At 39.1% G+C, this 144179-nt stretch overlaps 1 protein-coding gene across 5 annotated transcripts; it reads right to left on the minus strand.

The window, feature by feature from the left end:
- Positions 1 to 2471: 2471 nt before the first annotated feature.
- On the minus strand, positions 2472 to 88867 carry CHST9 (carbohydrate sulfotransferase 9). Of its 5 annotated transcripts, XM_030971813.1 has the most exons (7): positions 88773 to 88867; positions 88016 to 88063; positions 87823 to 87915; positions 83892 to 83950; positions 81663 to 81875; positions 18959 to 18996; positions 2472 to 3648 (listed from the first exon to the last, which is right to left on the minus strand). In XM_030971813.1, the coding sequence occupies exons 5-7, from the start codon at positions 81760 to 81762 to the stop codon at positions 2551 to 2553; spliced, it is 1236 nt and encodes a 411-aa protein (XP_030827673.1). In that variant the 5' UTR covers positions 81763 to 81875; positions 83892 to 83950; positions 87823 to 87915; positions 88016 to 88063; positions 88773 to 88867; the 3' UTR covers positions 2472 to 2550. The 5 variants fall into 5 exon arrangements, with proteins under 5 accessions (XP_030827673.1, XP_030827671.1, XP_030827672.1 ...); XM_030971811.1 differs by lacking the exon at positions 88773 to 88867 and having other exon boundaries at positions 88016 to 88300; XM_030971812.1 differs by lacking the exon at positions 88773 to 88867 and having other exon boundaries at positions 83518 to 83950; positions 88016 to 88300.
- Positions 88868 to 144179: the final 55312 nt, after the last annotated feature.

The following is a 144179-nucleotide window of genomic DNA, read 5'->3' on the forward strand; positions in this document are numbered from 1 at the left end:
GAAAATACTAGTACCACTAGTGTGCCATGTTTTTGTCTGTAAATAATCAGTTAATTAACACACATCCACAACAGACAAGACAAAGCAAATATATAGACACTCAAATGCTGGTGGACATTTATTTTTTATTTAAATTTACTATATTCATTGGTCTTCCTGTAAGGCAAGAGAGATTCACTCAGGATTTGAGGTTGAAGCCAATACTTACAAGAGCAGAGAATCTAGAGGTCAAGCCAAGGTCAAATCCAAGGCAGTTTTCACATGACTTAGAAGGTTGCAGGGTACAAAATCAAAACTTTCAGGAGGTCTTCTTTAATTGTCTTGGGTGGGGTTGAGCCCACAGGAAAACCAGGATGGATTTCTGACAGGGAAGGTGGGAGTTGAACACCATCCTGTGTTAAAAGGGGGAGATCTTTGTTCACCTGAGGAGAAGCACGTGTCGGGGAGGTTCAGTTGCCAGATATCCCCTCCCAAACACTTCTGGCTGTTAACACCTGTGGGTCCACCCATGCACAGCTCACACAAGCAACAATGTGTGTGTTCACCTGTCCAAGGCATCCTTGCAACTTCTCACTGGTGCTCAGCAAATGCATCTCCCCACACCTCATGCTGATGGATGGCTTTTTGCTTCTCCTCTTTGCTCCATGTTCCCTTGGAACAGGATGGTTTAAGTTATGGGTGCTGCTAGCCACAGACAGCACAACCCCTGGCTTGGGCTGTCCAGTGTGCTTTTACCTTTTCTGCTTGGAGTGGCTTGTCCTGCAACGAGGAGAGATGTGCAGAGCCTGTTTGATTACACTCTGGAACCATGGAGACTGGAGGTGGCTTTTTTTCCTCTTCTGAGGAGAAAACTGAGGGAGGATCAAGCAGTGAGCGTACCTAGGAAATGGTCTGGCCTTAGTTAGGACCCACAATTACTCTTGTGGAAGGACTGAATCTCTACCTCATACTTTGCCTGAGAGAAAGGAAAAGAAAACAATAATAGCAGTAGCTGTGACCAATGGTTGGGAACAGAGGAAAAGGACATTTTATTTGCAGTACTTTCCCATCAGGCTGTTTTCTCACCCTACAACTTGCTATATCAAGGCACTGGAGCAAGATGCACCAAACCATTTCAGAAAGAAAGGCATAGGGGACATCTTTATTGCGGAAGGGCATAGAGATCTTTCCCTGTCCATTTTAGAGATTTGGTCTATTGATGGACTTGGTAGTGTTAGGTTAATTGTTGGACTCGATGATCCTGGAGGCCTTTTCCAATGGCTCCATGATCCTATGATTTTCCAGAGATTTCTCCTCCTCCTAGGACACCCTGGCCCACCCACTGGGCAAGACAGGTTGCAGGAACAACTGCATGTTTTGGTCAGGCAGAACTTGTGGGAGGAGAAGGAAGGGAAGGGTAGAAGGTATTTTTTCAACCAGGACTGTGGGATTCTAGACACATCTTCCTCTAGACAAATCACCAATACACATTACACCACATAAAACTGCGCCATGCACCCCCATTCCTTGGGCTTGGTGACCACTGGCAAGGCAGGCAGGACAGCAAAACACAGGAGACTTCAGGGTGCTCTGAGGGCAGAGCCAGTTTATAGGTTTGGGAGACAATGGCACACACACCTTCTCTGTAACAGATTGCTAGGAGCTGGGCTGATAACCAGACCCCAGCAGACTGAGAAGAGTCACAGCAGTTGCATTGAAGTTGCTTCTCAGTACAGACCTTTGAATATCCCAGAGCTGCCAGGCTGAAACTTAGTCCATTTCACCAAAAATGAAGACTACCATGAATATTTGGAGCACAGTATGCAGGTGTCACATGTAATGATGCATCCACTGTGCATTAAAACCTTAATTTTGTTGAATGCATCAGCTCTCTGAAAGGAGGGTCATACTTGTCAACTCCAGTGCATCAACCAAAATGAGGCAGTGGATTAATCCTTCACAGGCTTACCCAAATCTACTCTGCTCATCAACTGAGCTGCTGTGTTATTTTTACTTTGATGCATTTGTACTCAAGAGCGTCTGTCAATAAAAAAGGTCTAAAATTGGCTACAACCTAATAGTAATCGAAAAACAAGCCTTGCAACTGAGAACACTGTAAACATTTTAGAAAATTAGCCAATGATTCTTTATTAATAAGTGACAGAAAGTAAAAATACAATCAAAAGATTTTTTCAAAACCCATTTCTAAAGCAAACACACAAAAAAAAGAATCATGCCACTCTGAATTTTTTTTTCTTAAACCATTAAAAGAACATTAGGTAAGATAATGCAACAGCTGTCTGAGCCACTGCTTCCACAGCATAATCCATAATGGTAAAAACAGCTTTTTTCAGGCATTTTAGTGCAATTTATGCTGTTTACAGGTCTTTTTTTCTTTGCATTCTCCATAATTTAGTATCAATTGATATCACTCTATCTTATAAAATCCTCACTAATTCAAGACAACTCTACTAAGCAGTAACTTTGTTTCCTTTCAGGGCTAATATCAAAGTAGTTGTTTTGAATCCCAACATGATAAGTATCTAGTAGAAGCCCGAAGCTATTTTAGTGCTATACAAGTGGCGATGTATAATTGAACATTAAGTAATCCAAGTAATAGAAGTCATAGGTCAGCTGTCTCTCCTCCTTAGACAATTCCTTTAAATATTGCCTCACTACTTCTGTACTTGTTCTCTCGTCAGAGGAATGTCTGTCTTTGAATTTAGGGAATTTCAGATTGGCTGGAGCACCTACAAGCTGCAGAAAGTAATTGGCATCTTCTTCCAGGGTTTCAAACTTTCCTATAAAATCATAGTTGATGAGGCAGGGATAGCAGAGCTTACTGACTTGCTCCCAGTGAATGTCCATTCCTATTGGTCGGTGGGAATCCAACAAATATTGGATAAACTCTTTGAACTTAACTCCTGATCCTGTTTTCAGTGCTTCTTCATCTGCATTCTGTCTATACTTTTTAATTATTGCCTTCCCAAATACCGGATGGTAATAGCTGTTTGGATGCTCAAACTTATCCCTGAAGGCAGATACCAGTCTCTCCATAGGATCACGTACAAATATGAACTTGGTGTACGTGTTCAAGCGTGTGTAGATCCCTTTTAGGTCATAACTGTCCAATTTCCTCAGGTGCTTTCCATAGTGCACATCATCATGGGAGATGTTGTTTGCTGAAGCAGCGAGTCCACTGAGCACCATGAGGACCCTTTTCCAGTTGGAGCAGCCTGCTTTTGGCACTTCACAGTACAGAACCTTGTGCCTGTCCTCTACATAAATTCTTGACACTAGGTGCACCAGGTGGGTTTGCAGCTTCTTTCTGCTGTTGTATTTCCTACAGAAGTCCTGCAGGAAGGCCCTGCGCTTTTCCTGGGTGCTGTCTGTGTCCTGCCACTCACCACCCCTGACAAATGTCTTGTTTAATGGGTGCAGAGCAGGAGGCAAATACACCCCTCTGAACCAGCTGAGAGGGGACTCACTCGTCTGCTGCTGCTCAGGGAGCCGGCTCCCCGAGGAGGCAGCCACCACGCCGAAAGGGTCAGCCCTGCCCCGCCAGTGCCTGCTGCTTGAGACAGCCATCTCATGGTTACTGAGGCCCACAGGAGCACTTCTCCTCCACGCTGCTTTCCTTGGCATCCCCAGAGGCTGGAGCGTGAAATCCTGCAAATGTGGAAAGGATCAGAGCTTAGAGCACAGTGACAGCCCAGCCCAGCCTGCTCATGTTGCAGCAGCAGCAAGGATGGTGGACTGTGCTCGTAACCAAGCCACATCTGGTACTAAAAAGTCCCCTTTGAACCACTTGATCAATACACCTAATTTAGGAACAAGCTGGGCTAATTACTGAAATACATGCTTCTGAAGATTACCTGTTAGCACACAGTAGGTCTTCCTACAAAAATAAATAGCTCAAGTCACACCTCTTAAGAAATCAAAAATGTTTCACACAGGGGGGCTGATAGTCCTGGTAGGGGTTTTCTCTACTGAGCACATTTTCCCCTGTGGCAACACTGGTACTGGTGGAGTTGCACGGTCATTCTCTGGAGTGCACTGGCACAATCACACTAACAGGTGATGGATCTACTCCCACCACTGAGACTTGGAGCAGCCCTTGTCCCCCAGTGGTGGCAAGGGACAAAACCAGGCCCCTAAACAGTTAACATCAGTTGGTTTGAGCAGGATGTAGTGACAGACAAAATCATCCCTCCAAAATGGTCCTACTCCTACCTGCACATAGAGAGATGATGGAGATGGAAATGGATGCACTGGACTGAATGTACATACAGGTGTCTGTGACACAGGTGCCTGCACCTGAGCTGCTTTCACAGCTGATAAGGAAAAATAGCTGCCTTTGGAGCCTATTCCATCTGACTTATTTAAACATCAACATTAACAACACCAACTAACTAAACATTAACTAGTGACCCTGCAAAGAATGTTAAAGATGAGACTTTCCTCCTAAACATCTCACTGTATGTCCCCAGCCATTGTGCAATCCACAAACTGCAGGAACAGCAAAGCTTGCATCTGTTTTGACATCAGATTCTTCAGGGTCTTGTGTCATGCAAGTTGACTAAAGAATTTCTTGCAATATGGGTATTTCTGCTTGCTCATTCCTGAGTGGATTCTCATTGTCTGCTAAGCCTTGTAGATTTTTTTTTCTCCTTAGTAGGAAAAGGTGATTCTTTCTCCTTTTGGCTCATCTCAAGCCTGCTGCATTGGGACACCTCTACAGCTGCTTATTTTCATTACACATCTGGAGAGGGAGGATGGTGGTCAACAGGTTTTTAAACATCTTGTTGCAAGTAACAGAAAAATGGTTAGATGGACAGACACAGACTACCTGACTGCTTCCATGAGCCTAACTTTTTTTGGAAAGCTACATAAAAAGGCTTTTCTGGCATAAACTGATTAAACATTTACTGGAAAGTTGATTTGTGGACTGGCAGATCATACATGTGGATTTGGGGGGATGATAAAGTTCATAGGCCAATTCAAATAAAGCTGTTAAAAATTCAGAGGAATAATGTAAGAAATAGTAATGAAGGGAACACCATTTGAATTCCAGTTTGAAAAAAAGCCTATGAAAAAACAAGTAGTTCCAAGAAAAGTTAGCATATGTTGCAGTGTAATAATTTCCTGGGGATCAGGCTTTTCTGTACTGCTGCAAACCACTGACAAACAGGTCTTTATGCCACTGAACTGATTTTTGTGTTGGTGAAAACAAAAGAAGAGACTTGTGCAGGACTTGTATGTCTGTGAGAGAGAAGGCATGTTGGTGTTTTTAGAGATGTAAAAGGATACTTGAATTCATTTGATTTGATGTGGTCCACTTTTCTAATATATTTTTAAAAAATGTATTCTGTCTAATATTCTATTCCTTAGAACAAATGAAATGCATGTGTCTAGAGACTTATCCCTTCTGCCCTAGGATGGAAATAATTCAGGAGCTAAGTCAGTGTGTAACAACACAAAGCAGTGCTAGTAGTAAATCAGGGTATGACCATGAGCTCAATGGGAGTTTCAGCATCACAGTGAATGGCAAAGTGCCATTCTTGCAACTGCAGAACCACAGACTTACAAATAATTTAAATGTTTTTACCTTAAAAGGGAAACCTGGAACTTAAAAAGGTGAGAAGAAAAATACGGGATACTCAGAAACAAACTACACAATACAAGGCTCAACAGAAGTAGGAATAAAAGTGTGTCAGTGCTAAAGTAACTAAAGGTTGTAAGTTCATCAGTGCAACTCTGGTGATTTTGAAAATTTAGAAGACAGTCTCCAATGACACACGGCTGTACTGGTGTTCCTCAATGCAGGGAAAACTCAGACAGGGCAGTACCTCATGACTTCCTATGGTATGTCACCTGAATTTAGCAGCTCATTTCTGTGCAAAGAAACTTAAACCATCTGAATTTCAAACCTAAGCCACTAAAATGAATCCTATACTTCAGAGGAAAGTTCAGCCTTCTCGAGCCATCCTGTCATCCTGAACTAGTGGAAGATGCCCTAGTTCCACTAGAACAGGAGGGAAAAGGACAGACTGAAAGGGGTGTGTGGTCTTGGTTTGGTTCCATTTCAAAGAGTCTGCCTGGGATCCAGGACAAGCCTCGAGTGTAACCCAAGATGGTACCAGAGGAGGATTGTATTTTAGTTACAGAAACTGTGAATGCAGCTGTAGGAATCCCTACTAAAACATTTTTGTGGGATTAAAAACTTCAGAGAAGGATGGACAGAACTATTCAGAGAAATGTCAGTACCAATGTAAAGGAACATCATGTGCATAGTTGGAGGCAATTGGAAGGGCCTCCTTCCTAGTGAGATAAGGCAAAAGGAGAGACAATCACTTGGCAAAAAAGGCTCAAACAAAAAGCAAAATAAAAAAATAATCCCCAAAAGAAGACTAAAACCCAACCAAACTAAAACCCCCACAGGCCTACCCCTCCCTCCCTAAGCCAAATAAAAAAACCCAAACAAAACCCCAAAACTCTAGGGCCAAAGCAATGATACAGGAGGATCTGAGGACCAAGAAGCTATCTGAATCTGTAAAATGTTATTAGTTGCTTTCCTCTTCCCCTTCTCTCTGAGACTTTACTTATCCCACTTATGTTGGCTAATATATGTTTTTATGGTCTCCATGAGGGATAGTGTCCTTGCAGTAAATGCTGGCTGTAACTTGCTCTAAGAATAGGAGCAGATATTTTCCAAAGGCATAAATGGCTGGTACATTGCCATGGAAGTTTTCTAACTCAAAAAAAAAAAAAAAAAAAAGAAAGAAAGAGATCAAACCTTTCTATACACTTGCATGAGTAACTAGATAAGTATGTAATAAAGGTGAGATGAATGAAAAGATGAATCAAGGTTTGATGAGAAATATTTAACTAGACAGTTTTCTTGGGAAACCAAGAGAAATTGTTTAATAGATAGTGCCATGTTCCTTAAGCAAAGCTGCCTGACAGTCTGACACTTATCTGCATGAAAGAGCTGAAAGCCACACACTCTGAAAGGATTTAAATATTTTATGACACCAGTCTTACGTAAAGAGAGCCGCCTTCTTTGGCTTGCTCTTGGTGTCAGCGATGCTTTGTTGTGCATTTTATGACACTTTAAAGATCTGAACATCTCCATGTTATATCTTTTTTTTCCCACAGCAATAACAGGTAAACAAAAACTTGCAAAACCGATAAACACTTTTGAAAAACATCCATGTCCGTATATCTATATTCCTAACAGTCTATCCCACAAGCTGCTGAGCACTGTTGTTCTGAAAAACTCCAGAACCTACACCAACAACAGGCAGCATGCAGGTAGTGTCAGACACTGGCTCTGGATCCAGATCTTCCCATGCAGACAGCCCTTACCAAACTTTTTGAACCAAGTGTCCAAGGACAGGAACATCCATTTATGGCTTTCCAAAGAGCTGCTAAGTTTGGGAACCAGCTGCCTGACATGGGAGATGAACTCTGTGGTTACCTTGGAACGATGCAAGGCTGTCCCTTAAGACATGCTGACAACCTGTGCAGCAGGCTGCATACATTTAGTCTGAGAATTAAAACCCAGGGAAGTGTTGTACCTTTGCCAGTAACTGTGCAAACTGTCCTCTGTTTGCATGAACACATTTGAAAGAAAGTTAAGAAGTGGCCATGAGCCACTAGAAGTGGCCATTTAGAAGAGTAGAAGGCACTGTCTCACTTTAGCTAGGCTGGAACTGAAGACAGATTTAAAAATTAGTTTAAATTTGGGTAAAAAATGGAATTAATAGAATATTTCTGTGATGTGTGGCTACTGGCAGGCAACTCAGTGAAGCTGTTGAAACAAAAGGCATTTTAGAGTTATTAATGAGTTCATGGATTTTTTTTTTTGGTCACATTTTCATTGCTGTAGATTCCCTGCTCCTCTCCATTCAAAAAAGGATTTCTCCTCACTGTAAAAATAAGTAGCCAATGCTTTCTTTTAGACACGTTGAGGCTGTCTTTTCCTTTAATACCTTCACAAGCCACTGAGGTAGAAGAGATTGACTACTGCCCAGAATGGTTAAGACTCCTCCAATTATGCTTTGTGGTGATTTTACAATGCACGGGTGGGATCTTATCTAGGCAGTTTGCAATTAGAGCAACTCACCATGCAAAAAGATAATGATGTATTGGAAAGGCTGATATTCCAGGGCTGATTTACAAAGATTTAATGGCCTGCAGTGCAAACAGTGCTGTTTCCTAAATGCCTTAGTGCTGGATATTCAGTTTTACTACCAAGAATAATAAAATTAAATAAGCCCAACAGAAAACATAGCATGAAGAATAGCAAATGAAAGAAATATTCTGTTTTCTTGTGCTTTTCTCTGCTGCCAACTTACCTGTTTACCTAGGATCTCTCTACAGAAAATTGACAAAGAGTCATTTAAGACAAGGTTCCTTTTCCAGTTCACACTCAGACTCTAAAATGATCAAGGAGCATACAGAGGTGAGTCTCTTAATTTAGGTTTTTGGTGGAAGGCAGCTTGAATACTGGAGGACTATAAAACAAACATCTTCCTACTTGAATGGTAGGTATCTATGAGTCTTTGAAAACTTTGGACCAGTAGTTTCAGCCTAAAACCTCAAGTTTTTCACATAATGGTTCGAGGGGGCTCTGAGCAAATTGATTTAGTTCAAGATGTCCCTGCTCATTGCAGGAGGATTGGACTAAGTGACCTTTGAAAGGTCCCTTCCAACTCAAACTGTTCTGTGATTCTGTGATAATTTTTGGGCACACGTAGAAGAGTCTCTTAATCAGAGGACCAGGATTGTGGCAGATAGCGCAGACTTGGTGTGCAGTTTAAATGTGAGGAAAAGTTTGTATGATTCCTATTTTCAGTAAGCCAGTGCAGCCTGGATCTGTTACTACCTCACTTCAGCTGTACAAACATGAAGAGCTGTACTTGTATGTGTGAATTTTCTTAAGCCTGCCAAAAGGAGAGATTATCCTAACTTCTTTTGTGCTAGAAGACTATTTGGAAAATGTAATTCAGAATGATCAGACTCCTCTACTACTACTATGCTACCTGAGCTAACATGTAAATATGCTCAGAACTCTCCCATATCATAGCAGTTGTTTAGTGTAATGTTGGTGAGCTAAACAAACTCCCACAGGATCTCCCAATGGAGAGACTATTCAGGCTGCCCACAAGTGACAGAAAATATTTGCTGATGAGGTGCTTCACCTTCTGTGCAGTGGAGATAAACCTCTTGATTCATCACTTGTGCTTGTATCAGCTACTCCAAAGATAATAGGCAGCACAACCCCTCACCTCCCAGCGGAGCCATGAATTTTTGGCTTATCTAATTTATTCAGGGCATATCACTGATGCTACATTCCTCAAAAGCCAGAGGCAAGACCTTACTGACACAGACACCACATTTTCCTATGAGATATGTATCCCTAAAACACATGTACTTGTACCAAGCATCTCTAAGATTATTAAACAGGTTGAGGGGAAAAAGAGTAAGAAAAAAGAGTATACAAGATACTCAGAACTTCCTTCAGAGACTAAGAGGCAAACCTCATAGTTTGTAGCTGAATTACAATTAGGTTCAAAGGAGATCCTTGTGAACTCTGAGCCAGACACAAAATAGAATAACTGATCATAGTAAGAAAAAAAATACTGCAGGTGAATTTTTATTAACAGATACTGGTAATTTTAAATACTACTTTTCAAAACACAGCTTTGTAAATCAGTGACTATTGCCCCTAGAATCTGTTAGCAGAAAGTCCAGCATCTCATTGCACAGTCACTTGGAGTTATGTCAAGGATCCAGACCAAGACAGTGAAGAAGGAAAGGGCAGAGGGAAAGAGAGTTTTTTTTTTCTTTTCATATGGTGTGGCCAAGTGCCAGTGATTGGTGTGGAAAAATTTGAAGGGAGAGCCCCAGCCCAGAGATGATTTTGGAGGAGAACAAACCCAGGCCCATAGGCAGTGGGTAAAGTGGAGAGGCCCAATGGGGTAAGATAAACAGTAACATTATCACAAGTATAGTAGTGTACTTAATAAGGAGACAGGAAAAATCCATTTGTCTTTGGCTGAGACCTCTTAGATACCCAACTCTTGGCTTTGCACCAGCCTCCCCTCCTCTCCCTGCCCTGTCTTGATCTACAGAAAGCACAAAGTCATGCTAATGAGGCAAGACAGTCTGCACGAGCCACTTCCACAAGCTGATTCACATGGTCAGCAACTTGGATGAAGGAAATTAAGCTCAAATTTACTTGCCAATTCTTGATCAAATCTGGAATTAACTCCCTCCTGTTTCCACCTTCACAGTCAAAGCATTTGGATTCTCCAAAGCATGCTTTGAAAGGGAGGAATAAGAAAGATCAAGGCATAAATAATAGAAAGAGTAGCAATAAAGATGCTATTATTATCAGAAACTGAGTTTTGTGTGACAGATTAAAGATTCACCAATACAACTGCAACCAAGTATAGCAAATAAAAAAACACTCCACTCCCTTATTGCTAATAAATAAATAATAGGGAAGGTCACTTGATAGCAATAATAAATTGGTTTCAGGATAGTGCAGTGCTGATGCTGCTTGTCTTGCCTCCTGACAACAGTTTTATGGTGCTGGTTCTTTGCACTATAACTTACAGACTTGAAAATAAGCACAGAGCCACTGCAGACCAGACAGCTAGTGTTTGGGCAGCCAATTTGCATGGAGTGCATGTCAGCCTAGATGTGCAGCTAAGATGCACTGCTAATAAAAAGCAATTTTCAGGTCATGGACCTCTTAACACTTTAGCCCAACCTCCCTCCTACCTAGCAACACTTGTTTTGGGTACAGGTAAACCAGTGTGTTCAAATTGTTTAATTCTGAGCTCAGTTCTCCTCTGTATTAGTGTAACCTAAGTCAAACACTGTGGTCAGTGGCCAGAAATCTTCACCAACACTCACTCGCATTTCTGTACAGAACAGCAAAGCACTTTAAACAACCTGAAATGCATAATTCACTAAACTAAGAATGCAATATTCATTTTATAAAGCATAGTGCTTCGTTACAAGTAGGTTTACCTTATGTATAGAGGGAGCTTAAGTCTGAAGATGACACTTTCAGGCAATCTCTGTATATTATATATTGATCTCTTATTTAACTCATTAAGTAATGCTAATGTGCCTACTTTTTCATAACATAAAGAACAAAGTAAACCAAATTACCTTAACAGTTCCTGCTGTTGACAAATGAAATTCCCAAAATTGCTATTTTCAAGTGTATTCGAAACACATCTTTGAAAACAAGTAGTGTCTCTTGCATGTTCACAACTCAAGCCAGGCAGGAATTTTTGAGCGCATTTCATATTTCAGACAACATCTATTTTCCTCTCTAAAGAAAAGGGACATCAACATTTTTTCATGCAAGGAGGGGCCATGTCTCAGCCCTTGCTGATCAATATCCAGCCTGCACAGGAGAGACTGTGTACCCATTTCCTTGTCTGCATGAGTAGACATATTTTGCAGGAAGCTGACCAAACTGCCGGGTGTTAATCCTGGAGGTCAATCCTGCACGCTTGGACTGAAACCCTGGCTCCCATTTCCCAGCAAGTGCTTTGAGAATAGAGGCCTGAAATCTAATGCTGTGCTTCTGCACACAAAGCAGAGTTCCTCACATTAGTGGCTATGGCAAGATTCACAGGGTTTTTTTTGTTTCTGGTAAACAGAATCCATCTCTATCTTGTTTGCAGGTAAACACACTTATCTTCCAGCATAAACAAGACATCTTGCTGTTTTAGAAATAATAAGAAAAGTTTCAAATGAAACTAAGTTAAATGAAGAATATTAATGTATATTCAGGCATGAAGAATTCAATTTCTCCCGAATTACTTTGGAAGAGACACTAAGATCTCTAGAGGTCTCAAAGCATTTTCCCTTCAATCAAAATTAGCATTTAATTCAAATTAGATGACTTTATTGGTAAATAAAAAAGAAATAGAAATGTAAATGCACTCTAGGTAGGCAAATATCTCAAATACGTGTTTGCCTACATTTGTACACTTTTAAACAAATTTGTGTGTTAATTTCTATATAGAAAAAAATAATACTTGAGAAATGATGGCATTCATAAATTACAGTGGGAAAAAACAGACTGTGAATTGACAAAGGGCATTATTCACTGTACACTCCATCCTCACACTGACTGACCCTGTTTCACTGAATGGGCCTGTCATGTCTATCACAGGTAAGAGAAAATACACTGGCTTATTCTGTAGCAGATTTTTGTGTGGCTATCCACCCAATATGCATTAATATGCCAGCAGTGCCACAGCTGATCAGTGTGCCACCCAAACACTAACTAGTTCAAGCACCATCCCCCCCTGAAGCACAGGAATCATAAGAGCAGCACTGTGTTTAAGGGTAGCTGCACCCACCAGAGCCACAGTGTTTGGTTTATGCAAGTCCCTTGACCTTCACACTTCATTTTTCCATGTCTGTAAACCACGGAGAGATAATAATTGCCTAGCCCATGTGAATATTGTGATTCCTAATTTCTGATTAACACTGGTAGAAAAACCTTGCCATTTACAGAGCAAGAAGAGACAGAAATCTGATAACTGTGATTGCCACACAACTTCCCAGTCCATGCTGCCCCTCATTGCTCAAGCCTCTCACCATGTCTTTCAGTACTTCTGTTGAGCATTCAGTCTGTTGCATGTTTGTTTATTGTTTTTTCACAAAAATAATTATTTTTCATAAAATTTAAGGTATTTTTATCTTCAGACACTGCACTTAGTTCCTGTCTGTACAGCCTGAGAAACAATTTCCTCCACAAAGGGACTGAGAAGGTTCTCACATAAAAGTGTCTTCTGTACTTATTTAAATAATAGTTCCTCCTACATTTTTTTCTCAGAGTCACCATCTTGGTACTGTATATTATGAACTATTCTGTGAAGGACTGTTATTATCTGAACTCAAGGGGGGCAGAGAATGTTATCAGAAGCAACTTTTATCAGCTTGGAAGAAAGAAAATGTTATGTGTAAGGAAAAATGGAACATTTTTTCCCAACTGATTTTATCTGACAATATATCAGATAAAAATTTAAAAATTAATTTTAAAAAATGCAGCTTTTGCTTACTGATACAAAATGTGCAGGGGGAGCAGGAAGGATCTCATATTCAACCAGAAAGGGCTTGGAGCTGTCTACCTCAAACAAGTGAACAAATGAGAACCTATAGATTACCAGGTGACCCACCTAGTGGATTAGGGAAAAGAGGAGTGACTGGAAAGTTGTCTAGTGGAAAAGGACCTGGGGGTGCTGGTTAACAGCAGCTGGATCTGAGCCACTGTGTGTGCCCAGGTGACCAAGGGCTTGGCTTGTATAAAAATAATTTTTTTAAAATAAAAATCAAGGAATCTTGGTTTGTATCAAAAATATGGCCAACAGGACTAGAAAAGGGTCACTCAGCACTGGTAAGGCCACACTGCAAGCCTGCAGCAAGGAAGGTTTCCCTTGATGGAGAAGGATCAGCTTAGGGAATATTTAAACAAACTAGACAGAAACAAGTCCTTATGGAACAGGAACAGGGAGCTTATAGAATGCACTCATGAGTGTTGAAGGAGCTGGAGAATGTCACTGTGAGCCTATTCTTTATTATCTTTGGAAGATCATGGTGATAGGGGAGGGTTTCCTGAGGACTGGAAGAAAGCAAACACCACTCCTATCTTTAAGGTTGGATAGCAAGGAAATGACAGGCTGATCAGCTTCACCTCATTACCCAGGAGCATGACAGAGCAAGGGACTATTCATCCCCAGGTGCACTTCACCTTGATGAACTTCATGAGGTTACTGTTGGTCCATTTCTCCACCCTGTTGAAGCCCCTCTGAATGGCAGCACAACCCTCTGTTGTATAACAATTCCTCATCCCAGTTTTACATCCTGTGACAACTTCCTGAGGGCACACTCCATCCCATCATCCTAGTACATAATGAAGAAGTTAAATGGTATTTATTCAGCTGTGACATCTGGGGTGCTCCACTGGTGACTGTCCTCCAGCTAAATCTCATGTTGTATGGATTTATGAAGGGGAAATTGAGCCTGACCAGTCTAATAGTCCTATACAAGGAGACGACTGAATCAGTGGCAAGGGGAGAGTACTGGATCTTGTTTATCTCAAATTTACTAAGGCTTTTGACACTCCCATAACACCTTCATGAAGTACAGGTTAGGTAAGTGCTCAGTGAGTTGGACTGAAAAATTAAGCTCAAACAGTTGTGCACAAAATGCAGTTCGAGGCCATTCACTACTGCCCCAAGGTTGATGGCAGGTCCAAAAGTGTCCCACATCTTTATTACTGACCTGGATGATGAGACAGGACATACCCTCACCAAGTCTGCAGGCAATACAAAATTGGGAGGAGTGGCTGATACACCAGAGGGCTGTGCTGCCAATCACAAGGACCTCAAGAGACTTGAGAAATGGCTAAACAGGAATTTCATAAGATTTGACAAAATGGAATGCGAAGTCCCGCAGCTGGGGAAGAACAACCCCAGGAACCAGTACAGGCTGGGGGCTGCAGAGTGGGAAAGCAGCTTTGCAGGAATGGACCTGAGGGCACTGGAGAACAAGCTGCCTGTGGGCCAGCAATGTGCTCTCAAAGCAAAAAAGGCCAGCAGCCTCCTGGGCTGCATTAGGCAGAGCAATTCCAGCAGATCAGGAGAGGTGATCCTTCACATTTGCTCAGCCCTGGTGAGACACAGACACATTGGGAGTGCTGTGTCCACTTCTGGGCTTCCCAGTGCAGGAGACATGGGCATACTGGAATGCATCCAGTGTATAAATGGACATGGAGGGAGACATGCTGGAGTGAGTTCAGTGAAGGGACAACAAGGTATTTAAAGGTTAGGAGCATGTGACATACAAGCAGAGGCCAAGAGAGCTGGTGCTGTTTAGCTTGGAGAGGTCTTATTGATGTATATAACCTGGGAGGGAAGAAGTGGGGGGAGTAAAAATGAAGGTGCCAGACTCCTCTCAGAGGTGTCCAGAGACAGGACAGGAGGAAGTGGGCACTAAGTGAGATACAAGGAATTCCATATAAGTACAACAAAATACATTTCTACTGTGTGAATATCAAGCACAGGCATCCAGGAATATCCAGAAACAGAGGAACCACTATTCTTGAAGGTACTCAAAATCCAGCCAGATGTGATCCTGGGCAACCTGCTCTATGAGTAAAGGGGTTAGACAAGATGATCTCCAGAGATGCCTTCCAACCTCAACATTTAAGTGATTCTATAAAGCACATGAGGGTGAAACAATGGTTCAGTTTGTTGAGTGGGCTAAATGCATTAGCTCTCTCATAGATTTTCAAACTCTTAATTTTGGGGGAATAAAGCACGTAACACTGAGAAATATGATCCCAAACTGGGAAAACAGAAGGAAGGACCATACCTATCAGATAACCTCAAAGTGGCAGGACTTGGAAGCTGGCATAAATGGACTGAAGTTTTTTTTACCTAGGTCATTTGAGACGATGAAGGGGATAGAGGAGAAACTGGAGTAAACTACAGCAGTGCACAAGGGCAGCCAAGGAGCTTGGTCTGAACTGTGAAGTTTTCAATCATGTTAATATAGATTTATTACACCATGTGCCCGAAGCAACCTTCAGGTCATATTCATATTCCTCATCATGGTCTGTGCAACAAACTTATATTGTCATTTAACAGAGGTTTGAGTTATCTTTGACTTCTTTTCTCTGGCACAAGGTGTGCACATACTCACAGTATGTCAGAGCTGCAGTTATCCATGGTCCAACCCCAGCTCTAGCAAGTACATTGCCTCATCAGTATCCTTTCTGTGTTCCTGCTTCACAGCCCCATGTGCAGAAAAGGGAATACTCCCTGACAGAGCACTGACTGAGGGATGGATGTGCCACTTCAAGAGAGTCTGCCTTGACAAAAAACTCCTCATGACAAAACAGGGGGACAGATATTGGGGAGTCTCCCATCTTGACCTGCAGCTTCATTGCAGAAGGGACAGGCTCAAGTCTGAGCTCAAACACAGCTGGGATTTTAAACCAAAAGTCTGACTCTGCAAGCAACTTCAACTTCCAAATGCAATTACACATATTCTTGTCACTCCTTCAGAGATTCAGAGGCACTGGACACAACTGTATGTAGGAGTGTATATTAAGACCACAACACAAGCAAATATGAGTGTTAAGGGTGAAACATAAAGGATTTCCCCAGACACATCTTGATTGGTGGTCTGTAATGTGTTGTTTTGCCAATACGGTTACATAGAAACTCAAGATTTTTTTCTTGTTTCCTTCCATTTTCCTCAGCAGTCATTAACATGCTACAGTAAACAGCTGTACATTGGTGCCAGGACTTACCCTTGAAGTTGCAAAGGTAGTTAAAAACAGGTATTGAAAAGCAGAATGTGTGCTACATCTGGTTGACTGCTGGTGGTAGATGACCACTGGTTAAATTTATATTTATATACATATATACATACATAATATTTATATACAATTTATATAAATAAATGACAAAAATGGTGTTTGAGGAAAACCAGCAGATGACTTATGATTAAAGGGAACAAAAGCTAGTGAAGATGACAACTGTAGTGAAAGGTTTCTGGAAGCAGATACTCCCTTAGTGTTTTGTCCATGTCATGTTTCACTAAACTTTGCTTAGGCTTTAGAAGAGCTAAGAACCACACAGAAACCACGGTGGTCTTCAAGATTAAAGAGGTCCTAGATGCACACAGACAGTCAGGGTTTATCCCTGAGCAGGAGATCACTGGGACAGCAACTTTATCATTTCTCCATCCCCTCTCTGTTTCACTCACCTCTTAACAAGATATTTCCTGCTATTTACCCCTTTGCACTCCTGCTCCTGTCAAGTCGTAACATCATCCATCTTCTGCAGAGAGCTTCTCCCTCACTTAAATTACTGGCAGCCAGTTTAACTCACTGTTGCTGAACTGAACTTAAAGCGGACTAAAGGATCTTACCCTGAGTATAAAATTTTAACTTCAAAATAAAAAGAATCCTTCCATTACAAATATTCCATCATGATCAACACCCATTGAAATATTTTTGTTGAAGCAATACAAGTACAAATCAAATATGAAGTGCTTATGTAATTGTGCCCTAAATGACAAATTTGAAAATTAAATTGATTTCTGTTCTGAAATACTCTTCCAGTTCTTGGAAATCCAAAGGATATTCAACATCACCAGCTGAAGTAGTACCCATTTAAATGGGAACATCCACAAATCAACTTTTTGCGACTTTATATAGATACATTCAGCATATCAAGACAACACAATATTCTTCCAAAATTAGATACTCTTAGGTTAACTGAGAGAGACAGAGCAGGTGAAGCATTCAGTGAAGGCAAGACAGCAGCATGCAGGAAAAGACCAAGACTGATCACACAAAGTAAAGCACATTATCCACCCTTTGAAAACGTGGCAAGTTTTTTTATCACAATATATTCTTCCTCAGAAAAGGGCAATGGCATGCACCGAGCAGATTTTGTAACAAAGAAAATGTGCAGAATTAGGTCTCCAATCAACCATTCACGCACTGCCAATGTTGCCTCAAGTCGTGGTTTAAAAATACAAGTGCCCCCCCTTCTGGCCAACAGAGACTCCCAAAAGTGGCTTTGTAAGAGATTTCAGACTAATTTTAAAATGCAGTTTTGGTTATAGAAGTTAATAAGACTTGTTCTAGAATATAAACTCTCAGTCAAAGCACATAACTCCCATTAAATTCCAAAATATTTCTACAGTTATTTTAAAAAGTGAAAGATTTCCTTTGCTTATGCAATACCACGTTCTGGACTAGATATCTATCCATCAGTTTCTCAATAATGAGAATGTTGTAAAAACTCTGAATATTGCATTGTGCCACAGGACCAGGCTTCCCATAAGTGTCCAGCTATGCAAGGGTTTACTTGGTGAAGAGTGGTGCCAGCTCAGGCCACTGAAAGTGACACACTGACATCTGTGCCGTGCTCAGCCATGGCAGGGGACTTGCTCTTAGACCCAAACCAGGTTGCTTTAGGTGGTCAGTCCCCTGTCAGGTTAGTCCTTCACCTTGGTGATTAGTTCACAGATAACTGTGATGTAATTACTCCAATGCCTCGATATATAGCTCAGAAGGAAGATGGCTTAAGGGAGGGTAATTGCTGGACTGCAAATATTTTAATGACTGCTTTTTAAGTGGCATTTCAAAATAAATCTCACAAACAATCCAGATGCCCATTTATATGCCATCTGGACAACAGCATTCAGCAAGAGGACAAGAAGCCAAAGAATGACAAGCAAGCACAGTGCTTCTGTGGAGTTGGGTCCTTTCAATCCACAAGGCATGTCACTGAGGAAAGCAAACTCTGAGTTTCTTCCTGTCTTTCTAGTTAGAAATTTTTTCAGTTTAGTTCCTATATGCTTTTCCTGATGTTGAAATGACAAATTACAATATATAAAGGTTTTTTCATAAGTAATTACTCTTGATACAGTAATAAAGACAGGACGGAAAACGCCTCTGCAAGCAATGTCTCAGTGTAGTGCAGCCTCAATGAAAATTCATGGCAGAAATAACCTAAGAAACACTGAAATACACTGCTTACATGTGTTGTTCAGGTATTTATATCAATAGCTTTCTGCTTTTTAAGAGGAATACTAGAAAACAGAAGGGAAAAAAAGGCATAATGTTGTGCTGCAAAATTTGATACCAATGAACAAATTACCTCTGGGCTTTGTCCTCAGCACCAACATGGGAAATAGATGAGCTGAATTGCTTAAATGGCAAATCTTAGATCAAAATGATGGCTACTCTTGTGAATTCAACACATCTGCAGAGCCAGCAAGTTTTCTGACATGTGCTCCTTAGCACACCTGTATTGCTAATATTAGTGTATCTCATTAAGTTCTCCTTTCTACTTGCCACAGCTCTACTGTCTGAAAAATTAAGTTAACAAAAAGTATGAAAGTTTCCAAATACCTGATTAATTGTCTCTTGTTGCAGTTTTTTTCCAGACTCTGAAAGGGAAAGAAAAGAAAAAAATAGTTTGCATATATCAATATGATAGGGGACATGCAGAGCAACAAACAGTAAATCAGTAAAAAAATAATCAAAACCTATAATTAAGAAACAGAATTTAACATGTAGAAATTACTTGACAGTTTGAAATGGAAATGCACCTAAAATAAATCATATAAAAGAGATAAATCTTATAAAAGAGATGTGATAGAAAGAAGACTGAGATAGGTAGCCAATCTTGCCAACCTGGAACCCCACAAAATATTTAAACATTCAAAAGGGAGAAAAAAAATTTCTAACATGTAGTTTGAAGCCTCTTAATGTTGCAAGATGTGCTACGTGACCAAGAGACTGGTAGTATCCAGCTCACAATTTGGCCACTGGAGGAGAAAAGCAACTTCTGCCATTACCTTAAAATAAAATTAAATGCCTGTGTCAAGACTGAGGCTCAGCACCAGCTGGCCCAGGGAGAAATTCTATCCTGATATTATCCACAAAGTGGCAAGCTGAATTATGGCTTGTTTCCTTATTCTGGCCTTCTTCTGCGGTGTCCTTCAGCGTGCTTGTGGAGCTAAAATCAAAACCTAGACAGAACACTGCTTTTCTACACTGTCTGGGACTCTAGCAGCGAGGACACCTCAGATCTGTTCTTTGCTTTTTGACCAAAAGGGGCAGTAATTTGTCCCATTTACTGCTCCCATGCACTAGTTGTCAAAAGGGCAGCTGGTATCAGTTTGCTACTGGAGACTGTCCACACATATTGGGGAAAGTCAGGAATTTCACACTTGCCTATCCAGCTAGGCTACGTGCTCCCTGGGGGTTTTTAAAAATAATAATGATAGGACAGGACTTACAACCTGTCAGTATCACTATTAACTGTCAGGGGAGCCTGCCTAGCTCGGGTGGCTGCCGCCTCCAGCCCTGGAAAGGATACTCCATTTCAACAAAACTTTTCCATATTGATAAGTGTGGCACAAACAGAATTTTTAAAACGTCGTGAAAATATTTAAAGTGTTAAAATACAGTATAAAGACTCTACTTAAAGGAAAATGATCCTCCCTTCCCATCCCTGAGACTACTCCTCTTTTCAATGAAGGCATTATAGATTATTCAGATGAAGATGATTACTTTAGGCTATATTATAAGATTGTCTCTTATAATAATTACTTCCTGCATGCTTGTGTTGTGTTTTTATTTGTTAAATATAAAAACAATGCTTTTAAAAAACTACACAGAACTATCATTTAGGGGAGACTTCTTAAAATGTATTCCCTTGCTCACTGAGTTCATCTTTAGGAGAAATAAGATTTATTCTTGTAACAAATATTTTAGCCAAATAGATTGTTGGTAATAGAAGATTAAAGGGGTGTGTGTTTTTAGCATTCTCTAATGATATACAAGTTGCTAGGAAAGCAGAGTGTTTGAAATCTCTGGTTAGATCAACACTATTTTGCTCAAAGGTTTGTGGACTTTGAATACTGATGCTTTCCTGTTTCCCAGTACATTTGTTTTTAGGCTATTTTGATTCACTTTAAAGGAATTTTAATAACTTTCTGTTGACAGCATGGACAGCTGGTCTTGAGAATTAGTGAAAATTCACTTGCTGACTGAGGAAGGAAGTGACATCAATGAGTTTCTAAAGTCAGCCCTGAGGGAAAAGTGTGCTCTGCCAGAGTAGCCTTTCATGCCATTGTATTTCCAGTGATGCCTCAAGATGCAAATTGCATTATCAATCAAACTTGTGGTTTCTACCTCAGATAAATATAGAAAAAAGAACAGAAAGACTGGGAAAGACCTGTGCAGCCATTCCTGACACTACCAATAAAAAGGTGAAGAAGAATTCATGGTAATTCTTTCCTTGTTCTCTCTTCTTTCTTTTGGTGATTTAAATGTACAGTATCAAGGAAAAGGCAGTTGCAGAAGTGGCTGTATGATAGAACAGCAATGATGACATGGGTTAAACAGGACAGAGATTGACTGTTGGGCTGTTAAGGATAGAAGAGAGATCAAATTCAAGGTCACCACTAAATTGAATACTGAGTTCTCCATTTATTCGCTAGATGATCCTTGTCCTCATCACAGAACAACTATGTGCATTTGGCAGAGTCAGCACTTGTGCTCAGAAGGGACCAAGGTCTGTAATAACAGACAGACTACAAATCAGGGTGGAAATATATTGGCACCATTACATGGGGAAACCTGCAAAGTCCAGGTATGTATTTTACTATTGTTTTAGAAGAAACATCACGAAAAGCAGTGAAAAAACATGACACCTACAGTGTTGAAAGGAGGTTCAGTTTCCAGCTGCCAGAGGCTGATTGTAGGGCAGGACAAGGCCATTGAAAGTGGGCAGAATTTTCTTTGTCCGGTTTCAGGGTTTTTTTTTGGTTTGACTTTTATTTTTTTTTCTTAAATTCCCAGAATTATAACAAGTCACGAATCTGTGTTTTACTTTTGGCACTCTCACTTTTGAGGAGGATCATTTGTGGTGGCCATCAACCCATCAACATTCCCCAGCAGGATTCAAAAAACACCACTGGAGAGGTTGCTTCTTACTTGAAGGACATGAAACAATGGCACACTGACAAAGCCAGAACTGTCAGAACACATCAGCCAGTCCTACAGACAATACCTGTATCAGTCTCATGAAATGCAGGTAATACTTGACACTTACAAGAAGTTTCATTTCTGGTAAACATATCCATGCTAAATTTAAAATTTTTGACAGGTTTTCCCAAGCCACTGCAATGAGGCAGCAGCTTATGCAACAACATCAAACTAACTGGGAAATTTTCTGCCACCTGAAAACTCTCATGGAAGCTGCCCAGTGGGAAGCCAGCGCAGTCCCAGAGCATTCCTTCTGCAACTCAGACTGCTTGTGAGCAGCTTGCTCTTCTCCTATATTTTTCTGAAATTTCAATTTTCTACCTGTCATCTTGCAAACTGTTCCTAAATGGGCTCAACAGTGCCACCCGAACTAAAAATCACAAGCAAATCCAAAGGCCTTAATCATAGACAAAAAACTGAAACTTTGTGATTCGAAAGTTGTATTTCTCAGCATGAACCATGATTCTTGTTTGCTGACACTGTGCTTTCCTACCATGCTAACTGAGGCCAAAATGCTGCAGCTGGATCCCAGTGATGTTTTTTGCGTCAGGACTGGAGAAACCTACCTCTCCCAATTAATTTTTATGGATTTTCTTTTGTCTCTCTAGTTGCAAAAATTGTAGTGGCTGATGACTGGTTGAGATAAATGGCCTTCTTGGGCTGACCTCGAGCTATATCACTTTAGAGAAAAGAAATTACAGCAACATTGTTTAAAAGAATTCTCTGTATGTTCATACACTAATTAGTATACTAATTCCTGTTTCCAGGGCAAGTTGGTTTTTTAAAATTGTTTTTTTGTTTTGGTTGGTTGTCCATGATTAAAAGATTACCTTACTGAGAGGAATAATGTATGTTTTCTAATGTAACTGACAGCTGCAAGACATGAGAGTGTGCTGCTGTCATGAGGAATGGCAACACCAACTCCTCAGCCTCATGCACACAGAGAACACCTAATTATGCACTCTATGCCCTGCTTACCTCCATACAAAGGAATGGCATATTGTGCAGGTTTACAGATTAATCTGCTGTAATTCCCTTTAATGTTAAACTACTTCCAGCTCAAATATAATTAAGATCACCAGGTACAAAAGATTCAGATTGGAAATATGAGTACACTTCAACAGAACAAAAAGCAGCTTGATGCTGTTCTTTATGTTCAAATATTTGGATACATTAAGGATTTTGACAGCATGTTTGTTCTGTAAGTACGTAGATGAAAAAACAAAGGTTTCATTTCAAAAGGCAAGACATTACTACTGCATTTAATTAGAGAGAAAAATCCCTTAAGTATACAGATCTGCCAGTTTATGTGACATGACTGCTATAAGACCTAGCAACAAAGGATTTTTTTTTCCTTTCAAAAATCAAATCCAAATTTATATATACTTCAAGCAACCATAGTAAATGTCAAAATAAAAGCTTTGGAATAAAAAGTTTGCTTCCTTAAGTCTTCAGATAATTCTACTAATATTTGTGGTATGGCAGAAAGGCAGGGGATGAACAGAAATGCTGAGTCTGTTTCTCTGTTCCCAGGTTTTCAGAAAGACTGAAAATCGTGTGGAGATCTCAGGGAGCAGAGGGCACCCTCATCCTTGCTCTGAAACTGCCATATGCATAATCTGAAACAGCCATATTCACTTAACTTCAAGTGGGAATGGTGCTTCTAAACAATCATTTGTGCAGAGGGAATTTGATGCTCTAATGCCAATTTAGTTTTATTTTTCCAGTTTGTGAAATAAACCCTATCAACTTCATCTTTATGTTTTTAGACTTAAACACATATGCAACCTATTAAATTGTGACCCACCCCACTTTGATTACTGAAGTCCTGATCTACCAGCACAGATTCTGAGAAGTGTAAATAAATCAAAGCATTCACTTTTGATAAACTTCTGCAGCAAATTCCCATGGCACCAGAGCCTGGGGAAGAAACCCTCAGGTTGGTTTTTCAGGCTTATAACAGACAAGGTGTGACACTACCAGATTATCTTCTGTGAAAGCCTGCAACTAGGCACACAAAGATTAAAATATTTAGGGCAAAACCATACATTTCCTATGTTTTATCAGCGGAATCTCTGGAGTCTGCAAGCAACACAGATCTTGCAGACCTGCACATAATTTCCTCCTCCTTCTAACAAGGAATTAAATAAACTGAAAGTGCTCATTTATACCATTGCCTTCAAAACCTAGTTTTGCTTACTGTTGCACCTCTATGATAATTATGCAACTGAATATGATTACAGTAGCCTAAAATATATTAATCACATCTTCATGGTATTGCATAATCCTTCTCAGTTGTCACAATGCCAACTCATAAGTTGCTCTGGCAGAAGGAAACATAAAAAGAAACCCAAGTTGATACTGATTGAAGCAAATGAAGGAAAGTTGGCCATCTCAAAATACTGAAACTCTCACAGCATTCCAAGGTCTCCCTAGCTAATTTTTCGTGATTACTTTTGATACGAAAACAGACCTTTAATTGTCAGTCTCTAATAAGGATGCAGAACTGTTCCCTGGGAGGTTCAAAGGACCCTGGGAAACTAAACATTTACCAAAGCTTGAGTAGCCAAATGTCTTGTGCTGATTAACATAGACCATTCAGTTTCCACCTAACAAAGTCATAACAAGAAGGGACCTCAAAGGAAAAAAAAAATTGGACTGACAAAGGAACATTAGTCTTAATAAGACTGAGGACTCTCATTCATTAATTCTGTTGAGTGTAAAAAGGAGGTGGGGGTATAACTCAAATCCATTCCTGGACCAAATCCTGCATTGACTAACATTGTGTAACTGTACTTAGGGTGACGAGATGTTACAACATAAATTAATTAAAACTTTGAAGTTTTACCTGCTCTCTGCCTCATCAGTAGTGATAAAAATTTTCAAATGAGACAGAATTGCCAGGATGCCTACTAATGGAATTAGTAAGCAGCCTTGTTTGCCAGTTTTCTTCTAGAAGGCTGTGCTTTCTGTAACTGGGAAAAGGGAAAGCAAAAATTTGTCCTATTTTTCCTTTAAGGATGGAAGATTTGAGATAGTGGAAACATGCCAGACAGTGTATTTGGTTGTAACATCAACACAATATTGATATCACGATTTGGATGGTTTCCAGCTGAACATGGTGCATATTTTCAATGCCTATTTGGCATTCATCCTGTGTCTAACAACAAGAGTAGTTTGTTTCAAATTTGTTTTACAGCTCACTATGCAATTGCTTTGAAAAGTTTTTTTTTCTTTTTATCCAACTGCTTCACTACTTTTTTCACATTCCTGCACTCTTAAAGGAACGGAATGGAGCGAATCACACATTCCTATTCATCTGTAATAGCCAAGCAAAGACCAGTTAATTATGTCTTAGTAGGTGCATTTTTTGAAATCCTATCACAATGTGCTCCAAATCCAATGGTAAAAATTCTCAGTTCCCACACTGCAAGGGCCATTGCTTTTTCATCTGAACTCATACAAACCACAAGGCTCCCCTTTCATGTTGCTAGTTACGTATGGAGCTTTACACTGCTTTATGTTATGATAATCTGGAGGGAAGGTCACATAATCTGTTAAAATACCTTTTTGACTGTGCTCCATGTCAAGATCAATTGCTTATGCAGTTGTATTAAAAGAAAAAAAAAAGGTTTCCAGGCTTTGACACAAAGGCAGTTGTTTCTGCCCATCTGTTGCAGTTTCCTGTATCAAGGTTCTTGGTACATCATTCTGTGATGGATCATAAAATCATACAATCACATGGGTTGGAAGTGACCTTAAAGATCTTAAAGATATTCTAGTTCTAACCCTGCTGCCATGGGCAGGGACACCTTTCACTTGACCAGGTTGCTCAGAGTCCAACCAACATAGCCTTGGATAGTTGACTGATTTTTTTCCAATGAAGGAAAACTGTCTGGGTTTTTTACTCCAAGAACATCACAGTAAGAGCTGTCATGATAGAAAAGAGCATGGAGAGCAACTGGAACCTGAATCCACATGCTCAGACCCCACACAGAAATAAAGCTGTGGGCATACAGCTCTCTCTGATATACCCTGCTATGCTCTTAGGCAGCTGAATCTTTGCATTGGGCTCACAGTGGACTGAAAGATTGCAGTAATCTGGCTTTGGTTTTGGCTCTTGCTTGGGTTCTGTTCATACTAAGGACATATGGTTGGCCCTTACCAGATGGGGAATATTAGTGCAGTTTTAATTTGCAGTCCAATTAACCACCTCAAGGCAAAGCCTCATAGAGTCATCATCATTCTGGTGGTCATTGTGGTCAACTGTTGGTTTTTCTCAAGTAGCAAAGATAAGTTGATCTCCACCTCTGGAGCACACTATTTCGATATAATCTTAATTAGAACACCCTGGAAATGGCATATGAAGGTACCAGTACCAATGGGAAGCAGCACACAAGCCCAGAGAAACTTATTTTGACTCACCTGCCAGGATAACTGCCCCACAAACAGCTGAGCTACAAAGTTTCTCTAGTGTGAATCAGTAGTGCAAGCAAGTTAAGTACACAGCAAGCCCAAACAGGGATGGAAAAATCCAGCTTCTTGGCACTAAATACAAAGTAGAGCCCCACAGCAAAGTCACCATGGGAAGCCTCAGTCTACAGTTTCTGCATTTCAGAAATAAAAAGAAGATGAAATGTCTGTACAACATAAGGCCAGGAAGTGACCGGTGGTGATGAGAGCAAATATTCTTTTAATTTACTACTCATTCTGCGTTATGCCTACATAAACAAACTGTACTTGTTTAAATCTTCCCTGTTTCTTTGTTTAGGGTCTAAATGTGACACTCTAAGGCATGCTCTTAGCAGAATGGCCTCAAACAACTTCTCTGAAATCATTCCAGTTAGAAGTAGAGTATTCCCCAGTGAGAACCTGAGAGTAACAGAAAGACACTACTCACATTTACGAGGAATAATCTGTAATTAATCCACTAGTAAAGAAGAGAAAGGAAAAAGGAAAAGGTGTAATAGGAAGCTTATGAAATAAAACTTAAACAACTGGAAAAGTAAAAAAAATTCTGTAAATCAAATAATTTTATAGTGAAAGAAAATTAGGTGAAGAAAGGCAAAGAGAAACAAAAGCTAGAACATAACCTTTTCTAATGCATGGCTTTGAATTAAAATTGGTCAGATACAAGCCAAAAACCTACAGCAATCAGTTGCTGCAGGGAGTGCAAATTTATCTACATTTTGTATAACTGGAATATGACCTTTTATGACCAAATCTTGTGGTTGACTTCAGCTGCAGCTATTGGAAGTCATTTGTAAAAGGTCATCCATGACTGAGAACATAATATGAATCCAAGATGCACAAGGATTCAGGTTTGTGCTACTCAAAAGAACTTGGGGAAGGAGAAAGAGGGCAGGAAACTCATCCACTGCTACAGATTCAGTTCTCAAATGGATTTATAGTTTGGTAATAGCAATTAATCTAAATAATCAATTTCCAATATGTGAATGCAAATTATGAGAGGATACACAGTTTTTATGCTTGTCATTTATGACTACATTACTTAAATATTACTAAAGGAGATTATATTATCAAACAAGGCTACTTATTTAGTAATGTAACTTGAGTCAATTTTTGTTGTCTAGAGCATGGTAGAACCTCTTCTTCCCACAGATTCTCCACTACAAGAAAAAATTATGGACCTTCAGTTCTTATTGTTATAAAGAAATAAGATTCTTAGGCAAAGATAGTTTGTAGCCCTAAATAATACATTTATCTGACTTTACTCATATGACCTTACACAACCTTAGCACTCTTTTTTTTTTGGTTTTTTTAGTTTGTTTTTGGTTTTTTTTTTTTTACTTTTTTGCTTGTTTTTTTGACAAAAACCATGATATTTTAGGGAGCTCCTTATAAGAATAGCTGATAATGATGCACAAGTAATCCTCAACAAGAAAAGTACAATGATATATAAAAACATGTAAGGTCATTAGTCATGTTCTCTGAACATCAGAAAATTCAAACTATCATTCAGGGAGTTGATGAGGGAAAAGAAAAATTATACAATACTTTATGCATAGAAGTAAAAGAAAATTCCTGCTAGAGAGAACTGTCAGCAATTATTTAACCATGATCTCATGACAACACTTCCCCAGAAACCTAAAATCAATTCAGAAGGCCAGTCTGTGAAGGATTCACCACCACTATATGAGAGTACATTTAAAATTATGCAAAAAATACTCTTTTATGCTTGTTGTCTGTAAAGACAAACTTGTAGCTCAGGCTTGCAATCTGCCCTACCATTAGCTTTGGGCAGCTGTGTAGCACTGAGTATATATTGCACCCACTATGGATAATTGCAGCTGCCTCCTTGCCCACAGGTGAAACACCCCGATGCTCCAAGCCTCACAAACAGCACCATACTCTGCTTGGGAAGAGCCTTTTGCTCACTTTAGGAATGCCTGTTGTGCCTCCCTTTGTGTGCCATCCCGGCTACACCAATGAGGATACTGGCTGTGCTCAGAAGTGGAAAGCAGGGGTGATGAAGCAAGTTCAGCTGGAGAAATCTTTGTGAGAACTGAACTCAACATATATCACTGAAAACATAGGTAAATGTTTCTTTTTAATTAAGCAAAGACTCAAAATAACAGCAGTAAGGTGGCGTATGGTAAGGTTTTCTGTACCCAGAAAATGCAAAGTACCCCAACACCAAAAGCATGAATGCTGCACTGCATCAGTTTGATCACTTGGGCAGGGTGTAAGTAGATGCTCTCAGGTACAACACATCCTTTCCTTGCACAGAAGGTAAAATAGGCTTTAAAACCACACCTGCAGGTTTTGTACATGCCAGCAATTTCTGCCCACAGAACATACTGCTGGTGCTTGCAAAGGAGCACAGGTACATACCAAAAGCTGGTGCTGAGGCACAATTTGCATCCATAAACGTGCAGGTGCAGTTCTGTGGAGATCTAGGAGAAGCATGTGACCACACAGCCAATAACTACTACTTACACAGCAGCCTTCAGACAACAATCTTTCCATAGGATGTGCCATGCCAGGCACTGCAAGGAGAGGCAGAATTCACAGCTGAAATTGCAGCTGTGTTCATGACTGGCAGACTGATTTAAGAAACAAGCCTACCCAGTCCTGGTTTGCAAACCATGGGTGTGTACTAATACTGGCAGCTCTGATGATACCCCAGACTGAGGGCAAGATTAATGTGTCAGCTACAAAGGCGGAAAAATTTCTGAGTCCTTTGCACCAAGTGATTCAACATGGTTTTCTGTGACTGAAAGAACCCACCTTGTTTATTTTTCCCTAGTGAACCACATTCTTTTCCAGGCATTAAAATTAATTCTACAAGCTTGACATGAATCAGCATGAGAATTACTGACCAAGTAAGTATTAAGTGACACACTCCCATAATATGGTGACTTTATTCACATGTACATTACTGATTTCTAATGAAGTGAGCACTCAGGATGAGACATTTCTCTTTTCATCTGACAGGAGATCACACTCAATATTGTATGTGATTACCAACTTGGCAATGACTTCTTGCTAACTGCAAGGACAAGGTCTTCACATATGTCTGTAGACTAAGGGAAAAAGGCATATTTCTGTTTAGCTTATTATTAATATTTAGTTCTAATAAACATAACACTTTATATGAAACGTGATTAAAGAATGTGAAAAGAAACACAAATGAAATGTGGAAAAATTATCTTCAAATTAGAAGTTATTTTGGACTAAAGCCTCACCAATTGTGATTGCTTAAATATGTAGTGAAGGGTAAAAAGCAGTTTGAGACGAGTGACTTTCCTGCCTTCCAAGGGATCTAAAAAAAATGTGATAACTGAGCATCCACCCCCCACATAACTTTTGGGCATCACTAACATACTGACCTGTTGCTACAATTAAAGTAATTTGTATACTGTGGTTTGTTTATAATTTAAAGGCTGCGTCCAAATGTTGCAAGCATGTGAGATGCAAATCTTCAGCGAAATTACTTTTACATATTGATGTTGCTAGCAGGGAGTGAAAGAAATGCTTAATATTTTTAAATGGCTGGTTAATTAGATGTACAGTCAGAGACTCTGGAAGAACAGAGATGCAAATTGCTCAGAGCTTCATATTTCTTCTCTTCATCAAGCACATCAGCATGTTCCTACTTCCAATACTTTTTGTCCCATGGATTACATAACTAGCTCTCAGAATCATATTAAAACAGAAACACTGCTGGTTGCAACTGTATAGAACCAAGCTTAGGTTAAACATAGCAACAAATTATTGTAGTAATGGAAGCTAGGCTTATCAATCATAGGAGAAAGCAAGACAGACAGAAAAAAAAGTTATAAAGAAATCCCTTAGTTTTTAATTCTCGTTTCTGCGAAGAGACTAGACCAATTCGACAAATCCAGTGTGGACCACTATTTTCTTTCTGGAAAACTTATGCCATCATGCAGGCACGTACACACACTCAAGACCCAAACAATCTTAGCTAAAAATACCCCTTTATAGAAGCTACAGACAAACAACGTTTCTTAGGGTTTGCTTTTATGATTGGTTTGAGCTTCCCAATGCCCAGCCCTTGCTGCAGCTGAAGGGATGTGCTCTTCCTCCTCCCATGTGCTGGCCACCAGTGCAACTGCACTGCAGGGTCAAGACACACCACAGCTCTGACTCAGCTAAAAATTCTCATCTTGCCTGATAGGCTGATTTTCAACCATATGAGCTCAGAGCAGCCACATCAGCTGTGCAGATCAAGACACCTGGCTGGAAACAACAGTGGGGACAATGAGAAGTCCCCATATGGGAAGCTCATGTGTAGATCAGCATAAACCTCCTATAATCCCGTATCCTCAAAGTCCTTATCTACGCAGCTGCTTCAGCTCCCTCAGCATCAGAACACCCAGGTTTGTATCAAATGACCGAATAGTTCAGATGCACAATAATAACAACTCTCTTGACAAACAGCTGTTTTCTTTTAGGGCTTGCATTGTATGGGACTATCGGTTTTTTTCCCATTTTTTTATACTCAGATACATCATTTATTTGGCTTTCCAAAAGTTATTTGATAATATCTCTCTCACAAGATTTCTTAAGGAAACCTAGCAGGCACAGAACTAGAGTGAACACCTTTGCAAAGATTTGGAAATGCAACTGTCAAAATTAGGAAATAGGGCATAGGAATATGAGACAGGACAGTCAATTTCACTGTGGGAGAAAATCTCCAGTGGAGTCTTGCTGCCTCATGTTGAGGATATTGATGTTCTTCAGCCTGTTCTGAAATCACCTGAGAAAGGGAGCAAACAGTGAAGGGACAATGTTTGCTGATGACATTAAGCTATTTGGAATAGAAATGACGGAGGCTAAAGAACTTTCTTTGAGAGTAGGATCATAATAAAATGACATATGATAATATGATATACAAAATTATGCTAGAAATCTTTTAGGGGAAAGCTTAATTTAGACTCAAAAGCAGTGGACTTTGAACTGAGTTACAAGTGCACTGCTACTCAGGAATGAGATCTTCGGGTGGTAAAACTTCTGTCTAAATGTCAACTTCCTACTCACCAGAAGAGAAAGCAAATTGAACACCAGAGAAAATCTAAAAGGCAACTACTGTTTTTCTGCATATTCACACACTTGCATCTTAAATATTATCTGCAATTCTGATCCTTCCACTCATGTAACAGAGCTGAAGAAGTAAAGAGGTTGGACTGAAAGTATAAACTGGCTTACAAGGAGCAACAACTATGAAACCTGGCAAAGCAATGATCCAGAGGAGATATGATAGGGAACTGTAAAACCATGAGTGACATGGAAGGGGTGAATCAGAACTGACTGTCTGCTGCCCATTGTAACACAAGGCTGGGGGCATCAGATGAAGCAGGCAGATGGCAGGTGGAAAACAAACATGAGGAAGCAGCTCTCCATGCAACTGAGAAAGGAAACTCAGGAACTCTTTGCCAGGGGATGTTACAGATGCTAAAACTTTACATGGATTCAGGGGACAACTGAACAAGCTGAGAGACGGGAAATCCTTTTGGGGCGGATAAACAAACAAAAACCACCTCTGGCACAGGAAGTTTCTGAAACACAAACTGCTGGAGTTTGAGAAAGTAACGTGAGAAGGTTTCACTTTGCTGCTAGGATATTGAGCAAGACAGAGCTCTGGTCTCAGGCAGTGTTGCTGCTGTGTGCATGTCTAACAACACACGAAAGTTAAAAAAGAAAAACACTGATTTAAATACTTCAGAGTCTGGACACCCTCAATAACAACATGCACCACCTGCACGTGCTGTTGACCATTCCTGTTGAGTCTCCAACTACAGAAGACTGACCAGCGCTTAAATAAATTTCCAAGAAATAGGAGGAACAGACTCACTGAATATTAAAAGCACTAGACTCTATGTGCAATGAAAAAGAAACAAACACAATGATCTCAGTGCCTTTTGATGTCACCTGGAAAGTTTACTGTGAGCAAGAGACTGACCTGCAGTATCCTAAGGTAGATGCTAACACCACACCATTCTGTTATGCCACAGGCTGGGAACACAAAGGGTTTAGAAGGCATTAGAGGAAATTTTTACCACCTATCAATTTTCTGGTTTACTGGTTCTGCTTCCTTGGAACTACACAAAAATCACTAGAGAAAAACAAATGAGCCTTTTTGAGAAGTGAGCTGAGTTTTGTTCATAAGGCAGATATTAATTTAAAGAATACAAACAGCCCAACAGCCATTAAAATGAACTCTTAAGCACTATTTCTAATTATACTGCATTGATTAAACACAATTATATTTTAATTAAGCTTTGTTCATACCATCATCCTCCTATGTTTTTTCTCTGTCTAGAGGAGGTAATTAATCTCTTTTTCTAGAGATTCATTTTCATGCCAAATAATGCTTATCACTTCATTTATTTTAAAAGCAGAAGACAAAATCTTTGCAAGACATGAATTGTCTTGGCTGTGTTACACAAAATCAGCTGTCTGCTTCAAAGTTCACCTGCATGGAGAACCCCAGTCAATGCCTGCACTGTTTTCATTGCTGGTTTTTAAGTCCTACCAAGAGGCTCACTTTTAGCATTCTAAGCTGCTACAGCTGCAGTTGCTGAGTTATGTTAACAGATTGTGTGAGTGCTCCCAGTCTATTTCCATGTAAAATCAGGTTTACCAATAATCTGGGCTGAGGAGCAGCCTTGTGGTTTGCCCAGCACTGGGGCTATGGAGAAGAGATGCTGAATGTTAGCACCTACTGCCCTCTGCCTGCTCCACATAAAAAGCTTAGGCAGCAAAACTAGAGAAAACTTCCCTTTCCAATTTTTAAAATACTTGGTCTTACCACTCTGATTGGAACTGGTTTTTAATCTATTTCTTTTGATTACAAGAGTAGGAAGTGTTATTCTCCTCTGCATTGCAGTCTAGGTAGGGATTGCCATTACAAAATGTGCAGATAAATACTGCTTGCATAATTTTATCCTGTTTTCATAAAACATAATTATAAATTTCTCTTAGCATTCAGTGGGATCACGAATTCAGAGGTTCACCATATCTTTCCAGGAAACGTGGTGGGAGGTGTACTGCAGCAAAGTTCATCATGACAGACAGAGAAAAAAGAAGTCCAGGTCGTAAATCCTTGCCCTGCAATACGATCCATGTAGTGAAACACTCATACAGGCCATCTGAGCACCTGGCACGCACTACAAAGAGACAGACCTTGATGCCTACACAGATAAGACTGCACCATCAAGGACAAAGTTCCTATAAGCCGTAGCAGACAGCCAGCACCATGAATGGGGACCCAGAAAAAGTCTGTCTCAATGGTTTTGACCTTGTATTCAGCTTAAGCGATAATCCACAGTTATCGACTCTGACTTGCACTTTAAATTCTCAGTTCTGCCCAAAGAGGATTGCTTGAAATTCCTTAGATATAGAAAATCAACAGGAAATCTACTCCCTTGGGTTTTGCTAGAGGGCACACTAACCTCTGGACTTTTAAACTTTTTCTCTGACCTAGAGAATAGAAAATATTTCCATGTTCATTTGTGGAGGGACAGAAGCCATGCAAATGACATTCAGAGAGTCAGACCTGGCCTCAAGTCCATGGATGCAAAGGCAGTGCTGCAGCCCTGGATATTCATGTCCATTAATCATGAGCTACAGTTCTGAACAGAAGGGACACAGGAAATCCTGGCAAGCTGTTACAATTCTATTATCCCACCTGCATGTCATCCCAAAATGCACCACAGTAGCATTCCCTCCATCTAGGGCAAGGGATATAGGAAAATATAAAAGCCCATTTACATATGTAGCTACTTGAACATGTATTTTCAAAACTCTTTAAATTTCCAAGCTTAAATTTCCAGCAAAGGCTTAACCTGATGCAGTTTGGCTTAGAAATAGAACAAATCATGTGCTTCCAGTGTATTTGGTCCTTGTCACTGCATCTGCTTCTTCACAAGCTCTATAAACAATGGTCTGGCAGTTACCATCCCTTCCCATTCGCAGACTCATTCACAATTGGAATATTCACCCCCAGTTCCACCCCCTCACAACAGCTGATTATTTTGATAATTAACCTGTCAGACTGCCCAGACAGCTAAAAAACCCCAAGTAACACTGGACCAAGGCCTTCTATGGGAGGCTTTGGTCAGAAGCCGAGGACAGAGCTGACAAACAGACATACCATGACTACATGCCATGCTTGCTGAAAGCATGTGTAAATTAATACTGGGCATTCTGCATACCTCAGCATTAAGCTGGCCTGGTAGATGCAGTCCCTGAGTACCTCCTTTCTCTCTGTGATTGGCAGTAACAGCCAGCAAAAAAATAAAGCAAACCCCACCCTCTTGGGACAGCCCTTGGGGCATCAGCACTCCAGCCCACTGGAATTGCTTATCCATCAGAGAAAAAAGGTCCCATGGCAAATTACCACAGCCAGGGAGCCAGGAGGTAAAGTGCACAACTTCCCAGCATAATGGCAGCTTTAAAGGTGTGCCATGAGCTGCCAATATGCCCTCGTGTGGCCAGGCTGCCAGTGAGCCTTAAGCACCCCATCAGAAATAACCGGGGTTCGGTGTCCAGCAAAGCAAACCACTGGAGCATAATAAGCTAGATGGCCCACAGTGAAATGCCAAGTATGCTAAACCCACTTATCAAAGTGGGTTTACTACTCTACTGCCTAAAGTACTTCACGAGTGGTGTGTGTAAATGAGGGCTCTGGCTTTGTTTGTTTTCAGTAACACAAGATTTTTCATTTGTCAATTTACAGCAGAGATTTTGATACTTGAGAACTGTGTCTGTGTTTGTGATTACACACCCCTGCTGCTAAGTATGATAATTTGTTCCACTTCAGGTTTTATTAATTAAATTAATACTAATTGAGTGATCTTTTGGTATAATTTTAGCCTGTTTTTTGCACTAAATCCTGTACACTCTAGCTTCTCTTTAGCTTCCCTGTTTATCCCCTGTCCCAGAGGAAATGTTTCACTGCAGATCACTGCCCTGATACTCTTGAGTTTACAGATATTTATGGCTATACTTGCATATTCCTAAATCAATAATAAAATCCAGCAAAATCAACAAATATTTTAGAAGATATTTCAGAGAAGGAGTTATTAAAAAAAAAAACCCAAACCCAGAACCAACCCAACCCAAAGATGGCTAATTTTATGTGACTAAGTGCCCTCTAGTGACAAAGTTCTACTCCAAATAACTTTCACAGTCACTTCCATGTGTTATACAGTTTTGGTTCTCAGTATTTGAAACATTGTGGGGTTTTTTGTTTGGTCTGGTGGTTTTTAAATTTTTTTTTATTTTTATTTTTATTTTTATTTTATTTAAAGAAAATAAAGCAAAAGTGACAGGTAAAATCTATCAGTAATGATAGTAATAATAATAATAATAATAGTAGTAGTAGTAGTAGTAGTAGTAGTAATAAACCACCAATCACTGTGTTAGTCTAAAATACACTTTATTTACTGAAATATGATGAGTATTTTCCTGCATCAAAGTCAATGCTATTATTTCTGTAACTCAAGGGAGATACATGGTTAGCTTTGTGGCAGGTTGTTTAAATTACTCAACAGTCCTTGAACTGCTGCTGCTTCTGAGAGCTGTCTGCCACTGAGTGGTGATGCTGCAAAGCAGAAGAGAGAATTAACTCTGGGCCAGCCCAACAACCCTTGCCCTTTGTTACAAATCCCTCACCCCACCCTGAAATCCACCTCAAATCAGTCATTCTTTCCCCAGAACAGCCCACCCACATGTTGGAGCAAACATGTCTAAAAGGCAGGCATGGAGCTTCACCTGCTCCACTATCTTCTCCAAACATGTAAGTAGAGAAGCCTGGCTTATAAATGAGCTCTTAGAAAGCAAAAAAACCCTCCAAAAGAAAAAAATCCCCCCTCCCCCTTTTTTTTTTCTTTTTTTGTCCCTCAATCTTTTTAAATTTGTGAAATTAGAGAAATTGTAGGAAGGATACCAATGTCTTTACTTTATATTGCTGCTCCTTTAGGTGAAAGTTGAAGATTTACAATCTCTTCTTAACAGAGAAGAAAACTGTATTATTATTATTATATAAATATATAAAATACATGATCTATATTTTCTATACTATATTATAATATATAAATTAATACATTACATACTATCAATAATGTAGCGCACACACACACACACATACACATATATATATATATATACACACACCCACAGCATTTCCATTATAAGATTTTTGGATATCACTTGAAAATTATTCACTGCTCTTCTGTAGAAAGCGTTTTTTCCTATTTAAAAAAAATAAATTTGCTTTCTCATGTGGAGAATCTCACACTGACGATTACACTTCAGTCTGTAAAACATCTCTCGGTCGTTTTTTAAAAGACCAACAATGAATAATTTAAGTAATACTGTTCTCTGCTATGCATTTTTTAAAAAATGAAAACACTTCAATGAAAACATGTTTTTTTTTGTCTTTACACTTAATGAGCATGAATTATATTTTCTGGTTTTTCTAATGAAGTCATAACCTTACCACATTAATTTTCTTTGCTGTACTCACTGTCTTTGCAGTAAGATAATCAATGATGTTAGCTAGAAAAGCAGTTTGTCAGTGTGCTCTCAAGTTACTGTAAAACTGGGGATTTAGTCAGAAGTACTCCTATATTCCTCTGGAACATTAAATTGAAGGTTTAAAATACAGCTTTTCAGTAAGCAGTTCCTTAGAGAAGATAAAAAACAGTTCATAAGCCAAAAAAGGATGTGGCAAAAGAGACAAATTTTTCTAACATGCACAGCATGAAAAGCACTGAAGTAAATTCAGATCTCCTAAGGAAATGTTGCTTCCTTAAAAACAACGAGCACCAATGCTAAGATGCTCTGAATTGCAATTTGACCTTTCAAATTCCTGTCAAAAAAGGGTACAGTTTTATTGTTAGTACCTGTTCTCAAGTTTTATCGCAGTAGTTACATTTCTGCCTCTTTGTTCATATTCAACACTGCCTAATATTGGTTAGAATCGACATGAAATATCAAGGATTGTAAATGCAAATGACCTATCTACCCAATGGAAGGAATAAACTACCCTTAAGTATTTTCTCAGTCATGACAGAAACATCCAGTGCCTTCTTAAGGCTAATAAATGTAGACAAGAAACATGTTACTCCTACACTTTCATGAGACATAAAGCTCTGCAGTTCAGTGTCTGTGGAAATTTCTTCTGAACATATTAAAATGATCTTAGGGCTCTGCAGAAACCCTGCTCATAAAACAAAAAATCTAGGATAGTTAAAATTAATACATCATAAATAAAACATGCATTTCTGTATATATTAAGTGACAGGTCTCAGAAACTCCACCACCACACACGTTCACAGAACAGCAAAAACACATGCAATTCATTAAACCCACTCAAGTGTGCTGGTTCTTCCTGGCATTATTCATAATTGAAACATTTCAATTCTAGTTAACAAAAAAAAAAATCTTCTAATTTAAAAGTAAAACAAGAAAATTAGTTCTGTGTTTCAGGAATACAATCCCACAGTGCCTTCAACTAGCCACATTAAGGCTTAGGGTGGTTAATTTTAAAATGTTAGAGGGGTTTTGTGGCTGGTTTTTTTTTTTAATTATAAAGAAGTAATGCAGCCCACTCAAACAGAAATCTTTGCAAACACAGATCTCTTCAATATTTTTTTCCAGTATGCCATACAAATCCAGACAGGAAAACAATGCAAAGTGCCAACCTATGTTTTAATTATAAAATGAAAATGTCATTCCTTAAATACAAATGCTCTTAAATAAGCAAAAGGAACAGATGGGCTGCAAAAAGCAGAATAAGAGCAGTGTATCCTGCAGGATATAGTACTGAGGTGACAGATGATAGGATGAGGGTGACAGTATCCCCCTACTTTTCACCTGTTTTAACCATAAAAGCTCCCTGGCAAGCACCTACGTGGTTAGGACACCTCATCTGGAGTGCCTATACAAAAAGAGGCAAAGCACCCTGAATGAAATGGATTGGCTTGCTGCAATGAAAATAAATGGTTAAGAATTAGATTCTTCATCTCAGATTCAATATTCATAAGCCAGAGGTGTGATGTCAAGCTCTGACCCCAATCCACTGTTACTCAGCATTTGGCTTTATCTTGTTCACAGAAATGAGGACAAAGTGTATTTTCCTACTCTAGATCTGTTTTAATGGTTCACTACGTCTCCATGATGCTATCGTCAGACGAAGACCCACCCTCTCAATTTAAAAATGAAAGAAAATCAGCTGCCTGCACCTTTCCTTAAAGCCTTGTTACATTTTAGGGCCATTCCAACAAACATCACCAGCCTTTCTCCACTTTGGGCCCTCCAAAGAAGAAGGATAATTTTGTCCCCAAAAATTTATTCTGTAACATCATTAGAGCATTACCTAAGTGGAACTGGCGGAGCCCTGGGGGAAGGGACCATGAATTACTGCTTTTTCCATTGCATTCTTCACTTGCAATCTGTTTTTGGTTACCTGCTGCAGACCAGATAACTGTAGTCAGCAGAACTTTGGTCTGGCACCACATGGCCCATTAGAACTGGGCAGAAAAGAAACCTGCTTATACAAAAACAGAAAACATAAAAAACAGCTTTTCATATGAAAGCTGTTTCAGTGCAACACCAGATGCAGGAGGAAATCATGATTCTGGGTTGCAGCTGGTGGATTCCTGAAATAAAGATCAGTGTTGCTTCTGTAACTTTTTTGTCAACGTATTAAAACAAGGAAGCAAAACCCCAGAAAGTTCCTTCTGAAGATCCAATTTTTCCTAAAAGCCTGGTCTACCTTATTTATAATCTCTTTTCTGCAAACTAATGTTTTAAGGAGTTGTACAGTGAGAAAAAAGGGCAATACAGACTTTTGTATTTGCATATTGAAAAACTGATTTTACCTGAAAGTGGTAACACTTGACCTCATCAGTTACATGGGGCCAGAAAAAAAATACACTTTTACCATGCTGAACAGTTCCAGCTTCTAACTTTTGAAAAAGTAATTATTATTATTCCTTAATGCAGCAATATCAGTAAATCTTTACCCAGATGTCTACAAACCTTTTAAAAAATTTTCATTCAAGAGAATGTACTGTTCTGAAAAACAAACTAGCTAAAATAGTTATCATGCCACTGTTTAAATAGCTTCCACCAAAAATAAAACTATGCTGATGAGTCTACACATCTGAGGTCCATGTCTGCATAAATCAAAGAGACACGTGAAAGTCATTCTATTAATTTATTAGTCACACGGTGTAAGAAAGGAGAAAAAAGCCTATACTCTTAAATTTGTTTCTGTCTCTTCATAAAATCATCCTCATGAATTCAAATAGGAAGAAGCAGCTTGCCACTGGAAAGCCAAGTATCTGAGTGCCATGGCTACAACACACCAGCAAGGGGAGTAGTAACACTTTGAGAACTTCTGTCTTCAGTGACAGTCAACTTCACATAAGTGCAGTAAGGTATAGAATATTGATACCAGGCTGTATGGACAGTGGAAGGGATATTAATTCTACTGAAAGGCTGAGAAATTAAAAAAAGCAACTCAAACCCCACACAGACGCTTGCAGCGCTAGAAGGTGGAAGCACACATAAAGGATCTCAGCTCAGCCCCATATGCCACTCACCAAACAACCCAAGGCAGCAAGCTAAAATAAAGCCCTCTAAAATCTGGGACTGTTATTTCCATTTCATGTATTATATATATATATATATATATATATACACATACATATACATAAGTTGTTTTCTGTATTTTCTCCTTTTAAACAGTAATGGCTACTGTGGGAAGGAGAGACACTTTCTAGCTTCCTAAGAAAATAAACAGATGGCACTGCTGGGGTGGTAGGTAGGAGAAATGAAGCATTCTCAAGCCTCAGTTGCAACCCTTGATAAGGAAAGTAGAAGGTGGAATTCCTCAAAGCAGGCTTTTACATCTAGATTTCTTAGGGACAGATAACTGAGCCAGCACTTTCATATAGGAGTACATTTTATAACTGCTGGCAGGCTGACCTTTTAAATGCTTGTGCCTGCAGCACTGACACAGACTTGCCCATGGTGGTACTAAAGGCAGAGCTGGACATCCCACCACAGCTCCCACCACAGAGTGATAAAAAGAGGGAGCACTGGCAGTGCCTCTTCCCTGCATCATTCCAACTCTTGCTTTTCAATCCTATCCCCCAAAGGTACCTCTGAACAGTGGCACTGCCTAACACAACTACAGCACAACCACAGAGCAGAATACCACAGGTCCCAGCCTGTGGTATTGCTGTAAAATGCTGTAAAAAAGATGCAAAGGTGAGAAGCAAAACTGCTGCCCGCACCAGGTTCTTTGCTACAGCCAAGGTTCCTGCGTTCATACCTTTTCTACAGCACTGTGAGTCTTTTAGAAAGAAACAATAATCCCTCTCCCTTCAAAATGCTGCAAGTTTTTAACAACTGCTACCCAAGTAGGTAACCAAGGCATTTAATCAACTTGTAAATGCCCAAGTGTGAAGGCAACCTAAGTACTAATCATGAAATTACTATGCATGACAAAATTCAGAATAGTGTTTTGCTGTAATTGTGCATAATTTAACTCAAAAAGGCAAGTGGAGTTATATTTGGATACTGGAGAAAGAGGTCAATTTGATGAAGGGGAAAAAATGCTGTCATTTTTGCTAGTCTGAGAGAGAAATCCTTCACCCAGGTTAAGAATTTTAGGATGTTGCTCCTCCAATGTGATGCCATGGGGACAAGTCATCATCAAAGGAACATGTAATAGAAAAAATGGCGTTCCAGAGCCAGATTTTCAACAAAAGAAATCCCCCTCTGTTACCTTAAAGCACATTTATTAACTGCAGCTTATTAACTCCAAAAGCTATTGGAGGCGGATTGATATGTGTGTTACAATATCAGAGTACAGATGTAAAAATAAAAACAATATAAAAGTTTTCCCCCTTCTGGTAAGAAGGAATGGAAATATTGAATAAAAAATCCAGGATGGTCTCAATAATTTCCTAATAATTTAATGACATTTCTGGACAAGGGGCTTCCTAAATTGGGTTTGTAAGCGGATGTTGATAGGGTCAAATCCAGACCTGGTTTGGACAATTTCTTCTTTTCTTCCAAGGGACAAGATATGGGATGCAGGGTGACATCTGTCGTGGATGCACTGCTACTGACATGGGTGAGGCTACATGACCTACACAGAGCCTTTCAAACGCAGACCCAGATGAAGGATGTGTGGATAGTGGATTCTGAAGGTCTGCGCACCCCATCAGGTCAGCCTGTGCTCCCCTGAACTTTGTTAACAGGGCACCAGCCATGAAGGAGAGCCACAAGCCTCCTGCCCCAGCACTGAAATGTTGATTTTGCCCTCCTTTTTTACCCTTCCCTTCATCAGCACCAACCCAAAACATCTAATCCCTTTACCTGGCAGAAAGCCAGAAGAGAAACATTAAACAGGAGTCCAACCTCAGGAATTTTATGCCACAGAGGAGAAGGAAACCAGAGGATGAAGTGCCTTTCACCATGCATGGCCCACTGCATCAGTCTGAGCAGCCTAACCTGTACTCTCTGACACAATCCTGAGGATATCACTCCTTGGGACAGAATTTTTGGACCAGAAGTAGAAAGAACATGAGATAATATCAGGAATAAGTGCTTTTCAGGTAACCGAGTTCAAAAAGGGTACAGAGGGCACAGAGGCTATGGCAAGAAATTATCTTGATGCTAATGCAAATGATTCTAGTTTCTTCCAAAACATGCTCTTGCACTTGACCTTTAAGGCACACCTTTCCAAGGAAATACTCTTATCATATCACAATAAAAATTCCTTTGGGTTTATTTTAAATACAAGTAAATTGCATTAGCATAAACACATCTCCATCTTGAGAGGCAGATTCTTTGATAGATAGCTTTCAATGTACATAGACTGCAAAAACAGGAGGATGGCTTTAACAACCAGCCTCTAAACTTCCCTAGAATGCAGCTGGATTGGTAACTCTCCTAAAAGTCATAAAATGGATGTATTTTTCCACTGAAGGTGTATGCCTTTGCAGCTTTTGGTGACTAAAAATATACTGCACTGATTTTGAAGACACCTGGAAAAATAAGCCATTTTTGGAAAAGGTACTAGAAACAGGATATATTTTCAAGAAACAAGCATGTGTAAACACAAAATTCTCTAGGCAGGCACGATATACACCACAGCCCTGTCTAAGATCTCATATGCATTCTATACAGACTTTCTTCATAATCTAACACAGATCAAATAATGTTCATGTGACCACAAAAGGTTTGCTTTTTCCCTGAAAGGATGGCAGCTTTAGACATTGTGTTAAGTTATAGCTGGGTTAGTCCAGCATAGACAAGCCCCTACTACACTTGGGTGGGAAAACCAGGCATGAAATGACAAAAATCTGCTGATCTTTCTTTTGGCCATTTCCATCTTCCCAGTTTTCAGTCTCTGTATGACAAACAGGTGCAGGTAACCCAGTTTTCCCTGTGTTAGTTGTCTTCTTCCTTATTTAATGAAGTCTGAAAGGATAATGTAATTTGCAAAAAGAGAAAAAATACTCAAGACCATGAAGAAAAACAGGATGCTGGAAAGAAATGCTCTGGGATGAGTCTATAATATGAAAATGAACACAGCCATGGCTGGCCTTTCATCTTTTCATCATCATCCTAAGAAAGATTCTTTTTCTGAGTCTCCTGGTTTGCATATGTGTGCTTTATCCTCCTCCTTTCTCTTTAAAGGAGCAGAAATTTTTATCTCTAATCCCCTTGTCATCTGCTAGACAAAAATACAGATTCAATGTCTTTGTTTATTTTTGAAAAATAGTGTTATTATCAAGAATGTTGCTAATTATCAGTTACTTTGAGAGCTATGAAACACTTCTACCTTGGGAAAATATTTGGGGTTTTTCAAAAACTTTTCTACTTGAAAACAGGAAGAAGCGTGTAAGATTAGAATGACTTTATAACCAAAGAGTACTTTTTACTCTTTTGACTAGATGAATCTTCAAAATAATTTCAAAACATGTTGTCCTTTTACTTAGGCTGCAAACTCTGACAAATTCAGAATAACCAAGAAAGGATTCTTTTATTCAGAAGATGTCAAAACAATAATGTCAGCAGAGTTCTCCAAAGAAATGAATTTAAATAGAAAATTCATTTGAAATTTTCTTTCCCACACACTGTTCTGCAGTTGCACTGGATCAGCACTTCCTTCTGAAGGAGGATGTTTTGTCACAAAGATCCCTGACTTGCTGTAGGGCTCTGTGCTTACTTGTATTTTAGTAACAGGACAATCAAGGCCTGAAAAGATGTTTTTCTGCAGTAAGTACTGTACCCTTCCTCCTCGGGGTCCAGCTGCATGTGATCCCAAACCAAGGGCTGGTGCAGCACAGCTGTGCTACCTTGGCTCAGATTTCTGGGGAAACTGGAAATTTGTGAGGCAGGGGTGTGAGCAAGTGGGCTAGAGCCACACAAGAAAAGAATGTGAGAGGTGCAGGCAGAGATGCAGTTATTGAGCTGAGGATGGCTGCTGCTGCAGGATTCAAGAGAAAAACATCAACATGAGAAAAGTATAAACTACTTAGGAGAATGGAAGAAAAATACAGCATCTTACTTGTTTCTTTCTGTTCTCTAATTTCTGGAACAAATGAGTATTCAAAAAGAAAAAGCACCAAACAGACAACTAAACTGACTGCAGTGGAAGTTCAATCATCATCTCAAATATTAGTCTGTGCAATTTTAACTCAGTTCCTATTGCTAAAGTAGATATTCACTACATATGAATGAATAAAACAGTATTTAGTATTATCCTCAAATAATTTTTCTGTAGAATAGTTTATTTTTGAGCTGCATGCTTCTATCTGTCAGTGGTCTTAAACCTACCCGATTATTCCCATTTTACTGCATAGTTTATCGTATAGCCTCATCTCATAGCTTGGAATGAATCATGGTGAATCTGTACATCTAGTGGCTTCCTGATAAAACACATTTCCAATACTATTTTTAAGCACTTACCAGACAGTGTGGCTAGGGGCACTACGCGACAGATGCTATGGAATCACTGAACATTTGAATATTACTATTTTAATTTTAGAAGAAGTGTTATACATACCACATGGGCTTGTTAGTGATTGTATTACAGCCTAAGTGATCAGGAGATGAGTTACCAGAGGAGCAAGTGGTCAGAGTGGGTTGGGGATACAGAAAAGCCAGGTTCTATGTCATATCCACAGTGGTGTACAACAAGGACATGTATTATTTATTATGCATTTATTAATTCTCCTGCTGCAGAAGACAGGTGACCAACTCTTAACTGAGCATACATGTAGCTTGTTTATAGATAACGTTTCCTCTTTTCTGAATAAACTCTTCTTTGCTTTAGGAAAGCCTACTTCTTTCCTCATAAACTTGTCACTTCCAAACCAGGTTCAATATAAGGGAAGATGATGTAGTAGAGGCAAATGGGCTGATGACCACCACACGATCCAGGTCATGAGACATTCAGATTTAGCTGGGAAAACACAGCTTGTGGTGCTGAATGAGACATGCCCCATCTGGCCAGGGTTCTGCAGCATGTTCTGCAAAGAAGGATACTTCAAAGCTTTCCAGGAAATAAGGCACCTTCCTGATGAAAGGTGTATACTGGAACTGTGACACTCCTTAGCGCTGTGGCCCAAAGCTAGACTTGGCTCTCCACTAACATAAAAAGATATTCTGTTTGCTCTCATATAAATATGAGAAAGAAGTTGAAGAAATATCATTTTCCTGCTGTTGGAGCTAAGACCAAAATGAACAAAGGCAGTGCCTTTTATGTAACACCAAACTGGGAAGACTTTTTCCAAAGCTTGCTCAAGGAAACAGGCACACTGCCCACTAGCCATTGTACAACTCCACAACTCCAGCTGTGCTCAAATGGCATCTCATTCACAAGCCCCTCTAGCCTAAAAGAGGTAAAGAACAAGCCTGTGCATTATTGTATACTTCAGTTTCTTCAGAAACGATAAATACAGGACTACCTTTGCTGAACAGCATCATCAGCAAAAAATTTGTTTGTTTCTGATAGTAGTAATGGTGATGGTAGTGATGGTAGTAATTTTCTTAATTCCGAGGGATGCAAGGGTAAGGTGTACAACAGGACTGCATCAGTTACTGTCTGCCATTGGTATGACAGTGGATGATAATGGGTTTAATATCCATTAAAAATAAAGTAAAATGTTCATGCTAATTTACTGGATTAGGCATCAAGTTGTTTGCATTACAAAGTCAAGGAACAACCACTTCTGATGATGCCAATGTAAATTATCACAAATCATTTATTTCACAGCCAAAATTGTAGAAGTGCATGGTACTACCAGATACATTTCAAATACAGCCCAGTTGCCACTGCCTGCCAGTCTTTCAAACTAATAATTTAGTTTCTTCGTGGCATTACAGTGCTGCACAATCTGTATGCAATTCACATCATTTACTAATGGTATTTTTTCATTTTTCTAAATTCAAGCTACACACAAGACTAAAGATATATTTTCACATCTGATTAATTTCATTATCATTTATGCTAAGTCTGCTCCAACTGAACCTAAAAAATGTGGAGGAAAACAGTTTTGTTTTTCTTTTAGCTTGGATTTAGATTTAAGAAGACAAGTAGCAGCAGCAGCACAAGACACATATAATAGGGCTTAATTACATCTCACACAGGCTTAATTACGAGAAGTGGCAGAAAGAACCTGCAACATTTCATCATTAGAGAAAAGTTATCAACCATGTTTCCCAAACTTTTAGTACAATAGTGCTATTAATTGCTTACTGCCAGCACACAGAATTCACATTTGTTATTCAGGCTGATATACATATCACAACTGCCACAAGAAATGGATAACTGAATTAGTTTGATGAATTTTGTAATAATAAACATAGCATTTCCACAAGAAGCTTAGGGTATTGAAAGCCTGCATTTATGAGTTCTGATTTCTGCAGCAAGCGGTTTGCCTTTTTTTCTTCTTGCAAATTCAGGATAAAATATTGCTATTGTTATATCCTTTGATATCCTTATTTAATTCCCAATCCATAGAGGAGATAGTCTATAGGCCCATGTAAGTAAAACAGTAGTTTCAGAACTAGTTGAAATACACTATTTCATCCACAGAGGCAACTTAAAACAAGTTGGTTCCTGGGCACAGAAAATGAGAAGAAATTTTTAAAAGCATATTTCTACAGTATCCCATACAACAACTTTATGAAAATTTTTATTGTAAATTTTAATTTTCTTTATTTCATGACACATTAGCTGCAGTTTCATACAGTTATTTAGATGCAAGGGATGACCTTTTATTGCATAGATTTAGGTGAAAAATGCTAATACTGATTATTGTACCACTGACTGATTCATACAGACTTTTATCTAGACCACTTGTAACACACCATTATCTGTTCATCTTAAATCATGCATTACAATAGTTTGCAGATACAAACAAGTTCCAGAAAAGCTGAAACCATTATTTCAACACTTGGTGGCAATCTGTCAAAAGAACCTCAAAAGTTTTTCCAGTGATGCTGACTTTTAAAAGAAATGCGCCTTTCACTGAAAATAACCTGACAAAAGAATTTGGAGCAGGCCTAATCCATTCCTGGCTGCTTTGATGGCATTTAGTGCAGGCTCACTTCTTAGACATTCTGCTGTATTTTTGTTGTCAACATCTTTGAGCAACAGCACTCCAAACCTGGTTACTCAGCCTGCACTACTTCCTGGTCATCAAAGCTGAGCACTTCTGCCATGCTGCAGAGAGCATGTATGAAATACTGACTGCATGCTGCCATTTGCTGTTTCATCCCATGTCTTCAAGCAAAAAGGTGTAAACACCAGGGAATGACCACCAAATACCTGGCTCTGCTATTGGGTGTCACACCCAGTGGCCTCAGAGTCCATTGGAACTACAGGACCATTTGGGGTGGTAGCTGGGGATGGGGGTAGCGTTTGCTACATATAGAACACTTGAGCAGCTATCTGGGGTTTAGACCTGTAGAAAAATACTACAGAGACAGAAGTTTCTCACACCATCTTCCTTTAAATGGCACATTATTTGCTTATTTTCCCCAGTACACAACGTGATGCTCCAAGCAGCAGAGCTTTGAGGAGCTCTTTTTAGGAAATCATTCCACCGCTTGAAACACATCTTTGACAGAAAACTAAACTCCCTTTAAGTTAAGATTTCCTGAAATCCAGCTGAACACTGCTGCTACTCCTCAGTCACCCAGTTTCACTTCACCTTTCTGTGGATATCAGCACTAGGGCAAATTAAGTCTTTTCTCTTGAAATAACAATTTTGAAGGAAAGTGTAATTTAGCCTCCCTACTTCTAAGGCGTAAGAATTTCTAATAAATATTAATTTTTTTGTCTTCTGTCTGAGGTCAATCCTTGTAGGTATCAATATTTATCTTATCTGCCTCACTGTCATTTTTGGCAAGGGGGGAAATAAACAGCAGGCTGAAAAGATGCTGTAATAAAGATGTTAAAGAATAAAAACTTGAGCTTAAATCCTGACCTCTGCAGAGCCTCATTAGTACAATTCACCCTGTCTCAATTCATCACCAGTCATCACTGCTCATTATTTATAGTCCTTCAACTCATCTACAGTCTGTATGACCATGTTTCTATCCAAGCCAACATGTATTAGTTATTTGTGTGTGCTTTGGCAAGATGGTATCAAAAGGTTTACTAAAATGCATGTATTATACCACTTGCCTTTCATCTGCTTATTTTGTAATCTTATCAGAAAGGTAAAAAAAGCAATCTGGCTAGATTTATCCTCTCTAAGCTTATTTGTCTTATTGCTTATGGTTCCATTATTAAAGCTGAGGAAAATAATCTTCTTTACTCAACCCTGCAATGCACTTATCATTTGCCCGCTTTTTATGGTTCTAATTTCACTGGCTTTTCCAGTTATAGTCATAAAACACTCTCAAAAATGGACCCTGACATGAAAAAAGAAACATGTACACAGTAAGGATAAGGTTTGTGGAAAGAGGTAGAAACACAAATGAATTAGGAACAGAAATAGAACACAAGGTATAGCAAATTTTGATCCTAAATCTGCCTCTTCTGACCACAATAAAGTGTGTGTGCTAAAATTCAGTTCTGCAGCCAGCACTGCAAATCAGCCAGCCAGAGCACTTCAGCACTCCCTTAGCTTTAACCACATGAAAAGTCCCTCTTGACTTCAGGGTCTACTCAAGTGTCACAAGCTAAGCACAAGCTTCACAGAAGGAAAAAAAAAATCAGCCACAGTAAATCACAAACCTCTTTTTTTAGCTCTGAGGGCCTACATCCTGCAGATGGAGGAAGCAAGAATATAAGGTATGGATATTGGTGCCACTGAGGGGCTCTGAGTTCCAAACCTAGCTTTGCACAAGGTTTGTGCTTTTTTCTGTCATGCTTCTTGATAAGCATTCATTTGTATTCTTCATTCTCTTTATTATTTGCTATTTGGTTCTTGAGCTTCATTTTTTGCCATTCCCTGAAGGATCTTTTGTAAGAGGTTACACTCTCCTCTTGCTACTACTAGGTTGAGATGCACAGACTTGCCCTCTGCACCAGTAAATTGTAAAAATGGTTTGAGACGCTACTCAGTACACTGCAGATCTAGTAGAGGTTCTTTACTCACCAAAAAATCAAAAGAAAAGGAACTGCAAACTCTGTTTTAAATAGGCAAGTCAATTTTGCCCACAGAAACTTTGGATGTGATAGTTAGGAACTGCATTTTTATATCCTTTTTTTAAATATGTATTTTTATATGTTCATTTTTCAAGTCCCTTTACACATTGAGATTTACTGAGTGTCCCTACAACATTTTTCCTTAGGTATATTTTCCTCAAGCCAGCAAAACACAAGCCACCTCAGAAAAAACACCCACAAAACCAACCTTGCTAAAATTCCCAAACCCATTCCAATAGTGCAAGACAAAACCAACCCACCATTACTGCACCATAATGCCATGATGCTTCTTCACAAGAGGTCAAGGGAAAATAAACAAAATAAATAAATAGTTAGCAGCTGAAAAGGTAACAATATCTGTCAATTCAGTTTCACATGAAAATGTAGCTTCTCCTCTCAGTAGTGGAAAGATGATAGATACTGTCATAGGGCAGTTAGAGTCCCTGACCTAAAGCTGGATTTTCAGCAACAATAGCAAATATCTGAAAGTGTTCAGCAAAAGAAAAGCATGAACACAGTAGGGGAGGTAAAAGAAGAAAGAAAACTGAAGAGGAAAAGGAAAAGTCAAAAGAGATGTGATTCTTAATAATAAGACATTAAAAAAATTCATGTTAAAAATAATCGTGATAGAAACTGCTCCAGAAGAAAAGGTACCCACATAAAAGGGAATACAGTGTAGGCACAGTTGAAATTGGGGAATATTAAAGCAAATGCTGATGAACCAGCAGTGACAAAAGAGGAACAGCAATGTTCAGCCTGAATTGGATGAAGAAGCAATTTGAATCACTTGTTTACTCTCCTTTTTTTCCATCCCTTTTGTTTTATTAAATAAGCCACTTCTGCCAATTCCAAGGGAAAAGAAAAAAAACATTCAACCTTTCAGACATCTGTGAAACTGAAGATTCTGTGAGGCCATCCAGGAACACTGTGGATACGTAGAACAGGGTTCAGTGAACAAAATGGATTTGCTCAGACTTCTGTGAATGTCATTGACCTCCGTAAGAATGAAAATAGTAAGATTAATGATTGCATCATGAGTGTTACAGCACCAAATAGATCAGGAGACCCTTGAACAGTTTTTAAAGAGAGAAGCAGCTCTAATTCTGTTTCCTGCTATTTAAGACACATGGCTTGTGGAGTCATGCTAACAGGTAACAAGCAATTTAGGAAGTGCTGGTGCAATTCCTTCAACAGCCTGGGGATCTTGAGGGCATTTTGCAACACAGCAGCTGCTAATTGAAACACAGGGATACCTCCTTAACTCATGGAAGTACAGAGCACTTCAGTGCTTAGACAGGGATACACACTGTAATGTGTTTTGGCAGATGAGGTAGAGGGCAGAGAGGGCCAAACACACATACACGCACTGATAATGCAACAAATCCCACTCATAATTCCCTCTACACTTCTCAGCCAAATAGGTCTCCGTACTCTTTTCAGTTCTGTAAGAGAAAAAGACTCATACAAATGATTCATACAAAAAGATGTAAAGGATGCAGATTCATACACATCACTGTGCCTCAAAATTCAAGTAAGGTTTGCAGAACTTTCTCAGGTGAGTTACAAAAGAGACACAGACATTCCAGGTCATACAAGACTTCTGAAGATTTCAACTAGGTAATGTGTAATGAAAATGTGAGCACTATTTAATTACTAATTATTCAGAGGGCATAGAATTTAATTACACTCGCTTCCATTTATCGTTATTGCACCCACCTTTACAAATACAACTGCTTCTGGAGAAGAACCATGCATAAAAAATTTCAAATCTGGCTTTAGTCAGTATGCAGCTATATATCTTTTTTTTAACAACAGTAATTTTTAATTGCAGAACTCTTTTGCTTGTTTAGATGTACTATGTTTCAGAGCTGCATTATACAAAAAAATCTTATGCATTTGCAAAATTGCAGCACACAGCTGTTTTGTAACTTATACTCCATTTTAAAATTGACTGGCTGGAAAATGAAGTTTGTCTGAAAACAATCGCTTCTGAACTCATTGAAGTTTACAGAACTCCTATGAAATTCCCTCTTATTTCAGTTAAAATGTGATTCACCAGCTAAATAAATGATACACTAAAACTGCAGTGCAGCAAGAAAGGGGCATTTTATTTTCACTCTTTTCATGCTGGGTCATTTTCAACCAAAAATCTAAAAAACGTATTTAAGGGCAAAAGACCCAACCAAACACAACTGACTCAAGCTAGAAGGTCAGTAAAGCTGAGAAACGGCTGCATGAATATCTTATACTGATTAGAAGCTGTAATTCTCAGAAAATAAATAATTACCCCAGATACCAGTCAAACTAGTTCTGTGAACCATCTTTGCTGAATGCACTTCCAAAGAAGTAAAAGCACCAAAAGCTGTTTGCATAAGCAGTTAGTTAGGAAAGGTTGCAAGCAGAGAGTTCAGAGATTTCATTCAGCAAAACCAGAGATAAAGGGCACTATTAGGCAAATCTCAGATAAATCAGCAGCACAACTTAATGGTGATTTCAAAAAGAGGAGTCTTGGATCTCAAGAGTAAGGGTGGCATTTATTTCCAAAACAGAAAATCTTTCTACTAATACTAGACAGACATGTTAGAGGAATCTCTCAAAAATTATGGGTTTGGTGCCCATCTAAACAAAAGCTAGAAAACTAAAGGCATGTCTTAATGCTTGTGCCATCACACTAAGTGACATATTCACAAGGGGTTAAGAGGAGAGGTAGCAGGTGGTACCGATCCAGGTGATTACTGAGGAGAAAGGAGGCAGGGGGAATCTTACAGAAGCAGTTTTCCAATGGAGAATAATCTCAGCTCTAGCCAAAGCCAAATACTGAGGCCTGATATGTTGCAGGAGGGAATTTCAGCTAATGAGGGACAAGCCTCAGAAGGATGAGTCAGAGAACCCCTGCTACACCATAAAATGCCATAACACACCTACACCAAGATCTTTGTGTAGTAAGTTCAGGTAACAGTATAAGAGAAAAAAACAGCAATTTTCTTTTGAAAAAGGAGTCTGGACTTAAATAGACATTCTTGCTAAATCAAAACACCCACCACATTTTAACAGTAGGCTACCAACTGTGAACAAACTGGGGAATTGCCTATTAAATGCAAAAATCTGCCCTCTCTGTTTTGGCAACAAAACCTGGAATATTACCAGACACTAAAGCCTGTGTAAAGGAAAAAATAAGTGAAAACCAAAATGTTTGCTGATGGATGTTAGCCCATGAAAATGCATCAGGACAGCTACCAGGAGCACAATCAGCAGCTAACCTTTCACAGCCCCTCCCCTACAACTTCTGCAACACGCTGAAAGGTTCACATTGTCACTGAGCAGCAAATATAAATACATACCCTCTGATGAATGGGAATAAAGATCTTGATGGATTTCACACAGTAGACAGGGCATGACTGGTATAATTAAGTAATTTGAAAACTGAAAGAAGCAGGTTCGGCAGGTTTTAAAGCACAGGACAGAAATCTGTGCTTCTGCATTGTAATAGGCTGTTTCATCTCCAAAGGCAAATGTTTATGACATTATGCCAGTCCATGGGATTGTCTCAAGATAACTAGTTCTTCTACATTCAGCACACAAATACATTAGTCCATTTTATTCCTATACAAACAGCAATTTCCCACTATTATAAAATGAGCATACAATGAATCTCATATTCGCTCTACTCCCACAGTGCCTCTTTGTACCGAATGAATACAAAATGTGAAAGAATTAAGCTTGTGTGGACAACTCATATTTTAACACCTTTTGAGTGCTTTTAAAGTAAATGTCTCCAACATTTTATAAATACATAACATTCAAATATGCATAGAGAAAATTCAGAGTCCTCTTAAGGGTTTTTTGTATATATGCACACATGAAGTTTTAGGAAGAGCTAAAAAATGCAGTGCCATTTAAGACAAAACATCCATTGCAGCTTCTCCTTCTTTTCTCTGCTAGAAAACTGTAATTACAAGTTTAATGCCATATCCAGTGTTTTGTATATTTTCTTAAGTACAGCACTCTATACAAAAGTCCATTTCAGGCCTAAAAATCTTGGTATGGTACTATAAAGCCATTAACTTTATATTAAATTATACTACATTTCATTTATACTACATTTCATTTTAGCTGTGATGGCCCAGTAATTACTACTGATTGTTTCTGATCTTTCACATATGAAAAAGCATGGCTGGTGAATTAGTGATGATAACCAATAATGAGAAGCAAGGGCATTTATACTTTTTCTTTGTACACCATTCAATTATTATTAACAAAATGCATTATGCTCTGTATTTTACTACATAAGGCAGATATAACCCACTAAATATATCTTTTACTTTCTCTCCTTTTTCAACAGAGATTGCAAGATATTATCATATTGCCTTTTCTCTCTCACTGCGCTGCCAGGCTTAGGCCAGCCAATTCTGAATTTGCTTTCACTTTCAAACATTTATCTGCCTACAGTTAGGTGAAAGGTATTATTAATCATATCCTGTTGCTAGGCTACCTGGAGATGTTCATTTAAGCTTAATGTTTCTCTTTGTTATAAAGTGCCATGAAGAACACACAGATGTGAGACAAGAAAAGTACCTTGCAGAAGCTGCCTAAAAAATAAAATAAAATCAAGGTTCTCATAACAGAATACACATTAATAAGAAAAATAATTTTTAAAACCCCAGTATAGTCTACAGTTTGAATAGTAGAGCTTCATTTTAACATGAAACTTTGATATAACTGATGCACATGAATGTTTTAGATAACTGATGCACAATAAGAATTAAAACCGAGGTTTAATGTTCAGCCTCATAGCTGTTGGAAGAGCTTTAAAGACACTACAATGTCTTAAATAGAACTAATTCTGTAATGAGAGCATTATCTAATATTCAATGAAATAAATATTGAATGTATGATTTACATACATTCAATATTTATTGAAATAAAGACATGTATGAATTACACACAAATGTAACAAAAATTACGAATTACACACAATTTAATGAAAAATACTATATATGCCCATGTAAATTAGCATATTATTTATAAGGTTTTTGGTTCCAGCTTATGTGAAGATTCATACTTCTGCATAAAGATTCATATCCATTCATATCTGCCACATCTAGGAAGAGTTACCAAGCACTTGACACAGGCTTAAGTTACATGCTGCAAAGTTCTGTGTAACAAGAGACAGAGCAGCCTAAGAGTGAGATGTGACTTAAATGGCTCTTTTAACCCAGTGAATAGCAGTCACTCAGTGGAATTGGAAAGCATGAAGCAAAATGCTAGCAAAGACAAGGCCATGTAAAATTTCACTCCAAGATGGCAGGATGACCTTCTCTGACTCTCTCAATGTCTCTATACAACCAGATGTCTCATTTAAAAATCTGCAAAAACCCTTGCCTATGTTACAGCTTTAATCACGTTAGGGAACTTAAGCAAAACAGTCCAAATTGTTTCCCTTCCACTCTGCTCCAGCTTGTCTAAAAAAAACCTGGATGTACTTGAATGACTTTCCAAGTATTTTGGAATACTGATACTCATTTTAATTCTCTGTAGGATCCCTTTCCATTACTGAAGATAGAAAGCATCCACTTTGAGAGTATCAATATCTGGTGCACACACGCATTTGGAAATTTGGGTTGTAGCCCTTAAAAACATATAAGCAGCAGCACCTTCTCAGTATGGTGGCCCCCATAACTTCCTAATCCATCCATTATGTTGAAATGCAAAAATTCTGAATACCAGTATAGACTGGCAAATCCTCTCTGTTTCTGGGGAAAGTAAGCCTTTTTCTGAAGTTGGACCTGCAAGCCAACATAGCACTTTGACAAAATGACAGTAAGCAGTCTTATAGAGTTTTCAATACAGAATCCTGGCTTGGATTCTGGTTATCACCAGAAACACACATGGGTGCAATAATGAAAGTAGTGTTCACCCTTTACAGAGTTAGGAAAACAAAAAATTACTTTCACAGACCAGCAGTGAAATTCACTAGATTCCTTTTCTAACTCCTGCTACATTGGTGCTTTCCAAGTAACAGCTGCAAACAATGCTCTTCCTGATTTTTCATGTGAAAAATAGATGCAAAATACCTCTGGAAGGCATTATTGCAGTGCATTGATATGTCAGAAAAAAGGGTACAAAAATGTCTGTAGTATAGAAGACTAAGTGATTTTTCAGAGTTTCCGTTATTAGAGACATTATTTCCAATTAACTTTCATTTCTGCACCAACATTATAGGCATAGAAAAGTTTGCATTCAGCACTTTTGGAAGTACTAAGCATGGGATTTTTAAGTCCATAAGAAGAGATTTTTTCAAACTTCCATCTGTGGCACTGGGGTTTGAAGTATGTACTGGTTAGCTTAAGAAGAATTTGTTTCAATCAATATTCAATTTATTCTTTATGGAAAAAGACAATAAAATGCTGCCCCAAACAAACCTAAAAGCCAGCAGGTACATTTCCAGCACCAATTCTGGTCTAAGATTCCTAACTGCAGTCATGTTTTCCTATGAGAAGGCTGAGATGAAGCCAAACAGGCAATGAGAAGGCTGAGGACAAAGCTAGTGCTGCTGCTATCATATAAGATCCAGAACCTGTACCTCTGTCACTGTTTTTTATGGTAAGTGTTGTACCAAACAGCTATTTCTGCAATGAAAATCTATTTTGCTTAAAATCTTCCAAATAAATTGTTCTGACACTGTGGCAATTTAAAAAAAAAATTAATTCCAGGAAGATAAGGTTCAGCTTCATTTAGAAGACCAAGCACTTCTTCAGAGAGAGAAAAACACCCAGGACAAATGTGATACCATTCTAATTTTACAAAACTATGTGTTTTGGCTTGGTAGTTCTGCTTTAATAATGCTTTGTAGCAGTACTAACTCCAGATTGCTACACAAGTTATTTTTCCCTTTTACTTCAGATTTCAGCTGGGTAGGGGAATTAAAAAAAAACAAACCAAACCAAACCAAACCAAACCAAACCAAACCAAATCATCCTTTCTTGAAATGAGCTACAATTACAAAAAAGCCCTATTTTTAGCTTACTACTTTATAAAGAACAAGTGTAACAAAATATCCCACTTGTAGGAGTTAAAAAGGGTAGCTGTGAATGTGTTTTGAATTTGGCTACAAATGTAATACAGCAATTACATCTCACCAGAAGGAAAAAAAATAAAGAAATAAATAATTTTAAAATTGCGTTGTGCCTGGTGTTCTGATAACCACTACTGCCACACTTATGGTGTGAAACATACCTGTCCACATGTCCTGATCCCTCAACTCTTGTAATAGGAACAAATTCCATGCTTCTGTACTTCAGAGGGAGATCCTTACAGCACAGATAACAGACCTAACATTTAATTTCATACTCTTTTCCTGAGTTTCCACTCACACTTCGAGAAAACTACTTGATATCTTATCCTTATTTTTTGGCTTGGCCTTCTTTTTCTGAATTGACACCTCTGTTTTTCCCACCAGATATACAGGACAGGTCACCTGGTGTTTCAAATGACAACAAATAATTCTTGCTGGTGTCGAGGGCAACCAGCAAGGATCCAGGATAAAACTTTTCGAAGTTGTACAATGTTAAGTTAGAGGCTGCTCCGCCCCCACTTCAGTAGCCCCCTGTGTCACCATCATATTTTCTGAAAAATCCTCTTTGCCCAGGATTCTTCTCCTGGGAAGCTGAGAGGCTTCAGAGAAAAAGGAAAACAATATTATCTCATTTGCTTCTCCTGTGTTTTGCTGCTTTGGAATGTGGTTTGAAGATTGTTTATCCAACAGGTGGTTGTTTGATTGGTTTCTTGTGAATTGCTTTAACTTAATGACCAATCATGGTCAGGCTGTGTCGGACTCTGGAGAGAGAGTCCCGAGATTCATTATCATTTTTTGTAGCCTTCTGTAAGTATTCTTTCTCTATTCTTTAGTATAGTTTTAGTATAGTATTCTTTAATATAATATAATATCATAAAATACTAAATTAGTCTTCTAAGAACATGGAGTCAGATTCATTCCTTCCTGCCATGGGGGTCCCCAGAAAATACCACAACCCTGCTTCCTGTGTGGGAAAAGCTAAATATAGCATTTATTGGAAAGGAGAATGGAAACCTAGGATTTTGTATGCAGATTTTTTATCCTAAAAATCCTAAATTTAGGGTTTTTTGCTATCATGCCATCTTACAGCTGTGGGAGCTGTTTCATCAGTAAGATGTTAGGGTGGCAGAGACTGAGATGACACGAGCACTTCAAAGAGCAGGTGCTGTGAAACCATGAACCATCAGTTAGTCAAGAAGTAGCAATGTCAACAGGCTAGCATCCTGATGTTAGGCACTCTAATTAAGGCATGCAGGGCAGATTCAGTTGAGGGTACCTTTGCTGCAGCTCAGCATCCCCAAATACAACAGAGAGAAAGCAGTGGAGAGTTTCCTCCCCACCAGAAGGTAACTTCTCATCCTTCAATGCCCTCCATGGGGACCATGCCAGTGAAGTGCTGCGTAGGCAGTGTCACATGGAGTCTTCTGTAGCCCATGAACATTGTGGTAACTTCTGTATCCCTCCAGAACTGCTCAACTTATGGCCTCCAGAACTGCTCAACTGCTCAACTAGGGGCTTCTCAAAAAAGTATCCCTCAATCAAGTGTATGTGAGAGTGATTTAAAGCTAACTGAAATTAATTTCCTAATGAACACGTAGTTCTTTGAGAGCCTAAACACACCACACCTGCTGTTTCACCTAATGAGATGAATTATTAAGGGATTAATGAGTAATCTTCCTACTGCTCATATTTTTAACAACCAGACCTTTTAACTCCCACACTCAGCTGCTTACAACACTATGCTGAGCATGCAGTTTTAGTGATCACTTCTACAATTTAACATCCTACCTGCAAGGACTCAGTTCTGTGCTAAAACCTGTGTTGGTGTTCTCCACACAAGTAAGGATGCCTTATTTTCATGACACCCTTCTCACCTTACAACTGACATTCAACTTTTTGCTGTTCAGCTAAAAATGATTACTTCCTTTTTCCTAAGAACAACTTTTGATTCACAGGCATCATAGAGACATCTTTCCACCTTTGATGCTCTTTATACTCCTCCTTTAACCAATAAATTCTGCTCCCCATAACAATGCATTCAGTCTTCACACACAAGCCCTTTCCTTGTGGGTAGGCTTTGTTTAACACATTCTCCTTTCTCCTATAGTACATTTCAGATCTATTCCCTTTGCTCTTTCCTTGGATATACAGGAGCCTCAACACCTCCCGTCTTGCTAGCTCTGTGCCTGCAGCTCAGCACCTCAACAAGTCCCAGTTTTCTGTAACAGAAGTAAGATTTTAGCTAATACTACCAGTATATTTTCCAGAGCTACAGTCCATGCCCATCTTACAGCAACACCCAGATATCTTGGCACGCTTCAAGTTTGAGAAGTGTTTCTTTTCTTCTACCTCTAATTGAAAACGAGTTATCTAAAATACAGTTTGTCCTTCTTAACCTTTGTTATCTTCATCCCTCATGAAATGTGTCTTCTCATCTGGAAAACTCCTTCTGCTTGAATTCCACTCTGGTTCCACCTGACAGCATCCCTGTGTATTTCCCATCCAAAAAGCCTCCATTCCACTGGCTCAAGAGATCTGGCCTTGAGATACAGCATTTGAGCTCTGATGGCCATGTACAACTGTTCATGCCAGAATAATTGCAGTCTGAGCTGATGATTATATTCCAACCCATAAATATTTGTTATTAACAGGCAGAAGGCTGTAACAGAACTCTTCCACATGGTAAAATAATTGAAAAAAAGATTTTTATCTCTGCAGTACTCTAGGAGTATACAAGTTTTAAGATCTGCTTTGAAACACTCTTTAGTTTCAATTATTGTTAACTGCAAAACATGAAGGTCATAGCATGGATTATATATATCTTCAAAATGTTTATTAAAGTAACATTGATCACTAACTTAATTAGTCATAGGTGCAGCTATTTTTCTCCTGAATATTTCCTTCTCTCCACACATTTTCAGATTCAGAGCCATTTTTCCCAGTATTCCTCTGTATTATTTCTATATTCATTAATAACAATGAAAATACATAAAGAACAAATATTTTCAACTTTTCTAGGAATTTTCCATAATGGCATCCACCAATCTGTGCACCAAACAAGTAAAAAAAAATAAAAGTAGGACTCAGTCTGATTAAAATTACTTTTTGAAGCAAATTTTAAGAACCAACATCTATGTTGCTGATACCTGCCTTCAGGTAATATTTGAAACTCTGCTGAAAATCAAATATGTAAATCAGTGTTCTCAACAAACTTCTATGGTGCTCTACAGAATTTTCCAAGCTGAGAGTTTCTACTGCTGCTACAGCAAAACCCACAGACATTTAGAAAAAAACAACTTTGAAAAATAAGGTACTGCAAAAATACAACTCTAAAAGCAGTATATATAAATTAGAAGAAAACTTTCCAACACAGTTAATCCCCTATAGACTGTTGAAGACATTCTAACAAGCATGTAGGAAAAGAACAATAAAGTAAGAAAAACAACTAACAGAACATTAAGAAATCCACTTTTTATACCTTGGCTTAACTGTTCCCCAAAGAGGGGAAGGGCTGTGCTGCCATCTTATGAAGGAAAGAAAGGAGAAGACTTGTATTCTGAGGTTTCAACATCCAGTTAGGAATTTAGCAACCTAAAAACTTTATGTCCATATATAGACAAGCATGAACTTTGTTGTCTTTTGCTTTTCAGGTCTCTTTTAAACATGGGTGTGATTTTTTAGATGATTTAGATCTCAAGTGTCTTGGAAAGCCTGACTTACTATTAAGAAGTTTTACCCAAATTATGTATTTTTAAGATGCCATAGTAATGAATGGAGAAATTACGTTCGGAGACACAAAAAGAGCAAGAATAAAGAGCAATTGCTTTGTTTCCATGTACCCTCACATTTATGCTCCAATGAAGCTGCAGAGAAGCTCAGTAACACACAGAGAAGGCAGTACAATATAACAAAGCATCTGCAGATAACTCCATCTCAGTTTTCTGCTCTTTGGTTTTATAAGGAGTCACAAAAATACTTTACACTTCATTATTTCTATAGCACCTATGAGCAAAGTGTACTCTGTTTTTTTATGTCAGCCAACCAACCATTAAACTACCAGAAGTTAAACCTTTTAATATCTTACATTCAGTTCTGCAGGCTCCATATATAAAGCAAGGGTGTGGGAGAACAAACCCTGCAATTATTAGCCAGAAGGAACAAGGCATACTTCTGTCTGCCAGCCTCTAACTCTTGCATCACTTGCAATGCTATTATACATCACTAATGCTAGTTTTTTTGTATATAAAATGTTAAAAACATGGCTGAAGCTATCTAATGCTTTATAAGGAATAAACACTTTCCTTCAGTAAGCATGACAAGATAATGAACTATAACCACTTGTACACAAAAACAGTAAAAATAAACGAATCACTGAGCAGTTTTAAGTTATGGATGCACCAGAGCAGAGAAAATAAACCATGAACAATTTCTGCTAAACCCAAGCTGATCTGGAAAAGAAAGCCAAAAAGTTGGAAAAAGTTTTCCATCTCTCACCTACAACCAAAAAGAAACTCTCTTCACAGCACCCTGAGATCCTACTGGATATCCAGGTCAAAGGGACAAGAAAGAGTGTAAAATACAACAGTGTGTATAGTGTGTATATGTGTGTTTGTGTGTATTATCTTAGATTTACTATCAGAATTAATTGTCCTGTGCAACAAACCAGGGCTTTATGAAGACATTACTTTGGACAGCACTCAAGGATACATACAAGAGCCATGCTTTGTATCTTTGATCACTAATAAGATCATAATTTTTATTCCCACTCTGATTATTGGTATAAATGGACTCCTTTTTCACTGTAGCTTATATTGTAAACATTTGTTTTTTAAGTCTTTTTTGGTACAAAAAAACATCTTAGCAATAAATCAAAACAACATTACCTCCAAAAAGGAGGTAGTTTGAGGCTCTTGGGTGCAGATAAGAAAAGCAAAGGAAGTTAATGCATTTAAGATAACTTGCTCTCCTTTATTTATTCATGCCTATTGGTTCTCAATATTTTCCTTCTCCTTATTATATATAGCTTCTGGAATTAAAATTATAAGAAAAGAACATTCTGCCTGAGGGATTGCAAGAGAAATGTGAGAACAAAAAGAAACAATGAATCTGTCAAGCTCAGATAAAAAGAATACTCAAAGAATTATGGGTGGTAGCTGGATATTGCACAGCAAATTTAAATGGGATGGTATTTCCTTGATAATAAGAAGTATCTGTAGTCATGTCAAATTGATGTGTTAACACAAATTATCATCTCTCACACTGCCTTTTTGACTGTCTTTACTCCAATCTTTAGAACAATCTTTCTTACAATTGAGCACTTTATAGCTCAAGTATGTAGAAAACATTAACAAATCCATAAATCTTTATAAGAGACTCAAAAAACTGCCATCAAAAAAGCATTATTTGCTTTTGATAATGAAAGGCAACAAAAAAGAAAATAGAACATGGCAAAAACTTATATGCAGAAAGGTTCAGGCTCTATGAGGACTCAGTATACCAGATGAAAAATGTTTAAATATTAACATTAAACCTGAGAAGTAAACATAAAATACAGATCTATGATATGTAAAGAAGAAGATATCAAGGTTATAACACAGCTTTTGGTTAGACCACTGTGATCAGCATTAGTACCTTTAATATAAACAACACTGAATCATCTCCAACCACATCTTTGTGGAAATGGATGCTGAAATACAAGACTGTAACCTTTGTATACATTCCTAGCTTAAATGGTTAGTGAACTATAAGTTGTATTTTCCCACTTCATTTGGCTCTTAAATATGTAAATACTGAAGTTATATACAACTGCCTTGCAGATATTGACATAATACTGATTGAAAATTTATAAATTGTGAATTTATTAGATGTAAGTTTTTTAGTTCAATGCTTAATTTATTATTTTAACTACATATTCAATATTACTTAATATTTTAAATCAATATTTAAAGAGGGTGTTGTTTTTCAGTTTTTAAATTTTGCTTTATTAAGCCAAATATAAAAGAACACACAGACCCAGAAAATTTAAGACAGTGAAGGGACTTGGCTTCTAAACATGGTAAACTAAATACTCATACTGACAGACTGATAAGTTATAAATCTTAAACTAAGATAAATCAGGAAGAATTCTTATAGTTTCAATTTTATACAACACCTGTCTGCTTTGCAACCAGAGCTTCTGAACCTGAATGCAGTGACCACTGTCATTTACAAGAAATCATTTTATCTGACTCGACAACAAATTTTGATAATACAAATGAATTGGTTAAAAGAATTTTGTAAGCAATGAAACAAGAGCATAAATCTTGAGGAGTGGCAAAATTCTATCTAAGGACTAAGTTCATAATTACAAGGATTATTAAGGTTACTAAGAAGGAATGGAATAAAGAGAACTTCATCCCTCTGTAAGGAATGTACTCTTGCCTTTGTAAGGAAGGGTCTCAAAGCACAACACACATGGCACAAGCTTTCATTAAACCTGGAGTGCTATGTCTTTGTCAGCACAGGATTCTAATACCAGAAGAAGCCTTCAAAGCAGGACCTAGCACCACCTCTGCTTTGAAGACAGGGAACTAAGGTGTAAGTTTTCTTCATTATTTTCTTAAGAAATCATTGGCAAACTCAGACAGAACATGTTATCTTGCATCATATCTAGGACTTTGAATAAGAGATTGCTCCTTCTCCCACAGGAAAGGGAGGCAAAAGAGTTTGATGCCATGAATCTCTGATTTTCCTGTTTACCACGTCAGCATATTACATGTAAAGGAAAAGCCATCCACCTCCATGAAACAATGAAGAAACTTCCTCAATGTATTATGGCTGAAAGAGGGTGCAACACACCATATAACACTTCTACTTGCAGCATTTTATGCAGCAGGTCTTTTTTTCATTATTTTTCTTTTATATTCATAGAACAGTATCTGCACTTTGTTGATCAGCACCTGAACTGGTCTTTCAAAAGTATCTTAAAATGTTAACTAGAACTTGCCTTGGTTTCTGGTGGGATTGAGTTAACTTTCTTCCTGGAGACTGGTACAGTGCTGTGTTTTGGATTTAGTATGAGAATGATGTTGTAAAAACACTGGTGTTTTCAGTTGTTGCTAAGGAGTGTTTATACTAAGGCAAGGACTTTTCAGCTTCTCATGCTCTGACAGCAAGAGAGCTGCAGAGGCAGAGGCTCATAGAAGACACAGCCAGGACACTGGGCCAAAGGGACATTCCCTACCACATGGTGTCCTGCTCAGTACATAAACCAAGGGGAAAGCTGGCTGGGGACCTGTCTGGGCATCGGTCAGCAGGGGCTGAGCAATCATATTGTGCATCACTTCTGCATATTCTGTTTCTTTCATCAATATTATTGTTTTCTTCCTTTTCTGGCCCATTAAACTGTCTTTATCTCAACCTTTGAGTTTTCCTACATCAGCTTCTCTGATTCTCTCCCTCATCCTGCTCTGGCATGGAGTGGGCTGCGTGGTGTTTGGTTTCTGTCTGGGGTTATACCAGGACAGAACTACACAACATACAGAGGGTTAACTAAGCTCAAGAACCATAGAAGAACTTGGCAAACCTTTGCAGTTTTATATAGCCTAGCAATATGAAACCTCTTTCTATTCTTGGCCAGATTACCTTCACACACCCTCTTAAAAAAGTTTATAGAGAGAGAACACGAACTGTAGTACCTCCAAGGGGTGTTCTCAAGGCTAATTTTAGGCAGTGGAAACCAGCCTCTTTCTAGACTTTCTCTTAAGTCTGTAGAAAGACTGTGGCTCCATAGAAGATGGTCAGAAATGGATATTTAAAGTGCATTTGTAATTATAAACATGAAAAAAATAAAGGAAAGAGCAAAAGTCCTGTTGAAACCAGTCACACACCTGCAACTGTATCTGCCTGCTAACCACTCATTTTTAGCTTCATCCAGAGAAGTGCTCCTGCTCCTCCCAGTCTGCCCACACTCCAAACAACAAGTATTACGAGCTCTCTTCCCCAGTCTTAATCTAAACCAGTGTGTGAGTCCAGCCCCACTGACACTGCACCATGGTAAAGACTGAGAACTGATGTTATCTTGCAGGACAAAAAGGAAGATAACCACTCTCCACTAACCACTCTGGTCAGGAAGATCAGCCTACCACCCCAATATTTCTCTTTCAACTCCCTCCTACACATCTTGTCTTCTTTCTTCTCCTGTATTTCATGATTCACATCCCTAGGCTTAAGATGCAAATTGTGAATGGAAATATTTTTACATCTTCTTTGATGAATCTCCGTACATAATTTACAAAGCCTTACATAAATTCTCTTAGACCAACACAAATCTTCTCCCTTACTCATGTATCACCATCATGGTTTAATAGGCCACGGAAGATCTTGATCTTCTGCAATTAAATTCAGGGTTAAAGGACTCCACAACCATAATCTACTAATGTTTGAGGCTAAAGTAATACAGCAAAGGTCCATTAAAAATAAAAAAAAAATTCTGTAGGACCTGTAAGAATAACAGCACATACCTGAGCAGGAAGAGGAGTGCCACCCACTACAGAACTATTTATTTGATCATCCAGAGTCACTTACTTTGTAATTCTGTAATCCAGGGCTAAAAGCATTCATCAAAAGTATCTTGCTGGCAACAGCCATATCACGTCCAGTATCATGTGGGAACATGTTACAATGACTTATTGCTCAAATCCAAAATACCTCAAACTTTTCAGACTAAAAGTGAGCTATGGAAGTGGTCTTATTTGCTTAAAGCATGAAAAGCATAACACTGAAGTAAGTTGACATTACCCTCATTTCCATAAACCACTGCAGCTACTGACTGACATTTTGCAAGTTAAGCAAGAGAGGAGTCAAATTCATACTGGCATTTCTACTGTCAGGCAAAAAAGTGTTAAGCGTGCATAAACCTGCAGTCCATCTATGCTTGTCACCGTACCTCTGAGAAGCAAGTGCATAATGTAACTTTCTCCTCCTATCCCTTTGCATTGCACATAGAGAAGGCATGATGCTCTGTATCTTCTCAAATCGTGTTTTATATTCAAGAGTGAGCCTTTGCTATTTCAGAACAGTGCCCACTAGAATAGGCTGTTTGATGGAAACCATCAGGCTACAAATCTCCCTTAAAACAGTTGCCATGTGTTCAGGCAGCAGCTACACTTGTGTTATTAAACAAAAAAAAATCTGAACTTTTTTGGCAGAGATATTCAGCAGCCTAAAATATGCATTATTGCACCTCCTAACCGGATGGTGACCAAAAATAAACTTCTTGATGAATTCTTCATCCTAGAAAGTTTACTCTTGAAGGAGGATATATTTTGCTACAAACACAAGATTCCTCCAAACAACAAATGCATAAAAGAAAGCAATAACAGAATAAGATGGCTTATATTGCTTTTGTAAAGCTTTAAAATGTTTGATTAGAACTGCTTTGGAGATTATTTAATCTGTGACAGAATGCTATCTTTTTCTAACTTTCAGGAATTGAATTATAATTGAATGTGACCTCTATCTAACAGTTCCAACAAAAGACAGTACAGTTTCTATCAGAAAATATAAATTATTAGAATTAAAATAAAAGCCTCACAGGTTTAATAAAGGATGGAAAAAACTTGATTTCTACATCAAACTCTCCAACTCATGCTTCAAGAAACTGCATAGGCAGAATTTGCTCACAAGATTCTGAGGATGTTTCATCTCAAATCAAGACTTAATCAATTGATGTTGCAAGGTCTCTTTATGAGAAATCATTCTTTAAAGGACAGACTGCAAAATATTTGCTAATAGTCTATGAAGTACTGTAGCTAATTAAAGAAAGTACATTTGTCAAATAAATTAAGTGATACATTATCATTTGCTTTCTCAGTAATCTATAATGCATCTCCAATATATCAGCATGAGTTAAAGGGGCCTTTGTTACAGCTAGTAAAAACCTCAATTACTCTTCTAAAGAAAAATCTGACATTCTATTTTTTATCCATTCTTAACAGGACTCTATACTTAAGCTATATATCATATAGATCTTTGAATCAAAAAGTTCCTTCAAAAGCAAAGTCAGATATTAAACATTTTTTATTTTATTAATTTTTTCTCTGAAATAAAAAAGAGATAGCTTTATTTTTTATTTGTATTTAGTTTCTACTTTGATAAAATATTTTCCACTGAAAATCATTCTGAAGGTTTTCAAATTAACTCAGCTTTAAGCTATTTCATCATTTTTCTTCTAGGGTAAAAACCCCAAACATATCCTTACAAAATTATTTAAAATGTCTTTACTATTTCGTTTTTCTTTTTTTTTTCAACCATAAAGTCTTTCCAGGAAATTAGGTGATTTTTTTAAAGAAAGGAAATGTAGGTGATTGCATCTATTTAGTGTTTATGTAATTTCTCCTAGAGCCTTTCTTTGGACCACCCAGCTTGTGGGGCTTTTTAAAAGTCATTAGAGCTAAATTGCTTGAAATTAGTAAAGTTATTTTTCCCATTCATGCATCTGTCTAGGCTGAGAAAAATCATTCAACAGTGAGCACTTGACAGCACAGCCACTTTCCCCATTAATTGTCAACTAAGACAAGAAAATGGAATTTTTGTCTGCTGAAGTTTAGGCAGTGGTTTCATGGGTAGAACAGCCTCAGCTGCTGTCAGCTGCTCAGTTTCTCTAAGCTGCGGAAGTGCACTGGCATACCTATACCTGCTGATGACAGACAGCTCTTCTGGGACAGAATGGCAGCAGGTTAGCTCCTCTAAGCAATCCACAGGGCAATGGCCATGGCTTCACAAACACTGCCTAATTGTTATTCTGCTCCCAAAGGTGTTGCAGCTGATTGATACGCTCAAATTTCATTCTAGATAGTGAGAAAAAACCCCAAGCTATCACACAATTCTATTTGCTATCCTTACCCAGCAAACGTTTTGCCCAACTCAAACTGTCAGGTCCATTTCTAATCACTGTAAAAGTAACATTAAGTAAAGGTGGCATTTGGAACACTTGATGCTTTATACAAAAAAAGCAAAAATATTCGCTTATTCTTCACTTCCTCTCAATCTTAGGCACTAAGAGATGCATGTTTTGTCAAATGTATGGAGAAAATATACATTTAATAAAAAACTAATAATTTTAGTCATGTTACTGACCTAACTGGCATTGTTACTCATTTTAAAAAAATGCTAAACTTTGTGTTATGAAGAAAGTCCTTAATACCTAAACCTCTCTCCCCTCAAACATGTATCAGATCTCTGATGTGCTCTAATCAAAATTTCTCTTCTTGAAAGACAGTTTATTTACAAATGTGTGAAGTCAATCGCAGAACATTCATAAGTACAGTTAAATAGATATCTCTTTCCCTCTTACAAAAAAAAAAACATGGGAAAACAACATTCTTCAATTTACTGTCAACACTTTGATAGGTACAAAGCTGAAGTGATATAATCAATAATTTCTGATTAGTTTTTGATAAAGAGAAGCACAGAAAAGTGCCAAAAACATAAAAAAAAAGTAGCCAGGATGTTCTGCTGAGCCATTTGTCCATTAGTCACTTTTAAATTTTATGGTCAGTAAATACCATTCTTACAGACAGAAAGTGGAAAACTTTTTTTAGTGATTCAATGATAACACACTCTGGAAAATATTTCCATATAATTGAAGAGCTTCATGGGAAAAAATGCTTCCAGTAGTATCCACTATTCAAGCTGGATTTCTCATCAGAGGAATCTCAGAGGAAAGGCATCAGTTAAGACAACACTGTACAAACTGATGGAAGAAGGAATGATTCAGGGCTACTGAACACACCTCCAATCTAGAAGGCCTCTAAATTATAAAACACAAAAGGCAAAGAAAATTCTCTAAATTACAATTATAAACTTTTCTAGTTTATAGTCTACTCCAAACACTGTTTGCAGAGACAATATAAACTGGAGAGACCTTTGAACCTGACCTGATTTATTGCTTCTTTTTGTCTGCCACAGAAAATTGGATTCCTAAGCCTCTGTTTGAGCTACCTGAAGGTAGAAGTGACCTGATATGTCCTACGTGACAGAGGGTGATCACCTTGCTACCATACTTGCTTGGCTCAAGTAGCATTTCTCTTGGAAACTCACAACATTCAGGTCCCTATCGGTCTGAATGCCTCCCTTCATTGGTATTCATGGCAGTCTAAGGCTAAGTCATTACATCCTATAAACATTCCTCAATTTCAAAAAGTATTTATGATCCACTTGATTACATTGTCCTCCTATTCAGAAAAGAAGACTCAGAGCAGTGTGATATGGGCTTTTTTCTTGGACTCAACTTGTTGAATGTCAGGCAACCAAAACTATTTTAGATCCTCTTCAGGCTCTGCCTTCCCTCTTCTCCACCATCCCTCGTTTCCCACCTCACAGCATTACACCATCACAAGGTCTCCACATACAAATGTTTACTGTCACTTTGGATGTTTAGACATAAGATTAGACCTCACTCCCCCACAACAAATATTTTGCTTTATTAGTGGAAAACACTCCTAGATAGGTACAGTTTCAAGTGAACATTTTTGATGATACAGTATTTGGCATTGCATCAAATGCAAACATAATTATTTGCTCAGTTTTATGGCTATTTATTGAAAAACAAAATGTGACTGTCTGTAGCAATAGAACTACCTGAAACATTACCTTTATGCCACAAACACTGTTATGCAAGTGCAATATCACATCAGAGACAAAGACTATTTAGAAAAAAAGAAAGCAGGAACAGACACTTGGGCACTTTCAATCGGTCAAACTTCAGTATTCCCCACACAACCAAAAGATCTTCATTAATTCTACTGATTCTCTGAAGCACGGACCTTTTTGGCTAAGGATTATCTTAACATGAGGAAGATAGTTTTAAATTGCACTATAAAAGGAGATGCTATTCCTACAAATCCAGCCATTTAAAACTTCTACACGCTGCAGCCATGTTAGCTGCTTCCAGATATTTGGAGGGCAAGAAAAGAAGTATCGGTGAGAACCAGAGTTCTGGAAAAACCTGAAATGTCAGAAGTTTTTTCAAGGCAAAAGCACACTTGTGGCCAGGGTACTCATAATGAATGGCTGATTGTGTGATGACAGCCTTCTTTAGATGGTGTCACCAGAGAACAATTTTATGATAGAGAGTTTAACTAATGATTGATATGTGAGAAACAACATACTTAAAGGACAAAAATATTTTAGTAATAGGAACTGCCAAGCAGTAGTCTGAGAAAAGTAAAACATAATCATGAAAAATATAAACATGTACAACAAATACGTAATAATAAAAAGTAACTTTAGCACATTTCTTGTAACAGAAGTCATAACAGAAGTTAGAATTAAACATCTATGGCATGCTCTCCTTTCCTATCATCAAGGTTCCAGAAACCATTTGCTTTACTCTGCCATTTTTTATCAGTTGCTCTTGCTTTTCTATGGCTTACCTCAGGGGATACACAGTAACAAAGCACATTTGTTAGTGAATGTGTCAGCTTCAAGAAACACACTGAACAGAATGAACAAATAGTTTTGATCATTTATGTGGTCTTTGGCCCTTATGGAGAGACAAAACCAAAAAGATGTTGTTCTACCAGCTCTAGAGCTAGACATTCTGGCAGCCCTCTGATCCAGATAAAATACATGGTCCTCAGCTGCAAATAAAAACTGAAAGGACAGCAAAGTTTTGCAAATAAACATCTGCCCTCCCCCAAGTAATTAATATGATTGCTTAAGTGGATACTAGTCCACATGGATTAGATCATTTCAAATACCAAGATTAACTTCTAACTTTCCAGAAAATCAGTTATTAATTTGTGTGTGCATTGATCATCACTGACTAAACTTTGCTTAAACTGCTTCCCAACTGTCATTCAACTGTATTTTATTTACAGAGTATTAATACAAGCTGTCCAATATGCACATTTTATTAGCTGGAGAGTCAAGGCTGAGTCTTCTTTCCAAGAATACCTTGAACCCGCCTGTCAGTCACAGCATCTGGCAGCTTTATCTGCATAATATTTATATGTACATCAGTCCTAAACCTGATGCCAATAGAGTTTTGTTATATTGCATGATCAATCATAACTCAAGTGGTAGCACACCTCAGCTATTTGCAGATTAATTCCACCAGAAAGAAATTTCTGCTTAAAGGTCAAATAAATCATGAAGTATTTATACCTCACTGCAAATACCTCAGCCTACATAAGCCCAGTCTCACCCGCCTGTTCATCTTCAAAAAAGGCACACTGAAGTGGAAAGATTGCAACAGAAAAGAAGTAGGGTGAAATTAATTTTGCCAACTGTAAGAGGATAAAGCAAATTAAAAAAAAAATCCTCAAAGTCCATATTATTTGTTGTATTTCACATATACTTTGTGCTGGCCCCCATCCCATGAAAGTAATTTGAAATCCAGGAGCAAAGCCAGGGGTTTTTCTGAGACGTTTTTCATTGTCTTCTACCTGCTATCAGACTGCAGTAGAAAATCCTGAACATAAAATTGCACAGAGGAAGAAGAAAACTCATCAAATACACACTGAAAAAAAATTAGTGTGGTTTTTTTTACAATTTGTTGCTTCACTGGATATAATTTAATCGGGGGCCAGTCAGCCAACTCTCACTCTAGTGATTCTGATCCTACAAGGATCTTTAGTGATTAGGAGTCTATTCATATCCAATGGACTTTATTATTGCATTAATAATTCAGCAACTCCCACAGCAAAAGAGTAAAAAAGATAAAAACACATCCAAATAAATTCTCATCCCTGTACCAGCCTGCCTGAGCTGCTTCTTTCCTTCCCATCACAGAACATGACAGATTTGGTTCTTCACCAGTGTCAGAATATACATATTTGATGACCTCTTTGAGGACTGCTGGTAGGTAGAAAAGGTTAGAGAACTTGAGAACCTTATATTCCCACAGAAATTTCATCTTCTAAGGAAAACAAATATCTGTCACCTCTATTAACAACTATCCTGTAGAGCTACTTGGCTTTAGCATTTCCAAATAGTTTATAAATCAAGCTGAAGTTCATGAGAAGCCTTGATTCATTGGCCCAACACCAAGAACAGAAGTGCTTTCTGGAAAGTGCTCCATAATTCTTGACTGCAAGTACAGAATTATCTTAAAGGAATGACATTTAATGAATTATATGCATAATGTTTAAAGTAACAGGCTGCATTTTGCACACAATTCAAATACCATGACCTGTGTTAACAGATGGTTCCCTGTTAGTTCTCAGTAGTGGACAAGGCATACTGTGCATTAATGACCATTTAATGAGAGCAAGAAAGAGACAGAAACAAAGAAAAAGAAATTAATGCATCTATGTATTTTCCTAATTTGTATTGCTAGAATTCAAAACTCATTTTGAATGAAAATTCATTCAAAAACTCTAACGTGAAATATAATGTAGTTGTTTTTTTTAATGAAATAACACTATTGCAACAGATTCCACTGCATTATTTGGACACTAAGTGTTCTTCCAGAAATAAAAAAATTATTTTGCACGGACGAGTGGACCAGAAAGTGAAATTCTGTTTACCCAGTTCTATTAAGCTTTTGCTAATTAAAGATCCTTCTCCTCTGCCATTGTTGTAAGGCCAAAGTCAAAGTAACCTCTCATGACATGCACCTCTGAACAACAGAAACATTATGGGGATATGGCAACAATTCTGGAACAACTGTTTTCCATTCTTGCCAGGAAGAATCAGCTCTTTTAAAAAAATTAAGCAAGAATATAAAATATAATCAAAACTGTCTCTACAAACAACATTTGCTATACTTATTACTTCCTGTTGGACATATTTTCTTTTTTTAACAGAGCTATTTTGTGGATGAATGGCAAAGCATCAGGCACTGATATTTTCCTGTTTAACACAACAGAATGTTTCCAGCTGCAGCTAGCAGAACTCACGCACCACATCTCCCTAGCTGACCATAACCAAAACCAAACACCTCCAAACCCTCATTTCTCCTGCATATAATTTACTTAGAGGCAATATGCCCACACTCAGGGCCCAACAACACGACTCTAAACAACCCCAAGTTCACTCAAGCTGATCCTAAGTGCATGCTTGTATTAGGCCTAGATTATAACACATCTGTCACAGAAAGTATTGTAAACCTTTAACAGCTTCTTCCTCCATCTATGCCCTTACACATGTACACAAAGCTGCACAAGTTCTTCTATTGTTGGACTATAATTAGTACTGAAATTACCTGCTCCATTCCAATCACATTAAATATAAAATCAGTTAACACCTTGTCTTTCACCTGGCATGCCCGCACAGTGAAATTTAATATTGGTTCTGATTATTCTTAACCTTAGACTGCTGATCTTCAGTTACTTTCCTGCGTCTCTTTGACATGCAGAAGACATCCCCTGATGTGAATGTCCAAATTTGTGGCTTTTAGGCCATCATCTGTTATGTTCTAAGGCAAGGAATTTCTTCTCTAAGAGACAAGTTTTGCCTCACTATCACTGTTACTTAAGAAAATCAATTTTCCAAAGCCAATGACTTTCTTAAGAGCTCCTCCCCTCCTTCCCCCTTCATTGTCTACTTGGCTCATAGGAGTTTTTGTCCATGGGAAATGAACTCCTTGCAACCGTTGACTCAACACTGTATCCCATCCCTGCCATTCCAGGACCTTCTGTGCTCCAGCATCCCTGAACAACAAAAATACCCCAGCCAACCAACAAACCAGTGAAAAAACTCAACCAAACAAAAAGGAATCATTGCTCATTTAGAAAATCTGACATTGACCAGTCTTATTTGTTTGTTTGTTTTTAATTAGAATATTATGGAACTGTAAACATGAAAATTATTATTACCATTGTCCAGAAAAAAATAAGTCTATAATTCCCCAAATATTTTGATAACTCATGTCATTTTCCCTTGTTGATGGTGCCAAGAGACAAAATCTGTGCCTACTTAGCCTGATTTTGCTAGGGCTATGTGCTGTGAATTCCTGGCAGGATTGTGTGATAGAAAGCTGAGTGATCAATATAAACAAAACCATTTGAAACAACAAAGTTGTGAGGACAAATTCCACTTCTAGCACACAGGTTTAATAGAGGTCAGCGATAATCTTGAATGTTGTTACCATGAGGAGATTCTCAAGTGATAAAGAAACATTTGTTTTTTGGTGATTTGAGTGGGACTGGGGGGAGTGAGAGCTCCTAAAGAACTACTGTAGGCAATAATATTTCCTAGGTTGCACTTGCTGCCAAGCATGGCTTTCCAGACTTTCCAGTATAGGGTGCTGCTGCTGCACCTCTTCACTAAACCAAGATTAAACCAAACAAAATCCAAAGCCAATGGATGTGTGTGATATTCTATTCCCTATCACTTTACATCAAGTGAGGCTCATACACGCCTGGGAACGGTTTCATCTATATACAGGGCAATGCTTAAAATACAGCATATTTTTCAGTTTTCCTGAGTAATGAATATTTACTGTTTTATAAAAAGCAGAATCTTCAGGCTGATTTGATTATTGACCCTGACTTTCAACAGAAATGAGCAAATTTGGGAGTTTTGGAAAGGGCTTGCCTGTTTGTTTATTTTAGGTTTTGTTGTTTTTTAAACATTTGATAGCACCCAGCTAGCCCTCCCTTCTTTGTAGCTGGAGACAGCAACATTCCCTCCCACACATATAGCCACAAGGCTCAAGGTTGAAGGAGCTGAGAAGAAAAACACTGTATGCTGGTGTGCCATGCCTCTTCCCAGTTTCAAACTGACAGATAGGAAATGTCTTGCACAGGAATACTGTAGAATGTAGAAGCATTCTTTTTCTTTGAATATGCTATTAATATAAATTAAAAAATACAAGAAGTGAGACACTTGTCTGAAGAAGCAGGGACCCAAACTTAAAAGTTCAGCCAATATTCATGCTGCTGTGAAATAACAATTACTTTTAAAAATAAAAAGAACAAAAAATAAAACAGTTTTTTTCATATTGAAAAAAAAGACATTAAAGGCACTTCTCTTCCTTGAACCTTTTGCTCCTTGACACAAATCATGTTTTTTTCTTGCTAAATCATACACATCATCTGTCAGACATTAACCCCTTGTACACTAAAATGGCTCCCTTTACTTGAAACCTCTCAGCCTTCTAATCTTTAAATGCTTGTTTCACAAATTGCAAGATGACCCAGAAATATCCCAAATTAATACCAATAACCTGTTTACAGTAAGACCAAATGAGTAAAATGAAAAAGAAAGAAACAAAGGCTCTAGAGTGTGGAATACCAAAAATTTCTTCCATATAAACTCATCTCCACGTACCCCAGTAGCTGACTGTGGTTAGGAGATAGGTTTCCATCTAAAATATTTCTCCTACCAGGAGTCTCTATTCCCAAAAAAAAAGGGAAAATAAAGGGGATACTTTAAATAAATATATATCTATGCATACCTATATGTATATACTCACCCTTAAAACAAACATTAGAATTTCGAATTTAATTCCAGTAAGAAACCAAAGCTTTTCCTTGGAATTTTGCAGAGACCACATCACATGTTTTAACAGGACTGTTTGCAATCAAGTGACATATCAAAACAGTTCAGCATCAGACACAGAGGTAAGCAGCCTTAAATATACTCCAGCAGCAACCACTTGCTCCTCTGAAAATGTGCACTGCACGTAAGGAAAATGGAACAAGCCAGGAAAAGAAAAACATTCATCATTTCACCATAATTCCTAGATAGTCATATGAGGAGCAGCTGAGGGAGCTGTTTGTTTATCCTGGAGAAAAGGAGGCTCAGGGGAGACCTTGTCACTCTCTACAGCTTCCTGAAAGGAGGGTGTAGCAGACAGGGATCAATCTCTTCTCCCAGGCAGCCAGTGACAGAATTAGAGGACATGGCCACAAGCTGTACCAGGGGAGTTCATGTTGCGCATCAGGAATCATTTCTTCATGGAAAGGGTATTTTAGAATTGGAACTGACTGCCCAGGGAGGCGGTGAAGTCATCTTGGAGGTGTTCAAGAAAGACTGGATGGCACTTAATGCTGTGGTTTAGCTGACAATGTGGTTATTAGTCAAAGGTCAAACTTGATGATTTTATAGGTCTTTCCCAAACTTAATGATTCTGTGATCTCAATTTTTTCTACTGTTACGTCTCAATGATTATTTGCAAGGTGAAAAATACCTCTCCACCCCTCTTGCTCTGTAAGACTGTGTGTTTGTCTTAAATGGTACTGCATCATACAGTCCATGCCCAGAAGAGACAAGACTACAGGGCTTGTACTGCCCAAATGACAAGCTTTTTTAAGGAAAGGAACCGAAGAATTGTCATGAACCAAATGTTACTAAAAGCAGTAACAATGGTAGACAATAACTGAAAACTAACCACTTCACTCAATGACAGCACATTTGTCAGAAAATAAAAAAAAAGTTGGAAAACAAACCAAAGCTCATATATCATGTTAAAAAAAAAAAAGAAAAAGCATAGCTACTTAACAGAAAGAATGACTGCTAAGGACTCTGTAAAATTACATTTCCGAACATCAGGCAGATATTCTGCTCTGAGGGTCTGACTAACTGGAAAACAGCATGAAGAGCACCTGTTACATATTTTATATCCAATTCAAAAGAGCCTTTTGAAAACAGAATTACTGTTACTCAGCCTTTCCAGGAAGGAGGATACCCCAATTCATAAGTGTTTCACTAATCAAGCCAAAAAGCCCTCCAGGGGTAACTACACTTCAGATTTTGAAGTGAATTCGGTTACATGCCCATAGATACAAGAAAGTTACAGAATCCTCTTCTTAAAGTTCTGCTTGAAAACAGGCAAGGAAGAGTATATTCAGGTGTCCTTAGTATAATTAAGGTATGTGCTGCACGTTTCTAGAAGTAGATCTCTGTGGTCTAGGTATGAACAAGGTTGAGTGGGATGTTCAAAGCTTACACACAGTAATACATGAAATGTCATCAGCTACCACTCAAACATGAGATTGAATATATAGCTAAGAGGAGCCCCAAAACCTCATCCCACTTAGTTTGCTTTACACCACCAGAAAGTTGAAGCTGGAATTTCTTCTAAAGCAGAAGGATTTATAAAATTAAATGGGATTTAGCTATAGGAATGATAAAAGTAAAATGAATGAAATGCAAGATGAAAATGACTGAATGAAAAAAATGAATGAAATGGCTGCTGAACAGCAGACTTGGGAAGAATATCCTCAGAAATAGATAAATACAGCCTTAAGTGTTATAAAATATGAAATTTTAACTTTTTTTTTCTTAAAGATTCTGGGGTTTTTAACTGCAGAAGACAGGGTGTGACTCTACAGTCAGTAGCTCAGGAAACATCTTCTCTTCAACTTTTCCTTGTGTTTTTAGACAATTATGGTTTAAGAAAGTATCAGTTTCCACCTGTTTCTTAGTAGCTTTTTTCCTGCAAAGGCAATTGTTCTCTCCTTACAGCTTCCTTCTACTGAAAGCTGGGTGTGAAGAAAGGAAAACTATTCTATGTTATAATAGAGAAATTCCCCTAATAAATTTTTGTAGCATTTCTAGGATTTCAATACCTGTGTAACAGTCCACCAAGCAGCATTTACTGATCCTACTGAATCTCCCTTCTTTTGTGCTTCAGTCCAATAATATTTCAGTCCAATAATGTGGCAGATTAAAAAAATAAAACAAAACAAAGAAACAGTAACATTTCACACACAAAACACAGCATATTCCAATCAGAAGGGTAGAATCTAAGTACACCCAGACTTATTAGAACAGACTCATTAGTGACAGGGCATTGTAAACCTGAAGATTTGTTTGCCATACCAGTGATGTTCCATCAGACTTAGGGAGACTCCTGTAAACTACTCAAGACCTTGACAGCAGATATATTTCATTCTTACTAGAAGAATTAAATTATTCATAATTAATAACCATTGCTGGGCAGCGTTCTTTTCACCTTTATCTACAAACTTCTTTTCTACAAAGTTATTCCTTTAATGTATTTTATGATGATTGTCTAGAAAAACTATGACCTTCATGAAACAGGTGCCTTTGCAATTCATCACATATGAATGGTTTTTTAAGCCACATCAATGTTTCTTCACTTAGACAAAGATTAAATAAAAATCAACCCACAAAAACAACAAAGAGTAAATATTATCATGTGTACACAATTGCTACTTAGAGTTCCAAGATAAGGAAGAAAGGCACTCCATGAACTCAAAATATCTCACCAGATTACTAAAGGACCCAAAAGACCCCCTTGAATCACCAAATCTGGCAAGATGGGGAAAAAAGTCCACCCGTGTATGCCAAGGAATATGGATAATGGATACAACCCAGATGGCTACAACAATAGCAGATTAAATTGTGAAAACTTATGCAAAGAATTGCACGAAAGCTCAAACTTTTTTAAAATGTGATTTTTATCTGAATTTTTGTTTCTTTACAAAAGGAACACCTGTGGCCTGAGAAATAGGTATAAGGTCTTTGTTATGAAGCTTTTCAGGAGGTAGTCGCACAAATTGCAGGAAAGCACACTGACTGCAGAAGGATGCCTGGACAACCACTGAGGCTACAGAACTGATACTCTGCAAAGGGATGGGAAAGCACGAGGAAAAATCTCGTTATCCTTAAGGTGAGGTACAGAACTGCTGAGAAACAGGAGATGCAGACTTTTTCATCCTCGGGAGCCAGAAATCTATGGGAGGGCGGTGCAGCCTTTTAATTAGTGGTAAGACTACACTATTCTAAAGTAGTCCTTCATAATCATGGATTTACTTGTCACACAACACAAAAAAATAATTACACAAACTTTGAGAGAAGGGAAAAAAACAAGACATGGCAAAACCCCAAACAACAAACCCAGCATACAGTTCTAACCTCAAAGATGTTCTCAGATTATTTTGAGGTAATCAGTCACACTAAATCACATCAGTCCACATAAAAAGGAAGAGTTTTAAAGTAAAAAATTAGAACTCCTATCCTAAAACTCCAATTCATGTGTCTAATATTTCAGGATTAAATTGCAAGTGTCCTTTATACCCCACAACCCCCTAATTCAGGTAATTCATGGTACACAACAACTCAAGATCAGCCATGACACCCAGCAGTTTGCTTCATCTGAATAAGATCAACAGCACTGGAAATTTCTAAGCATGTAACAAATAGTGTTTGCTTCTTAATCAATGCCACAATATTTGATGATTGCGCTGCTTAATGCAAGACCGTGTCAAGAACTGTCAAGTAAAGCTGTAGGATCCAGCTGAATTCACATTAAGCTTCATTCATGTATGTGAATTTATATACAATGAATATATTTATATATGGAGAACATGAAGTGCTCCATATATGCCACATTATCAATGTTGTCAATTAAATTTTCATCCAGATGTAGTCTGTACATATTTATGCTCACACTGGACTACTGACAAGTCTGTTCCCAATAACTCCACTGAGCTGAACTGAAGCTACCCAACAGAAGTAAAGATATATTATGCTGTCTTTATACACTCCATGCCCAGAGCCAAACCAAGAAACTCCCCTGTTCTCTCTGTCTGCTAATGTTTCTGCAAAGCCATCAGAGAGGACCACCACCTAGCTAGCAGCTGTTTCTTAGACATCTTTAAATGAAAGATTTTCCCTTTTTTAAGGTATAGGGATGATAAACATGACTAGAAATATTCTGAAGAGTCCAAGCACAGTGGGAGGGAGCAGAAGACATGGCTGTGCTGAGAACTGCATCCAGCTGCTGAGCCTGCAGGTGCATATGGAGTAGATGGACAGGATGAAAAATTAGAGGTGTTCCTGGGCTGGATACATTTGAGTAATGAGGGAAGTTTGTAAAAATAAATCAGAGAAAAACATGCCTGGATAAGATCAGTCTAGAGCAAAATAAGACAAACGGGAATGAAATCACAGTTGAGATCTCAGTGATGTGAACAGGAAGTAGAAATAAGAGACCCAAAAGGAGAGAAAGCAAACTATGAATAAAAACTGGCATTGGATCTAGTGTGAAAAATTATGAATAGCTAGAAAAAGTGGCAATAAGAATGGCAAGTGTGAAAGAAAACAGTCCAACTTTAAAACAGTAGGCCAAACGTTAATAAGGGAATTAAATCTACCATATAATTTTCCAGTTCCCACCCAAAAAATCTACATCTGGGAATAATTCACACCACAGTAACGAGAGCCTGAGAAATAAGCATGAACACTACAAGCCACAAAAGAGTAAAATTCACTATCTTTTCCAGAGATTGTGATTTATAAAGGCTCTGGATATTCAGAAGAATGGGGTGGTAAGGAGCAGCATTTCACAGGTGCAAAACAGATACTTTCCTTAACTCAAACACATCCAACTTTCCATCCCTTCGGCAACCAAATGCAAACATGAATGCTGTAGGTCTTGAGCAGGGCATTGTGGAAGATAAAAATAGTTCTGCCTACAACAAACACTTGTCTCTACAGGCTCTGAGCATGGCAATTGAGAAGCACGAGGTGCACTTTCCATTTCCTAACAGAACTTCACCTCACATGCTCAGCCACTTGCAGATTAAAACTAGCTGTCTTACAGCTGCGCAGCTAGTGAGAGGATTAAAGGAACACATAAAATCCTTGCAAAGATACTTGTCAGTTTAGGATTCTCCAGATACAGCTCATCCCCAAAAAAGCCACAGTGAACAACATGTGGCAATATGAAAAAGAGAGCAGAAGAGGGAAAAAAATTTGCAAAATGCCCATAACTAAACTAATGTATATTGTGAATATGCGAATATGTTCTATTTCATATCAACTCTAAAGCAGCATACAGGAGCAGAGCATTAGAGAATTGTGCCACAGAAGGTTTAGGGGAGATACAGGTGTTTGAAATAAAAAAGAATGGCTCTCTAAATGTTAAATTGGAAGAAGAAGCAAGAGCAGACACCAAAGAATGAGTTTTTTCCATGCTCTTGCCAATGTGCATGACCATATACATTCTCTACTGCTACAGTAGAGAATGCCAAAATTCTTTTTTTTTTTGGATCTTGATGAAGTGCTGTCACAACAGCAGCCCAGTGAGATAGAAGGGCACTCAAAACTACAGTCACACTTTAAGCTCACTAACCATTCTGTTATTCTCTGATAGCTTCCATTTTATTAGAGAAATATTTCCACATGGAAATGACTTATGTGTGCAAGGAGAAGCCTCGCTCCTGAATAAGATTATAGCAATATATCAAAGAAAACCCCAAAGAAAGCAACTGGTTGGCCAAAAAAACAGAGTCTGTCCTAGTTCGACCTTTATTTTATTTTTCCTGTTTCTTTTTAAGAGTAGAGAAATACATACAAAAGAAAGGAGTCAAAAACCGTCAGTGAGAAACCGCAACAAGGAGCACTGCAAGGAAAGAAAGGTTAACTACAGCACAAGAAAAGATGCAAGGAATGTGAAGAATGTCAGCAAGTAAATAAATCAATAATCTACAGTCATCATCTACATTCCTGAACTACCTTGAAAGCAAGGATATCTACCCTTAACACTCCTGACAACAGTAGAGATTTTCAAGGAAGACCCCCCTCTGCTTCATGCTCAGTTTCTGCCAGCACCTTTCTGTCAACAACTGATTACAAGGGAACATTTCCAAAGGGAGCCTGTATTACCTCTCACAACAGTTTTATTAATACAAGCTTGTGAATACTTTGGGACAGCCCAGAAAAATTAACAAGCCAGAATTAATGCTGTGATCATTGCACTTAATTGAAAAAAACCTCAAGGTCATTGTCAAACAACTGCAGAAATGATGCACTATATTTCCCCCTCAACACTGCTCTCTAAAACACACTGGAGCCTAGCAGCTCATGGAATAACAGTACAAATCAATAAAGCCAGAGACTAATGTGGTTTTACAGATATATTTCTTCACAATGGTATCAACATACTATAAAATAGGAGTTTTACAGAGGAAATGGAAGCTGAGTGAGAGAGACGAGAGGATCTGAAAATCAAGACTCAACAAGTTAGAAACAAACAAAAAACCCCTGACAAAAAACCCCCAAGCATATATACCAAACAATCCAAAAAACCCCAACCAAACCCAAACCTCGAAAACAAAACCCTAACCCCCCCAATACAAGTATACAAGTAAAACCAAGGATATGCCCTCAATAAGGTGACATAACAGAAGTGGACCTGCAGAGCAAAACGGTGGAGGACCTTACTGATATTTTGTGGAAGGTGACTGAGCTTCCAGTAGGGGTTGAGGTAAATAACCTGGTTTAGTTTAGCCTATAAGAGAATCTAGATTAAGCTGGGGTTCAACCCAAAACATCACAAATGGGAAACAACAGAAATACAATTCAGAAGTGTAATCCTGAGCCAGTGCTAACATAGATTTACCTGAAGTTGCTAGATGACTCTGATGCTATATATAAAAAGATTTCTAAGCCCAGTCTCAAACAAACAACAAAAAGGAAAGAGAAAGAATGATTCCCTGAGCACTGCTGCTTAGAAGACCACTTTTGTCTACAAAACACAGCAGTTTTTCTTCAAGAATTACTTTACTACAAAAATTGTAATGTACAAAACCCACAACAAATCATCATAGAGAATAATTTCTAAATTGGACATGCAGAATGCTTTTGCAACACTTGCTTTTGCAAATGAAGCTGATACAATACAATTAGGTAGCTGGGGGCATCTTTTCACGTGACTGAAGAAATTTCTTAATGAAGTGTAGCAATTAAAACAAGTCTATTTTCAATGCCATTTTACTTCCGAAGTGTGGGTGAGAGAGTGGGGACTCCACCCCCAGCTGTCCTCAATAGGTTTTATGGTCATAAAATAACAGATGCAACTATGATAAAAAAAAACCAAGAGAGAAAGCCTAGTGTACCTGTATGTTGTTCTTCAATCCAAGCTTGCAGATACATGAAGAGGAGTAGACCAGCTACTCCAAACAGCAGTACAGACACGAAGATTTGTCTTAGGTTCATGACCCTGCAAGGGGGCTTCTCTTCAGCTTTCAGAAGGACTCATTGCTCACTTTTCTGAAGTCTTCAGCACGCCTGCATCTTCTTGCAGAGACATCTTCCCCAGAGACACCAACCTGGAATAACAAGAGAAGGAGGTTGTTCTTGTGTTACACTTTTATTCTTTACCAGAGACCATGTTAACAGCATACTATAAACAAGCTGGAACCCTTACAAGCTATTGCTTTCAATGCTGATATTTCTGCTCACAGTCTCAATGTTCTTTCTACCCCCAGATGAGTTCCAAGCAGATGCGCTTCTCAAAGTGGCCGAAATGACCATTCCACCTCCAGCAGAGCAAACATCACCTGCTGTCATAAGAGAGGGAGGTGATGACCCAAATGAGGTCACTGGGTGTCACACCAATGCCCCACTCTGCCCACCAACCACCACAGCTGGGAAGTTACAGCGAGGAGCTTGCGCCTTCCAGGTGGCTGGGTCACACTCCAGGAGGCTGCCAGCCCCCTGTGATGGGCAACCCAGCTTCTCTGCTTCTGGACTGTGTAATCATGTGTCCCTAAGGATGGGTCACCACACAACACAACCACTCGGCTCGCAGAGCCCCAGCATCGGTTCAGCTTGTGCATCAAGGAGTCACACAATGATATCCACCCTCAAATATGAACCCAAGGTTTTGAGTTTTGCAGGATTAGGAAATGGCAGCATAAGATGGTATCAGTAAAAGAGCAAAAAATTAATTAACGGCTCATCTTTTTATTCAGCTCTGTTTTGCAATATGGAGAGGGACTTGTCAGGAACTCAATTCTTGCCAAAAGTTTAATGGAAATGAGCTGAACTGTAAAAACTTATCAAAAAGATTTCTTTATTGAACAGCAGTGGGCCCAGAGAAAGCGATTTACCTGATACCCTGCATGTGCCACAAAGGGGTCATAAAATTCATTTTATAAAATCAGAACATGGATCACTAGAGGACAACTCCTTAACCTGAATAAGAATGTGCTCACTTTGAAAGTGCATTATTAGAAGCTGAAGAGCTGTTGTTGAAACTGGCCTGCACAGCAAAGAAAATGCCTTAAAATTCAACATAATGGTCACTTTTGTCAGTACATATGACAGAAGTGTCTGATGAACTAACACATAGAATTCTAGGAAAAACTCAAGCTTTTAAAGGAATACAGCCAACTGGAAGATATTTGAAAGATAAATCTGTTAAATACACAAAAAAGAAAATGCAGCCACTTAAATGTTATTTGAATCATACAAGTATTCCATGTTCCACAAGTTTGTATTTTTTAATAACTCAGCACTGCTACATCTATAATTGCTGAGTTTCTAAAAATACAGTACACATAAAGCTTAGCAGGAGCTCCCATTAAAAACAGCTGTTGAATGAACAAGTAACTATGTTAGAAAGATGCAAAAGATTTCAAGAACAACAAAACTGTTCAGCACTTTTCATATGTTTTTCCAATTCCGTGCCATTAAATTATACACTTCTCTTAAGTACAAACTTGCCTGCAGAAAATGTAGGCCAGGTTTAAATATTAATCATTTTATGTGTAATTGTTCTGCAGAAGACAGATAACTAGACATTAACAGAATGTAAATGTTCTGTCTGAAGTTTTTTTCTAAGGGTCATGAAGCAACTGGTTCAAACCATGCACATGAAAGGAAGGTGACAGAGGCTTCATTCTTAACCTTGCTCTTTCTACGTTGATTCTACAGAGAGGGAATTTCTTATATGTTATATACAAGTACCTGTTTGCAGCTATTGTGATGATGCACAGGATTGGAAGGAAGCAGTGAAAATTGGGCAAAAACCAAGAAAATGCTTGGGGAATGCTGTGAAATGCTTTTTTTATAGTTGTGGGTAGTGGAGCCTCCTTTCACACAGATCTTCATTAGCTGTTATCACTTGCACCTTTTTTTTCTTACAGCGCTCTCAGCACTCTCAGACTTGCAGTGCTCTTTATTTATGCTACAAAGTTACTTAGGGCTTTGCACCTAACTTCAGTGCTGCAGCAACTGCACTGTTTGCATGTCTTTAGAAGTCGCTCTGCTGAGGAGACAGAAGCTTCCCAGCATAAGCAATGCTTCAAGAACCACCAGTCGTAGAATCGACGAATACAAACCTCTTCTGTTTCCCACAAACAAAAGCTGTGTTGTTCATGTAACAGGACATTGTAGGCATCTGTATTAGGAGAAAAAAAAGCAGCAAATAAAAAGATATGAGGGTCTGAATATATCTTTGAAATAAATTACTTAAATTATAGTTACTAGAAAGTAGGAATCAGTTTCTTGCTCTTTGGGATTTGCAAGTTTCTCTCATAATAAAAAGATGAGGAATACAGACATACACAATGACAGTGCATGCTTCCAAATAAGCCCACTTCTGTGGTGTTGCTTTCTTCTATCTCTGACTACACAAAGCTCCCATATATTCAGCCCTTCTTTCTGAAAAACAGCATTCTTGAGTGGGCAAGCAAAGCTTTCTCAGGCCACATGGACGATGCTGAAAGGAAAGTATCTCACACCACATCTCCGTGAACATTTCTGACACTGGTAGGCTGGCACTGCTGCTCTCTCCAGCCACTTGCTCTCATTCTCCCTGTTTGCCCAGCTCTTGCCACCACCATGAGCACTTTCTGACCAAGTTTAACCAAATTACAGCCCACAAAGAATTTACCCAAGGAACTGTGCCAATGGTTTTCATTTAGCATTCACTGGTATCACATACATCCATGACCCATGACAGCACAGGATATAGAGCTGACCTTGCCCAAACATCATCATGGTTGCATGCAGCACCACCTACAAGCCTTGAAAGGTGATGATGAAAATGCACAGTAAAATAAGGAGCACTTTTAAGCTCCTTTTTTTAAGCTATTTAATCTGTTAATAAGAAAACAGATGTTTTTCTGCTAGGTTAGTTTTGGTTTTGAGTGGAAAGAAGTTTGTAAAAGGAAACAGCAGTTCAAGGTGTTTTTCTTTTTTTTCGTTTTGAACTACCAAACACACCCTAAGGCAGATTCACTCCACCATCACAGTCACTGTAATTATCTTTGTATCAAGAGTTTACACGCTGCTTGCAATTAGTTTAATTTATTTAAATTTAATTTATATGAAACTGTGTTCTTCATTTACATATTGACTAATTTTTAAGATTAATTTTAAACAAGAGTAACATTAAATTAAGACTACTGATTTTAGCTCAGGTTAGAATCTAAATACATCAAACCCAACTATTCTGCTACCTTATAAGATTTTAAAGGCTTTTCAGCTTGAATGAGTAGTTTAATTTATTTAACACAGTGATTTGTAACCCCCATATGAAAAAATTACAGTGACATTTAAAAAAGTCTGCATCTGTGAGTCTTCTAGAAGAACTTGAAAAATGGCTGCACAACACTGACAAATTTTCTTCTTTTGTATTAAAAAGTGGTGGTCGTGGATTACACTCTCAGGCAACTGGGCAAGAGGAAATACCTGCAAATATTCTTTAATCAAGATAAATGCTTTCTTGTGGCTGTGAAAAGCCAAGAAGCAGTTACTTTCAAGCCAAGTATTTTCAAAAGAGATCAGCCATATCCAGACACAGGTTCAGCATCCCTACTTAAGCTGTGAATCCTTGGTTTTTGCTTCTAGTTCTGGGGGACATGGCTCCCCTGGGTGATACCTTGACCATCCTTGCTGGATGGTTCTTGCTATGAGGGAACTAATGTAGCCTGAGAAACTGCTCTGTGCCTTCCACCTATGCTGAACTAGATTCTTGCTTTTGCCCAACATCATCCCCATCTCTTTGGGATGTATGGACCCCAGTGTCCCCACCTGTTTGAGCTCAAGATATGCACCCCAAAATTTCAAGTTCTTTTGAGTACTGGAGACTACTACATATCCTTATCCATCATGGAGAAGTAGTAAATCTGGCAGACAATAGCACTATGTGCCTTAAATGACAAACACAGCAAAAATTTAGAAATTTTACAGTACATCATCCAATTTTTCTTCCTTTCAATCAAATATACCTGCAGCTGAGGAGAGGCACCTCAGCACTCAGGTACCATTCTTGGCTCCTTCCTATTCTAGACCACATGAAACCAATGGCATCTGGTCAGAATGTTTGGCTAACTTTAGATTTCCTTGCCACCATAACCCTTACCATCACCTAGTTCCAAAATCAATGCAAAACATTAAGTTGCCACCTATTTAGAAACTTTCCTTTTAATTTCAGCTTTTTTCCCTTCACTTGGAAATAAAGAATATCAAGATGCAGGGTTAACCAGCAAAATTCAGATGAAAAAACCCAGACAATCTTTATAATGGTCAAAACATTCATATTACTGTGGCATACTGTAAATTCCCACCCACTCAGTATCTCCTTAGACACAACTGAATTGATGAAAACAAAATGAAAAAAAGAACACAGAAAGCTACTGCAACTGCACAGTTTGGGGATTTTTTTGGTGTTTTTCATTTTCTTCCCTCCATCCTTACCTCAAGAAGCACTACATTTTCAGATACCTCCACCAGAGTTATCATGGCAGGAAAATTTTGCAGTGAGGAATGTTCTGCTGGACACTGGACCAGACTACTTTCAGCTCAATCAGAAGAAGGAAGCAAGGATATCTTCTCACTTCAGCGCTCCCCCTCCTCCCTCACTTCTCATCTGTTAGCTCATGTCCTACTTCACACGCAGATGATCCTCCAGGATCACCTTTCCGCTGCCCACATCTCAACTTTCTGGCTTCACAACGACTGGCACAAGGCAGACCTCCAGCTCCTAACAATGCTTGCACAGTTCCTCACATCAGGCAGTACTACTTTTTGTTCTGGTTTATTACAGAGGCTTCTAGAAATAAACATACAGTATTTGCCATTTCTTATCTCCGAGCAAATTAAGCTGAGTTTTATGGCTGGGTGAAGTCAAAGGCCTTACAGAAATTTGAATTAACTGAGTAAGCAGATCAAGATAGTCAAAACAGTGGTGCTGAGAAACTTTGTAAAAATTAAAAAAACACTGAACCAACCAACCAACCCCTCACCAAACACCCCCCAGATAACAAAATCAAACAACAAAGCCCAAACTAAACCAAAATTCCCATAAGGGAGTTTTTCCTGTCCATAGAAATTTAATAGGGGTATATAGAGAGCATACGGGCCCACTGTTACATCAGTCCTGCTGACACCTCAGCAACTTCTTCATCTGAAGAGTTGCTCATAAGAAGGCTGTGTAAAAGTATAATTGAAGACACCATCTGGCCTGCACAACTTTTATTACTGGCAATAACAGAAGATTACTACCTACCAACACTGCAAATCAAGTTAAGAGAATTCTCTAAGAGCTCCATAAGACACAAATAATGAAATATTTTTTTATGAAATATATAGGGATTTCTCTTCAAAGGAGAGACCTGTTTTCATCAAAGTGAGTATTCTCACTCACCCACTGTCAATTATGAAACAATAAAGCCCCTTTAAAAAATAGAGCTTAAAATTTTGAAATTTTAATAGCAGTCAGGAAATTCCAAACATCAACATCACCAAAGTAACCTCCCACCCAGTCAACTTGTATATATTTAACATTTTTCCACCTCACTCTCCCTTGTTATATAGCAGACCACAATGTTGTTATAGCAATTATATTTTGTTTCAAATGTACTTCAGAGCACACAACACACTATACAAAATTAATAACATGGCAAAGAAAACATGGTTTGCATTTGATTTCGCCATTTTAAACTATTAACATCACTAGTTCCTCATTATCCTTTTGATGTATTTCCAAAGGAAAAAAAATCCATTTAAATGAAACAATGGGCACAAGTTAGACTCTGCTTCTGAGAACACACACACCATTTACCTGGTCCTGCTCCTCCACCATAAATCCTGCTAAACTTCAGACCATGTTGGTTTAGTGCACATAGCAACTTGCCTCAGACACCTGCAGATTAATTTAAAGCTGCAGTTTTAGACAAACAAAAGTTATGCTTGTGTTAAGAACAGATAAATGCCATGTGTATTCATGTTGACACACCAGCATCATGGAAAGTTTTGGTTACTTACAGACAGCAGAGAAGACAGTGAAAGCATCAGGTCTGGAACTTCACCAGGATATTCAGTTTCAAGGGTTTCATCCTACAGCTACTGGACATCTTGCTGCAAAAACGAAAAATCATTAATATTCTCAGTAACATTTGCCAGTCAGGACTGAGGGACCTCAGCAGAAAAAGGCAAGTTTGGCATGCTTAGCTCTTACCTGTCTGTAGCACTCCTGGGAGTCAGCGAGCAGTCCCATGGAAGTCACCTGGATTTTGGGAAGTTAAACAAAAACACTGCTCACAAGACAGCAACTTGATGGCTCTCAGTCTTCTAACAGAATTATAGGTGGGATTTCTTCCCACTGTCAGGATAAGGAACATCAGCAAAAGCACTGTGTCAAAGCCAGATCTTCCCTTTTTTGAACTGTTGAAATGACATGGTCTTGTTTACGGACTGCAGTGAACCGAGGGGCTATCAGCATGCCAACAAGACTCGCAGCCTACTACATTCACTCTACTGCTAGAAAACGCACAGGCAAAATACCAGTCCATTTTTTTTATTTTGGAGACGTGCCACGAATTCCGGATTCCCGCTGTGTGACGAAGGAGGGGGGTGTGTGTGGGTGTAGGGAGTCAGCAGAAAAGTTGCTCGGTGCGCGGAGCCCCAGCGGGGGCTCTGCGATCCCCTCAACTTCTGGGGACCCCGCAGCCCCTGGGGGCCGCTCCCGCTGCTAATCCCCTCGCCCGGGACACGCCGGGGACACGCCGGGGCTGACCCTCATCCCGCAGGGCCGCTCCGCGCTGAAGGCACCGGGACGGCCGCGCCACCGCCTCCGGCTCCGCGTCCCGGCGCCCGGGGCTGGGCGGTGCCGGCGGGGAGCGGCTGCTGCCGGGGCCGCGGGGGACACAGACCCGGCCGCAAGCTCGCCCACCCTGCCGCCCGCCCCCGGTGGGCGCCCGGCGGCAGCCCCTCACCTGCCCGCCGCTCCCGCCGCTCCCGGGAGGCGCTGCCGCCGCGGCGCCTGCACACAAACTTTCCTGGCCAAACTTTGGGGCCGGGCGGGCTGGGGAGGGGCCCCGGCGGGCAGGGACACCCCCGGGCGCAGCGGGCGGGTCCCCGCGGGGCAGGTGAGTCCCGCCGGCCACCGCCGTGTGCGTCCGCTCCGCCCGTGGCATCGCGCTCCCTCCCCGCCGCCCGCAGAGGAAGAGCTTTGCTCAAAGGTTTTTGTTTGCTGCTACGTATCCAGGGGTAGCTCTCCCCGTGCTAGGGAATAAATATGTCTAAGCTGCCAGAAGAAGCAACTCATAGCTTTAATTAGCTACTAAAACAGGTAGGGTAGAAACTTTATTGCTGTCTATGGGAAACGGGATGACAGAGAAAAATGTTTAATTAGTGCTTATTGGAGCTTCACGTGTGCCTTGCAAACCTTATCTGCTTATTGTGACAATAGACCAACCATGTAGATAAATGGCATTATCGCTTTGCTTACATTTCTTCAGGGGAGTCCTTGAAGAAATAGCTCTTAGCCCTTGCTAAGGTGAGGCAAGCACGGCAGAGTTCTGACTTTCCAAAGCCGCGCTCAAACGACTTCCGTGTCTGTCCCCTTTAGGCGTTTAGCTCCAGGGCTGTGTTCCTAGAACTACCCCAGCAGACAGATACTACTAAAATGCTCCTTGATTCACTGCCCCATTGCTCGCTTATGGCATCGAGGCCTCTCCTGGAGTAACAGTAATGTAACCATTCATGTTTTTGCAACATCTTTTACTCCAACAGGTTTCAAATCATCTCACGCACTGTTGAGACACACGCAGGGATCTCTTCCCCAGCCAGCGCAGCACCGCCTTCGGCAGGAAGCTGAGCAACGCCCACCAGCCGAAATCCAGTGTCTCAGAGCAGAGGGTAGAGAGCTGGGCGCTGCTCAGATTTCCAAGGAGGGTTAACTAGGCAGAGAGTGTAATTACCCTGTCCAAAGCTTAGGTGTTAGTTGAAAAGTGCTCCAGGATCTGTAACAGCCGTAGTGCTGTTACAGTGCTCCAGGATCTGTGTGCAGGAGCGTTCCCTTGGATTTCCAATCCAGGTGCTAAACTGTCCTGCCCCTGCTTAGTTTGGGTTGAGCGACTACATATAACCTCACCGTGGTGCTATACATTTTCTCTGGTTTATCTCACTTAAGGGTCTCCCTAGTCACAGTTCATTATAGGAGCTAGCAGCTCAGAGAAAGCCTAGGGAGAGAGATTTTTCCCTTTAACCCAATCATGGATCCATTTTAAAGTTCTAGTGAATAATGACCATCCCTCACACCCATAGCTTGTCTGGCTGCCTAGTAGAAGTAAAAGGGGAAGAAGGAGAGTGTGAAGTAAAATATGGCATTTTTTTGCTTTTTCAGGAGAGTTGAGCATATTTCCCCTTTTAGACAACCTGGCAGGGATGTGATCCCATGCTAACCATATGCCTTAACAACAAAAAATGCAACCTTATATTTAAATTATAGATCTATTAGTCCCCGATGGCCAGTGAGATTTTAGAGAAAAACAACATGCCAGCTGAATTTTAGTTTCCGGATGAAATACACTCAGAAGATTGTAATGAAGGTCACTGAAGCTTCTAGTAAGGATATACAGATTAACCTTCTGGGTGTTGTAGATTTAATTTCACTCAGTAAGTACATGCAGCAAACATATTTCTTCAGATTGATCTACTCAGGCTGTATCCATCAACTAAATAAACTTATATATAACACTGAATAGATCAGATTTTTTTTTCCAGTTAATGGAATAAATTAATTGCTTTGGGATAAAAGCCAAGTCTTGTTTTACAACTTAGTAAAAAAAACCAACCAAACAAGAAAACTCCCAAACCACAAAGAACTCCAGACTAATGCACTTAGTTTTGATAATACTTGTTCCATACAGATTGTCCTGGTGCAGAGGGTATAGTCCAGCTATTGATATAGGAATCTTTACCAGATTAAAGATTAAAAATTCAACATGCAGGTGAAATTAGACACTGGATTAGGAAGCTCATCAACTACGTAACTGTAATCAGCACCTTCTGAAGGCTGACATGGAGCAAAAAAGAAGCAAATTACAAAAGGGTGGCGGCAGTCTGTCTGTGGCAGCAGGGCTGGTGCGGAGCCAGCGCCTACATCAGAAACTCTTCTTGGCAGGTTTCTGCATGTTTCCCATGAATTCTGGTAGATGAGTAGCTCAAGAGTTAAAGAAGCAGCATCATCCTCTGAAAGCAGTGAGACAGCAGCCAGGTGGTGATGCCTTCTCACAGGAACAGGAGCAGTCAGAGCACTTAGAGAAGAAAGGTAACAGGTTGTGAATCCAAACTCCAACCTGCCAAAAATTAGAGGTCAATTTGCTGAAAAAAACCGCCTTTACTCTGCAATAACACCAATTTAGGCTCTTTACACACTTTCTGTGTAGATTTTCAGGAACAGCCATTGAGGAAAGTATGGTGTGGAGGGTAGGTAGGTAGGTCCACACTCAGAGCTGCTTCTCCATGGACTGTGCACTGTGTATGGCCCTTAAATTTGTGGGTGCTCAAACCATGGGGCAGAAACCATATATATCATTGCTGTAATCTGTTAAGCAACCCTCCTCACCTGCTGAAATTTCCACTCAGCCTAGGTTTCCATTTTTCATTTTTCAAAATTTTCTGCAAAGCTAGCACAGCCATCTGCACATATACACACATTTCAAGGAGTCAGAATTTGAGATTCTTATGTTTAAAGAAAAATTTAATATAAAGGCCCTGGCTCATGTAGCAGGGCCTGTTTGGCCTGATCTTTTTCCAAAGGGGAAGGAATAGACCTTCAGAGACGTTTTTAGATTAGCCAAAATCATTCCAAGTGCTGTTATCATTTGCTGCACTGACTTTTAGGATGGGCCACACTGGCATAGTTTCAGCATGTTATATATAAATATAGAGCCCATTAAAGAAGCCTTTGGTGATTAAAAACGTTTTATCATTATGAAGGTGTCTTTTGCTCCAGGGTACAAACTATTCAGCAAGTAGTTTCATTTTATTTCCTTGAGCTTTTTTCATTTTCAGCTAATTAGCTAGAAATACACCACCTAAAATATTCCCTTTTCCTCAGTTAGGAGGCTAAAATTTGCCTCTACCAAGCATTGCTATAGGGCATTTGCTTTGTTCTTTAAAAAAACTACTAGCAACTTGGTATAAAATTCATTTGCTCAGTAACTGGTATGCTGGGGTAATTATCAAAGCCTTTCTAACCAAGCTGTGTGCTCATTCAAAAATATTAGGCAATTCAAAATGTCTATGGTTCTTCAGCTATTACGAAGTTTTGTTTTTTAAGCAGTCTCCAAAAACTTGACTTAAACACTTCAGTGAGTTGACTGTGAAACTATTTTATCCTAATGGGCTCCTGTTCTCAGAAGACAGCCAAAAGTAAACAGTAGCAGCAATTTTTTTTTTTGAAGGTCGGTACATTATCTTACTCCAATTCCAAAATGTTCTTTAAATAGCAGATACCACTCTGTCAAGTGCTGCTGGGCTACAAAATGCCTTAGGATATCCTGAAAAATTTATTTCTGAAAAAAAATGAGTTAATTCTGTAGTTGAGTGACTGGTGAGGAATTCCATTAACAAGTGTGAATGGAAAGGTTGAGATTATCTCCCCTTCTCTTACCCCCTCTGCCCTAGCTCTGGGTGAACAGGTTTATGTGAGTATTCATGCTGTTACATGATGCATTTATATCTTAGAGGAGATGTATCCAGTTTTACAGGCTCCATGCATAGAGCCTTTTCAAGACAAGACTGGATAGACCCCTGAGCTACCTGGCCTGGCCCCATGGCTGACCCAGTCATGTGCTGCAGGTGGGACTGCAGGTTTCCTGTGATCCTGTCCTGTGTGAGTTGTCCTATGCTGTCTTCCTGGATAGCCCATCTAAAAAGTCAGGACGTCACACTTTCCCCAATGTGGTCTCATCTCACTACAAAAATGAGGTTTGAATGCCCTCCACAGAATCACAGACCACAAATGGATTAATGAGGTCCTCAGTGTCAGAAGGGTTTCTGTAGAAATGTGGTTTGTAAAGGAGGAAGTTCCTCTGAAAAAAAAGAAGCCTGTTCTTCCAGGCCTTTTGCAATATGTTTGTAAAAGCTGTGAAACATTGCACTTTCTAGTTTGTCTTATTCTAGAGAAGAGGAAACACTCATCTTTGTTCCACCAAATAATGCTTGATTATGATGCCTCCTGGAAGAGAACAGCCTATTGTATTAGATCGCCAAGCTGGGAGACAGTTTCTTTGGTCTTTCAGTTCTTGGTATCACAGTGGCCACACAAAATGAGTTGAAAAAAACCCCTTAACTGTGTGATTTAAATGCTTTAAAAGCATCCATAAAGATCTTGAAGGTGATGTTCTTGTCTTCCAATTTTCACTAAGGGATACTGCTGATCTTTTCCATCCTTACTGTGGCGTCTGGATTTCTCAGCTACAACTGACTGCTCTTAGATATTACGAAGACTGAAAAAAAACCCTTACAAAAACCTCTTTTGGACCAATTTTACTATCTTTCACGTGACTACTAAATGTCAGAGAAGTAGATTCTACATGTTGCCCTTTGGTCTCCCCACATTCCCTGAATGTGAGAGAAACAAAATTCTCTTATTCCCAACAACATGCTTGACAGTACAGAGTTCTGCACTAATTCAACATCTGTTGACAAACTGTCTATATAAATCGACAGGGAAACAAACTGATTAATGAAACTGGGGGTACCTCCAAAGTAATTCACAATCTGTCGAAATAAGACACCCTACCAGTAAATATGTAATTCCAATGCTCTGGTTCCTCTTGCACCCTAAAATACCTGGAATAAAAAGCAGAAATACAGTGAGATGGCGGCTGTCCTGAAGTTAAAGGAAGACTGAATGAAATAAAACAGGATGTTTTTTTCCTTCACCAGTATCAGCATTGTGTTGAATGTTTGCTTTGCTTATTAAGACCAATGGACATATCCTGAACCCATTCTGATAGCTTGGAATCAAACACTGAGCAAATTATAACATTATGGTATTCATATGTGCCAGGAAAAAAAAAGTTCCTGAGAAATTCTGGGACAAATGAAGGTGGAAAGTAGAATAAATACTAGGCAGACTGGCAACCGCAGTATTTAAGAGAGAGAAAAAGAGCTAGATATTAAAACATTATCCAAAATCTCATGTGAACATTAGTTCCAAGTGTTTGGTTGTTGTGCAATAGTTCACATATGGCCAGTCAGTACTGTCTCTTGCTTTTGAATCTCCAAAAGGTGTCAGTTTAAAGGAAAACGAGGTCATATATTCTATACTGGATATAGGACACATGCTGGCCAGCCTAAGATTTGCAAGAAATTTCACTGCTTACCACACACCTCCCTTTAGTTAGAGGCTGAGGTACATATAAAACAAAAGACAGTTTTTCAGGGGGCACAACCAAGGTGCTTAACCTATTATTGCCTATTTTATACAAAAAAATATTCTCACAGCTGGGTTTTTAGATGAAGCTATTTCACTGAGACAGCAGTGATTGCTGGTGGTGGGTCATCTTCTTTTAGATACAAAATTTTAGTCTAACTGTGCTAATGTAGCTAAATCTGCTGGCAGTGTTTGATGGAGCTGACCATCAAGTGGTGCTCTTTAACATAAGATCTAGCAGGGTAGATAAAGCCGCACATCTCGTTCTCTTAACCCTTCTCCTAGCCATGTCATTGTTTAGAATTGTGCTCCTCATTCTGGGAATATCCTCATGAATTTGAAACTCTTCATTAAAACTGGGATATTAGATGGATTTGGGAGTCAGCAGCATGCAAGCATGCATGTGCAATAAAACTCTGCATCTTCATTACAGCTTGATCAAGCTTTCCAAGCACTAAAGTGTATAACTTCACACACTAAATGGAAGAGTAGCCTGGGAAAACTAACATGCCTCTAATGTTGGACTGTTCAAAGAGAAAGAGATCTGGAAAAGCTGTGTCAGCTCAGGCTGGGAACTAGGCTTGGAGCAATTCTGGAAATGTGAGTAATGGTAGAAAATTCTCTAGCCAGGGGCATTTCCCTCCTGTCGCATACCCACAGCCATTTCTCCTGCCCTCAGGCCCCACTGCTGCAAAATGCTGTAAAATAAAAAAAAAAAAGCAAGTGAATGCCATGATGGAGCCTCAGGATCATAAAATCCTAACACATCTCACAGGATTCCTGCTGATTTCCCTTGGCTCGGCTCAGCTCAACTGTATATAAACCATGCTCTCCAGGATTTGGCTTACTTTCTCTCAGTAATTAGGTTTCACAGGAAGGTTTTTCTTTATTTTTGGGAAACTTTTCCTCATAACCAATATAGTTTATTTCATGTGCTTTTCCTCTTGCTCTTTTCCCAAAGGACACAGGATAGTTCACTACCCTTTTTGTGAGAATGTTACATGGTAAATTCCTACTAAGGAAACCACAGCTCACAGCATATTGTTCCTTTAATAGGAAGCAACCATCCTTCATCTTATGTTTGAATTCTGCAATGAATTTATCTCACTCATTAATCCAGTGCAAGCCACCTTCTTTCTGTCTCTGTCTCATTGTAACCTGCTGAACAAAGGTGACTTTCTCAAGGATGCTTTAAATAACCCATTCTCCAGGACTTTCTTTAGGCTTTACTAAACTCATCTTTTCCAGATGGTATCATAATTTCCTACCCTTCCATCTTCAGAATGAAATGTAAGAACACTTAATAAGTAACTTGGGACAGATCATGAACTTCCACAAATACATTCAAGCAGTGCTTTCATTGCTAGACTGCTACTCCACATCTGGAGAGGGGAATGTGAGGGGCTTGCATGACGATATTTGGGGGCAGGGGGAGGCAGGCTACAGAGATGGCTTCTGCAAGAACCTGCTAGAAGCTTCTCCCATGTGTGACAGGGTTGATGTCAGCTGACTCCAGGACAGACCCACCACTGCCCAAGGCTGAGACCATCAGTGACAGTGGCAGCACTATTGGGGTAACAGAGTTAAGAAGGGGGAAAAAGTTACTTCACAGGAGTAGGTTGTAGCTGGAAAACAGAGAAGGGAGAATATGTGAGAGGAACAACTCTTCAGACTGCCAGGTCAGCGCAGAAGAAGGCGGAGGAGGTGCTCCAGAGCTGAGATTCCCCTGCAGCCTGTGGTGCAGACATGATAAGGCCGCTGTGTCCTTGCAACCCATGGAGATCCATGGTGGAGCAGAAATCCACCCTGTGCAGGACCCCACACCAGAGCAGGTGGATGCCTGAAGGAGACAGTGACCCCCCCCGGGAAGCCTGTGCAGGAGCAGCCTCTTGGCAGAACTGGTGGAAACATGAAGAGAAGTCCACACTGGAGCAGGTTTTCTGGCAGGACTTATGACACTGAGGGACATATTGTCAGGTGCCTTTCCCACTACACACCTGATCTGGGCTGCACAAATGGAGGGGTTGTTTATACTTGTTGTAAGTATTTTTTTTAAAATGTGTGCTTGGGAATTTAATCTGATTTTGGAAATGGAAAAGCATTATTGTTTCTGTTTTGTAATTTTTGGGATTATCTAATTACTATTGGAAAACAGCTAAAGAATAAACAAAGCAGCCTGTTATTCTCTTGTTTGCTTTACAAATAGATGCTCTGCTTTGTAATTACTCCTTTAAAACTAAATGCTTAGGTACAAAATATATGACTTAGGAAAACTTTAAGGTCATCATGGCAAATATTTGACAGTACCTGTAGAACTAAAGCACAGATACCACTATTTATTTTATTGTTTATAAACAGTGAAGTTTTGGTCAGTGGAGCTAGAAGACTTTTTATTTTAATATTAGACAGGAGCAGAAACTGCAAGAAATGTGGGCCCTGTACACACATAGGAACACCTTTGACCAAGCATTTTTTGGTTGTCATCAAACTATTTTTTGATTGTATATATTAAAGTCAACACATGTTTAAATCTATATGCATACATGATGCATTTATATCCAAGTCTTTTTGCAACTGTGTGTTTCTTTGTCAAGATTTGCAAGTCATCTACAAAGAGCTTAGCTTATAAAAACAATTGAAACTTCCAGCGGTGAATTAAAATAGCAGGAATTTTTGTTTGTTTTCCTTAATCTCAAATTGGTGTGAGGTGTAGAGTTGCTGCTTGTGTCAGTGTAATAACAGTGACTGCCAAGTTACGTTTTCAAAAGCAAATAGATTGAAGTAGTCAGGATTTTCAGGATCATCTACAGTTAAAAAAACCTCCAAGTTAGGTAGTTTACAGGGAAGCCATTATTAGCAAATCCCACAGACACCCTGCTGTCAGAGCTCCATACATGGCACAGAAGCAAATACATTCTCTCACTACAGTTTGGATTTATTAACCTGGAAATTCAGAGCTCCACAACATGAAACTCCTGTTGTGTCTGCAGCCAGATTTTTCACCTGTGATTCCTCTTCTCCCGGTCCACAACCTACACAAAATTACTGCCACATCTCTTCTTCCAGGGGGACTAACTTGCCAGCTGCTGGTAGCCAGCTGTGAAACAACCAGTTTTTTACAGTGGACAGCCCCCAAACTATCAAAAGGAACTAAGAAGATGGAAAAATTCAAGCTCTCACTGAATTACAAGTCTTACTATCACCAACCGCCAATTTACATTGGGATGGGGGAGAGAAGAAGGGGTTTAGTAAAGGAAACAAATTACATTTAGCAAATGAGATAGGGGGCAGTTTTTTCCTTCAGATAATCTTTTCTTTCTGAGTATCTGCATACATGCTTTTAGAGTATATTTTTAATGTAGGGATAATTTATCCTCTATAGGCAGTCAGAATAAATGAGTTGGCAGAGTTTGCTCAGGCCTCCTCGTCCCCAGTAAGTGTATGCATGGTGCTGTAATACTATTCTGGGTCTGCAGTCTGAAGTTACAATTTCCATTCTGCCACCCTACCAGCAAAATGGGGCCTCTCATTTATCTACATCAGATCATGGTTTGCAATTGATAGATCAACTTCAAATAAAATGTAGGCAATTCACCTTATAACACAAATGTTTCTTGTATTGAGCACCTGCCTTCGTTATGGTGCATTCTGTAGCAGCTGCCTGTAAAGATTACATTGTATAGAAAAAGAGGCTTATAAGCCATCAAAGAGGACTGAATTCAATCCTTTAAGAGATGATGAGAGCACGAAACCTGGTCATTTTCAATAGCTGAATTACAATACCTTTCAGGTATTACACTTGCCCCTGCACACCCTTTTTCATTTCTTCATTGTTATGTTCACACTTTCTGCTTCACTAAGGTCTATTCTTCTCCTAGCTTAGTGTTAGAAAGCCAGAACTGCCACCATTACCTCTGTCACCACCACCACCACCACCAAAAGATGGGATAATTTGACAGCAAATGCTGCCGTATCAAGTACATGCAATTTAGTATCCTGAAGTGAACAGAAAGTGTATTCTCCATCTATCTCATGTATAGTACCTTACAGTGTATGGATAGTTTCAACATTCAGACCAAATGGCTTTCTTCTAGTCACCAGGAACACAAAGACTGATGCTTTTTAACAAATGTTTTCCCTCTAAATGTGAACATGAAATGTCTTGTATTCCAAAAATACACACGTTTGCATTTGAGGTTATATTAAGCACTGATCAGAGCAGGTCAACAAATTTCACTTTTCTGATTTTTACTTCAGTGATCTTGTAAATCAGTGTAAATATTTTTAAATCTTTGCACACAGCTATTGCAAAACCTATGGGGAACACATGTCATGGCAAAAGTAGCAGTTTGTGGTGCTGGGAGAATGAGATCCTGTTGCCAACTAAGAGCTTCTAAAGGGCACAGGAGAAACATTTTGTTCAGACATGTCTGTGCTCTCCTGCATGAGCATGAGTAGCTGTCAGGTTAATGCTGCCAAAACCTTTGGGATAAGAGTCCTGAGGCCAGAGGTGGCTGTGTCTCACTGCCATCACCCAGCCCAGCGCCCTCCTCCACATTCATAGAGACCAAGTCACTATTTCCACAGAGACTGGCAGCCACTGCAATTCCTTGCTACATCCTCTTTGAGAGCGCCTAGATCTTTATCTGTTTCTCAGAGGGAGTGTAAGCCCAGCTGATGCTATGAGTATTCAGAATTTCCCTTTAGCTGTTGTCAGTCCCTTTCTCAAGCAATGAAGGAAGACATCCTCAGGCTCTCTCCCATGAGATAGTGGCCAGCCAGGAAGCCAGTGTAAAAAGTTGAGAGTTTACCATTACACCTAACTATCAAATGCTAAGTGCTTAATGGAACTGCAAGGGAATAAGTATTTTAACCGTGAATAACTAACCCCACATTTAATCATCCCTGCGTAAATCTGCAGGATCCCTTCTGAGTCTGACAGGACAGCCCTAGAATTACCTCATTTAGAAGAGCCCCACATAAGAAATGGGGTGCATGCTCAGGAGGACAGAATCTCTATCTAAAGGTTAAGGTATACAAAAAGATTTCAGGAGCTTGAGGAAGAAAATTAGTGTGTGAACATGAAAACCTGAGGAAGGAATGATGAAATTAATTACCAGACTAAAGGAAAAATGAAGAAGCATGAAGAAAAACAATTAGTAGTTGAAAATGCTCTTGAGTCCAGTAACCTTGGAGAAAGCATTGAGCTAGTGGTTGCTGCCACTTTAGGCAATTATTGGATATCATATAAACCTTTTTTTCAAACAAAGACAGGATTGTTTATGTTTTAGGAAGCAGCCATCAATAGTGAAATTAAATATCTGAATGAATGCAGGAGCATGTTCTAATAAAACATGAAGGAAGTAATCAGGGAAGATTATCTGTCTTAGTGCAATATTTAGCAGTGATAAAAAAGAAACTTGTTGCCAATGTACTTTCCTTTTTGCAAGCTGATCCTATATAGTATAATATTAAATGGCAGAGACTCATGAAGAGTTTAAATGCTTCTCTGCAGGACAGAGCTGAAGACACGCACAAAACTGAGATTTATATTAGATTACTAAAATGGTCACTCTTAATGCCAAACCAGGGTATCCTGGGATTGGCAATAACTTCCCATGATTGCTCAGAGTAGCCTGTAGTCATGCAGCTGACTTCAATTGGAGTCTGATGAGTTGCACAGAAGCAAGGCTTTGTACCCAGGACTAAAGGAAAGCATCGCTTGACTAGCCCAGGACAGAAATTCAGCACCTGCTTGCAACCCACTGATCTTTTTTCCCCTGTCCAAAGGGGAAAAAAGGAATTGTGGCAGGGCCCACCGACAAAATGTTGCCTCTGTCTGGAGGTCCCTGGTACAAATTCCCATGCAGAGAGCTTAAAAAGGAGGTTGCTGCTTGCAATTGCAACCTTACGCTGTACCCTGGATACAAATAACACCCAGCGACTGAGTACAGCCTGGCCCGCTACTGTAGCTCAGCAGATGGAGGAACTGCTAAGCTTAGCTTGCAGGATTGAGAAATGATTTTTTCTTTTATGAGCAAAACCATGTGCAGATGAACTGAGGATCACCAACAGATCATAGAAATAAAATCTATTACTTAGCAATTTTTTAGGTCAACATACTACATGCCACTCTCTTCTCTCATCTCTTTTCTGCTTATTTTATTCCAGTAACTTGTTTGCTTGCTTTTCTGCTGCACTCCAGAACTTAATTTTAGCAACTGGAGTTGGTGGGCCTTGCTCAGAAAGCCTCCCAAATTTACTATTGCTCATCTTTAATGAGACAGCTTAAGAGAGATAGTACAATATATTTGCTTATAATTTCACATGGTTTTCCTGTGCTTTTGTTGTAAGTGGGATTTGTATCAAAACCCCAAAAATAAACCATAGAAGCTTGTGTCAAAGCTTTACTGTGAAGCTTTGATGCAAACATCTGCTTCTCAATACATTCTTCCTGAAATCTAAGAAGGGCATTTTAACAGTTTCAGATATTGCACACTTTGTACTTAAATTCTAATGACTTTGCACACCCAAGTTGCTACCGTGAGGTGGTAACCATTTTAGTTACCATCTCCACGCCTCTAGGCCCATTAGATATAGATCTGTTAGAACCTCTAGGCAGGGCCCTAAATCCCTGAAATACCAACAGAACAACTTTTCTGATATGACACCTTCAGACTAAATCTTGATATTTACCTCAATGGTTAATATAATTATTACAGTGATCTGCATGAGTGAATTTTTCATTTGCATGAAGAAAGCTGTCTGTGTGTCTATTTGTTTTTTTGTTTTAAATTAACATTTTCCCAAAGTTGACCAGAACATTAAAATTGCTTATCACGGGCCAAATTTCTGTATTAAAGAAAAAAAGACTAAGTACAGCTAGAGAGAGCTTTGTGTGTACTGGGTAGATACCCACAGAGGGAGCAAAAGATGTATTTATTTGGTAATCTTAAAAGTACAGAGCAGGTTGCCTTCTGAGTGTAGCCATTACAATTTATGATTTCTGCCATACTATATATTGATTTCTCTATCTTAAGAATCAGCACCTTTCCCTGTTGAATTGGATTCTAATTATTCACTCCATAGTTACATTGATTTTAACAGTCTTCTGGACAATTTTGGACCAGGCTGGTTTCAAATTACGCAAGATGAATTCGTCATGACTATTGATATACAAACTTTCCTTCTCCAGCAACTTGAAAAAGAAACAAACTGCTTTCTCTCCCTTCTGCACAGGCCAAACTTGTGTCACGCTCACTTGTACTGTAGCAGTCAGCTGGCTTTAGCCTGTATCTCATGAAAACTCTGGGGAAAAAAGGTAGAAAAGAAGAGTTAATTTTGTTTGTCTGAACCCAATAACGAGTATGTCTATAGTGGATGGTGATTAAATTAACTGTACTTTTCATATATTTCATCAAAGACCAGAAAATCTTCTACCTGCAGGTTACATCCAGTTGCAGCTTGGTTGTTATGGGCCCACCTTTACTCCCTGGAGTCATGAGGCATGGATGATGGGCACTCAGGTGCCTGTTTCAGCCACCTGGGATTGTCCCAAACTTCTCTCCTTGCTCCCAGCACCCCTCCCTCAGTGAAGTGTACCCCTGCCTGGCTGATGCACATACAGGAATGGGCATTTGCATAAATCAATACTCCAGTCTGACTATTTTGTAATTAAGTTTAAGGAATCCTTTGTGGCCTCATGGTTTTATTTCCACTTACCTTGGGCAATGACTCCCTATTCTTTTGAGTTATTGCTATATAAAGGAATATCCAATATTCAGTCAGGTTGAAAGCTACTGATTATATTAATCAGCTTTAATAGGATATGTTATTAGATCTTGAATTATCTATAGATAAAATATATGATCAATGGCAGCCTTTAAATATTTCCAAGTCAATATTTCCAGAGATTTATTCATTCAGAAGGGCCTAGAAGTGTTTTACAATTGAAGGTTTAGATTCTACTTGCCAGCTTTATTTAGCCTTCACTTTCTTTCTTCTAAGTTCATTAATTTGGATCCCGAAGTTGTGATGCCAAAAATTGTTGAAGCAGTAGGATATAGAATAATGGAATAATTTAAGTTGGAAAAAACCTTTAAAATCATCAAGTCAAACAGTTAACCCACCACTGCTAAGTCCACCATTAAACCATATCCTAAGCACCTTATAAATAAGACTTCTAAATACCTTCAGAGATCTCAGTTCCTTAACAATCTGTTCCAGTGCTTGGTAAATCTTCCATTGAAAAATTTTTCCTAATATCTAATCTAAAACTTTCTTGATGTGACTGGAGGCCATTTCCTCTTGTCCTACTTCTTGTTACTTGGGAGAAGAGCCTACCCCCACTTAACTACAACCTTCTTTCTGGTAGTTGTAGAGAGCAGCAAGATCTTCCCTCATCCTCTTTTTCTCCACACTACACAACCCAGCTCCCTCAGCCACTCCTTTTAAGGCTGGGGTTCCAGACCCTTCACCAGTTCCCTTGACCTTCTCTGGATATCCTCCAGCCCCTCAATGTCTTTCTTGTAAAGAGGATTGAACAAAATTCAACAAGTGGTCTCACCAGTGCTGAATACAGGGGGACAATCACTGCCCTGGTCCTGCTGGACACATTATTTCTGATACAAGCCAGTGCATTTCTTGGCCAAAACAACACTGGCTCAAGTTCAGATGGATGTTGATCAGCACCCCCATGACTTTTTACTTCAGACAATTTTCCAGCCACTCTTCCCCCAGCCTACAGCTCTGCATGGGGTTGCTGTGACCCAACTGTAGGACCCAACATTTTGCCTTTTCAACCTCATACAGTTGGCCCCAGCCCATCAATCCAGCCTATTCAGGTCCCTCTGTAGAGCCTTCCTGCCCTCCAGCACACCAGCACTCCCGCCCAACTTGGTGCTTTCTGTGAACTCACTGATGGTTATTAAACAGCACCAGCTCCAATACTGAGCCCTGGGGATCACCACTTGTGCCTGGCCACCAAGTGGGGTTAACTCTGTTCATCATCATTCTGGCCTGGCCATCCAGGTGCCTTTTTTACTCACCGAAGCATTCCTCATCCAAGCCATGAACAACCAGTTTTCCCAGAAGAATACTGTGGAGAATAGTGTCAAAGCTTCAGCAAAATCGTAGGTAGACAACATCTTCAGTGTTTCTCTCATGCACTGAGTGGGTGACCCTGTCCTGCAAGGAGACAAAGTTAGCCATAGTCTGCAAGTTCAGACCATATCTGATGTTTTTATTTTTATATGTAAACTACTAGATGCACTATTAATGTAGAGTCCTGTCCATGCATGCATTTCCACTGTGCTTTCAAGCTCACTTTGGGATAAGACATGGATATGGCCCTGTCTGCTTGCACCACCATCATACCCATGGGAGGGAAGCGGGGTATGCAGAGCCCAGCCAAGCTGTGCCCCCACAGCTCTGATCTTGTGCCTGTGCCCCAAAAGCATTCAACTCCTGCCCTGAGCCTCCTGCCCTTCTGAGATGGAGTTTTACCTGCTCTCTGCTGGAAAAAATGTGACTCTGGAGTACAATTTTCAGTGTAAATGGTAGAATTGTGGGTGCATTAGAGCAAAAAGAAATTAATGGAGAAAATTAAATCAGATGAAGATTTTACAGCACACATCCATTGTGCATTCAGAAATCACCCACTTCACTACATGTACCCATTCTAGAAGTAGCATACAGAAGTTTTACTGCAATGACATGCTGTTTTCTTTTCTAATGAGGAAAAGAACAATGAGTTATCCTCCTTTAACCTTGCATGTAGAAAATAAGTCCAGCAGGCAGGAGAGTTTGATGATTTAAGATGTTATTTTCCAAATTACAAAGCTTCCTGTGGAGATGAATTTTCTTACAATCTCTGACAAACTATCTGGTGATTACTGTGATAAGAGTAGTAAATGATCTAAAAATATGTACATCGTCTTTTGAAGTAGAAAGGAAGTTTTACATGGGTTCTTTAAATCTCAGAGCAGAGCTGTTTGTTCTCTGTTAGGATAAACACATCATGTTAAGGTTTACCCTGAGCAGCCTAGCAGAAAAAAATCTGCATAAATAGATAAAAATTCATCAAACAATGAATAAAAGATTCAAACAGAAAATTTATTTTCTTTTGTTTCTAAGAGGTGTAAAAAGAACAAAATTACCGGGCTATTTCTTTTCCCTTAAAATCTCTTTATAGATAATGGTGAACAGATGATTCTGTCAAACTTCACTTGCGATGAATTCAAGACAAGATAATATCATCATCCATCTTCTTGATGAGCCTCATCATTTTATCTTCAGTCTGAATCCTGGAGAAAACTTAACAAGCTCTACACATCTCTTCATTTAAAAATTATGGTTGAAGGAGAGAAAATGTTTAAGGTCAAGCTTCTAAGCTACCATCTGTCGCTCATTTAACAATTGCCAAGAACATCTGCCACTACTGCACATGCCTAAGACAAAACTTAGCCGACATCACCTTTTCTTTTAAGGACAAAATCTTAGAGTCACATGAGCATTGACTGAGGTGCCTTTCTGCCAGCAGTCAGAATTTAGCAGAAATTTAGTGGTTTGACAACCCAGTGGACATTTTAATAAATAAGGGCAGTTCACAACACGGAGCTCACTGTCTAAAAGCCTGATTTCACAAACAGTACTGTCACTTACAGGTTTGCAAGACACATCAAAAATATTGGGGGTGTGGTGGGGTAGAGGGGTATCCCCTGACTGATGAGAGCTGAAATGCAGCTATTTGGTAGTAAAAGAAAACTCCCATAGTTCCCATTTTTGAAGCCGCCTCTCTGCTTTGGCCCTCAGGTTGCTGAAGACAGTCTTTTTGGAAAGTGTTTTAAGTGAAATATGAATGCAGACACTTAAGAGCTAAATGAAACATGTCCTCAGAGATGGTATTATATTCTCTAAACTTTTACAACAAAATGAAAAGATATAAAAATCTGAAAAACATATGGCATACAAGGTTTAATTTCTCAGATAAATATCTGTGTTTTTATTCATATTTCAAGATATATCAAATCCCACTGGCTATTAATTCCTTACATTGGGGAAAATGTTTGGAGTCTTAAAAACAGTGTAAGGATGCTATTCTTTACTCACATGCATGAATTCTTAGTAGCAAGAAGTAGATAAGAGATGAAGACCTGTATAACTAAATACAAGAGAAATGGTTTGGGGTTTGGTTTTTTTTCATAGCTTGTATGGAAATTATCTCCTCTGAATGATGGACATGACATATAAAATGCCTATTAAGATATGATGAAAATTTTAACTAGAAGGAGACATTTTACCTGGTTGCATCATTAGTTTGATGATTTGATCAGACAGGGCAGACTCTTTCCGACATGTTTAGTGTATCAAATTTCTGTAGTTTGGTAAATGCCATGCATTGGATTATTTCCCATAGGTGAAAAAAAGTAATACAATATACTAAGTATTTAGTGTTTTGTCTGAACTATGTAATAAACAATGTGCACAATTCAAGGTAATGCATTTGTATACTAATAGGTATAATGAATAATTTCATTCAATTTATAGAACAATGAATCTGTGTTTTGATGGTGTCTGAAAAGCAGAGAAAATTGAAGTGATTGAAAGACTGAATGTGACTAAAAATTCCCACATTGTTTACAGATCAATTTACCTTTGAAACTGGAAAACAGGAGCTATGCTTCGTGTCTTTTTCTGTATGAGTTTTTAAATTATGCTACATTTTGTATTTTAACAGATGGTGCAATTTAATCCTTATCAGAGGGACAGGAGTTATATAGAAACTGGTAGTGTTTGTCTCGTGGTGTGGAGAAGATTAATGGTAAGTAAAATATTTTGGGTTTTTTATTACAGCTAAACATAGGTCTCCTAAAAATTATTATCAAATTGGGTTTTTTACACAATTTTTCTGTTTGTATGAAAATGAAGAAAACAATGCCTGCAGCCAAATCTCCAATCTAGCAACTATTAGCTTTCCAAAATTCTGAGCACCATTATCAAATCCATTTCACAAATAACACTGTATATGATCTCCACCTAGGCTTATCATGCCAGCTCTATTCAAGAATTTTAACTGGCGGAGGAATCTGTCACTTTGAATGTGATTTTACATTTTTTCTTGATGCCTAGAAATTGTTTATCTTTAGTAGGACCTAAATGTTTTCTTTGCTTTTGAAATGCCTCTAGTCTGAGCAGTCTGCTCACAGCTGAAACAGAATTTGTAAGAAGGCTGGCATTCATGGTGTGACACTTTCTCACCTGATCCAGATTAATTTAGACTGCCACTGAATCCTCAGTCTGCTGAATCTCCCTGGAGTAACTTTTGTACATTATGAAAATTTAAAAAGAACTTCTGCTTTTAAGAATGAATTGACAAGTTAAAAAGTGATAGTTCACAGAATACCCACCAACATAAAGCAAAATGTCTCCAAAACCTTAATTACAGTACAAGGATAAGAATGCTGAGATTGGTGGTAATCTACATTTATAAAAGCAAACATTTAAAAGTTAGGAAAGTCTAGAAGTTAAGGTCAACAGGCAAAGTCTACAGGATTTTTTGGTATGCTTTGCATACTTCAAAATAGAGGGAAAAAAATCAGGTTTTATGCTTAGTGTGGAGCAAAGAAAGGCAAATTTGAGTAGAGATGTGCATGGCAGTTGTGTATAAGAATTCAGTCTCATTCTTTTCAATAGAATTGGAGCTTTTCATTGGACTGTTTTCGATATTAATTTTTATTTTGCAAATAATGCCATAACTCTAAATTGTGGGAAAGGCTAAAGCTATAATTTGATTATCTGTTTGCAGTTGGTAATCATATGTATTTGCTTCCCATATTTGCTAAGCTGTATTTTTGTGTGTTGTTGAAGCCATGTAAAAAATTAGAATGGTTCATTGTGTTAATGCCTGTCTTTGTTGTGGTTTAATTCCCTTGACAGTGAAACATCATGCAGCCACTCATTTACTCCCCCCTACCCTGGTGAGGTGACGAGGAGATTCAGAAAAATGTAAAACCCACAGGCTTAGATAAGAACAGTTTAATAATTGATATAAATTAAAATAGGACAAAACCAGCAGTAGCAGTGAGGAGAGACAAAAAAGTGACACACATTACAGTTGCTCACCACCCACTGACTGATGCCCAGCCTGTCCCCCAGCAGCAATCAGCCCCACTGCCACCCTCTACTCCCATTTAGGTACCAAGCAAAATGTCCAATAGTGTGAAATATCCCCTTGGCCAGTTCAGGTCACCTGTTCTGCCCATGCTCCTCCCATCTTCTTGCACACCTGCTCACTGGCAGAGTTTGGGAAACTGAGCAGTCCTTGACTTAGGGTAAGCACTGCTTAGCAACAACCAAACCATCAGTGTTTGGTCAATGTTATTCTCATACTGAATCCAAAACACATTGCTAGGGGGAAAGTTAGCTCTATTCCAGACAAAACCAGGACAGTCCAGTAACAGCCAGTGTAAAGCTGCTGCACAAAACCATGTTTGGCTCTCAACAAAACAGGTATGAAAATACTGCTTAGAGTCTATCTCAATGCAGTATGGTGCTCCTTAATTGAGTCCTATCAAGCAGGCACACAAGCACTGGAAGTCACTGAAGAAGAGTGGGGGGAAAAAAAGAAAAAATAAAAGAGCAGGATAATTTCGAATTAAATCATTTTGGCAGGTGAGGGAACTTTCAAACTGGGTCAAACTCATACCAATTGAATGATTTGGAAAGAAAATCCTCATGTGGCGAATATTTTCTCTTTGCTTTTATCAAAGATATTTATAGGTTTTAATAAGTGCAAAGGCTCACATTCAGCATCTAATGCAGCATTCTCTGTTGTGGTAACAATGCTGATAATGCCATAAATAAATACAGTGGTTTGGAGCTGCTCAAGTGATGAAATCATCTTATATTTTCATTCTTCCCCATGGTAGTCCAGCTACATCTTTTGGTGCCACCAAAGGTAGGCAGACTTTTGAAGAAGTATTATACAGATTGAGGTGGAAAATGAAAAGTCATGTGGCATACACCTCCTGCTTCCAGCTGCTGAAAGCTGATGTTCCAGGGTATTTCCCTCCATCATTAGGAAGGGACTATTATGGAGATAACATGTTGTGGTGAGGTTTGGTTGAACTGGAGGAGAAAATGCATGGAAAAGGGACCAGGGAGAAATGGTCAAGGAGGAAAAGGTTAGAAGAAAATTTGATATTGCAAGAAATAGGGGAAAACAGAAAAATGAGAGACTAAAAAGTAGGTTAAAGTGTCTAAGGAAAAGGGTTGGGAGGGAGGGAAGAGAAAGGGAGGGAAGTATTGAAGGTTAGTTTGAGAAGTTTGCTGACACTCTCAAAAAAATGTGTAGTATCAGGAATTCCCCAGAAATCCCCAACTCTACAAATAGGAGAAGACAGGCAATGGCTGAAAAAGCCGGTCTTATTTTAATTAAATGTTTATTTAAGTCTAACATATTTAAAAATTATAATTGGTTTCCCCCAGCAATGCCCTTAACCAAGCCCCTTCACAAAGATCTTTGAAAAGCAGTCAACTCACAAAAAATCCCACTTGGCAACGCTTTTTCCCTGAAAAAGGAGCTTACCGAAATCTTCAAAGGCCAGAATCTGGCATAGTTTTCTCTTGAGTAAAGTTAACTCTGTGAGTTGAAGCCTCGCCAGGAAGCGCGACGTGCTCCGGCTCGCTGCATGCGTGGGCTCTGCGTGCCCAGACCCGCGGGCAGGGGCGACTGACTTTTCTGCCCAGTGACACCTCATCCCATGCCACCTGCCCCTGCCCTAGGAGCCTCATTTCTGCGCATGGCCCAGGTGGCAAAGTGCAGCTGCAGCCAGGATGGATGGCAGAGGGTAGTACCAAGGCAGCTGCTCAGTGTAACCCATCCCCGCCCTCGGACTGCTCAGTGTCCGGCTGCAGCACCGCAGAGCGTGTTCTATCAGCAGGGTCAGGGTCCCACAGAAAGAACAAATACATGAATTTTCAATGAGCTTTATTCTGCCAAAGCTGATCGTCTCCCACTGCCCTTTGGTGTGGACAGAGATTCCCTGCAGCAGTGGATGAAAGACATGGTGCCAAAACTGTGCACCTGAGCAGGTTTTCATCCAGACACCACAGAGCTAAGGCGGGTTAAAATGATTGTTCCTTGGACAGGACTTCTGATGTCTGTGATCAATGTTGATGTGTAAGAACAAACCTTTCAGAAGAAAGTATATCACATCCTATTACTCTGCAATTAAAATCCACGGGGATGTTTAGAGAAAATTAAAATTTATGTCCTTGCTGCAACCTGTGTAAAAATGGATGGAGCGACTCGCTGCCTGAAAGCTCAAATGGACTGCAAAATTTCTAAATGAGGCTCATGTTGGGAAGCCATAGCCCCAGATTTCTGAAATTCAGGCTCTTTTAATGCATTCTAGGTAGGGTACTTAAATATTCACATCACATGGTCTTTGAGAGTCTGATATTAGAACAGACACAGAATAAAGGTCAACAGAGAGAAAAGTCTAATAATAATAAAACAAAAATGCATATGCATTCACATCTTATCAAATACACAATGGAGTTGGCTGATCATGTTTAGAGGAAGTAATTTTTCAGACAGAAAAAACTGGTTTGTGAAGGAAAGCTTTCATCAATACTTTATATACAATTTCTGCATGGAAAGAATTCCTGGTGAAAGTACATGTTCAACCAATTATCCACTGACTGCAGCTGCCTCTGGGGAGAAGGAATAGAAAGTCGTTTCTATAGCTCATTTTGTCAAGGGGCCTGGCCCTCTTGTTCAGAGTTCCCAGACTCCTGGTGGAAGTGGGAAGTGGGAAGCACCTTGAGGGGCACATTCAGAGTTGTACAATGCCTTGCCCCAGCTCCTCTGCCTCACAGTGCCTTCTTGCGCCCAACCCAGCCCAAACCATGCCTGGGATAATGATTGTTTTCTGGAATGTGCCTGGGAATCTAAATGAGGATGTCTACCACTCTGCTGGCCCCACGGTACCTCCCAGAAGCCAATTAGTTAGAAGCAGTCTCCCTCTCTATCATCCTGATGGTCGTTAACCGCCAAGAAGTTCATAAGAGGGAATTGAGTTTCCCATTTCTGAAGAAAAATCAAATGATTTGCTTTTCACTCTGAGACCTAGCCAGGTGCAAATGTACCAAGTACAATTTAGTGATACTAATTTAGTTGCATATTTCCTTCAAACTAAATGACCACCTGGATGCAGTCACAACAATAACAACAGTAAATCAATGTTTGTGAGGAAATGCTGTTAAGTATTAAGATCTAATAATATGCTTTCTTGGAAGCTGCTGTAAAATTTTTTGTTTCCCTTTGCAATGAGTGTTAGGAATGCCAAGAACCAACAAGTGTCTAATATGATTTTTCCCAGATGAAATGAAAAGATATTGATTTCTGTGAAAGAGATTCCTTGATATGTAAACACATTATTCTAAGGCTTAGAAGAATCATATACTTTTATTTCTCCTGTCTTCTGAAAACATTTGAAGAAAATATTTTATCAAAAGAATTAAATGAAATGTTGTGTATGTTCCCAGATAAAAAAGCCACCAAACATATAACTTACATTCTCACATTGTGTGTGTATACATTTCTCATTTTACCTTATATTTACTTAAATAAAAGGCATCTCTGAACACTAAAATACATGAATCTGCAAGATTTCTTCTGTGTGAAGTGGCACCAAGGCTGTCTGGAGGACACAGTCTCATGGTTTAGTGCGACGTAGTCCTATGTGGAGTAGGGATTTGGACTTGATCCTTATGGGTCTCTTCCAACTTGAGATATTCTGTGATTACATCATGTCTGATCATGAGGGTGAATATCAGAAGAGATATGCCTTCTTATCACTTGCAAAAATCCTTCCTGTGGACGTTTTAAATGGTGATTCCACTTTTTTTATAGCAACATAAGTGACTATGAAACAGGTAAGAAATAGAGGTGAACCAGTACAAAGCACCTCCTTTTACTAGGTGGTTTTGCAACTGACACTTAGGGTTCTCCAGTTAGGGTGGTCATTCCTATAATTTCATTGACTAGGGAAACCTTTAAAAAGAATATAGAATTCCATTAGCAGTCTGTTAGTCCTCAGGAGCAATCAGCCATTTGAGCCTCTGCACTGATTTTTAGAGTCATTTGTCCACTACAATAAGCATGACAGGAAATCTGTGACTGATAATCTAGTTATTTCTATATAATATATAAATGTGCATGCATATGTAATAGATAAAAAGATCATATAAATTTATATATTGCCTATATATTATATCTCAAATTATGAGTTAATGCTTATTTATAAATTTATACATATAAATTTGTATATAGAAATCTGGTTATTTCCATAGACTCAGAATGAGAGAAACTTTCTGGATTTAAGAATTTTAGATTGCAGAAATATCTTCTACTCCTCTGTTTTTTTCTTTCATATTTTCCTCAGAATGGACGACCATCATTCAGATTTAATTGGGGCACAGGCTGGTCTAACTCATCAGCTGAAGTACCCTTCTTCAAGAAGCTTGGCCATGGAGACTATCATTTCATAAATACCTTCTATTTCCCAGAGCTTTGCCTTGTCTTGAGCATGCACAATGGAAAACGAAAGGCCCAGGAGTTACCAACTGCTCAATAAAGAAGAAAGAACATTCCTGTGTCTGCCATGGAACAGTACAAAACAGCAAAGAAGAAAAGCGTGTGTTGTATTTGTGGTTAACAGGACAGCAAAAGGAGAAGAAGACCCAAGATTAACAGAAAAAAAAAAGACCAAACTGATTTGTGATGGTCACAATAACTAGATGGAAAAAAGCCGCCATGTATTCCAATTCCAGTTAAATTAAAGCCTGTTTCTGCTTAATACTTTTGATAATTTATCCATAAGCACTTCCTTATTTAAACAGCTTCAACAGTTCATGTGGTACAGCCAAGTTTAGAAAGGATTTATTTAACATGCCATTACAGCAATTAGCCCCAGGGAAAGTTCAGCTTGCATACCCAGCTTCTAAATATGTCTTGAGTTTGTATTTATCTAGCGAGTTTCCTTTTTCCCTCCTACTGAGTATAAACTTCTCCTTTTTCTTCCCTCACCTCACAGCTCCTCTAAAACTTTCAACCTGAGCTCTTTTCTGAGCACGTGGCACACTGGAGCTCCAATCCAGAGGTCCCTTCCACGTTCCCTCCTGAGGACACTGGCACAATGTGTGTCCTCAGTCAGGTGCATCTGTCAGTCCACATGTGTCAGTTGGGATCACAACTGCAGGAGTCAGTAGATAAAGACAGGATGTTTAAGAGGCAGAAGGGAGATTCAGGATGTTGAAATTCAGTTTCGAGCTCTGATGTGACTTGAGGCAAGTCATATAGTCATTACCTGCATCTTGGCTCTCCAAGTCTGCGTGGTAATGGTTGTAGTTTACCTCCACCATGGTTACTCAGTCTGCAGTGGATGAGCTACCACTTGCAATATTTCTTACATCAGGTCAGCACATCAAGGGTCCAGTCTCATTTTGGGCATCCAGACACAACCGTTCCTCAAAAAGCTTTTTGAACCCTATGGCTCAGAACAGATCTTCACAAGTAAGAATGACATTATGCGCAGTGGAGGAAACGAGTTCTGGTGCCCAAAAAATCTGGGTTTGAGTTTTCCAGGATATCATACTAAAAAAAAACAAGAAGAAGAAATCATATTTTCTCTTACAAATAAAAACCATTTTATTATCTTCTGAATCCAAGACATGACTTCCTTTGTCTGTACACCTCCCTTGATGACAAGGAGCAGACACAGCACTTCCCCACCAATAGCTCTGGGCCTCCTGATTTTATTTTCGCTTTTCCTTTACTACCATCCATAGAGGTGACTCCTCAGGTCCTCTTGGGAGCAGGGAAGGAAGGAATTTCTTAAAGGTTTCTGCTGAACACTGCGTGTGCAACCACTATCCCAATGCCACAATCCCACTTCCATCTGCCATGGGCTGATGGGCCTCTCACAGTGCATATGGCAGGAACTTGCACTTTTTGCCCTCCAATGTAGATTGGGACCAGTTTCTGCTACATTTTCAGTAGGATTTCCCACGACATTCAATGTACAAAAAAGAATGAAACTCTAAATCTTCTGCTTCTTATGTCTTCAGCTGCAATTAGGTTTTTTAAACTGTTTTTGATGAGCATGCATTTTACACTCATAATGAATTGCAAGTGTTGTAAAAGAAAAATGGTGTTTCAGAACCTCTGCTTGCTGCACATATTAGCCACAAGAGGCTTAGGAAATGTCACTACCTGGGTTAAAAGAGTAATGTTGCTTTGGTTTTGCAATATGCATAAAAAATCAGCCTTTTTCACTCTGCATACACTTCCTGCACAACACACTGAACATTCATTATAGAGCAGCTCTGCAGAAAGCACAGTGGTACCAATGGAATTTTTTTTCTGAAGCATCAACAGGACTGGCCAAACTCTGATTTGTTGGAGGCAAAATTCCCCATCTAGTTTAATTTTCTCTCACTTATTCTGTCTGTATCATATAAATGAACCGAAGTACAATAATACTTCTAGCAAATGACTCTACAAACCCATAATTCCCTGACAGCTTCAACCACCGGACTTATTTTTTAACAGTATTTTGAGCCTTTTTGTACATGTCTGCAATAAATTAAAATGTGAATATTTCCAAATCTATTTCCCCGCATTATGTCTGGATTGTTCAGGATGAATGGCTACAGCAAGAAAAGGTGAGAGGAATTTCAAGGGCTCCATGAACACTGCCTAGCGTACCACTGCAATATAAGATTAACTGACATCAGCTTGACCTGGTACTTGCCTGAAGGAAAATGGTCTGATGGCATTTGGTAAAGTTTATGAGATGCAGGTTCCTGCTGTGGTGTAGGCAGGTCTTTAATTTGCTGTCATTTATGACTGTACTGCTCCCTAGGCATACAGCTTTGTCACAGAAGTGACAGAGAATCAAACTTCAAATTAGTGATCTTTTTTTTCCCCACTTTTCCCCAGCATCCTTTGGAATGAAAGGAATGTGAGACAGAGAGAAGAGTGCAAGTTTGATGAATGCTTTTCATGGGGCAGTCATGAATAAAATAGAAAAGAGTTACATAAGCATTTGGAGAGGAAATATATGCAACTGCTCTCAACTGCTTGCTTAGAACATATGATTTAATTTATTTTTAAATTTATTTTAAATTTAATCTTATTAAGTTAGAAAGAAAGAATAATTCTTCAAAACGTAGTTTGGAAGAAACAAAAATTTTGCTCCCTGATCACGAATCTGTGCTATGTTTGAAGCACTCACTTTAACAAATGTAATGAACAAATACAGAGAAAAATTGTCCTGGAAAAATTATTGAAGCCCAGCTTTTGAACCCCAGCTAGCTTTGATCAAAAGCAAACTTCTATACAATGTTAGAAAACCACTCATATATTTTAGTGGGAAAGGCTGTCTGGTTATAAAGGAAAAAACAATCACGTCTGGTTTTTGCTCACTGGATTCCTGAAATTAACAGGGAATGACATAGTGGCTGTGAGCGTTTCATAGTTTCTGGGGTGGAGAAGGAGGGAATGTTTCTCACTGATTTCTACTGACCCCTTGTGGTAACCTAAACTGCATATCGTATCCTGTTGAAGGAGACTTTGGCTTCCTCACGGTAGGAAGTGTTTACCATGGGCAGGAAGAGTCTTAGGAGCCGACTCTGACCATGTCAATGGCCTCTTAAGAGCAAAAAACTCTTAGGTTGTAAAGAACCCAGCAGATGGCCAAAATTAAAAAATTTTTCTTAGTCCATGAGGGGAAGATTTTGGACTGCTTGGTGTGTAATGAAGCTGCAATTCCAAAGGACAAGTACTGACAATGTAAACATGAGACTGAAATTTAAGTAATTAACTCAATCCACCAAAATACCAGCATTTAATTAGAGGCAAATGTATGCAACTTTTATTTTGCACTACTGGGAAATGCCATTGTCTATATAAATGTCTTTCCAAAGCCTAAATTCAGCACTAAGATAAGAATTTATTCAAAGATGGGAACTGCCCCTCTCTTGGGTAATTTAGTCTAAATGTCAGCCAGAATAAGAGATAGGACAAGCTGTAAGAGGGGTGGTTAGAGATATTCCAACATTCAGCCTTTCCAAAGTACATATTAAACTCAATAAAAGATAAGAATTTAAAAAAAATCTATTTGGGAAAAAAAATATTAAAATTACTGTAATGCATGTTCACTTTCAAGTACATGTAAATGCTTTATACTTGTATACTCAATATGCAAACATTCTGTCACTTGGGAACAAGACAAGGTTCTTGCTACTTCCATTTGTCCTAAAAAGAGAATCACTTTCAGAGGAAAAACATAACTAAGGAAAATATTAAGGAGTGAGTAGCAAATTTTACAGTTTGATTTTTATATAGAAAAAGTACATCTGAATCTCACATGATCCATATACCTGGGAATTGTACTTTACAGATGTTGTCAGCTGTCAAAACACATAATTAGTACTTGAAAGATTGTTATTGTTTATTGATGAGAGAAAGGAATTATAAGTAGTTCCAAATTTCATGTCATATTTCCCTAGTGTTTGCAAAGATTAAAAGTCTGCTACCTTATGTGACGTGCCTTCTCTGGAGTTGGTGGTTTGTTATATTAGTTCGAAATGTGTTCCAGACTATTTGACACATATGGAACCAATTCAATGAATTCAGTATTGCTGTCATTCTTCCCCTTCTTAAGGAAAAAAAAAAAAAAATAAGAAGTAGTTGGAACAATGAATAAATGTTATGTATGTTGGTGAAGCATACCATGTACTATATACATAAACTCCTCACTCCGTATGTTTTCTCTTGCTTCATGTGCTTCCTGTAAAATTGCCTTAGGTTGTCCATGAAAAGTTAGGAGGAATAACTTCCATTAATGTTTTTTGTCCCTTAAAAATGAAAAAGAAGACAACAAAAACTACCTTAGATGAAAACTGTTAGTTATAAAATCTGAGAGCAAGTAAATGGAAGTTTAAAGCTTCAAACAAAGTAAGTTGGCAGCAAAATCACCTGGGAAAATAGATTTGCTTTAGACATAAATGAATTGGGCCTAAACTAAATATCCTTGTCTTTCCATATTAGGGAAACATCTTTCAGCTTAACTTTTGGAAATGGGAATAGTACACAATAGTCATACCTGATGGGCCGCCCACAGCATGAGCATGGACCTCTGACATGAAAAGAAACGTGGAAATCAGACACTTCTAACTCCTCCTGTGATTGCAGCAGAAATAAAATTAAATGCCTGAGAAAATCACCCTGTACAGAATTTAATCAATCTTGGAACACCGCCCTGAAAAAAGGCGCTTTTGATTTTTCCAACTGAAAACAGAAAATTCATTGAAAGAAAAGAAATTTCCCTGTGGTTCCATGGACTCAGCAAAACAGCCAAGCCATTCAAGGGGTTGATGAGCAATAAGTTTTGGGCCTAATATTTTTCTGTTTGAGCCAGACTTCAAAAACAGTCAATAAAATATTGATTGAAATCGTAAAATCTAAAATCACATGCTCTATGTTTTCATAAGTTCATCTTTAAAATATTGTTCTAATGTCTGCAATGAAATTTGTTATCCACTTTTCCCTCTTATGTGTTTCATATACCAGCGACACTTTAATATACTTTGGGGTGTTTTTGGAAGGGGTAAGTTTTCTTTTCAAAACAGTTTAAATATCTAAACAGATGCAAAATTAGCCAACATTGACAGAATAACCAGTGGTGTACTGCAGACAAACTTGTCAGAAAACTCTAATATGACATTTATCAGCTTTTAAATGAGAACACAACTATCAGCTTCAACACAATCTAGGATAATGTAATGTTTACAGCTGAAGAACGACTGAATGCTTACACTTATAGAGATGTTTGCTTTTAATGGCCACATTTTCCATTCCCATGATACAATAGTCTAAAAAAGCCCTTTTCTGTCTCTCATATAGTCTGGGTTATAACAGCAATTATTATGATTTTTATATCTATACAATGATGCCTACAAAATATTTAATACCTTAGCAGCTGGTGCACTGTGGCCGATGCTTACTAAATGAATAAATGTTTTGTCTTTTGTTTCCCTCGTGTACTTGCCTCCATCTGTTGTCTTGTGTCATTTTTGATTGAGGCCTAGAGGCAGTACCACAAAACAAATAATGTCAATTTTGTTTTCATTATTGCAGGGCCAAGAGCCCTACTTCCAGCCTGAAAACACTGGCACTTGGTGCTGCACAAGCACAAATGCAAAGAGATGCTTTCCACGCTTACACCCCATGCAGCAGGACGACTTCACAGTACAAAATTTTGCACGAGAAGTTTAAATTGGTATTCATTACAGGACAAATAACTTTATCGAGCGTGCAGTCTGAGTGAAAGCAGATTTACCAAGCTGAAGGAGGAAACTGTTGTTCCTCCTAATGAACACTCTAAAGTCAACTGTGCTCTCCGGGTCAAAAGACAAGCGAACATCTTGTTTAACTTCGCATCCTCCTCATCCTCACCATGCCTGTAACCTGCCCTCTTCCAAGACAAGAGCTCACCATCTCTGATCCACAGACTCTGGGGACCATGGTGTGCTTGTGCTTAGCCCTTGGGTGTATTGCACTGGCTGCTTCTCCCCACTGCAGGGGTTGGTTAATCACTGTGCTACTTCAACACCAGCCCACAGAGCTGATCTCCATGAGTGCATTCCAAGGACAGCTCTCATCAACAGGGCTATTGCAGACAGTGCTTTTAGGTCTGGGATGGTCTCTCAAGGGGGTACCTTCTCATTTTCATTGGCTGCAAAGGGAGACCACCTGGCTAACTCAGTTGATTAATTCATGTGCTTGAAGTTGGTACCCTAAAATTCTTACAAATGTTTTAGGACAGCTATCAGGTCAGAACCAAGCATAAGTTTTAAGGGCTTGCCTGCTCAGCCAGGAGGTACATAAGTTCCTGTATTTGGGTGGTGGATTTCTACACGCAAACAACCACATGTACAGATCCATACAGTCGTTCTGTTCTACACCTCCTGAAAATACATCAGTGAGGGTTACAGAGTCGGTGCTTATTAGCACAAAGAGGGAGTTTCTTCAGTCTGTGAACAATTCTGCAACCTGAGCCCCTGAAACCCAACCTGTCTGTAATCAAACACTCCTTGTTTGAGACAGTGGCACAGAGGAAAGAGAGTTGCAGCAAGAACAAGAACAAAAATGGCAGAGAAGAGTGACTGAGGATTACAAGTACCAGGGAGCCTGTGGTCCTGTGTGTTTGGATAGTGAACTTAGTCAGTGGGTGCAATCCAGCACAGCCCCTTTGTATAGCAATACCTTCTAGGTCTGAGCCTTGCTGACATTAGCTATTTAAGCCCAAAGAATGATTAATGTAAAGGCGAGTGGGATTTCATCCCAAATGTGAGTATTTTAGGACAGGTCTGCTGCCAGTCTCACAGTCTGTGAGCTCAATTTTCTTGAGAAACATCTTGGAGTTGTCTGTCTCTGCTGAGCAAATGGCTTCAGGGACAAAGAGCTGAATCCTGAATTGAGTGAACTAGATTGTCCCTGACACCTCTGTCAGGATAAGTTTCTCTCAAGAGAAGGACACGATCTCTTTTTCTTGGAACTGCATAAGACATCATTCACTATGGCCATGTTTGACAACTAAGAGAAATACAGCTGCATTCCAGAACTTCAGCTAAGTAACTTGGTATCACGGAAATTTTTAGAATTGCAGTTAAAGCTGATGACCCATTTTCCATTATCTTGAATCCCAAATAAGGTGCATTAAATATTTATTTCAGATCTGTTTCAGAGTGTACCTCTGAACTTGGAAGGCCATTCCCCTTAGGGAACAGAAAAAGGAGAAAGGGGAATTCCCTCATTTATTCAGAAGAAGATTTATTCTGTTTTGTGTAATTGCTGGCATGGGAGCAATCCTTCCCCTCAGAAATAGCTGTATGTCATATACTGCCAAGTGGTCTAAAATACCAAATTCAATGAAGTAAGACAGATACATCCCAGATACAGAAATTTTGTGGGAGAAACTGAAAAAAACCCTTATTCACCTCTGACCTCTTCTTTCTTACATATCATGAGGTCATGTGATGGACCTCATGTTAGAGATCTAAATGATTCTAGGAATGGAGTAATCTCTGAAGAGATTTTGGGTTTCCTTGGTTCTGTTTTTATTAGACTGGTGGTGGAAGTTTTCACTTCTGATCACTACTTTACTGCTATTCAAATGCATGGCAAAGATTTTTCAGAGTTATGGATATTTTCTTACCTAATTCCCTCTCACTTTTAATAGTCTAATTAAAGAATAAATGAATTGTTGATAAGCCCATGTAGGACAGATGCCTCCTCCAAGCTCTTCCCACATCACTCAAGTGAGCCAAAGCCTGACAGTCAGGCCAGACACCAATTCCTGATATTATTACTACGATGGCATCTACTCCATTTACAATCAGAGCTCCCACATCCCAGGCACTGCACACTGCAGATAATCATAGAATCATAGAATAATCTCAGTTGGAAGGGATCCACAAGGATCACCAAAGTCCAGCTCCTGGCCCTGCCCAGGAGGCCCCAGGAATCACACTGAGAGTGCCTGAGAGCATTACCCAAATGCTTCTTGAACTCTGGCACCTTGGTGCTGTGGCCATTTCCCTAGGAAACCTGCTCCAGTGTAAGAGAAATTTGTTATCCTCCAGGGATAACAGCCTAATATGAATAACAAACGAAGCCGAAGGCTGTTATTCCATTCATCAGGAAAAGAGACTGAGCAGCTGTGCCCTGTGGATTTTGTGTGAGAAAAATCTGCAACTGCCTGCACTGCTGGTCTTTGTCTGATCCTCAGAGGATGACTTTAAAAAAGGGAGAAAAGGTAGGAAGATGAAGGTAAAGTCAGTTACAAAGTTCTATATTTGATAGAAAGCTACGTGGGGAGTAAAAACAAAATCGTAGAATGACAGGACATAAATGCAGTGGGAGCTAGGGAAAGATGAAAGAAGAAAGGAAATTGGATAACAATAGTGATCAGAAAGAATAAAGGCAAAGACAAATAATGACAAGCAAGAAAGAAAGAGGATTAAAGGTGAATGATGAAAGCTATGGAAATAAGGGTGGTAGCTGCTATCAGAATAACAGGAAGATATTTTATTTGAGATGTCATTGTTAGGAGTCAGAAAACATATTTTTGTTTAAACATAGACGATCCTGAGAAGAGGAAGGTTTCAAGGCAAAAGGGACTTTGGGGAAATTGAGAAAACAGCTGACAATATGTTTACATGGCACCAGCAGCTGCTGGATTTAGCTGAGGATGGCCTAGCTTGGTGTACTGGCAATGATACAGTTTGTGTTAGCACTGACTTTCACATAGCCTAAGCAGTCCTGTTAAAATATGGGGAGTTAAAAAGTATCCGAAAATACTCTTTCAAATCTTTTTTTTTTTTTTTTCTCTACGTTTCATCTGAGAAGGATACACCATTATGAGTTCTTATTGTTTCTATGTTTTCAATTATTTAATAATGAAAATTTTTGTATGGAATAAAAAAAAAATCTCAGAACATCATCAGGAACATCAGCAAACTTCCCTATGAACAACTCATACATGCAGCTCAGGTTTTGGAGTTTGTTTTATAGGCATACTTTGGGCTAACTTCCAGGGACTCCAAGATGAATACATGCAAGGTAGAGTGCCAGGCCCTGAGAAATATCCCTGTCTCTTGCTGTTCTCTGCCCAGCCCATATGGACATCTGAGATACTCTTGGCAACAGGCTGTGCTTACACCATATAGAGTTGATTAGTGGTTTGGGAAACAAGCGCCTGAAAACCCAGTTGCCGCATAAACAGAGCTGGGAATACCTTCATCCTCCCCTGCAGGCAAGACTATTCCCTACCTTGCAGCAATGGGCATAAGCACTTGTACTTCCCAGAAAAAAATGTCAGCCCAATGTCATTATTCTCTTGATGAGAATAGATGGGATGTGTAAAGCAAGGAGACAAAGAGCCAGACATGGCAGTGAGGTCCTTCCCAGGACAGCAGTGGAAGAGCCTTGGGGCACCATTGGGATAGACCCCTGCCATGACTGAACCATTTCCAGCGTCTCTGTATCTGGGGGGCTGGGCCGTATTTGAGATCCAGATGTTAATCCAGGTCTGCTTCTGTCTTTGCCTAACAACAGCAGCAGCCACAGCAGCTGCAGCAGCAGCAGCACAGTTTTTGCATCACCTGGTGTCTATGGCTGCTCAAGAGTATCTCCAAATTCATCTCCAGGAAGGATTAATCTCAGGTGATGTACCTGCCACACTAAATTAGAGAAGTCTCACCAACTGTTGTTTTTATATCCCACTGCTTATTTCAGTAAAAGATGTGTTCTCTGATTCCTTGTATTAGTGCTTTGTTGTCCCCAGAGAAGAAGCCTCTTTAACTTAATAGCAATACATGTGTAGTTAGCAGCTTGTAACACTTAGCTCTGCTTCCTCGAATGCTGAGGTACATTGAGTTAATGAGTGGGACTGGTTGCCACAACACCCTGTAGTCTTACCAGTTAAAACAATCTTATTTTTTTTCTGGGACTTGTATCTCATTCAATTTCTTATGGTTCAGGCTCTTCAAGTGCCATCATTTTACTATGAAGTCTATTTCTCATGACCAGACTCCGGATTTGGTGATTAACTGGGATTTATGGTGCAGGAGAGCCATACCTTTCTGTGACTGAAATTACACAATAACAGAGATAATATCTGCAGATTTTTTTCAGCCAAAACTCTTGCCTAGAAGAACTCACAGAATGAGGGATATCTGGCTGCAAAGAGATCCATAAACAGTAATCACTGGAGCTGGGTGGAAAAAGTTAATACCAACTCTTGGAGTATTTCAATATTTGATGACTGTTTTCATGTCAATTTAAAATAAAAGTTCAAAACGTCAAAGTTCTGCTTAGTCGGATTCCAAGCCTATGGTTAAAAATCCATCTGAGCAGATGAAAACTATTCCTAAAGCCCCAAAAATTCTGAAATATAGACCTTGATGATTAATTAATCCTTCATGTGAAAGGTTTTGCCACCAGGAAAGAAAGGATTTCCAAGGTCAGGCTCTTTGAAGCCCACCCAGAGCTGGCAGCCTGACATGCTCCTCTGGTGGCCAGCAGTGAATGATCTATTCTCACCAGAGTTTTTCCCAGTGAGCTCCAATCCTTCTTAAACTGACTTGAGGATGATTCAGTCTCTGATGAAAGAAATCTTTGTGAGCCATCACTATTCAGAAAGAACTGTCTAGAAAATATGTTCCTTTCCATTTAGAATCCAAAAAGGGTACAGAGAATACCATGTTTCATCAGCATAAATAATTAACTGCAGAATGGCATGTAATATTCATACTTAAAAATCATTAAACAAAATAGGCTGGAAAAAGATTTTTAAACATGGATTGATATTAATCATTTAGCCACAAATTCATCTTAGAGCTTCTCTTTTGTTTAATTTAATTATTATTTTAAAAAATCTATTCACAGGCAGATGTTGCTCTGCAAACCCACAGAACTAATACCCACATGTTAGACAGCCTGAGGTTTAGCAACTTGCAGTATTAATTAACATCATGAAGCATTGTTAATGATAGTGGACAAAGTAAGAATGAAGCATTTTCTGAGCTTGGTAAAATAGCGATGAAAATGGGTCAAAAGAACAAGGTTTTTCATACAGCATTGCCTTCTTAACTGTATTGTATGCTCACAGATGGTTCTCTATCTTTTCTGTATCTCCAAGCATGCACAGCAGGATCCTCTCAGAATGAAGGTGTTTAAAAGAAAAGAGAGCCCCTGAAGATTCATAAGGATTTCCTAGCAAAGAAAATGCTACCATGTAAGAGCTGAATTCATCTCAGCAAGTGGAGTCAGCCAGAGCTGTGCTACTGCTCTCACTGAGGAGTGAGAGGCAAACCCCATGAGCCAGCACTGTTTGGTTTGTGGCTTGGAGAACAATCACACACAAATTCACTGTGTCAAATCTCTGTGATGGTCTTGTTCTGCCTTTCTGGCATCCATTCTGTCTTTCCTCCCCTTTTCCCCAGCAGAAAGCACTCAGCCTGAAACTGGACCCTCTGTGAGATGGCTGCGGTTCTGACACGTAAGGCGATAATTTATAAAATAAGAGTAAAAATTGTAAAGATGGACTGGTTGGAAAAAAATGTCCTCTGGCTGGATATAAGAATGTCTGAATATTTGCTCCAATGTGTCTGTCACCCATTATCCATCAGAAAGCTACCAGAGATTCAGCTTAAAGAAGAATATGTTTTTATCCTCTGCTTTATTTTCTTGCTTACCTTGAGTTTCTGGAATAACTGCAGCAACTTTAAACCACGACCCATCATGCCTTTTGTGCTGCACTATGTTCTCAGCCAGTTCTGAAAGGCTTCATTCACAAACCAGCCCCTGCCATGCCAGGGAGCCTCTGCAGAGGGAGAAGACGCTGTACACTCGGGTTTTGAAGTGCAGCCTACTGAGGAAGAAAACTTTATTCTCTTAGGATTTCACTGCATCCTGCAGCCCTTTCAAGTACAAAAAACACAGTGCTTGTGAGCTGTTCTTCTAGTACTATATATACTTCACAAACTTAGGCTGGAGCCATAGACAGACCTTGGACCCTACAGAAACTCCTTTGTGCCACTAGAGATGCACAAAAAGTGACTTAAAGCTACTCTGCTGGGGAAGGCAATTGTTTCCATGAGCCTAGACCATAGGCAAACATTTATGAAACATTACCAAGGACTTAAGACATCTTACAGACTGTTGTCCTTAAACATATGCATGTTTTGGAAAGCAAGTAGAAAATCTACCCTGTGATGATTCTCTCCCACTTCATGGCTGTGTTTGTTATTTATTTCAGTCAAAAGGCTGAAGGGGACTGCACAACAGCAAAACAGAATAAGGGCTTGCGCACTTGCAGGTCATATACAGTTGTTTCATGAAATGTGCTGTTGTGTAAAGCACCTACAGTTAGGATTTCTTCTGGTGAATTGCCTGTGACATGAAGTGAGGTACTTTTCTTCATTAGCTCGTTCATGACAACCTCATGTGAAATATTTTATACATTCATAAGGCAGTTACGGACACATGCATGCTTTTCTGTCTCATCTGCAAGGTTATTCCATCTTCAAAAATAAACAAGAAAATTATGATTATCCTGTGGTGATTTGCTGTGCTATCACTAAATTACGTGGAAAAGGATTTTTTGTTCTTCTTTAAATGAAAATCATAACACAGCTACATAGAGGTCACCAGTGTCTCCATGGCAATTCTCAGATATGTAAACAGGTAGTCAATGAAAATTTTCAGTGAAATAATTTTCTGAGTTTGTGATTTTCCTTTCCTGTTTAACAGCCCTGTCTGTTGAGCTGCCATCTCACCTGGGCTCTGAGTTCTCTAGGGCAGGCTGTGTGTGTGCACAGTGGCTAGAGGGACATCCACTTACCCATATCTTCAGCTCTCACTTAGAAGAAATAGGTCATCCAGTATGATAGGTGCATACCAGGATGGTGACCAGTGAAACCACAGTGTTACTTTCCTGCTGTAATATGATCCTAGGGAAATATTCCTGCTCTTAAGTGACATAAAATGTGAGAGGAAAACACTTTTCCTTGCTGGCAAAGAGAGGCAGGAATAGGGTTAGGGTAGACCTCTGGGTGGCAATGTGTTTTGTAGGCAGAAGAAGTTGGCAGAAATGGATGCATCATTTAACACAAATGTACTTGTGCTAAAAACTGATCAATTTATTTGGCATAAAGGAAGACTCTATTTCTACTATCAAGATCTGAAGGGATAATTACATGAGCCACAGCACTTGTAAGGATGTTCATTGCAGACATAAATTTATTAGAAAGCAGAGAAAACACATTTGCATAATGATTTAATATTTCTAGAGAAAGAATTCTATGCACTATGCCAAAATAAGAATTTAAATTATCTAATATGAAATGGTGAAATTTAATGAATGATTTAATAACATCATTGGCATTAGCACAGATGGCTCACCATGCTGGTTCTTCACTCTGTCTGGTATAATGGGAATGGTTGAAAAATGCCACACATTTCTATTACACTGTATTATCCTGGGTGCCTGCACTGTGTTCCACTGCAGAAGTTCTAGTGCCAAAGCATGAAAGTTATCACTTATGTTTCAAGTGCAGAGGAAAAGCCTTGTGATTTATAACAACTGCTGAGTGTCTTAGAACAACAGAAAGAGTCTTTGTTCTTTGAGAGTCACACATTGCCCTGAAGTCATATGAAACAAAACAGAAGTTCCTATGGATCATTACTGCTGATAAAATATTTCTTTCGGAGGAGGGGGAGGGAAATTAACAATGAGCTCTAAAGCTGATGGGCTGGGCAGTAGTCTAAGCCTAAAAAGGGAATAGTATTTGAGTGCTTTCTGTAACATTTAGCCCGACTTTGGTTATCTTTGAAGGATACAAGAATTTTTAAAAATGGCTGGACATTTTCTAAAATATCTGTAATTTGCACATGCTAGAAATTAATGAGATGAGAACTTATGTGTATTTACACTGAACCTGAGGACAGAAATCATTCTCTTTAAATCTCTGAATTGGTTAACTGTGTAGTCTTACGAATTAGCAGAACCTGTGCTTTGGGGAATAGGTAGGAGAAGGAGGAATGGGGGTTGGTCACTGGTGCAAAGCTGTGAAGGCTGGACTGTTACCAAAATAAATGTTTGGCAAATTATACCCTTAAAATATGATAGATAGCAATCTAGGTAAACCAGAGGACCCATTTAAGACCAGTTGTTTTGTTATGAGAATAGCAAAGCTTCAGCTGCCTCAGGTTGGGTACTAATTTGTCTTGACAGTGAGAACTGACTCCTTACCAAATTTAAATGTATCATTTATAGTTAGAATATGAGGGACTTCAGAAAAACTTTTCACAAAATTTGTGAGCATGCAGATGACCTTCCTGTTTCATCCTGCATTTCAGATTTTCTAAACAAGCAGATAATTGTTATTATTTTAATGTTTTATTCACTAGTGCCTTTTCTGGTTTCATCAGAACAGGGAATTATCATAAAAAGCAAGAGAACAAGGATAAAACTCTGATTCCCCTTAAGTCCTTGACAAAATTATCATTGATTTAAAGAGGAAGGAGATGTGGTTTTTCCCCCAGTGCTTATCTACATCCTTGCAAAACAAAAGTTTATTTAAATTTTATGCTAGGATGCATCTAGAACTATCAAGCCTCCTTCAAACAGCAATGTCTCAGCCGCTATTTCTCCATACAAAGGCAATTACAGATTTGCCTCTGACATCTGTGTGTATGTTTCAAGGCTGAACTAGAGTGAGGCTTGGTTAAACACCATTTGTGGCAGTGGGGTTACCTTGCGTGCGACAGCCCTCACCTCCGCTTTCATCTCCCCCTGAGAGCAGCCCCTTTGATGCCTTCAGTAGAATGACTTATCCCAACACCTTTTCACACAGATTGCACAGTGAACCCCAGAGCAGTGAACCAGAGGGTAAATTTGCTTTCTGTAAGAGTTTGCTTTTGTTGGAGACCATGACTGAGACAGTGGGTCAGGAGAAGCTGCTTCCATCTTTAAAGCTCTCTTGCTTGGTAGGGGCTTGTGACTAGTTTGACAAGGCTAGATCAGACATTCAGTATTGTACATCATTGTAGTTAGCAAGTTAACTCTTAGAAGAGGTACTTTAACATAGTTTAAAGCCAGCATTTGACCTACCTTCAAAGGCAGTAACTGTTGTCTTTTAGCACACAGGGCATTTGGAAGCTGCACTACTTTTATCTCGGTGGCATGGATGGTGGTGAAATGTGTTGTCTCTATCTGACAAATGTAAAAAGCAGCAACAGAATTGTGAAGAACTCTCCCTGAAGTCTAATGATCTGTTATTCATCACTGTTTATCAGTGTCCCTACTGTATATTTGCTGTGCTGTCATGGAAACAGCCATTCCACCGACCGATTAAGAGAAAATTAAAGTGACACTGTCAAGAAAAGCATATGGTAAAAATTAATTTCTTACCTGCTTCACAAAAAATAAATCCCCCAAATATTTTTAATTTGCAATAATCCTATTTACATTCATGTTTTGTGAAAAAAGTAAAGACAGAAGCTATTTCATAAATTCAGAAACCAAAAAAAAAACCAAACAAAAAAGCCCACCCGTATACAATAAATCTCAACTGAATTTGCAAGTGAATTTAATAAAATTTGTTCATTATACTTTGCTTTGGTTGCTTTCCAGTCCTCCCACAAGAGCAGGCAACTCCACCTAGTTCTGTATGCCAACTTTTTTATATGGCACAAAAAGGCACAGTAGTGCCATTATGGCACATTGGTACATAAGGGGACCTTATCCCATACTGGCCCTACACTCTGTCTCAAATAATGAGGATAAAGTTGCCTCTTCCATGGGGCAGTTTCCCAGCAGCAGTGGAGGTACTCTGTTTTCCTTGTCTTTCTCTCTTTTCCCACCCTAGCTCCCAGCTTTGTCCCACATTTTCCTTGCACTGGCATAAGTATGTATTTGATCTTCCTGTAATGTGAATAAACTATACTTACTGGATTTTTCTTTTTTCCTGAGCCTGGTCAGATGACCATCAATCCCACTGTATAGAAAATGAGGACAGTATCTATACCTAGAATTGCAACCTCAACTGAGGATGTGGATCCACAATATAACTGCAAGGACAAGGAGGCCTCCAACATGATGTAGTGTAAGCCTTCTCACCCATCTAACTCTTAAAAACTATAGTATTTCTTTGACTGAAAAATTGTTCCACTTCATCAGCCCCAGTAGAGTTCCTTAAGAGTAGCAGCCTCCTCTGCCACATTTCCAGCATGTCCTCTCTTGGTTAAACACCTTTTGTGGTGTTATATCTGTGCAGGCAGATATGCAGTGGTAGGGTCAAGCTGTGCAGATTTTCCTGTCCTGGGGGACTCTGCTAGCACTTTGTGTCTCTGTTAGAGCTTCTTGTTGCTGCCTTAGCAGTGCAAAAAGCTGTGCTGCACAAGGGAGTCTACCCAACAGACCCTCGCTAAAATATTGGTCACGTGAAGACGACACAAAAGCCATCCCCAAAGTCACTAGAGTCAAACTCTAAAACTAGACAGAAAATAAAAGGAGATCAAAGCCTGGATGGATAACTCTCCCTCTACTAATCTTACATTCAGATGAAGGAAGTGAGGCAATAAGTCAGTGCTAATATGTGTGGAGACCTGGAATGTGCTTCATCATTCTCCAGTGATCTACAGTCAAGAAAAAGGGCTGATGAAAGTAATTATTTATAGCAAGCATAACAACAGTGCTAGTTAAAGCTCAATAGCTGTCACCATGACTTTAACAAAAGCTTGTGAGAGTCATACCAATTTGATGGTGTCTTAAAGTGAGCTGAACTGTAGAGAACCACAGTTTTGTTTCTGATACCAAGAAAATCATCACGGTAACAGCAGTAATCAAAATGAATGAACCTGACTGAGATATACTGAGGATAGAGCTGTCAGCATTTTTTTTTCTCCTGCTCTGGTTGAACCCCAAGAAGGGAGTACTGAATAAGAATCCACTACAACTATCAAGCACAGCGCAGTCTGTGCGAGGCTTTCACTTGTTCTACTCACCTGAGAGTACCTAACCTTATCCACAGAAAAAAGAGTCATTAAAAATAAGAGGTTTTTAATTATTACTTGGGTTTATGACCTATATTTGAATATGTATTTTAGTTTTGCTTATGCTAAGTCTGAAGTTCAATGTGTAGCACTCAGTCCCACCAAGTGCCTTCACCCATTCAATACAGACAATGTTGGCTTACTGCTGCCTCCATATACGTGAATTCTTTTTTGACTCTCTCAGCAGCAGTCTAAACTAAAATATCACACTTATACAGCAGCATTAATTTACTTCAGGAATAGAACAGTGAAAGTTATGGCTGTGCAACAAAGTTCTCCTCCAGTCCCAAGATAATTCTTAGGATCACTTTTGTCGTTTCCTGTTGTGTTCCACAATATTATCCAAATGACCTCCACTGATACTCCCTGCCTTCAGAAGCTTCAGACATCTGTGTCACTTTTTTATCAAACAACACAGATGCTGAATTTATTTCAAAAGGTAATTCGAGACGTCTCTAGTGACTTTGTATGGCTTTCAAAGCACTAAACATATTAGCTTCATCTAATGTAAGACAGCAGACCTACAGCTTGCCTCTGATTCAGATGTACTTTGCATCTTTGAAGCCTTGAAGTAATCTAATCATGTACGGATGTATGGATGTGTGCAAGTCTGCAGCAGCCAAAACAATCTTTAACTTTGGCCTGGATTCTTCATAGAGAATCAGCCTGTGAGTTTGTCCATTTCTTTACTTTTATAGCAACTTTATTTTTTTTCTTTTTATGAGCCAGTAATGTGCACTTGCAGTTGAGAAATCCAGCCATGTCCTGGGCTGCATCTAAATCAGTGTGGCCAGCAGAGAGAGGGAGGTGATTCTGCCCCTCTACTCTGCACTGGTGAGATCCCATCTGAAGTGCTGTGCTCAGTTCAGGGTCCACAGTACAGGAAAGACATGGATGCTGGAATGGATCCAGAGGAAGGTCACAAAGATGACCAGAGTGGTGGAGCACCTCTCCTGTGAGGAAAGGCTGAGAGACTTGGGGTTTTTAAGCCTAGAGGAGAGAAAGCTGCAGGGAGATGTTATTGTGGCCTTTAAATATTTAAAGGGAGTGTATAAGAAAGATGGGGATAGACATTTTATTAGGGCTTGCTGAGATAGAAGATGTCCCTGCTCCTTGTGGGGGATGCTGGACTAGATGACCTTTAAAGGTCCCTTTCAACACAAACTATTCTATGATTCAGTAAATATCAAAAGGGATAAAAATGTCATAAATCTGTATATAGTTCAAGCTGATATTCTATTTCTACTGGCAATGTTATAGTATTTTCACATTAATGATGTCTTGAGATACCTGCAATGATGATTAGTCATTCATATGCTAACTTCTTTAACTGTGTTTCACAACATTAGGCATACATCTATTTTTATACAGTTTATGATCACATAGTCCATTTTATCCTTATTTTTAGAACCAGGAGTTTTAACAAACCAAACATTTAAAAAAAGCTGCAAGAGCTGCTTGACCATTAGTATTAATTATAGGAACATTGAATTTATAAACTTATGTGATGAATGTGATATCCATTGTCCTTGGAATATTGTTCTCTTTTGCCTTGAATCTGGGTGATGCATAACCCAGAGTTTTGAGCTCCCTACTGTGCTGGAATTTTATTTCAGAACTAATTGCAATCCTGCTCTGAGTTCTGAGAGACTGTCTTTTCTTGTTAAAATTAAACTATAGTATACTGCCTCCCATATTGCACCCACTGCAATTTTTGTATGTGTATGTACATGGACAGCTTATCAGTGGCCAGTCTTCATTCCAACACTTATAAAACAGTACCAAGATGGACTATTCTGCCAGTTTATTACATAAGAAGGTGTATATTCCACAGAAAAATGTGGAGGACACAAAGGACAGACCACAGTGTTTCCATCACCCTGAGAATACCCCTGCAATGCTATTTACTTTCTATTGAGGGTGATTAACTCTCAAACACACTGCTTGCTGTGAGATCACCTAGCTGCAGGATGACAGCCCAGGTCTCCTTGTGTCCTGCCAAGGGTGCCATGGCTGCTCTGCCTTGCCCCTTGTATCAGGCACCCTGACAGCACCCACCACTCCAGCTGCAGCAAAGGGTTTTGCAATGCAAACCTAACGGATTTTATAGGGATTTTATATTAAACACTAGATGTCACTGGCATACTCTTAACACAGTTTGTTGGAATTGACTGCACAGTGCTTGCTCAGCCCCTCACCCAAATGCAGAAGCTTTTTTGGTGCCTATGCCTCACTGGCAGAGACCCCCCCCTCCCCCAAATCCTCCTCAGGTCAGGTGTGGAGGTATTTTCACTGTTTCAGTGCCCTCACTGCCCAAACAATGTGTTTGCTTGGGAAGCAGCAAGTGCAAGTGTTTTCAGAATGGTGGATTTTGCTGCATTTGTGTATTCTCATTGGTCTCAGACAAACACGTAACTACAAGAAAAATCTACAAGTTACCCAGAAAGAAGAGAATTAATTACCCAGTTGTCCTACTATTAAGGAAAAAAAACCTAATCCACAGGGTTCTGTCCCTTCTCTGAAGCAGAATGGTTGTCCAGCACAGCAATTGGGTCATACCTGTTTACCCATGCTGTGAATAGCAAAAAAGCAGATTTTCTTTGGAAAAGCCATAAACAAGAATAGTACTTTAACTCCAGTGTAATCAAATTCAAATATTGCCAGAGGCTTTGTTTTAGAAAATTACCTTGATCATGAAATAAGATCTGAATAAATCATCTTTGTTATTTTTCTATCCTTTGGACACATTTTAACAACTTCTTTGTATCAGGGCTTATGCAACACACTCCTGAGTCATGATGCAGGTTCAAATTCTGTTCAGGCTTTTCCTCTCTCTCCAGTGAGTCTGTGACTGGTAACAGCAGCTTCGAACCCTGGCACAGCCAAGGTAAACAAAAAGCAGTGCCCAGTGGCAACCTAGAAGGTACATTTCAGCTTGTATGATAGCCTTTGGAAAGAACTGAGACATCCTCTTCTCAGCACCTACTGCCAGACACTGGGAAATGTGCAGAATGAAGTGCAGGCTGGCAACAGGCAGGACAGCAGCTGTCCCTCAGTGCAAAAGTCAAGGAGAGCTGAAAGTGATCTGGCATGCATGAGAGTGTATCTAAGAACTGGCAGAAGATTTTCCCTGCCTATTTAGTTTGGTTTTTTTGTGGGTTTGTTTTTCCTTTTTTTCCCCCCTTTTCTTTTGTGACTAGAGAAGTGGGGAATTCTCCCCAGTTTTTCAAATCATAAAAACACGTATGTAAACATCTGAGCTCAAGCATCTGACCAACTGTGAGCTAGGTATCATACACTGTGCTAAGAATGAAATTGTTTAATGACCTCAGAAAGTCTGACAACAATTATGAATTCTAGGGCTAGAGCTGAGGTGCTCTTTGTGCCTATACAGAGGTGATCACATCCAGCTTTTTTTCAGGACACATTCTGTGTCCATCTCTGAAAGTTCCATTTACCCAGAAAGGAGGCCCTGAAGATTCTCTCCATTCTGACACAAGTCAGTCATTGGGGTGGTCCTCATCATTCAGGATAATTTGGGACATCTGATGCAAGGCAGGAAAGAAATATTTTTATATTACATCCATTCCCTTATCTTAAGGAGCAAATATAAAGTCTCATCAGATATCAGCCACATGGAGCAGAATTGCAACCATTACAAACTCAGGAATTGTTCCCTTCCAAAACTGAAAATAGACCCAAACACCCTGTTTCCTTCATCTCCACTTCCTTTCCCACACTTCAAATGCTGGATAAGGAATTGGTTTTGTACTGTGCTTTAAAGAGCCACCATCTCTGGCACCAACATAAACAATGGTTACTCCTATAGAGGCCTCTCTATGTTGAAGTAAAAGCCAAAAAGGCAGAGCCCAAGCTCTCTTATTCTGTCTAGGCATGAAATGAAAACGAGTAGAAAACAAATGATGCTCGTCAAGATAAAGCCACTGAAGGATGAAACCTGTAATACACCTTTATTTCTGAATTGTTCACTCTTCCTTTATCCTTTCATTGTGCAAAGATTCCATACAAAAAGCATGATTTACGTGGAAATCAACCAAGTAAAAATGCATATTTAAAATACATTACAAATTTATATAGTGGATTAGTATAGAATTTTCTTTTAAAAATTCAATAAATCTTTATTTAAATATGTTGCATTTAGAAAGAAAACTGACCTTTGTTTTTTTTTTCAGAACTAACCTGTTATTCTGATCAAAAAGGGAATACACAAATATTCAAAATTTTTCCAATCGTTTTGTTCCTCCTTCCTAATGTGGGGATTCTCATTAATGACTTTTTCAACTCTCAAATGCTTATATAGGTAAAAAGTCACACATTTGAAAATCTAATTCAGCTTTCAAGGATGATAATGTTCATGTGCACATACTTCAGAAAACCACTTGTTTACCTGTCTTGAAGAGCATATCTGGTCCTCATGGCACAGTGCCACACAAAGGGACAATGATGTCCTCCTGTCTTACTCAAGAAAATTTTCACTAAAGCCCTAATGGCAAAGAATTTTCAAAGTGTGAGTATTCTTCCTAATCCATCTCTCCACATTGCTCTAAATTTGTTTCAACAATTTTCAAATGTTCAGTTTCACTAATAGCAAAATCATAAAAAAGCTATTATCATTGTAATTGCATTAACTCCAGTAAACACAGACTTATTTTTTTCCCAAATTTTTCAACTTTTAAATCTCTGCTGAAGTGCTGATTGACCAGTGGTACACACTTTTGCAGATAAACTTAATCTACTTGCTCAGAAAGTTAACATGACAGATTATGAAAAACAACCAGCCATTCCTTTGTTTGATATATTTCAACATTACCCATGAAACGCTGATGACACTGAAATCACTAGGAACTCTACAATTAATTTGAACAAAGCCATCATTTTATCTCTGTCTCTCTGTGGACTGAGGACGATGTTACTCTTTTAATAAATTTCAGTAATCAATCTTTTTCATTGATTTCTTTGGGAGAGAAAGCCTACCCCAAACGTGTTATTCACAAAGTAACTAATCTACACACCTAACAGGCAAATAAATACTTGCTCTTTTGGCACTGGACAGCTCCAACCCTGTATTCAATAGCAATACCAGCAATTCAGAATGCTCTGAGGAATTCAGAGAGCAATCTGTAGTGCGTTTGTGACAATCAATCACTCAGCACCATCTGCAGAGTGCTGCAGCTCTGAAGGGGATGCAAAAGGTGGGGTGCCACCTTCTCCTCCCCGTTGTGCTCCTACCCTTCATTCCCTGCGTGCCCCCACTCCTGCAGTGCCTCTTTGCTTCCACACCTCAAGGCTATGCTGGTTCTCTGGAATATGCTGCAGCTTCTTTTGTCCTTCCCATCACCTTCTGCACAGTGAATCTTGTAGCCTTGGCATTTATAAAGATCTTAGATGATTTAGCCACGTACCACATAAGCTATTAGACACAGCCTTTTATTTTCAGCTATCAAACTGCAAAACTTTTTTCATCCTCCCTTATAAGCCTGGGTTATTAGCAGACCCATCTGTGAGGTTCACCAGCCTGTGTGATTAACACACCCATCTGCTTCAAATCTGTTGATAATCCGCAGATCAAAGTCCCACTTGACTGTGGTCATTAACACCTTTCAATGCAAGAATATAATTCAAATATACTTTTGCTAAGATTTAATTTTTTTTTTAAATGCTAAGAATCTGTTTCAGATGACTGTTTTCTCAAGGAAATTCCAAGTGCTTAAAGGCTCTTGACAAGCAAGTAAAAAGGAGGTTTTGGTGCAATAGAATTTGGGGCACATTTCTTTAACTGTTTATTCAAAGAAACAAAAGGGAGGGACTCACACTTTTCCCCAGTTATCCTGTATCCCAGCTTCAATATCTTCAGCACCAACAGTATTTTCTTCGCACGAAATGTCCTGTGCTTCAAACACCCTGTCCATTTTCAGTGCCTCTCAGGACTTCTTGGTAACTGAGCTTCCCTATTTATTAAATGTGACAAAATGCTGCTTTCTCACAACAGTAAAGTGCTCATGTTGGCTATCAGCCTCCGCTGCTTTAGTTTGGAAATTATGTAATGCAAATGGTAAAGATTTTTCTGTCCCTTCATGCTCCAGGACAGCCACAAATTAACATTTGTTACAAGCAAGTTAACTATTTTATTGCTTTTTAAAGTCAGATATATTGATTCCAAAATTTTCTATTTGAGTCTCCTGAGCTCCTTTCTATTTGAAGCTCCTTGGTAAAGCAACACTAGATCACAAAAATGTTGGCTGAAGTGAATCCAGGCTCAATATGCAATGCAGAGCAAGGAGATAAATCTTTCTGGGATATCATCTTTTTGTTCTCACATTTCACTGAAATACATTACTTGCTGTGAAGGGGAAAAAAGCCTCAAGGGCTCTTGGTATTTCACAACTGTGAATTTCCAGCTACTTGCTATATTTATGGCTACATTATCAGTCTTCATCAGGATGCAGTAAATACCTTTGCAGAGGTCAGTATCTTGGATTTAGTTCAATTGTTATTTTCAGTTGTGGTAGAAACTTGGCTTAAATCACTTCTGTCATGTACTTGAGACACTCAGCTTGTTCCACTGTCTCCTGCTCCTTCTGAAATGAAGGACAGTGTTCCTGCATGGGGCCACTGAGAATAAGAAACTCTGCTTTGTTGCCCTCCTGACAGCTCTCCTCCCATCAGTCTTCTTGCTCCTAGCACTGGTCTGATCCTTTAGACTCAACAGATAAATCAGTAATTTCTGCTTTAACATCTCCAGATGGCTTTCAGTCTTTTGGTCTTTATTCCTACACTCCCTTTATTCAAATCCACCTGTTTGAAAATCCATTCTTTCCCATGTATAGCTGCAGTTATTGCAGCTCAGCAAAAAAAAAAACAAAAACATTCCTTTTCCATTGTTCAGTCTATCTCAGGTTTCAATATGGAGCACCATAGCACTCAGCCATGCAGGATTTCTGTATCATCCAGATTTCCAGATTTTATACTGCCTGGATTCCTGTCACTTTCTTCTAAGTAAAAACTAATTCTCCCTACAAGGAGTTTTCCCCCTATCTTTCCACTCCTACGCCTTCTACCCACCTCCATATACTTCACTCCTGCATTTGACACAGACCTCTAATTAGCCTAATTAAATCAGATCAATGTGTCCCCTTTATAGAAATAAATTATGTATAAAAAAATTGATTGAGTTGAAATGTAACCCTCCCTGGAACATTCCTGCTCAGAGCAGATGTCATTTGTAAATTGTGCTAGCAACTTGCCTGCCTGAGACACAAATTTCTCTCAAGTCTTAACTTGGTTGTTTCTTAGTCACTTGTTGTAATAGTTTTAAACTGTAAGTCATCATTACCTTCCACCTAGGAGAAATACATCCACAACCCATGTTCCTTCAGAGAGCTGAGATTCCCTGTTCTTTTTCATATTTCCTCACTTTCACTTGTTCTCAAATCCTCTCTGTGATCCAGCAGTTTCCAGTCAGCCTCAGACAAGGTTTCACATTACTTGCTCTAAAAATAACAACCTTTTCAAGCTGTAAATAAATCCATCTTTCCTTTTGCCTTCATCTCCGGCATCTTAGAACCTTCAATCTGGTCCAGAGAGAGTAACATTGTGTCCAAAATTCCTCTTCTCTGGGGCTTCCCTGCTCTAGAGGTTGTCTCAAGGCTCCGCACAAGTGTCAGGCCTGCTGGCTGTGCTTGACCTCACAGGACAGTGAGTTGTCCTGCTTCTTTCAGGCTGTTAGCCAGCTCTACTCACACCCATTTAAATACTACCCTGGCCTTCCAACATGGAAACTGCCAAACCTTTGCCTTACCTTTCAGCCCATAGACCACTGCTTGGCATCCTGTCCTGAGTAGTCAGAATGTCACATCTACTGCTTGGTTTTTACGGTTCAATAACCAGAATTGGATTTATCAAGATTTCCTTTTCTGTGTTCGGTTAAACACTTCACACTGATACTAAATATGTGAGCCCCAAAAGTTAGTCTTACTTCTCCCTGCACTTACCTCCTATTCTTGTCTGCCTTCTCCAAATCATGTTTCTTCTTCCTCAGCCTGCAGAACCCACTCTTTTCCTTTCTTCCAACCAACCCCTTTGGCTGAGTAAAATTCATTCCCTGAAAATGAGGGGTCATGTCTCCCTCTTCTGCTTCTTCAGTCACAGCACCCCCATTACTGAGAAATTGATTTCACCAATCGCAAGAATAAAGGGATCACCATACAAACCTAAGGTGACCTCTCTTACATCAGAGAAAAATGAAATATTCTTCTATTTCAGAGCAGATCCTTTAGAAAAAGCTCCAAATTTACTTTTTTATTCTTTCTATTGATACAGAATCCACAAACACTGGTAAACTGGTTCACTGCAACTTGGAGAGAGTTTTACTTCCAGCTTTCATCCATTTGACCTTATTTTTCTTTTTGCTGGAGAGCAAGGAGCCTTCTGTCCTTCAAGTGGAACACTTCCTGTGTTCCTCTTTCCTTCAAATAAATCAGCTGAGAACCCTAAGCTATGAGTCACGTTTTCAAGGGCTTTAATAGCCCTCAGAGCCTTCTCCCATTCTTTAGTAGTGGAAAGCACAACTGGTTGGACACAGATACAATTTTCTACCATAGGTTGTGCTGTGTCAAATAACAAAACTTTTCCCATTTACTTTATCCGCATCACTTGTACTTCAGTATAAGTACCAGAATCCCAAGACCTTCCAGTATTAGAAAGTTAAACCTTCCAAGAGCCCTGTTTCTGTGGACAGGAGTGAAAAAATATGTTTCAGAATGGGGTTTCTAATAAATTTCCACATAATTTCTCCCTTGGATTGCAGAAATTCACAAAGCCCTTGACATTATTTCCTTACTTAATTTCCTCTTCACCTGAATAGTTCTGAAAGCATTGGTTGACATGTTGTCACAAATCTAGGCTCTCCTTTGAGATGTGCATGATTTTGTTGCTGGTTCATAAAGAATTCCAAACTCTGTGATCAGTGGAAGCAACCACTGGAACCAGTGGAGGTCCCATTGACAAACCATCAGCTAATCAAAACTACTCTCCAGCCAGACATTTATTGACCAGTCTCATGGGTCAAATCAAGTTTCTTGCATGGGCATTTCATTAGAATGGTTTCCCAAATGAGGAAAAATGTAATTATTTTTAGTCTTTTTCACACTGTTCAAACGTTACCGAATTCTTCTAGTAAAGAAATCATGCCATTGTCACAAAGATTCTGAAGAATTACATAGAGGAATTTCCTCTTCATTCCATTGCTACGATTTTGCAAGTGGACTTGACCAGTTTTCCTGAATACCCCTTTTCTGATGTGTCCATAATACTGCATAAATAAAATTGAACAGTGTTGTATTGTTTTACTTTCTTGTCTTCCCTCTAAACATAATATTTGACTTCCATGTTTACAGGTCCATGTGTTTTCTATAAGTGGTAGAATGAATTCAAATGTTCCCAGAGAATAATCACGGGTGTTTTTTCAGAATGTTTTGTGAGTTTCGATTTAACTTTCATCTTTTATTAAAAGCTTTTGTTTATTACCAGCATGAGCTTTATTCTGTTTGTCCATAACAAATGTTAACTAGTTACAGATCACTTTACTATGAAGTTAACACAGAACTTGGTCCAACAATCTATTCCTGTTTATGTTTCAAGATGAAACTTAATATGGACATCCCCCAAGCTGGACACAAACACTGTTTAGATGCCAGTTTTCTCATCAATTTCCCCATCCAAATTCCTATTCTTCCCTCCGCCTGCTCAAGCTCTCATTTTGCATGAGTTATGTCCTGCCCTGCCCCTTCAGCTGCTTTCTCACCAGTAACATTGTCCTTTTCATCTGGATGTCAGCCACATTTGCCTTGTTACCCCTTTCTGTTATTCCCCAACAACTTAATCTTTTATTAATCCTGTTAGAAGCACAATCTCAGAAAATGAGTTTAGCTAAAGCTTCTGGCCAACAACAGCAACTTTGAAGGGGCTGAAGTAGCTGAAAGATTTGCTTGCTTGCAACACAAAGTGGTTTGGAGGCCTTATGGTTTCTCAGAACTGGTGTGTGTTAGGTGTTGCATCAAGGTCAGCAGCTTTTCTCCTCAGTGCCTTGCCTATCTGAGATTTTTCTGGGCATTTTGTACTGTAAGCAAAAAGAGGAACATCATCAATTTCAGCCTTAGGCCTGGGCTTGCTTGACCAGTTAAAATAATAAGGAATCCACATTTGCAGCATGGAGGAGAGAAGAGAAAAAAAAGTCTGTGTTATTTTTCATTTAGAGAAAAAACCCCAACTCCTTATCATGCTTGAAAATTATTTGTTAATATGCTTAACAACATGTTTGAAAATTTCAGTCCATAAATAGTTTGGTTCAAATGCAACAAATGCAAATACTTTTAATTCCAAGGCAGTCAAAAGAATTATGAGGCCTTTTCCCCCCCAGATTATGAAAATTCATTTAGAACTGAATACAAAGTACAGACAGTAAATTCTGCTTTGAGACAAGAAAGAAATATAGCCAGAATCTCCTACAGAGTCCCTGATGGCTGAATGTGTGAAATTAATCACTGACAGGTGGAGGGGACAATTCTCCACGCAGTGTTGAGCTTCCTATTCTCTGAATGACACCCAGTTAGAATAAGAGAGCCAGCACTAATAAGAGGTGCTTTGCTGCATTAACTTTCTGATCACTAGCTGTGCACCTGCAGCAAAAAGAGTTTTGCCCAAAACCTGACCTGGGAGTATGTCTTATATAAGTATGTATTAATCCTGAACTTGCATTTTCTTTGTCTCTGTTCCAAATTGCTGTCACCATTTTCAAACTCCTTCCTCCTTAGCATTCTTTACACTTAAATGTTTGGTGCAGACTCTGAATTTGTGTTTTGGCTGCCCTTTATTCTGCACAGGCTCCTTGGTCTTCAACCTCAAACTTTATTTTGTGGAAATACCCTACCCTATGATGCACTCTTGATTCAGTACTCAAACCTTCTGCATTTTTTTTGTGATTTTTTTAATGAGTTCATTCACCATCCCTCCCAAATATGTGACTCTTTGGGGTGCCCAGGAAGGGGTGAGTGTGGAAGCATGGCAGAGGCATCACATGAAACAAATCCACATCATGTTCAAAAGAAACAAAACAAGCCAAACTGTGGAAATTCTTGCCATGCTGTGGTCTGAATGCCAAACAGAACTGTAATGCCTATCAATAAAGTCCCCTCAAACCCCAAAGAATAACCAGTCCCTCCAACACATGTTAAAAACAAGTAGAAGACATTAGGTGAAATCACTGAGTTGCAGCCCACTGGATATTGGCAAAATAAGTGTTACTGTGTGCTCTAAAACTTTTTCCTGGGCATCCAATATTATCATCTGTCAAAGGAGGATGTTGGGCTAGATCATCTTCCACTCTGACTCAAAATATCTATATATTTATGGTAAAACCAGCATGGATTTTGCAGAGAGGTATCTAAAACACTTTTTCTGCTTCAAACAATACTGGTAACAAATTTAAAAAGACCAAGAAAATTATAAATACATTTAAGCAAGTGAGTGCCTTTGTTTCTTTACAGAAACCAAATGTGTTCTCTGTTGCAGAGAAAGAAAAAGGATCCCTTTGTTTAAGCTTCCTTCCTCTCCACAAAATGGTGGTTATAAGAGTGATACACCTCAGTCTTTGTCAGGGTGGAAACCTACCTCTTCAGCTCCAAATCACTACTAGCTGAATTAAGTCCTCCAGCTAGTGGTCAGTTGTCTTCTAACCGTCTTACCCTGAAGGATACACACAAAATCAGTCATGGCCACCCTTTTTTCTACCAGCACCTGCCTCTGATTGGATGATCAAAATGAATCAAAAGCAGACATAAAATAAGCTGCAAGTTTAATTCCTCACCCTGATCCATACATGGTTTAAAGGAATAATGCCACCTGAATAAAGGTAGATATTTCTAAGGTGAACTGTGCCAGATCCTGGATGTACATTATCTGTCCTGCAGTTTAGAATAGGAACTGTAGGACAAACATTATAAACAAGCAACTAGCAAGCAAAAAAATACCATGTATTTTTTTCCAAATGGGATTTATATTTTCATACATACTTTTAAATTTTGGGTTTCATTTTTCTTTGTCATGGGTATGTAAACATGCATATGAAAAAATGCAATATTTGAAAGTCATTCAGGACACATGACAAATTTAAAATGCTCTCTTCTGCAAGCATGTTTGCCTACTGAATTTCTTATCCAGGTTTTAAAATATGGTTCTGTGTTCCCTGACACTCAAATGGCAGTATTTAAAATCACTGCTAAGAAGAAGATAAGCTTGTTTCAGTGCTGTCAGCTAAGTCCCCGTACCTTTATCTGGAGTTTTCATATGCTACAGAGTTCAGTGACTGCTTACCTCATATTCACAGAAATATTTCAACATTTTCTGCAGTTCAATCAGAAAAATCTTTGAGGATCAACATGCATGCCAAGGCAGGATTAAGCCAGTGCTTGGTAGTGCATTGAATTAGTCTTTTTGTTGGCCTGATTATTTTAAGCTCTATTAAAAAAAACCAGCTCACATTTATTAGGAGTGAAACCTTTTTCTAAATATGAACCTAAAGCCAGGACTTTGAGCAATTTACAACCTCCTCTCTAAAGTGCATGGTCTCATCTATTGATCTCAGTAAACCACTCACTCTGAGGCGCAGCTATTCTGGTTACCTTGTTTGTTTGAAAAGCATAACCAGGGTTCACCGTTTATGATTCAGTGATTAAAGGAACACTTGCAATTCACCCCTGCATCCAGCTTTACTCCTGTACGTGCTACTCCTGTCCTAGCTGTGGTGCAATTACTTTTGCTCTCCAGTCATTGAAGGGAGCTTGTGTGTGTGGGAGCACTGCTGCTACCTGCTCCTGCTGCTTTATCAGAAAGACATGCCTGAAGACTAACGCCTTCTAAGAACTGGGAGAAACTCCCTATCTTTCATGTGGGAGCAGAAAAAAGCAGAGGTAGATGACAACTTCACACATTATTACAATGGCAAATCATAGCAGAAAGAAACTGGAGCACTAAGTAGGGCCATTTCTTTGGCTGGTATACATTTATTCTCCCTAATTTACTTTGGAAGAGTCCATTCACTTCACCTGACACTCTGGGTCTTTAAAGATTTGAAAAATAATTGCTTATAAATAAGTAGATTTTCTGTGAGATCTTTTCCTTTTAATGAGGATTATTTTACTAGTATAGATATAAAGAAGGAGCAGCTTTTTAAATCCATATTTTGTAGTACTTTCTTCTCTGTTTGCTTGTTGGTTTTTTCTTCTGTTCAGCAATGTGTCAGTGTGACATTTTTGATGCAAGTCAGTTCCTGCCTGCACTTGGAGCTGCTGCACCTTGAGCAGTGACAAATTCCAGACTGATTAATGCTGCACACACTCCACAGAACATCCAGTTCCTACGAACACCGGCGTGACTGCAACAGCAACAGGATCTGGTGGGTCTCTATCCTGCCCTGAAAAGTATCACAGCCCACACCAACAGCTTTCATTATGTAATTATTATTTTTTAATCTGGATCCAATAAAGAGCTTACCTTTGTGCTGGCTTGACACTGTTAAATGTTAATGCTGCCCACAATACTTGGTGTGTTTTGTTCCATAAACCTAACAAAGTGTCTGTGCTCTCTTGCCAGCCACAGATTTATTGGGGTATGGATTGCACATATTAAACACAGTCATCAGGCCACAAAGGTTCCATCACAAACTGCCTACGAGCCAACATCATTAAGAGGCAGACTTCATATATCTTCATGACTGATACGCCAATCTTTCCCACTCCATTGACTAATGAATTGACGCACGCAATGTTCCTCTACATTAGTGTGCATCCCTTTGATTTACAGCACTATAGCAGGGGGCTGTGAGCACTCACATACTGATGAATTCCAGACAGCACTTGCACCTGCCTGAGCAGGACGCTTCCCTCCATGGAGAACAGTGCTTGCATCCCAGGATTGTGCATAATAAACATGGTGGGCTTCACTGTCTGCATTTTCGCCTCTACAATGACATCAGACTGCTGTCCTTCCTCAGCCAAATTCCCTAGCTGCTATAAATCATGACACATCCATTTACATGGTTTGTTCTCTGAGCACTGTGCCTGAGCCTTTTGGTTTGTGTGTTTAAAAGATACATCTGAGCCCACCAATGTGTGTATCCTCCCAGGGAAGGTGTACCAGCGCCAGGGAAAAGGGCTCAAGAGGAAGAGAACTGTGTATTTTTGCACATGATGAGTGTCAGCCCTGCTAATCTGCAGCTGTGGTGAGAAAGCAGCAGCCACTGGCCCAGCACTGCCCCTGTGAAATGAGGGGAAGAATGAGGTTGTGAAAAGATGGAGAGTAATAGGAGATTTGGCCCAGAGCTTTTGTCTATTGAACTAATTTACTGGCTACAGGCTCATGTTTTGATGGCAGCCTTGTATTTATGTTACCCACAGCACAGGCTACCCAGTTCTAATGACTGGCATGAAATACAGACTAATTTCAACCCTTTGCAAGTTGCCATCACATAGAACAGTCACCTTCCAGTCTAGTACTAAATCCATCTGATGGAGGAAAAAAGCCATTCTGAATACCATCCATTCTGAGATCAGGGCAAGGCAGAAGCAATTGTTTAGATGTGCCCTGGATGAAAGACTGAACAAAATTTGCATTGGGATTTTATGGTGTACTGAGATAAAAAATAGGATGTGAAAGTATTTTCAAAGTTAAAATAGGAAATTCTTAATTTATGTAGCAAATAAATCAGAATTTTAAGACATCTGATAACAGATGTACCACTAAATCATGCAGATCTTCCCACAAAGAGATATATTCCAGGCTCTGACACAACATTTCAATGAAGGCTGAAATATATTACTCTTTGTAGATTCTTGGTTTGTTTGTTTATTTTAATTTTGAGCTGCCTCATATATTTATACAAATTTCATATCAGTGAGATGTCATAGATTTACACCTAGTAAACCACAGAATTTGGAGACACAGGCAAGTTTCTTCCTGATATTCATGGAAGAATAACTGAAAAGAAGACCTGACTGCACAGTTTAACATGAGGGCAAAAATACTTCTTTCATTTGGCTCACTTGCTAAAGTGGTCACCTTGCTTAAAAACAGCAAACTCACTGCATGGCTAATAAATACACCTAGTAACAGTTTTCAATCAAGAAGTGGAATTTTTGTAATTGAAAACAGAAAAAGGTTCCCCTGGATAGAGAGATTAACATT

This window comes from Camarhynchus parvulus, chromosome 2 (assembly GCF_901933205.1).
Source record: "Camarhynchus parvulus chromosome 2, STF_HiC, whole genome shotgun sequence".
Classification (NCBI taxonomy): Eukaryota; Metazoa; Chordata; class Aves; order Passeriformes; family Thraupidae; genus Camarhynchus; species Camarhynchus parvulus.

Bases quoted from the DNA above. Each gene is read 5' to 3' on its own strand.
- CHST9 (XM_030971813.1), bottom strand. From the start codon at position 81,762: ATGAACCTAAGACAAATCTTCGTGTCTGTACTGCTGTTTGGAGTAGCT. The intron at 18,997-81,662 runs GTACACTAGGCT...TTTCCCTTTCAG, and splicing joins GATTGAAGAACAACATACAG to AGTCTGGAAAAAAACTGCAA. The intron at 3,649-18,958 runs GTATTTGGAAAC...CCACATTTGCAG, and splicing joins AACAAGAGACAATTAATCAG to GATTTCACGCTCCAGCCTCT.